The following is a 144,179-nucleotide window of genomic DNA, read 5'->3' as shown; positions in this document are numbered from 1 at the left end:
AGGCACCTACCAACCTGGCGAGTTCATCTTTCAGTCTCCTATCTTTTTGCTTTTTCATTCTGTTCGTGCTATTTCACCTTAATTTGTGCACAAAAAAGCTAACCAAGCCCTGGGGATGCTCACAGGAAGGCAATACACAGAAACCTACTGCCTACTACGCATACAGCTTGATTCAATTGCTCTTTCCTGTCCCAACTGCCTTAAGGCTATCGCTGCAGTTGCAAGCTGAGTAGAGGCCTCAGCAGTTTTAACCCTATGAAATGATATTTATTTATAAACTCCACATACTCGCTTTCCAAAGTCTTCTGAATTCACTCAGCATTTCTCTGCAAGCTGACTAATATCCTCTGAAATCCGTCCGCAAAACCATCTAATCTTCATCTTAAACGCTGCTATGTTCTTAATGCCACTAATGCTGCTACACTGCTACCCCTGCCTGACCAAGGTGAACCCTACAACCATGAGGTAATAATGTCCCATTTAGTGATACTGTGTCCTGATTTATGGAATACCCCTTTGACTAATCCTGGTCTAATTTTGTTTGTTGGTAGGTCACACTGTAAAAATGAAAAAGGGAATTTCCAAGCTATCTATGCTGTCACTACCCAGTTTCAAATACTTGAGAAGCCTAGCACAGCTAAATCAGCCCAACAAGCAGAGCTCCATGCCCTTCCTAGAGCAAATAAGTTATCAGAAGGATAAAGTGTTAATTTTGTGATGCCATGGAGACAATCAAATGGCTGGGTCAAGTAAACAATGAAATATATATGTCTCTAAGTGTAGGTCAGAGATATGATTTGGAGTTATTGGCATATAGACAGTATGGAGAAAAAAGTTCCAGATCATATTAAGTCAAGTGGAAGAGGAAAAGTTATCTAAAGAGAGGAAAGAAGATGCTCGGTAAGAAAATCAGTAAAGTTTTTTATCACACAGAACAAGAAAAGAGCATTTCTAGAAGGAGGAAGCCATTGTGTTGTGTGTTTTTGAGCACCCAAATAAGATGAGAGCTAAAAATATTGGTTAAATTTGAGGACATGGGTATCCACAATCAGTTTAGGATGTGACTTCAAGAGCAAGAGGGACAGATGTGAGACTGGAGTGGATTAAAGAGTGAAAGATGAAGTAGAGAAAAGACGTAGAGACAACTTTGGTAGACACCATTAGTTGACTACCCAACAGCTATTTCCTCAATGCTAATAGAATCCCACTTTTTCAGTGATATCTGAGTGGTCAAATCCCTTAAGGGTGTGAACTGATATTGTCCAAATTAATCATTGCGTCTCATTCACCTTGCCACTTGATTGGGTTAGCCAACACATTTTATACATTCTGGCCAATATCTTCCTCCTAGTTTTAACTTAAAGTGAAAGAAAGTGAAAGTCCCTCAGTCGTGTCTGACTCTTTGCAACCCCATGGATTACACAGTCCATGGAATTCTCTAGGCCAGAATACTGGAGTGGGTGGGTAGCCTTTCTCTTCTCCAAGGCATCTTCCCAACCCAGGGATCGAACCCAGGTCTCCCACAGGATAACACTAAAATTCTAAATAAATATTCCTTAGGTAGCAAAATAGCTTTGATTTGGGGGTGTTATTTCAACACTCTAGTATTGATCATGAGCAATTACCCTACTTAACCTAAAAAAAAAAACTTACTATGTACCGTAACAGTTATAATTGTTACAATTTGTTGCTAACTTGCTATACACCAGATACTGTACAGCTGTACAATGTAGATTGTACGGCTCTATGTATAATATTTCAGCTAAACTCCCAACAAACTTGTCAGACATAGTTACTTTTATTTTTCAAGACTTAGAGAAATGAAGTAAAATAGCTAAGGTCACAATCAAATGAGTGGGAGAAGCATTCAGCGACTTATTCAGCCCATCAGAATTGTTCGTTCCCTACAGAACAGAGTACATGTTCTCCTGCATCTATTAAAGAGATGTTTTATCCTGTGCTCGTCTACACTTGCCTGTTTTCTTCGTTGCTCACACCTGCCCTTTTGATTCCATTGGCTTTCAGCCAACTATTACACATGAAGATTAAACATGTTGATTTTACTAAGCTGACCCTACTGGAATGATAAGCTTTCTCTAAGATACTGGAAAAAGAGGTTGGGTTATTTAAAGGCTGACCATAATGAAAAATAATAATTAAATATTTTACTATCATACAATTTTGCATTCAACCAAAGGAAAGAATTCACTGCATATGTGTAAGTGTTAGTTGCTCAGTCGTTTCCGACTCTGTGACCCCATGGAGTGTAGCCCGCCAGGCTCCTCTGTCCATGGAGTTCTCACGGCAAGAATACTGGAGTGGGTTGCCATGCCCTCCTCCAGATCTTCCCAACCCAGGGATCAAACCCGTGTCTCCTGCATTGCAGGCAGATTTTTTACCATCTGAGCCACCAGGAAAGCCCCACATATATTTATAATGTGGAATCAAAGAAATATTATGTGGAATTATAAAGCATTGACAGCCTGATTTGGGTATTTAAATTTTCTTTTTCCAAAATATGCAAATACATAGTGTTTTTGAAGATATAGAGTAGTTAATTAGAGCAAAGCAAACCCTGAAGGAACTGGATGACAATATTTTATTAAAGGCTCTAGTACTCCGTGACCTGAGAGGGGCTTTTAATCTTTTAAAAAATATTTATTTATATTTATTTATTTGGCTGTGCCAGGTCCTAGTTGCAGCATGTGAACTCTTAGGTATGGCATGTGGGATCTAGTTCTCCAACCAGGGACTGAACCCCAGGAATGTGGGAGTCTTAGCCACTGGACCACCAGGGATGTCCTAGGGATCCTAACTTTTATGAATCTGTTTCCTCATTATTAAAATGGACATAAAGCTGTGTGGTTTTCAACTGAAATTCAAATAAAAGAGAGTAAAACCAAGTTTTCTGATCATGGTAAGGTATTCATTCAATAAGTGATAATTTCATGTCGATGGTGTTTGAGGTACTGTTGTCACCTACAGTTACTACAGACTGTGGAACAAATGCTTAAATTCATCAGAATTACATAAGTAGATGGTAAACGCAGTAATAAAAACATGTGCAAAATCCTACAGAAGCACAGGAAGGTGGATGTGGTGAGAAGGAAGTTTCGAAGAGTAAGGTAAGTAGAAAGTACATGCTGTGTGCTGTGCTAAGTTGCCTCAGTCATGTCCGACTCTGCGACCCCATGGACTGTAGCCCACCAGGCTCCTCTGTCCATGGGATTCTCCAGGAAAGAATACTAGAGTGGGTTACCATGCCCTCCTCCAGGGGATCACCCCAACCCAGAGATCAAACTCACATCTCTTATGTCTCCTGCATTGGCAGGGGGTTCTTTACGACTAGCTCCATTTGGGAAGTCCAGATAGAAAGTATAAAGGGAATTAAAGATCTACTAGAGAGTTTGACTATTATTCATAGCAATGTTCTTATTTAAAGTTTCTACATATGGTGCAGGAATGATATGATTATATGTGAATGTAGTAAGGATGATGGTTTTAAATAAATTGGAAGGGAAAATACAGGAGTTAGGGAGACTGGTTATCCTGCTACTTTCAAAATCCAGAAAAGAATTGGTAAGCCTCAGAAATTTGTCTTTTTCACAATTTCCTCATGATTCTTCTGCACCTAAATTTGAGGGAAAATATGTATAAGGGAAATTCTTCTCTGGTATCAAATATTAGAGAAAAAGAAGACTAAGGTTAATTAAAAGTATCAATGTACCACTTCCTGTGCAGGTTAAAATACATTATTTTATTTAATCTCACAACACCCTATGATGTTCATATTATCCTCACCTCTAGTTAACTGTCTTGCCCAAGGACATAGAGATAATAAGTAGTAGAGTCAAAATTTAAATGCAAGTTTTCCTAGTGAACAAAAAGAAACAAAATCCCAGATAGTGTAGAACTAACTTACAAAAAAAGGTACTTAGAAGGATATTAAAGGAAAGGTAATATATATGCTGTGTTCTCTCTTTCTGGTAAGAGATTTTTATGATCATTTTATGCAAAAAAAAAAAAAAAAAAAACCTTCCTTGTGTAGTTTGAGTTCTGGTACTAACCAGCATGAAAAAACTCAGATGGAGCTTAAGCTTTAAAAGTTGTCTACGCGCTATAAGATTTAAAATAGCTGTAGTTTTACTCAAATTTCTTTTTAAAGCTGTTTATGAGATGTCTCCATTTGGTTGTGGACAATTAGGGGTACAGTTAGATAACCCAAGAGTACATTTCTTGGTTATGTTCCAGCTATACAGACCTTCAAAGGCTCAAGGAGAATGACATCCATCACAAAGGTAAATCCTGTCAGGGCACAAACCATTCTGCTGAAGCAGCACTGGTAATGAATTTACTTCAGGGATTGTTGCATGTGCCCACTCAAGCCAGGGATCAGTTAGGTTTTCAGTGCATTTGGGAAGTAAATCTCCTATCTTGAAATAAAAAGCTGTCTTAAGTTATTGGCATAGATGAATCTGCTGGTGAGATCTTTTTGTGATGAGGGACAGATCTGATTTAGATTATCCCTAGAACATTTCATGCAAAGACAGGCACAATAAAGGACAGAAATGGTATGGACCTAACAGAAGCAGAAGAGATTAAGAAGCGGTGATAAGAATACACAGAAGAACTATACAAAAAAGGTGTTAATGACCCAGATAGCCACAATGGTGTGGCCACTCACCTAGAGCCAGACATCCTGGAGTATGAAGTCAAGTAGACCTTAGGAAGCATCACTATGAACAAAGCTACTGTAGGTGATGGAGTCCCAGCTGAGCCATTTCGAATCCTAAAAGATGATGCTGTGAAAGTGCTGCACTCAACATGTCAGCAAATTTGGAAAACTCAGCAGTAGCCACAGGACTGGAAAAGATCAGTTTTTTCATTCCAATCTCAAAGAAGGGCAATGCCAAAGAATGTTCAATTGCTCTCATTTCACAGGCTAGCAAGGTAATGCTCAAAATCCTTCAAGGTAGGCTTCAGCAATACATGAACCAAGAACTTCCAGATGAACCAGTCAGGTTTAGAAAAGGCAGAGGAATGAGAGATCAAATTGCCAACATTTGTTGGGTCATAGAGAAAGCAACAGAATTCCAGAAAAACATCTACTTCTGTTTCATTGACTATGATAAAGCCTTTGACTGTGTGTATCAAAACAAACTGTGGAAAATTCTTAAAGAGATGGGAATACCAGACCACCTTAGCTGTCTCCTAAGAAACCTTGTATAGGTCAAGAAGCAACAGTTAGAACCTTACAGGGAACAACAAAGTGGTTCAAAATTAGGAAAGGAGTATGACAAGGCTGTATATTGTCACCCTGCTTATTTAACTTCTATGCAGACTACATTGTGCAAAATGTCAGGCTGTGTGAATCACAAGCTTGAATCAAGACTGCTGGGAGAAATATCAACAACGTCAGATATGCAGCTGATACCACTCTATAATGGCAGAAATTGAAGAGGAACTAAAGAGCCTCTTGATGAGGGTGAAAGAGGAGAATGAAAAAGCATCACTTTTCAGTCCCATCACTGCATGTCAGACAGATGGGGAAAATTTGGAAACAGTGACAGAGTTTATTTTGGGGGGCTCCAAAATCACTGCGGATGGTGACTGCATCAATGAAATTAAAAGATGCCTGCTCCTCGGAAAAATAGCTATGACAAACCTAGACAGTATATTAAAAAGCAGAGACATCACTTTGCTGACAAACATCCATATAGTGAAAGATATGGTTTTTCCAGTTCTCATGCACAGATGTGAGTGTTGGACCATAAAGGCTGACAGACAAAGAATTGATGCTTTTGAATTTGGTGCTGGAGAAGACTCTTGAGAGTCCCACGGATAGCAAGGAGATCAAACCAATCAATCCTAAAGGAAATCAATCCTGAATATTGATTGGAAGGCCTGATGTGAACCTTAAGCTCCAATACTTTGACCATTTGACATGAGGAGCCAACTCACTGGAAAAGACCTTGATGCTGGGAAAGATTGAGGGTGGGAGAAGGGGACGACAGAGGATGAGATGGTTGGATGGCATCACCAACTCAATGGACATGAATTTGAGCAAACTCTGGGAGCTAGTGAAGGACAGCGAAGCCTAGCATGCTGCAGTCCATGGGGTGGCAAAGAAGTGGACATGACTTAGCCACTAAACACTCCCAAGAACATGGGGGTGCAAATGATTTGCATATGGATTTGTGTGTAACTGGGCAATACAGTTATAATCAGTAAAACAAGGCATTGGATGTTCTGGCTGTGAGAGTCGGACTGTGAATGACCTCTAAGGGTGGTTGATTGTAGTTTACGATGATTGGAAATAGAATAAAAATTGATTACAGGGGACCTTTAGTATCCTAAAGGTGTCAGTATCCTAGGGCTTCCCTAGCGGCTCAACTGGTAAAGAATCCACCTGCAATGCGGGAAGACCTGGGTCTGATCCCTGGGTTGGGAAGATCCCTGGAGAAGGGAACGGCTACCCACTCCAGTATTCTGGCCTGGAGAATTCCATGGACTGTACAGTCCATGGGGTCCCAAAGAGTTGGACATGACTAAGCAACTTTCACTTAGTATCCTAGCCTGCTCAAAGTTTTTGGTAAGTCCAGTAGTCTAAGAGGTTACCCTTCTTAGCAATGTCCTGGGAGATATGGATGATGGTGCTATCTTTCAAGGCCAAGTTAAAGGAAAAGAATAAAGAGTATGTAGTCTCAATTCAGTGTCTTAGGTGGAAGCAGTCTGCTTTTGCGACAGCTACTTCTCTTCTCCATCAATTTGATTTGGAGACTTCCAGAATTTAAACCAAACCAGATGTCAGGTGGAGCTTTCTGTAGCTGTGAGATGTGTGTCCACTGTACAATGCTTTCTAGTTTTGCAGCAGTATCGGGGTCAGGAGTATGTAGTAAGAGCTTTTGCAACAAGATTCAAAAGCTATATTCCTCTTGTGATGTTTCCAGAACACCCAGTCAGTAGGTTCCAGACTGTGACCAATAGGATCCTTTTAATTAGAATCTGGGAAAGTTTCTTTAACCTGTCTACAGTGGGTTTTAGCAGGACATTAAAGACTTAAGTAGCTGGTCATATTAGTATAGGATAACAAGAGATCAGCAGAAAGTTGTATGTCTCTATCAGCAGAAAGGTAGACAGTGCCTAGTCTACCAGTGACTATCTCCTGTGGATTGAGTGCATATTTCCTGAAATGGGTGCTGTGAACAGTCAACAAGAGACCTTGAGTGTGAGGATCTCATTAGTTCCTTCTGCCTCGCCTAATGAGGGTGACAGGAACAGTGATAATTCTAAGAAGTTTGTGAGGCTTTTGTGAAGGCTTGTATGCTTTGCCTAGTGAAATGGGAAGCCCAATCACTGGTGATCGTGAAAGGTATACCTCAAGTGGGAAATATGTTTCTAACAGTTCCCTTGCCACTGTGAAGGCATCATTCTTGTGGCAAGGGAAGGCTTCAGCTCACCCATAAAACATACATACAATAACAAGACTGTAAGATAACCCATATGAGGTGGCAGTTGAATAAAGTCCAGATGCAGATGCTCAAAGGGTTGAGAGAAAAAAGGGTTTGAGGCTTCAGGGAAAAAAAAAAAGTAGTTTTCCCAGGATTATGGTAAATTGTCTTCACAATGTTATAGAGTCTCTACAGATACTTATTCTTAATTTGAGTTATCTTAACTGTACCGTGGTGGGTAAAGGAATGAAAGACGGGTTTTGCCAGGGAGCCAGGAAAAACCAAGCAGACATCCTGGGTTTCCTGTAATCCTGACAGTTCATTGAATTTACAACCTGCATTTGTCCATTGTGATTTCTCTGATCCCAGAACAGGATGCTGCCATATCCCAAGGACACCAAGATGGCAAAAGTTTGGTAACAGGGGGTCATTTTATGCACAAGTAGACTGGACTTTATCCTCATGTCTCATATCCTTTATAGACTCTGTTGCTGCTGCCTTTGCATAAAAGTCAGTCAGGGTGTTTCCCTGAGACTCAGGTTTAATCTTTTAAGTGTGAGACTCAATTTTGATAGCAATTTCAGAAGGTAAGAGAATAGCAGCAAGAAGATCATTTACTTGTCCATTTTTTATTGGAACCCAGTGGACATAAGCAGACTCTTTGTTTCCATAGCAATCCAAAATCATGGATGACCTCAAAGGAATACTCCAAAGGCATACCTTTCAATTCAGGAAAAATGCACTCAATCCATAGGAGACAGTCACTAGTAGACCAGTGTCTGTCAGTACACAACTTTCTGTTGATCTCTTATCTCACACTAACATGGCTTGAGCTTTTTATTTTCTCTGAAAACTGTTACTCCTCCAGACTTACATGATTTCAATAAATGACACTCACCTCCCCCTATCCATTTGTTTAAGCCTCAAATCTGGGCATATTTTGACATATGTCTCTCTCACCTCCTCATCTCCACATTCAGTATATTACTGAGCCTGACTGATACGTACCCTCAAAACACCCTGAATCCATCCATCACTCTCCATTTGCACTGCCAACACCTCAGTCCAAGGTATGCCAGCTCACACCTGGACTAATGCAACTGTCTCCTTAAGTTAACCTTCCTCCTCTCTTACCCCGATCCAATCCAATGCAATGCCCATATTTTAGCCCACAGGGTCTTTTAAAGATATAGATGAAATGGTGTCACTCTCCTATTTAAAATCCTTTTATGACCGTCTCCTACATTTCACTAAAATACAGTTCAAACAACTCAGTATGGCCCAACCATGCCAACCTCTTCGATCTCATCTCATGCTAACCTGTATTCACTAACTGCACTCTGGTCATCATGGCCTTTTAGTTTCTTAAACATCTCACACCCCCAGTTACAAGGTCTTTTTCATGGATTGCTGTCCACACACACCCTTCCTCCCACACACAAATTCTCTGTCCACCTAATTATTTACCCTTCAGAAGCTCTTTTATGATTGTCTCAACTAAAGAAAATGCCCCCTGGTCTTTCATACAGCACCTTGTTCTTTTCCTTCATAGCAGTTATTCCAAACTGTAATTTTTAAATGTATTTTAATTTTACAAACAAATTACAAATGTGTAGTTATTAAAATTTGTTTCATGCTTTTGCTGTCTGACGAAAATGAGGTGTAATTTAGAATGCTAATTTACTACATGTATTTATTCTTTACTCAATGCTTGGAACCCATCTCCTTTTTTAGGTACTACTGTTAAGAACACACACCCACATGAGTATGTAGACGTTTCTTTATAGTTTTGGGGGAACTTGTTTAGTCGCTAAGTCGTGTTCAACTTTTTTGTTACCACATAGACTGTAGACCACCAGGCTCCCCTGTCTGTGGGATTTCCCAGGTAAGAATACTAGAGTGGGTTGCCATTTCCTTCTCCAGGGGATCTTCCTGATCTAGGCAAAGAACCTGCATCTCCTGCTTGGAAGGCAGATTCTTTACTACTGAGCCCCTCAAAATTCTAAAATCTGTACACATAATTTCTGAATCCTAATGCCATTTTAATCCAACATAATTTAGTCTTCACTGAAAGTTATTTTATTCTTAAAAAGATTTATATCCAAAAAAAAACACAATTCATTAGTATCCAGCTTCAATTTTCACTATTAATAATGAATGAAAAATCTCTAATCCAAAGAAATATAGTTTATTTCAGTATGTATATACTAAAAAATACTTATGTCTTTTTGGACCACTGTCTTGTTCTTCATTTTAATTTATTAGCCTGCATCAATTGATATATGTTAATTATTTTAAGGGAAATAATATTAGTAGCATTTTGTCTTTAACGTCTCAAATAGGAAATCCCCATTAGTGTAATAAATAATGTATCTGGCAGGATATTGGCAAGCCGTCTTAATCAGAAAACTTCCTGGCTGACAATCACACAAAACTGAGACCATAAAGCATATCTTAAATGTTTCAGCACTTGGATTTTCCTAAATACTTCTTTTAAGTTCCTTCTGAACAACTTGCACAAAGATCAAAACATACTAATTTCATCATTGCTGGCCAAAATCACAAAAGAACCTTATGAAAGCATATGGATACATTTACCAACTTACGAACAATGAAATGTTTCATGACTTTACTGAAAAGAGTCAATAAGATAAAAGATTTTCCTCATTTATAAAAAGGAGAGATTGACCTAGATGAAAGCTATCTTTAAGCTCTAAAAATTCTAATGTTTTTACTTAGATTAAATAAATAGAACATAAAGTACTACATACTACCTATAGTACATATTTTCCTCATCTTACAAGGAAAGGCATCTATGTTTCACCATTTCTATATTTTTACTTTACATTTATTAATGTGTTAATAAACCAGAAGACATGGACGCAGCCTTACCTCTCTTAGAAGTGAAAATACAAAAGAAACATCATCATTTGCATGCTTGAGCAAACAGCTTATCAGAGGACTTTCTGCCACCTCTTTACTCTCTCTTTTATATCCTTCTTTCTACTCCAATCCTCTTAAACACCCACCCCATCAGGATGTTCATTATGGATAGAACCATTTCTAATTTACTGAGAGCAATAGAGAGCAACCTCAGGAACCACAGAGTAGAAACAATCCTTTCTAGAATCCATTTCAGGTGTCTCCCATGACAGTTCAGCTGGAGATGCTGCACTATGAAGGCATTTCATTCTGACCCTGGTTCACAGCTCTTCAAAAATGCTGTTAAAAAGTAACAGAGTTCAAATCAAATCAAATCATAGATGCCACAGAGCAACTAAGAATATGACCAACTAAGCAGGAATGCCTATAGTTAGGTCCAAGCTGTACCTGGCCCCTTGAGCCAAGAGCCCCTCTTTTATTAAAGATATCAGTGCTGGGGGAAAACACCATATGAAATCTAGGAGAAGGCCAAGTGGGAAAATTATAGCACTGCCCCCTGAAATACTGGAGCAAGGTCACACAATTTGCAATAGATACATGTCCTCTGAAATGCCATTCTTGGCATGGTACAAAGCCTAACCGTGGGACATAAGAATTCATGAGCCAAATCCCCACTTCGCCATAAACTCAAATAGCCCAGACTCTGGTCATCCACCACTGTTGCAATAGCACTGCTTCCTCAGCATAATCTCATGGCCCAGAAAGGGGATCTCTGAGGACGAGCTGATTGAGGATGAAAATGCCCAAGCTTGGTTTACAAGATGGGTCAGCTCAGAGTATGGATGCAAGCTACTATAGCCGAATTCAGGGGAGGTTCTCCCAATTGGCAGAGTTTGAGACAGTGCATCTCTGGTCACCTTCTGACTATGACAAAAGAAGTTTTCAGAGACTACAACATTAGGCAAAAGAAGTTTGCAGAGATTAGGACTCACAGGTAGTCTGGCTAGCTGATCAAAATCATAGAAGAAAAATGACTGGAAGATCAAAAACACATCTGGCAGAAAGAAATATAGTGTATGGTAAATGGGAGTGCATATAAAATGAGAAAATCTTGGTATTAAAAGTTAACATCAGTCCAAGAGTTTCAAAAATAAGGCATATGGAAAAAATAAATCGAAGAGTTCCCAGCATGGAAGTGGCATTAAACAATGAAGTAGATAGAATAACAGTCAACTGGTGACAGCAAGCTCTCGCTGGTGTCCTAGCGTATTAACACGTATTAACATATTAATTAGGAAGTGGTGCTGGTGACAGAGACAGAGGTTAGGTGTCACCCAGAAGCAGGGGCTCCCACTTTCCATAATGAATCAAGCTACTGCTATCTGTAAATGTCCAATCTGCAAGCAACAAAGACTAACAAAGCCCATATCATGGCACCATTCCTTAAGGAGACCATCTGTCCATTTGATGGCAATTTGCCCATAGTGAGCCCCTTCCACCTTTAAAAGACCTGTGATTGATTCAGATAGGAACAGACCTTTTTTTGGTATAGCTTGCCTTTCCTGCCCTCAGAGTCTCAGCCAGCATCACTAACCAAGAGTTTGTTTTACCTGCATAGGAACCCACACACAGCACAGCAGGCGTAAGGTAGTCCAATGACATGGATATACACCAGTCATATCACTTCCATGAAAATGTGGATTTGAGCAACAAGTAGGCCGTGATGGACAATGCAGATTAATCCTCGACAGGCCTCTGTAAGGAAGAATTTATGGCTCCAGCTGCCTAGGTGTTGTCAGCCCTTTCAGAAACAAACAGCCCCACTTCCTGTGGTGACCGCCATCCAGCAACAGATCCAAGCATGAGCATAAAGCATCAGCGAACCCACAACAGTGAGTCAGGCCATTTTAGCTTCAGCACTCAAACAAAAGAGCCAAGTCTGACAACACTTCTGCTCAGACTTATTCTCAACATCTCCTGCCCAGTCTTATTCCTTTGCCTTTTGTTCCCACATTTGTTTTACCCAAGGGCAACTGTGGTGTTTTAAGAACTAAGAACACATGGTAAGTATTCATTGAGAAATGTTAAAGTTAATAATATTAGATGAAATTAAAATGTTGCTTGTCATTTACAGTTTGTTTGGTGAGGGTTTTAGTTTAAAAAATTTCCCCTGGAATTTGTACAGATTAAAGATTTCTTGGCGGCCAGAGGACACATTACTACCTGTTTGTTTCTCACAGCATCATTGAGAGTTTGCATTGTTACTTCCCTGGGGGCTCAGCAGTAAAGAATCCTCCTGCTAATGCAGGAGACAAGTTCAATCCCTGGTACCGGAAGATCCCCTGGAGAAGAAAATTGCAACCCACTCCAGTATGCTTGCCTAGGAAATCCCATGGACAGAGGAGCCTTGTGAATTACAGTCCAGGGGGGTTGCAAACAATGCCTAACAAACATCCTATTCTCTAATAAAAACTCCATCTCAGTCTAAAGAACCCACCTGAATTACATTTTCTGAATGAATCTCAGGCATAGAGTGGGAGACCCAGCGCTGCAGTCCCCAACCTCCCTCCTGATGACCTGAGGTGGAACTGATGTAATAATAGAAATAAAGTGCACACAAAAAATTTACCCTATTTGAATTATCCCCTAATCATCCCCCACCCTCCACGACAGAAAAATCTTTCTTTGATGAAACCAGTCTCTGATGCCAAAAAGGTTGGGGACCGCTGCCCCAGAGCATGGTACAATCTCAGGACATTTTTATGAATCTACACAATGCACTGTCGTTAAATCTGTATCTGAAACTTATTCCTGGGATTAATACTCTCAGTTTATGCTAAGTTAAGTAGCAAGTAAATAAGTTCTCAAGTATCTTTCTTTACCTGAAATGTACACAAAATGTATTTGATATGTATCAAATTCTGGCGTTTCCTCACTGGCCTTCCGCCGCCTTCCTCCGCTTGCGCCAACTCTCTCGCGACCCCCAAGCTGAGGCCCCTTCCGGGGTGGGGGTAGGGGGGAAACCCGGACCCCCAGGGAATTTCTCGAATTCTCTCCACCCTTCCCTCCACCGGGCCTGCGGCCCTACCGGCCGACCCAGAGGCCTCTGGGGCCTGGTGCGGGCCGTGGGGCTGTGAAGACAGGATCCCAGAGTGGCCTGGCTCACGGTCCAGAGGCTCCTGATCTGCCTGGCCGGGGAGTGAGGACCGGGCGCCCGGCGCTGCCGCCGCCGCCATGATGACCCATTGCCAGAAGGCCCTGAGGCTCGAGCGGAAATCCCCACAGGAGAAAGCTGAGGAAGGTGCCACATCACCCCGAGGAGTGAATCTGACCTCTACACCTGGGAGGTTGCCCTCCTCCGACAGCCTCACACTCCCTCTGAAGACGGCTACTTCAAGGCGCACAGTAAGCTTCCCAGTGACTAACCACAGTCACCACCTACCTTCAGGTTCTTGACCAAAGTGAGGCATCGCAACATTTAAGAGGATGGAGATGGATACTTTTCACCTCTTCATCCGCCTGTAGATGGCCCCCTGGAGTGGAGAGCTGCCCTCAAACTCTCAGGACTGTCCTGTTAAGCGTAGTCCCAGTTGCTTCATGAGCCCGACACTTTCTCCACAACCAAGGTGGATGCTTCGGTTCTGTCCAAGAAAGGGAGGACAGTAAAGGAGAAGACAAAGAATATGCTGAAATCGTTAGGAAGCAGGTTTCAGCCACTAAAGCGGAAGCAGAAGAGGATGGAGTGAAGGTCCTCGCGGCCCTGACAGGACGCTGCACTAGCACTAGCGGGCCTTGCAGGGACAGCGGCTCAGATTTGCTTTATGATGACTTTACGACGATGACGTGATGCCGAAGATAAGGAGGACGAAGAGCCGAGGGTTAGGATGATGGGGTTCTGTAAATGAGGACTCACGTTGGGCTCCTTCAAGGCCCCTGTTCTGCCATGCCATCTCAGGCCAAAGGGAAGGGAGACAGTGAGGATCTAGCAGCAAAAACCTATGACCTGGGTGGGGAAAACATGGCTTCTGCTGACTCCTCCAATGGATATCAGTTGGTGCCTTTTTATGGGCCTCTTAATGGAAGGAAAGTAACCCTCCACAGAATGTCTGATTCTTGGATACTTTACCCTTCCATCACTGAACTGATTTATTCTTTTTTTTTCTTTATTTCATTAAACTTCCACTTCCACTTCGTCTCTACAAAGTGTTTGCAGCAAAACACGTCTGTTTTTATATTCTTGAAGAATTAGATAGTCTTTCATCAAACAAAATGAATAAAATTCTAAAAATTTCACAGGCTAAAATAATCTCAAAATGGATCATAGCTCTAAATGTAAGAGTTTAAGCTATGAAAAATTTAAAGAACGCAGGAGAAATCTTTAGTAACTTTGAGTCTGACAGATTTCTTTGCTACTAAACAGCATGAACAAAAAATAAATAAACAGCATGAACAAAAAATTTTTCATAAATTTAATGTCATTAAAATTTAAAACCTTTGCTCATCAAAAGACCCTGGTAATGAAAGAAAAGGTAAACCGCAGGCTGAGAGAAAATATTTGCAAAATATATATTGAAAAAGGACTTGTAGCTAGAAGATATAAGGAACTCTTACAACTCAATAATATTATAAATAGCAATAAGTTTGGGCAAAACGTTTGAACTATTGCTTTACTGAAAAAGATACATAGATGACAAATGAGCTGAAAATATGGCCCATGTCATAAGTTACTATGAAATTAAAGTGCATTTAGATGCAAATAATCTGCAAATTGAAAACCTGATATATCACTGAAATTTCTAAAACTTGGAAGACTAATCAGACCAACTGCGAATGAGCATGTATTCCATAAGGTTATGGAAAAACCCGAATGAACTTTTTGGGCAACCTAAAGTTGGAACTTTAGGTTGGAAACTTAAACTTCTGGAACTTCTGGAACTCCTACATGACGCTCTTTTAAATGTAATATTGTACAGTCACTTTGGGTCACTGATTGGCTTTGTATTAAAAATATAAATCAGCAATTTCACTCTAGATATTTATCCCAGAGAATGAAAAATATATGTTTATACCAGTTTTATTCATTATAGCCCTGGAAACAACAAGATGTCCATCACCTCTCAAATAGAAAAACAAAACTATGTTATAGCCTTGCAATGAATTACTACTCGGCAATAAGGAGAAAGATGCGTATGATAGATACAATGTGGGTAAATCTCAAAAACATTTAAGAGTTCACAGTGAATGTCTCCATCAGTGATACCATCAATGGTAAATTCTAGAAAATGAAAGCTAATCTGTAGTGACAGTAAGCAAATCAGTGGCTTCCTTGAGCAAATGGGCAACAAGAAACACTCTGGCCTGATGAAAATATTCCATATCATGAGTGTAGTGGGGGTCACACAGGTGTATATATATGTCAAAAGCCATAAAACATAAAATAATTCATGGAATTATTTTATATAAATTATACTGCAATAAAAATTTTTAAAGAACACTTGCAAAGATTGTTTAAAGGATGATCAATATATGAAAGTAGGGCTTGAATAAATATTTGTACACCCACATTCATAGCAGTTTTGCAAGATAGACAAAGGGTGGAAACAATCCAAGTGTCTATGATCAGAAGAATGTGTAAACTAAATATGATATATACATACAATTAATTATTATTCAGCCTTAAAAATCTGGCACCTGGTACAACATAGATGAACCTTGAAAACATTATGTTAAGTAAAATAAACCAGTTACAAAAGGATGAATAATATATGGTTCCACTTATATGAGGTTCTTAGAGCAGTTGAGTTCATAAAAGCAGAAAGTAAATGGTAGTTGCCAGAGGCTAAGAGAACAGAATGGGGAGTTAGTGTTCAATGAATCAGAGTTTCAGCTGGATTCTGGAGTTGAATGGTGGGGATGGTTGCACAAACAATACGAACGTACTTAATGTCATGGAATTGTGCATTTTTTAACTTTCAAAAAGGTAAATTTAGTGTTACGCACATTTTACCACAATTCAAGAGGTGGTGAATATACTATGTGAGAGGAAAAGGTGGACAACCCTTTGAAATTAGTGCTTTGTTTCTGTGGGTAGGGAAGGCTTGGAAACCAAGATGAGGTGATTTGCAAGGAATAATAGAGTAATCTCGCCTTGCAAACTGATAAGGAAGGGATCAAGGAGACTAAAAAGAAAGAACTTCAAATAGGGACTATCCTGACCAAGAGGACAGGTGAACCTAAAAGTCCAGATGATTATCTTTATGCCAAAATGCAAAGAAACAGGCATCTTGAGTCTGTCCCAGATTATATTCCTAATTCCCAAAAGCTTTTTATGGAAGCATGAATTTCATGGGAAATTTCTGGAGAATGGTCTAATGAAAAGATATGAATTTTGATTGGGCCCACTGTCTACACAACAATTTCCCTGTGAGCTAAGAGAAAGGGCCATTAGATTTGGAATCACATCCCCCAGTTCACAAGAGAAACGCTGGCAAGTTGCTAAGACTCAGGAGATCAATAGGACAGAAGAATCAGCTAAACTTACGGGCACGGCAGCCATGGCAACAACCTTGGCAAACCCTCTGCACAGATAGCAACAAGCCACTTCACGATCACTGGGAGCCCAGCCAAGAGAGGGAACACTGAGACAAGGACTTCGTAAATCCTGAGGATAAGCTCCCAGCACATGAGAAACAAAGGACACTTTCCAAAGCATCTCCTTTGATTTCTTCTGATCTTTCTTAATTTAAGAACCCTGGCACTAAAGTCTGGAGATCAGGCCCAGTCTCTCAAAGGGAAGGACAAATTGCTCCAAAGTCCTTAACGTCAAGTCCATTAAAACATTAGATCGACCTGGAGAGACTTTAAACTCTGTGACTTATTTTGAACAAAGGATAATATTCAAGAATCTCAGGTACTTTTAGATACAGGATCAAAGATAACATTAATTCTGGAAATTTGAATGCAAGGAGAGAAATTGTTTTGACTATTGAAGGGTAGAGAGGAGAAGTAGCTGAGGCTGCTGAGTTGTGTAATGGCTGGACACAGCGTGTATGCTCAGTTGCTTCAGTCTTGTCCGACTCTTTGCGACCCCATGGACTGTAGCTCATCAGGCTCCTCTCTACATGGAGTTGTCCAGGCAAGAATACTGGAGTGGGTTGCTATATTCTCCTCCAAGGGATATTCCCAACCCAGGGATTGAACCCACATCTGCCTGCGTCTCCTGTGTTGTAGGCAGATCTTTACCCACTGAGCCACCTGGGAAGCCCAGCTGGACACAGGAGGCCAGAAAAGTTTTCCTGGAGTGGTATTTCCTCTCCCTGAGTGTGTAATTGCAAGAGATTCATTAAGTTCTAGGGATGGAAAGAGCTTTCAAAAGGTTAAAGAGTAGGGTCCCTAAAATTGGACCTGCCAAATGAGAACCTCTGGAACAACACTGTTGCAAATGTGGAATCATATGGAAGTGCAGTAGGTCTATACCAAATTATATAGGATATTAGAGAAAGTGGGACTATATAGGGTGTTGGAGAAATTGGGACTAATCCCATATACCACTTACCCCTTGTACCCTGGTTTGACTGGTCCAAAATAGAGATGGACATTGAATCAACCTTTTAGTAATCTGTGGTCACTGATGTAGCAAATGCATTCTTTTAGATCCCTGTTCATTTTAATCATCAATATAATTTGCTTCATTTGGCCAAAATTATACCTTTATCATCCTACTATACCATAAATTCTTCAACACTGTTTTATCATCTCATATGGTAAATTTTAAACAGGTGTCTTCATTTTATTCAAATAGAAAATGTATTCATTTTATAGATGGCATACTGGATAACAGTGAGAAATAACTGTATTTGAGGCTCTTCCTTTCCTTATCAGTTTATGACTAAAAATGGTAAAACAATTTAACAGAAAAACTAAATTCAAAGACCATTTGCCAAAGCAGTAACTTTTCTGGGAATGTTGTTGTTTTGAAAAAAATTAATTATGTGAACAGAACACAATGTTTGTCCTTGAAACCCACATCACTAAACAGGATGCTAAGAAAGGTATGGATACTGACACAGTGGGATATGATGCTGCAGTATCGTAACTAGATCACATGGCCTCCTGAAAGCAAGTTTCTTAAAGATTACACAGGCAACTCTCTAACCTCTCATCCTATATAACCCAGACATGACTCTCCAGTGGACTCTCCAGTGATCTGATGGCATGGAATTATTGGCATGCCCCAAGGAAATGACAAATGTGTAATGTCTGTCAAATAGTGTTTTCATTTCTGAGTACAGATCAGTTGCCAGCCACTTACTGGTCCATCATTAAAACAGACAGAAAAGGCAATGACACCTCACTCCAGTACTCTTGCCTGGAGAATCCCATGGACGGAGGAGCCTGGTAGGCTGTGGTCCACGGGGTCGCTAAGAGTCGGACACAGCTGAGCAGCTTCACTTTCACTTTTCAATTTCATGCACTGGAGAAGGAAATGGCAACCCACTCCAGTGTTCTTGCCTGGAGAATCCCAGGGGCGGGGAGCCTGGTGGGCTGCCATCTATGGGGTTGCACAGAGTCGGACACAACTGAAGTGACTTAGCAGCAGCAGCATTAAAACAGAGCAACCCAAAGAGAAAATAGCAAGCCCTTTTGTCACCACCATGAATTCGATTTTATCTGATTCCCACACACTCTCCAGGAATGATGGGCAAGTGAGATCTCCACTGTTAAATGGAAGTGGTAGCATCAGAATAAAGTACTGCCCTTCACAGAAGTGTGCTGCTCAACTGGAAGCCATCCCACGGCAAGGGGCCTACACTGCTTCTTCTAAGAAACACTGTTCTTAAAGAGAAGAACCTTGGTCTCCAAGTATTAGTTATATCTAGTCATGCAGGGCAATGGCTGGGACCTATGGGGAATACTCAAGTAGGAAAGAGATCAATCTGCTCTATTTTAGCAAGTAGATGTTAATGAAAGTTGATTTACATATGTTCTTTTATCATTACTGCAGGTAAATTTTGCAAATGATAATTAACATTTCAAGCAAGAAAGAATGGAAAATGGAAATTAGTAAATGACTTCTAATAGAACATTTTGGAGCAGGAAATGTATTCTTCCAGTGTTCACTCCAATATTGCTGCCTGGCTCATTCAACGGATAAAGGAGCCTGGTGGACTACAGTCCATGGGGTCACAAAGGGTCAGACATGACTGAGCGACTAGCGCGCGCGCACACACACAATAAAACATTTAAAGAAGCAAGAGGATGACTAATGGGCAAAATTTTCCCCAAGCATCCTGAGAATAAAATTATTTTCAAAATATTAACTTGATAACAAACCAAATTATTCTTATCCTTCCATGTATGAATGAATATGCTCACACTCTACTTCCATTTAGGAATATCAGGTGAAATCAAGTGAAACCTATTAAGATATCAAATAGATCACTTCTTCAAGTAGTGTAAATTCAATAAATACAAATTGTTTTTCTGACATAGGAAGACATGCCAATATATAAGTAGAATTAGAATGCAAGATATAGTGACTTTTTAGTTATCTGAAGGTTTGTAAAATCATTGCTTCAATCATATTTCATATCCCAAATTTCTACAGGTAGTTACCACCATAAAAAAGTTAAACTTATATTCTTGTTATATCTAAAAAAAGAAGAAATTTTGATTGAGTAAGGATATTCATTGTGGGCCATTTTTGATCAATGGATTCTCTCTAAATTTATAAGACTTCCTCCACAGCTGTAAGTTTAGACACCGGCATTGTTTTAATGATTTGAAATACTTGCATAATGCTTGCTTTGGATCACATGCATTCAATATAGATGTACAGCAGTGAACCAAAATTAGTTTATTACTTTTATTGACAAATAAAAATAAATGGGAATTGTTTTATTATGACTATTATGAAAATATTACTGCTAAACCATCATTTTTTACATTTATGAAAGCAATAGATTTTAAGCTATATTGCTGCCTCTTACACTGTACGCACACAAGTGCACACATTACTCCTCCAGCCACACACACACACACATTCTTATATAGCTTTATTAAAGGTATGTGAGGAACTTCCTACCATCACGCCACACACCACCATTAATGTATTCAAGTCATGAGAGGATGAACCAATAGGAATAACTCTAGAGAACATTAAAGCAACAGTCAGTCTTGCATTCAAAGCATGATATGTGGTATGACCATGTCGAGCATCAGCTGGGATATTGTTAGAAATACAATTCAGCTCTCCATCCCCTAACCCAGACCTAGTTTAACAGATCTGTCCTTTAACAAAAGGTGTTAACACCTTTAACTCAGGTGTTTTTGCATGTACACTAAAGTTTGAAAAACCCTGGTCTAGGCTAGTGGTTTTTAAAGTATGGGTTTCTGGACCAACTGCATCAATGTTTCCTGGGACCCTGTTTAAAATGCATGTTTTTAGGATCCCTTTCAGACACATGCATCAGAAACGGTGGGGTTGGAGCCCAGCAGTCTGTTTTACAAGGCTTCTGTGTTCTAACTGGTGGGAGCTGTTTCCGTGATTATTACCCCATCCCCAGTGATGACTGCCATGTGAGAGGGTGGCAACACTGACAACGGCTGGGTAGGAGCAAATAAAAACTACAGGATTGTATCTGTGTGGTTTTATAAGTTTGTGTGTGCCACTCTCCCAGTTGGTTACTCAGCAGCAGCCACAAAGTTCCTTCTTGCTTAAAGGACTCCAAACTCACTATTTCCTCTTCCATCACGGCTTTTAATCTTCTCTTGAAAGTAATGTAGTGAAAGTGTGAGTCACTCAGTTATATCTGACTGCAATTCCACGGACTGTAACTTGCCAGGCTTCTCTGTCCATGGGATTCTCCAGGCAAGATTACTGGAATGGGTAGCTATTCCCTTCTCCAAGGGATCTTCCTGACCCAGGAATCAAACCCAGGTCTCCTGCACTGCAGGCAGATTCTTTACCATTTGAACCACCAGGGAAGCCCCATCTTAGCCTTATCCTTTAAGAAATGTCAGCTCTTTAGAGAAGCCTCTGACCCATCCTATCTAAATTTATCCTCTCTTTTTTTCTGTCTGAACCTTGTTGTTTTCATAGAGTACATCACAATTCACCATTATTGTGTCAGTTTCCCCTACTAGATGACAAGCTTCATGAAGCAGGACCCACTTCTGTCTTGATTACTGTATTTTCCTTAGTTTTTAACAGTATCTTGCAACCCACTCCAGTACTCTTGCCTGGAAAATTCCATGGACAGAGGAACTTTATAGGCTACAGTCCATGGGGTCGCAAAGAGTTGGACACGACTGAGTGACTCCACTTCCTTCTGTATGTAGTAGGCTTAATGACTATTGCAAAATGACAAATTAGGAGATATAATGGAAAAGATGGCACACTCAGATAGGTAGATGGAGCCCTTATTATTAACCGTGGTTCCACTAAGACTCATTCTTTCTATGATCATGTGAAAGTGAAGCTGCTCAGTCGCGCCTGACTCTTTATGACCCCATGGACTGTGGCCTACCAGGCTCCTCCGTCCATGGGATTTTCCAGGCAAGAGTACTGGAGTGGGTTGCCATTTCCTTCTCCAGAGAATCTTCCCAACCCAGGGATCGAGCCTGGGTCTACCACATTGCAGGCAGATGCTTTACCATCTGAGCCACCAGGGAAGCCCCGTCTATGATCACAGTGAATGAAAAGAAATGAGCTTTGCCACACTAAGTCAAGAAAATAAGTAAGTATAGCTGATTTATAATGTCCAGTAATTTTCAACATTAGAAGTTTGCTAAATACAACATTTTTCTCAGGAACTTAGAATTATGTCACCATAAAAATATGTTATATACGTAGAATAACTTCACCTCAAAAGGAATGACACCAAAACATTAAAATATCAGTGTTTAATTCCCTTTTTGAATGTGTGTTGAATTCAATACAAATTGATACAGAATTTTTCTAGGCCAAAGAAACCAATGTTACATTTCAAAGGCAACTGATTGCAAAAAATATATAATCTGTGTTATACTTCATTTTTTAAAAGAAATTCAGGATCTTATTCTATGCTTAATGTGTAGCAATAACGAAGTCTTCTTGACGGCCAAAGACATCACAAGAAAGGAATGGCACGATAAAGAAATTTTGGTTGTTTTTTTTTCCTCTTCGTATTATCTTCATATACCAGTAAAAAATATACTCTTTAATAAATAAATATATATAATAAATATTTGCCAACTGAAAATGTATAAATAGGTCCATCCTTTAAAAAAAACAGTCCATCTTGCTGTGGCCTGTTTCCTAGTCCATGTTTCACCCTAACTTTTTACATATAATGTCATCACCTGCAAAATCCTAGAAGGTTCTTAGAATTTATATAGCAATAATCTTGGCCAACTATGTCAATCAATCTCTTCAACATGAAGTATCTATGTGTAATGTAACCTTCAAAGTAAACATATGCCAGAGAGGTGAGGCACCAGCAGCAAACTAGGCTGAATTCCCAGGATCACAGTTGAACAGATTTTCAGCTTCAATCTATGAGTGAGGACTGAGCCGTGTACCCAAGGAAACTAAATCCACTTGTAAAAAGAGATCTTGACCTACTTCAAGTGAAAATATTTTTTGTTTCTTGTTCTCAATATTCTTTCCAAAGTCAGTATCCCAGTGGAAAACAGACTCCATAACATTCTGAATGTTGTCCTGGGTTCCTATTTTATGATGAGAACAGAAACAAGAAAGAATAGTTGTAGTTTGGTTCTTCAGTAAAGACACCAACCCCCTTCAACTGTACATAAGTAGGTCCTTGTACAGTTCAGGAACTCTTTCTGGATCCACTGGTCTAGGCAGGAAATGTGTAAATTTCTGATGTCTTTTGGACCTGGCACCATCTCTTGGAGTTCCATCTTTGTTAAGTGCCACAAAATACCTGCGGCCAGTGTCTCCGTGTTTATATATGTTCGATGAATAGGTATTATACCAGTTCTCTTCAAATTGCTCCCTAAAGATGCATTCAGAAGTCAGTTTCTCCTACAAGAGAGAAGATGGCTACCATTAAAAATGATATTTTTAAGAAAGTTTCCTTAGAAAAATCTCAACTTTTATATTTTTATTTCTTTGTCTATAACTATATCCTTGTCAAAGAAGGAAAAAGGATAAACTGTTTCTGCTTTGTTCTGTTTTAGTTCTCATGTTACCTGGAACTCTTTCTCCCAGGTGACTCCATCCAGCAGTTTATTTAATTCAAAGAACTTTAAGTTGAATGTCAATTTTCAATTTTATTTCCAAATATTGGGTTGGCCAAAAAGTTCATTTTGTTTTTTCCATAAGCTGTTACAGAAAACACAAATGAACTTTTTGACCAACCCAATACTTAATAAATATTCTAAATTTGGCCATGCTTCATTTTATCTCAATTCCCATACCTTAACCACCAAACAGACTTGTAGTTTATCTTGTTCCATCATTAGATGCCAAAGTTCTACACAGCAAATCTCTACTATCATCTTGAAACATTTCAAGATGTTGCTAACATTCAAATTGCTAAATTCAACATTGCTAACATTCAAATTCCTAATTCAAGATCACCACTCCAAATCATATATCCTCCCTTTAGGACTTAATTATTTAATTATACAATACCCATGATTAACTTGTGTCTGGATATTGCTATTCGGTAAATGCACCAAATGTAGTAAAAGCCTGGTAATTTCTTGTCATTTCAAGATGGACTGCATATTGTCCCAAGACACTGACTGCAGTTGCTTTTTTTTAAATCTGACACATACATGAAGAGGGAAGACTGAAGTGAAAGTGTTAGTCGCTCAGTTGTGTCTGACTCTTTGCAACCCCATGGACTGTAACCCAGCAGGCTCCTGTGTCCATGGAATTCTCCAGGTAAGAACACTGGAGTGGCTATCCATTCTCTTCTCCAGGAGATCTTCCTGGCCCAAGGATGGAGCCCAGGTCTCCTGCATTGCAGGCAGATTCTTTGCCGTCTGAGCCACCACGTGCATGTTTTTCTCTTTCAGTTGTGATTCTACTCTTATGAGATTACAAAATGCATTCTCTGTCTTTCTTCTGAACTGACAGAAAGCCCAGGAAGGGCAAGTTTTACCTTTAAAAGGATAGATATTAAGTGGAATACCATTTACTGAAATATGATAACCCATTTTCCTCAGTGTATATAAAGATTCTAACTGTACATTGTGGTCTCAGTTGAGATTTTAAGAAAAAAGAAAGTACCCAATAGTGTCATCTGATAAACCATAAAAGCTAAATTCTCTTTGGAAATAGCTACAGAAATTGAGACATTAAGAAGGAATTTCGTGTGAGATGATGGGAGGGAGTGGCACACATTTACACTGTAACAATTTTCTTAAACTTATATCAATTATAAGCAACTGTGAACAAATAAATAATGTTACCAGTGAAAGATAAAGATCTACATCATACTGCAGATTGAACTTTATATTATCCTGTTATTCTAATTCTTGTGTTGTTGATGTTTTGTTGTTTAAAAAAGAAAAGAAAAAAATCTTACACTGATGAAATATTAACCTGAAAAGTTTAAAATTTTTAAAGTATTTCCATATTTAAAATATTTATGGTAGACTTACAAATGTGTGCACTTATCCCCAGTGATGAGCTTAAAAACTTCCCAATGCAACTCCAAGAGCACAGCTACTATAATTATGAAGACATCAGATATGGCCCAACTAGTGTGTTGCCATTGTCTATTGTTGTTTACAGTATCCTAAGATTTCATTAAATCATTTCCTATATTGCAAAGGTCAGCAAGTCAGTGATGTATACTTACCTACCTACGAAGGTAGTAATGGGTAGAGAAAATTTATATTAAATGAATGTAAAGAATCTAACAAGGCAAGAAGAAACTGCTCTCATTTTCCTATCTCTGTCCCAGGATAATGGGCAGAAAGAACTAGTGAACTAAAAGCAATAAAGGTTTAGGGTTTAAGAAGTAGAAGTGAGTTATTAATGCTATGCTACTGCTGTGCTGCTAAATCACTTCAGTCGTGTCCAACTCTGTGCGACCCCAGAGACGGCAGCCCACCAGGCTTCCCCGTCCCTGGGATTCTCCAGGCAAGAACACTGGAGTGGGTTGCCATTTCCTTCTCCAATGCATGAAAGTGAAAAGTGAAAGTGAAGTCGCTCAGTCGTGTCTGACTCTAGCGACCCCATGGACTGCAGCCTACCAGGCTCCTCCGTCCATGGGATTTTCCAGGCAAAAGTACTGGAGTGGGATGCCATTGCCTTCTCCGATTAATGCTATACTACAGTCTAAACAAATGGAAATTTATCAAGATAAATACTTTTCATTTCTACTTAAGTACGTATATTTATATATTTCTTCTGATATGCATTACTGGTAGCTATTTTACTTTAAAAAATGGATAGTCATTATTTAATGAATTACAGTAATTTAAAAAAAAATACGTACTGATCCATATAGTTCTCCTTTGTCATTCATTCCAAGGTAAAGACCACTGTCCACACCTCTAATACTGACAAGTCCCACTGCCACACTGATGAATTCCAGGATACCTGAATTTATAAACAAAACAATGATTTGCATTTATTAAAGAACATACAACTAATGAAAATCTTCCAAAGAGTAGTAGATCAAATTGCTAAATATAATACTATGTGTGGAAGTCCTTCATAAACTGAAAAGTGCTGTACAATTGTCATTATGATGAAACTCCCATTTTATAGATAAAAAAACTAAAAAAAGAAAAAACCGTTCATTGTGATATAGCATTAAAGGTATAAAACCTTAAACAAAACTAACCAGGGTTTGAATCCAGTTTAGTAACTTACTGAGTACATAAGTCATTTGTCTTTTTTGAACTTCAATGTCTTCATACATAAAAGAGTGAAATGCTTCCTTACAGGAGAGTGGTAAGGACTAACATTTTTAGGCAACCAATAAATGGAAGCTATTACTACCATAATTAGTATATAATAGAGATGTTCTTGGTTCTCCTTGATTCCACTAATTATAACCATGTCCTGTTAATTGTTTTGCTTTGCTTTTGCTTAGTATGAACTAAGTAACTTTTTTTCTAGCAGCAGCCAATATACTTTATATGGATGCATTAGTATTTAGTAGTTTATAAAGGGCTTCTACTTTTACTTTCCCATCTGGTCCTCAAAAACAACCTCCTAAAATAAGTATGGAAGATATTATTATTCCATTTTACATACAAAGAAACTGAGGTTTGCCTAAAGATAATGATATTTGTAATTAACAGAACAGATACTTGGAGTCATATCTTCTGAGCCCTAATTCAGTGTTTATACTTTGGAACACTGCTTCAAGAAAGTAGTTTCAAAAATTACAGATTATATAATATGCTGTTTCCCATCCCATGATTCTTAAAGATAAATTTTATGGTTCAAAAAGTTAAATGATTTTATAATTCATGAAATGTGATAGCTAAATACCAAGAATTTAACATGCAAATAGATTTCACTTTCAGAAACTTTCCAGAATTGAGCAACTAAACAACAACAAACAGGTAAATTAGTACAAAAAAACTCTCCACTCAACACTATTAATACACTATAGTTAAAAACAACAACAACAAATACAACCCTTAATGCTTCCCTCTGCATCATTCTTTTCCTTGGCACACACTAACCTGTGGACTAGTGTCTTTGTCTTGTTCTTCTCTTTAGACTCTTTGCTGAAAAAGTATATAGCAGACTTTCTATGCTTGGAACTGCCTTCCTCAATAGCTTTCTACCTTCACCCCTTCACCTTGTCTTAAGATCCATGACAGTATAAATGTGTACCATTTAGCCTAACTCTTGCTCTTAAGTCATTTCTTGATTTATTGTACTACAAGTTTCTGTTTGGACACATGATATTACTAAGGCCAAGGGAAAATACAAAATCTGGCTATTTGCTTATATGAAGGGCTCTGTTCTGCCCAGATCCTAATTCATTCATTGGCAGAAACATAGATGCTTAAGCTCTAAACATAGATTCTTAAGAGCTCAAAGGAGCTCTTTCAAACTATTAGGAGATCATGTAGAACATTAGACCTAACAAGGATCTAACAGCAACAATATACTGCCAAATTTCCTGTAAGCGGCTTGCCCAAGGCCAAGAGGAGAAAAGATATATAGTAGGAAGACACAGACCCCAGAGGATAGCCATTATGATAACTGATAGAGAGGTAGGAAGTAGAGGAAAATTAAACTTACTACCAAGCTCATTAGTGATCCCTATTAGAAACAAAAATAAAGACCCTAAACATGACTGGTAGAAGAAGACACATTGATGGAATTTCATCCAGGATATACTTACAATGTATAATTACTTGAAGTTGTAATGAATATTACATTCAAATTGAAAGTGCACTGTGGCTCACTTGTAACTTAACTCTCTTGAGGTATCTGATTTACATTAAGACACTCTTGTCTTTCAAAGAACAGGAACTGATTAACTGATTAGACTGCATAGTAGAACTAGTTTTCAAGTATAATAAAAGTTTCGTTTCCATATATATTAATTATAAAACAGATCTTATAATGTATTCATTTTTCTCACAACTAAATCATAAACCACATGCACTTTAAGTCTAATCTTAAAATAATGCTGCTATCTTGTCCAAAAACATGTTAATTGTAGAAAGACAAGCAATTACATATATTCTTAGAATAATTATATTCAATACCTTCAACTTCATTAAACGATATGAAAAGTCTCATATACATATAACAAGGTCGAAATAATTTTGTGGTGTCTCATGGGAGCTGATGGGAAAAAGGTTATGTGCTTTTCATGTTCCTCTTAAAGATTTTAGCCACACTTTTAAATTCTGATCCTTTTTCTCCACAAGGAAATAGTATACCACACAGTAATTTGTAATCATTTGATTCTTAAATGAGATTTGACAAGTCTTTCTTATTTATAATATGAGGTGGCAACTAAGCTAATTCCTGAACAAAGAGTAGACATGAAAAACTTTCCTTTAGAGGTAATCACAGATTTTAGATAGATTTTCTAATGCCCAGTGTCCCATAAAAAGACTTGGAGGTACTTTGTCTTTCTGGTATCATTTTCAAAGCCAGCCTTTTAAAAAATCATAATAAACAGGTGAGTCAACCCACAATGCAACCACATCAGACAAATCTATGGAGAATAGGGGAGAAGAAAGGAAAAGCCTTTAAAGGAATATGTTTGATCTCAGGCTAAACTTTTTTTTTAAGTAATGATTCCATGTTTACGTATTAGGTAAAATCTTTCTACTACACTACTGTGCAGAAAAACTCTATTATAAATACAGAGCTAACTCAGATAGGGAATTTTTTAAGCCTCACTGGGACTTTTTGTTTTTATTCTATTGATGTGGTTTTAAAATTTTAAAACACAGTATTGTGAATTTTTTAGTTAATCATGGTCAAATTAGTATAAATAATCAAAAATGTTATCTACTTTAACATCTCAAATAGTACACCTTAAGCATTTTCAGAATTCTTACTTTGATGACAAAGAAATAAATTTTAGAGAGAATAAATAATTTCATAGTTAATCATTGAAGAACTAAGAAAAGAAGGCAAAGACAAAGAGAATCATATAATATTGCTGTTGATGTTGTTGTTTAGTTGCTAAGTCATGCCTGACTCTTCTGTGACCCCATAGCCTGCAGCCTGCCAGTCTCCTCTGTCCATGGGATTTCCCAGGCAAAAATACTGGAGTGGGTTGCCATTTCCTTTTCCAGAAGATCTTCCTGACCCAGGGATTGAACTCACTTCTGCATTAGCAGGTGGACTCTTTACCACTGAGCTTCCTGGGAAGTTCATTTAATATTACACATGCATGCTGAATATATACTTCCTTCTCATCTACACTTCCTTGTAGTAAATTACGGTGCTTTAGCTATCAAATGCCACTAGGATGCACTGTAATGCACTCTAGAGGTTGTTACTCATTTAAGCAACCGTACTAATCTGGGTTATCCTTCCTTTGTGTAACAGTAAATATTTTGCTCCTATAAGTACCCCTGCACCACAGAGTGACTTAACCCAGTACAAAAATCAGTCCAAGTCATATTTTTGCAATTACTAAATAAGCATACAAAATTTTAGCAAAAACAAAATTTCCACTAAGATGGTCATTCTGATAGGCAACATCTGTATCTTAAAGAATGGAATAAAATACCAGTTTGATGAATGTTATCAAGTCGACAAATATTTACTAATCTCTTCCCATAGAGTCAGTCTTATAAAAAGACACAAAGTAGAAGAACTACTTGACTTTGGGGAGATCATAGTTAAATTACAAGTATCTTAAAAGTAGAATTTCCAAAGTTATACCATGTATCACATGGACCTCCCTGGTGGCTCAGCAGTAAAGAATCCACCTGCCAAGCAGGAGACATGGGTTCCATCCCTGGGTCAAGAACATGCCCTGGAGAAGGAAATGGCAACCCCATTCCAGTATTCTTGCCTGGAAAATCTAATGAACAGAGGAGTCTCGAAGGCTACAGTCCATGGGGTCACAAGAGTTGAACTTAGTAACCTCACCACCACCACCACTGTGTATCAGAGGGGATGGGGGGTGGGAGAGCCTGACTATTACCTAAGCTTAACTTCTACGTGTTCTACTTATAGACATTAACACATTTGCCCTCATTTCTAAATCTTTCTGGTAGCTGGAGGGTTTTTCTGTAACAAGTGAAGTGCAGTAATTACTCAAGATGAGGGAACTGAGCCACCTGGTGTCAGCAAAGTTCTTTAGATGTGGAATTTCAGCCTCTTCAATTTAGAAACCACTTTCTGAAAGTGACCCCAAGGTTGGCCACTGGGTCATGACACTCTGGACTCATAGTCAATGGGAATTTGGAAAAGATCAGTGGAAGTTGCAAACATGTGGGGTTTAAAAAGTTAATTTTCTAAGCCTTTAAGTGCTACCAAATGACCACCACATGCTCATTTCCACATCTAGGGTTACAAATGCCCCCTCAAACTGAGATTTACACTTTTCCAAAGTTTTAATGAGGACTTCAAGTCAAAAAGAGAAAGCCAAATAAGAACAAGGGATGAGAACAAGAGAGGGCCCTTCAGAGATAAGACTCTCAGAGAATTCCACTGCTAAGGAAGGGAGAAGGAAAGCTGACCCTGTGTTAGGCAGGCCCTTTCACATTGCTGCTGACAGGTAAACGGAGTCTTTAAAAAGAGGTATAATGATTCTATCTAGTGAAGTTCCAAGTTGGGTGATCAAAATCGTTCAAGAGTGTTAGCCAGTTAACTCGAATATGATGAACACTTCCACAGTAGAGGAAAGATCCTGGGCTTTTAGAGCAGGAGAGCATCTTAAAAAGAATTACCTGATTTAACCCCATCATTGTACAGACAAGGAAAGAAAACTCAGGCTCACTGGTTAAAGCACGTGCTAGTCACACAGCTAAGTAAGGAGGAATTACAGTAGAAACTTTATGGTTTCCCAATCTAGTCTCTTAGCAATCTGCCTTAACAATATTCGGGTTTTGTGTTTTTTCCTTAACTCCTTCTGCTCCCAGTCACTGTTGGAGGTATTCAGAAACATGTTTCTTTGTGTTCTCACCCATGTCTTCTTTCTCTTCCCTACTTCCTCTTACCTATGGTCAATACCAAGATCTTTGCTTCAGGATTTCATAATTTCTAAAGAGGATCTTGATTAAGGGACTGGGCATGCTCTGTAGCCCGATAAGCTTTTCGTTTGTTTCTCACCAAACTTTAACAGCGCAGAGAACTGCAGGCAGGTGAGCCTGACAGGAGCGAAGGTGCCCATGGAGAGTTAATCTGTTACCTGCTCAACATGTGTGGTGCTCTAGGTAGACAAGTAAAAGCTCGCTTCCTATTTTTGAGCAGTAACCATAAAAGCATCATCAACTGCCTGGCTGTAAGGCAGGTCGAAAGAAGCGGAAGGCTTTCTGTTGTTAACTTTTGTTAAGTGGACAGGTACTGGGGGGAACGTGGGGGGCGCAGGAGAAAATAATAGGGATTAAAAAAAAGAAATAAACTGCGAGGTAAGAAGTGCGGGAAAGATGTGGCTCCGAGTCCAGGGCTCTGCGTCCCAGGCAGCCAGGTGCGGGAAGAGCACCCCCCTCTCCCCTCCCGCCCCCTCCAGCGTCTGGAGCAGCAGGCCTGCCGGCGATCGCAGAGGCCGGCGGACAGGCAAAATCCTGGGGTCCCGTAAGTCCCAGCCTGCACTTGGCACCCAAAGGGTCTCTCGAGCTCCCGGCCCCGCGCAAGCCGGAGTCGCTCAGCAGGCGAGCAGGGAGGAGCACGGGATGCGGGCGCCCGTACGTACCGAAGAGGCTGTGGTCCTGCCGGGTGCCCTGCACGCTGCCGTCGGGCAGGATCTGCAGGTGGAAGCCGGTGCGGCAGTAGAGCTGCCGGCGGCGCAGGAAGCCGTGCAGGTGCGCCAGCTCCGCCGCCCCCGGGCCGCCGCGGGCGCCTCGCTCCGCCGCGCTTCGGCGCTCGCCCAGCAGAGGCGGCCGCTCCCCGGCAGGAGGCAGCAGGAAGTGCGAGCCCACCTGCTGTCCCAGGCCCTCCAGGCCGCCCAGGAAGCCCCCGACTTCGGCTAAGGGAGCCATGGAGCGGCCAGAGGGCGAGGCGGACGATCCGGAAAACAAAAGACACCCCCACCCCACAAGCAAAGCAGTAGCGGGGATGGGGAGGTGGATGAGAAAAAATGATGGCCAAACAAGCGCCAAAAAAAAAAAGTTAAGGCCCAGTTACTCCCGTGAGGTCGCAGGATGGACTTTGCACTGAAAGCAGGGACGCTTTCACTGTCTTGGAGCGATCTTCTCTGCCGGGGTAGGTGGGAGCCGGCTGCTGGCCTTGCAGAAACATCTATAGGCTGCCGCTGCCAATACTAAGGCTGGGGCTCGGGGCTGGGGCTCCAACTCCGCAAACTGATCAGATCAGAGTCCTGTGTACATACACACAGTATATATGCGGGTCCTCTTGACATATGCTAATCAAGTCCTTTCATGCGCGCTGGGGAGGTTTCCGTTTGAAATCTTAAACCGGCCTCCTCTCAACACGTTTTTGCTCTTCGGAAGTGACCAGAAGGAGCCCTTGACGGCTCTCTATCAGTGGCAGTCGCAAAAAAAAAAAAAAAAAAATCATTCCCACCATTGGCCAGAGCTGGCCAGCAACTTCGGGGAGGCGCAGTCAAGGCCCCTCTTTGCGGTCGTCTCTGGAACAACCGTGATGCCGTGCGGCTGCGGCCGTGCAATCGCCTTTGATGTGAGCTCCTTTGCAGTGATAGATCGCTGCTGAAAGGAGCCCAACTTGGCAGGTAGATTGAAGAAGGGAAAGGAGGGGTGCGGGGGAGGGGGAAACTGGGAGGGGGGAAGCAGGGAGGAGGGGATGGGTAGAAGGAGGAAAAGGAAAGGAGAGAACTGGACCCCTTGGGAGCTGCTGGGAGCCTGCAGTGGACAGGTGCAAAAAAAAAAAAAAAGGTAAGAGAAGGAGAAGGAAAAAGGGCGTTACCCGAGGCTTAGACCTGCCCAGACACACATGAAAGGAAAATCAAAGCTTTGACAGTTTAACTCACTAATTTTAAAACACTAATAAAATGTACAAGCATTACTCGTTTCTTTTATCATTTAGATGGGGGATTTTCTTTACATAATCAAGGTTAGGTTAGGAACACACACACACCGCCCCCTACCCAGGTTCTCTTTAATGTTTATCTTTACTCAGATAACACATGATATAACCTTCTATCAGCATGGAAATTTAAAATTGTGCGCTGTTTGTAAACTTTTAAGCAACTTTATATAATAACATAATTTAATTGTGAATCTAGGGATTAAGAATAAATCCAAGTAGGCTGAAAAGAGATGGTCCATATTCTTATGGATACCACAAACAGAAAATGAATGTCTGTAATAGGGTCATAAATGACAGGTGACCTCTGGGATCTTTATCCAGTCTAAGAGCACCTCCCTATTCTTAGTTGCATTTGCTTTCAGAATATATTTTTTTGATTGTTCACATTTGAATTATAAAAACAAATAAATGGAAAATGGTGTTGCTTCTTGATGTGTTTTTGAGACCCAGAAAATTGCATGTGGAACTGCCCAGTGCATATTTGTCAGATCCAAAGTCATTGAGGTGAAGGAGCTGGATACACATGCATTTAAAACTTCAAACTTTGGTTTTGTACCACTAGTTAAATTTAAGATCTTTATGTTACAGTTTTTCAGTGGCCAAAGTGTTGAGAATCATTTGGCAGGTTTTTATACTTCCTCTAAGCATAAAAGTTTTAGGAACTCCCTGAAAATGAGTTTTTCAGCCCCATTTCACGGTCTGCTTAACAAAGGCCTCAACTTGGGAGTGCAGATGGATGGGATTTTTTATTTTATTTGCTGTGAAGGGATTTTTGCTAATTAATTGGCAGGTGCTTTAGAGTAGGTAAAGTTACACCTTTTCATCACTACGGCCCTAAGTACTGACCCTTGTGCAACCAAGTTATAAAAGAGTCCTTAAAGCAAGTGATTTACTGTTGATAGATATGAAATAAAACAAAAACACTGGCTTAAAACAATAAACAAATACATCACTTTAGAAATGTACACAGCTAAGTCTGTTTTAAAGGTTGTACCAGGTAAGTGTCATATTATTTCACCTTTCAAATAACAGCAATCTGTCTTGTGGTAGGACCCCCAAATCCACCATAATCAAGATTTCAAAGCACATCTGTGTAAACATTATCACATCAGTGGAAAACATCAACCAATGAGCTTTTACTTTGAACCAAATCTTCTTAATTGCAGAGTTAAATCAAAGAAAGTTAGATCAAAGTTATATGAATCTCATAGCAGGATAACTAAAGTAGCCAGTACATACATTGATCACTTTTAAAGAAGATACTTAAAGGTTTAAAACTAAGATCAAGTACCTTTAATGAGGTTTGTTTCAAGGTCTAACTTCTGTACAATATATAATGCTGTTAATTATTCCACAGTGGATATATAACATCATCATTTGCTCCTAGAGGTACCAGTTCAGTCTGTGAAATATTTCCCCACATGAACACTTTGAGTCTTGCTGTGGAATTTATATCTCTCCAACTGTTAAGTCTCTTGTATTTCATATATATATATAAATATATATGTATATAAAATTGTAAAATATAGAGAAATTTTACCCATAGTTGCAAAAGCCCCAAAACTTTAATAATAAAATTACTACCTCTGTACAACTTTAAAATTTTCAAGTCTATGACCTTATTTGGTCACCACAATAATGCTATGAAATAGGCAGATTTCACTTTTTAAAGAAAAAAAAAAATGTCCTGGATTCTAGTTCAGGGTTTAGTTCAGAATCTTACAACCCACAGAAATTTCCTTAAACTCTCTAAATGCCTCTTTCCTCTTTTGCAAAATAAGTATAATATATTGTACTTATAGAACTCTTATTGTACAATAAGAACTCCTACATAATTCTCTATGCCAAGGTTTGCTATGAGACTTACATGTAAAAATATCTTGGAAAGTGGTTTTAAAACTAAAATATTTTCTACACGTGTAAAATGCTAGAAACCTACAATTGTTGAGAAAAATTTTTGCTTTACAATTTAGCAAGTATAATTTATTTGAAATACAAAATGAATCTTTTTTCCTCAAACTAAGTCCTTACTGTGTAAATTTTGAATGGTGCTTAATGCCATTTTATGAAGGGCCAGAATAGAAACAAAAAGATAAGGATTTCTTTTGTTTGCACTAGTCATGTGACAGGAAAAGATAACACTAAAGATTTTTTCTGCACATGCTGTGATGATATCATGGGAAGTTAAATAATTTTGAAGAGTGTTTTACAAGAGTGCATTATTCAGCTTTTAAGTATACACTGCAATCTAATCAACTTTACCTATACTTCCTAGAGACCACACTTGCCTTGCTGTTATACAAATACGTGGTACAATTTCTACTTCCACAAAATGTCCTTACAGTTTTCCAGGCTATACTATTCTGATGTAGTTTTGCAGCAAGCACAGTGTTATGAATCAATGGAAAAGAAATCTTTTGCACATAAGAAAGGAAGTAATGTCTTTGAATAGTTCTACATGTATCTAACTTGAGAAAAAGAGAAGAGCTGATTTAAGAGTATAAATCATGGCTTATACTCTCAATAAGTTACAAGTACATTTGCCCAGCATTGTTTATTATTTGTAATTACAAGGTATTGGCAGCAACATAAATTTCTACACATGGGAAAATGAATGGAATAATTATGATACACTCACACAATGGAGCATTATATAGTTGGAATAAAATAATGAGATCAGTTCAGTTCACTCTCTCAGTCATATCCGACTCTTTGTGACCCCATGAACCCCAGCACACCAGGCCTCCCTGTCCATCACCAACCCCCGGAGTTCACCCAAACGCATGGCCAAACCATGTCCAGTTCCTCTTCCCTTTCTGCCATAAGGGTGGTGTCATCTGCATATCTGAGGTTGTTGATATTTCTCCCGGCAATCTTGATTCCAGCTTGTGCTTCCTCCAGCCCAGCGTTTCTCATAATGAAAGAAGGGAAGTGAAAAGCAAAGGAAAAAAGGAAAAATATACCCGTTTGAATGCAGAGTTCCAAAGAATAGCAAGGAGAGATAAGAAAGCCTTTTTCCGTGATCAAAAAAGAATGAGATAGACCTCTATAAACTAACATGGAATGGGCCCAGAAAATAGTATTATTTGTAAAAGAGCAAAGTTTTAGCATGCTTTAGATATAATGTGCTATCCTTTCTCGAAGAAAGAAAGAAAATAAAAAGCTTTTTATATATGCTTTTTTTCCCCCAAAATAAATACAGGTTGGATAAATCAGAAGCTAATGAAATTAGTTATGTTGTTAATTGTTTACCTTAGTTGGATATGAATGGAGCAGAAGAGATGGAGAATGATTATCTTTGAAAACTTTTTATAGAGTTTTGACTTGTAGAAAAACATTAATGTTTTAGATCTTTTTAAAGAACTAAGTAACTTTCAAATACAATTCTTGTGCTTACAATCAAAGTCTAAAAATGAAAATATGCATTGATACTGAATTTAAGTTATAAAAGATTGTTTTTTTCAGTGTTTGGGGTTAGACAATTGTATTATAAGCTTGATGAAGAAGAGGCTATCTCAGTTCAGTTCAGTTGCTCAGTCGTGTCCGACTCTTTGTGACCCCATGAATTGCAGCACTCCAGGCCTCCCTGTCCATCACCAACTCCCGGAGTTCACCCAAATTCATGTCCATCGAGTCGGTGATGCCATCCAGCCATCTCATCCTCTGGCGTCCCCTTCTCCTCCTGCCCCCAATCCCTCCCAGCATCAGAGTCTTTTCCAATGAGTCAACTCTTCGAATGAGGTGGCCAAAGTATTGGAGTTTCAGCTTCAGCATCAGTGCTTCCAAAGAACACCCAGGGCTGATCTCCTTTAGGATGGACTGGTTGGATCCCCTTGCAGTCCAAGGGACTCTCAAGAGTCTTCTCTAACACCACAGTTCAAAAGCATCAATTCTTCGGCGCTCAGCTTTCTTCACAGTCCAACTTTCACATCCCTACATGACCACTGGAAAAACCATAGCCTTGACTAGACGGACCTTTGTTGGCAAAGTAATGTCTCTGCTTTTGAATATGTCATCTAGGTTGGTCATAACTTTCCTTCCAAGGAGTAAGCGTCTTTTAATTTCATGGCTGCAACCACCATCTGAAATGATTTTGGAGCCCCCCCAAAATAAAGTCTGACACTGTTTCCACAGATTCCCCATCTATTTCCCATGAAGTGATGGGACCAGATGCCATGATCTTTGTTTTCTGAATGTTGCACTTTAAGCCAACTCTTTCACTCTCCACTTTCACTTTCATCAAGAGGCTTTTTAGTTCCTCTTCACTTTCTGCCATAAGGGTGGTGTCATCTACATATCTGAGGTTATTGATATTTCTCCCAGCAATCTTGATTCCAGCTTGTGCTTCTTCCAGCCTGGCGTTTCTCATGATATACTCTGCATATAAGTTAAATAAGCAGGGTGACAATATGCAGCCTTGACATACTCCTTTTCCTAATTGGAAACACTCTGTTGTTCTATGTCCAGTTCTAACTGTTGCTTCCAGACCTGCATATAGGTTTCTCAAGAGGCAGGTCAGGTGGTCTGGTTATTCCCATCTCTTTCAGAATTTTCCACAGTTTATTGTGATCCAGACAGTCAAAGGCTTTGGCATAGTCAAGAAAGCAGAAATAGATGTTTTTCTGGAACTCTCTTGCTTTTTCCATGATCCAGCGGATGTTGGTAATTTGATCTCTGGTTCCTCTGCCTTTTCTAAAACCAGCTTGAACATCTGGAAGTTCACAGTCCACATATTGCTGAAGCCTGGCTTGGAGAATTTTGAGCATTACTTTACTAGCGTGTGAGATGAGTGCAATTGTGTGGTAGTTTGAGCATTCTTTGGCATTGCCTTTCTTTGGGATTGGAATGAAAACTGACCTTTTCCAGTCCTGTGGCCACTGCTGAGTTTTCCAAATTTGCTGGCATATTGAGTGCAGCACTTTCACATCATCATCTTCCAGGATTTGAAATTTAACTCAGATGACCATTATATCTACTACTGTGGGCAGGAATCCCTTAGAAAAAATGGTGTAGCCATCATTGTCAACAAAAGAGTCCAAAATGCAGTACTTGGATACAGTCTCAAAAACAACAGAATGATCTCTGTTCGCTTCCAAGGCAAACCATTCAATATCACAGTAATCCAAGTCTGTGCCCCAACCAGTAACGCTGAAGAAGCTGAAGTTGAACGGCTCTATGAAGACCTACAAAACCTTTTAGAACTAATACCCAAGAAAGATGTTCTTTTCATTATAGAGGACTGGAAAGTAAAAGTAGGAAGTCAAGAAACACCTGGGGTAACAGGCAAATTTGGCCTTGGAATATGGAATGAAGCAAGGCAAAGGCTAATAGAGTTTTGCCAAGAGAATGCACTGGTCATAGCAAACACCCTCTTCCAACACAAGAGAAGACTCTACATATGGACATCACCAGATGGTCAACACTGAAATCACATTGATTATATTCTTTGCAGCCAAAGATGGAGAAGCTCTATACAGTCAGCAAAAACAAGACCAGGAGCTGACTGTGGCTCAGATCATGAACTCCTTACTGCCAAATTCAGACTTAAATTGAAGAAAGTGGGGAAAACCACTAGACCATTCAGGTATGACCTAAATCAAATTCCTTATGATTATACAGTGGAAGTGACTAATAGATTCAAGGGATTAGATCTGATAGAGTGCCTGAAGAACTATGGACAGAGGTTCTTGACATTGTACAGGAGGCAGGGATCAAGACCATCCCTGAGAAAAAGAAATGCAAAAGGGCAAAACGGCTGTCTGAGGAGGTCTTACAAATAGCTGTGAAAAGAAGAGAAAGGCAAAGGAGAAAAGGAAAGATATACCCATTGGAATGCAGAGTTCCAAAGAATAGCAAGGAGAGATAAGAAAGCCTTCCTCAGCGATCAATGCAAAGAAATAGAGGAAAACAACAGAATGGGAAAGACTAGAGATCTCTTCAAGAAAATTAGAGATACCAAGGGAACATTTCATGCAAAGATGGGCTCGATAAAGGACAGAAATGGTATGGACCTAACAGAAGCAGAAGATATTAAGAAGAGGTGGCAAGAATCCACAGAACTGCACAAAAAAGATCTTCACAACCCAGATAATCACGATGATGTGATCACACACCTAGAGCAGACATCCTGGAATGTGAAGTCAAGTGGGCCTTAGAAAGCATCACTATGAACAAAGCTAGTGGAGGTGATGGAATTCCAGTGGAGCTATTTCAAATCCTGGAAGAGGCTATCTATGTAGTCTCAAATATCCTCTTACAAATTGTTTCTTGACCATAAAGAGAAAATAATAACATTATATGGATTAATGTAGTAAACCCTGTCTTAACCGGGACTTCTCCAGTGGCTCAGCAGTAAAAAATCTGCCTCCAGTGCAGGAGATGCTCAACCCCTGGGTTGGGAAGATCCCCTGGAGAAGGAAAAGGCAATCCACTCCAGTATTCTTGCCTGGGAAATCCCATGGACAGAGGAGCCTGACGAGCTACAGTCTACGGAATCACAAAAGAGTTGGACGCATTTGAGTGACTAAACATCAGCAACAACTATTTTTACCACATAATAAATGTAAACAACAATAATGAGACAAACCAATACCATGAGCTTCTTGACATCCTGGGAAGAATACTTTGTCACTTATTTGATGTCACTGTAAAAAATGCATCCTGAATCTAATCATGAAGAGACATAAGCTAAACCCCAAATAAGGAACAGTCTACAAAACAACTGGCCTACACTCCTCCAAAATGCTTTGTCAAGAAGACAAAGGTTGAGAACCTGCTCCAGATGAAAGGAGACTAAAGAGGCGTGAAAACTGAATCTAATGATAATCCTGATATGGAGCCTAAAACAGAGAAACAAATAAACCAACATAAGGGACTTTATTGAGACAATGGGGAAACGGTTACTATGAACTGTGAATGAAACAATAGTATTGTATCGATGCTAATTTTCCTCATTTTGACAGTTTTACTGTGAATATATAAAGAAAAGTCTTAGGAAATACAAAATAAAACTTTATGGATAAAGATACATGATAGCTGCAAAATTATTCTCAAATAGTTCGGGAAAAGTGTATATACAACTATATACAAAAAAAGAGAAAATAAAAGATAAAGCAGGTGAGTGAAATGTTAACAGTTAAAGAAAGTGAATATAGGGGTATGCGAAATTCTTTGCAGTACTCTTGTAACTTTTCTATAAGTATGACATTATTATTAAGGTAAAATTTGAAAGTTCATAACAAATATTAGAAGTACTTTGGTTATAGGAGAGAATATCTAAATTCAACAGCTATTATGTAAAGTAATTGAGATAAATCAGAATTCCTGAATTTGAACTATGTGCATAGAAAGGTCTCAGTCTGCACAAAATTTCAAACCTTGAGCAGAATGGGGTTGGATATCTTCCTGTGCATAGTATTGAACATTCACAGAAAAAAAGAGTATTAACTTACCACAAAGTCATATAACTTGGGGGGTCAAATTTAGGCAGAATGAAAATTTGACACAAATTGAATATATTTGTCATTGCCTCTTTAGTTCAGGAACGTCAACTATTGTAATCCAACCCCATTTCTCAGTTTCTCCACCACAAAGAGCAAGAATAATAAACAACAAATACAGTTTGATTTTGGCCTTGTGTTTTTTTTTTTTCCTGTTCACCTGGCTAGATACAGGCAAGATATTTGCCACTCGATAGTTACAAGACCCTGGGAAAATTACATTACCTCCCTGGAGCTCAGTTTTTCCTCTATAAAATTAAGATAGAGTATATAGTGTCTAACGTGAAGAAGTATTATAGGAACTATGTGGATAAATGCATATGAAGTTCCATTAGTTACACAACATCTAAGTAATTTGAGAATGAAGATAATCCGTATCTGTCTTCCCTGGGTTTGGGGCCACTTGAAATTCAATGTTCTGCTCAAAGCTGCAAGAAGAGAAAGATGACTTATGGGATAGTGGTCCTTATTTGGAGCACAGAAAAAATGATATTTATGCTTCCATCAATGAAAGTTTTCACCAATAGTATTTTGAGAGGGCTTGGAAGGAAATATGCTCCTAATACAAGATGTTTTGGAAGTAGCCACAGCATCTGGATGACTCTACATCATTTATTTGTCTTTTATAAGGTCTTCAGTCATCATTTGAATACATCACAAAATTACAGTATGAAAGTAATTTCTATTTTTCTTCTGTTGGAAGGAATTTGCCAAGTTACCTCAACCAAACATCTTCATCTTGCAACTGTCACATAGTTAATGGGAAAACATCATAATTTTTAGTTAAATATTTCACATCCATTTCCAACACCAAATAATGCTTCAAATGCCCAAAGAGCAATAGAAGCTGATTCTCCAGCAAAACTGAAGTACATACCTTTTTCAAAAAAATTGATACCACTGCTCATATACAATACTTTATTTGGTTACTCCCAGGAGCAGCAACTAAATAGTGGATTAGGAAGAACAGTTATGGTTATTTTTTTTATTGCTTTATTACCTCCTTACTATGAATGTTAGAAGAAATGGAGTAGCACTTATAGTAAATAAAACAGTCCAAAATGTAGTACTTAGGTGCAATCAAATGACAGAATGACCACTGTTCATTTCCAAGGCAAACCATTCAATACCACAGTAATCCAAGTCTATGTACCAACTGCTGCTGCCGCTTCAGTCTCGTCCGACTCCGTGCGACCGCATAGACGGCAGCCCATCAGGCTCCCCCGTCCCTGGGATTCTCCAGGCAAGAACACTGGAGTGGGTTGCCATTTCCTTCTCCAATGCATGAAAGTGAAAAGTGAAAATGGAGTCGCTCAGTCGTGTCCAACTCTTAGCGACCCCATGGACCGCAGCCTATCAGGCTCCTCCATTCATGGGATTCTTCAGGCAAGAGTACTGGAGTGGGGTGCCATTGCCTTCTCTGATGTACCAACTAGTAATGTTGAAAAGGCTGAAGTTGAATGGGTGTATGAAGACCTACAAGACCTTCTAGAACTAACACCAAAAGGTGACATCCTTTACATCAGAGGGGACTGGAATGCAAAATTAGGAAGTCAAGAGATACCTGGAGTAAGAGGCAAGTTTGGCCTTGGAGTACAAAATTAAGCAGGGCAAAGGCTAACAGAGTTTTGCCAAAAGAACACACTGGTCATAGCAAACACCCTCTTCCAACAACACAAGAGATGACTCTACACATGGACAACAAGGAGGCAGTGATCAAAACCTTCCCCAAGAAGAAGAAATGCAAAAAGGCAAAATGGTTGTCTGAAGAGGGCTTAAAAATAACTGAGAAAAGAAGAGAAATGAAAGACAAAGGAGAAAAGAAAAGATACATCCATCTGAATTCAGAGTTCCAAAGAACAGCAAGGAGAGATAAGAAAGCCTTCCTCAGTGATCAATGCAAAGAAATAGAGAAAACAATAGAATGGGAAAGACTAGAGATCTCTTCAAGAAAATTAGAGATACCAAAGGAATATTTCATGCAAAGATGGGCAAAATAAAGGACAGAAATGGTTTGGACCTAACAGAAGCAGGAGATTTTAAGATGAGGTAGCAAGAATACAAAGAAGAACTATACAAAAAAGATGTTAATGACCCAGATAACCACAATGGTGTGATCACTCACTTAGAGACAGACATCCTGGAGTGCAAAGTCAAGTGGGCCTTAGGAAGCATCACTACAAACAGAGCTAATGGAGGTGATGGGATTCCAGCTGAGACATTTCAAATCCTAAATGATGATGCTGTGAAAGTGCTGCACTCAATATGTCAGCAAATTTGGAAAACTCAACTGTAGCCAGCAGACTGGCAGAGGTCAGTTTTCATTCCAATCCCAAAGAAATGCAATGCCAAAGAATGTTCAAACTACCACACAATTGCCCTCATCTCACACGCTAGTAAAGTAATGCTCAAAATTCTCCAAGCTAGGCTTCAACAGTACGTGAACCAAGAACTTGGAGATGTTCAAGCTGGTTTTAGAAAAGGCAGAGGAACAAGAGGTCAAATTGCCAACATCCTTTGGATTATAGAAAAAGCAAGAGAATTCCAGAAAAACATCTGCTTCTGTTTAATTGACTACACTAAAGCCTTTGATTGTGGGATTACCACAAACTGGAAAATTCTTCAAGAGATGGGAATACCAGACCACCTGACCTGCCTTCTGAGAAACCTGTATGCAGGTCAAGAAGCAACAGTTAGAACTGGACATGGAACAACAGACTGGTTCCAGAATGGGAAAGGAGTATGTCAAGACTGTGTATTGTCACCCTGCATATTTAACTTCTATGGAGAGTTCAGTTCAGTTCATTTCAGTCACTCAGTCGTGTCCGACTCTTTGCGACCCCATGAACCACAGCACACCAGGCCTCCCTATCCATCACCAACTGCCGGAGTCTACCCAAACCCATGTCCATTAAGCCGGTGATGCCATCCAACCATCTCATCCTCTGTCATCGCCTTCTCCTCCTGCCCTCAATCTTACCCAGCATCAGGGTCTTTCCAAATGAGTCCGCTCTTCGCATCAGGTAGCCAAAGTATTTGAGTTTCAGCTTCAACATCAGTCTTTCCAATGAACACCCAGGACTGATCTCCTTTAGGATAGACTGGTTGTACATCATGCAAAATCCCAGGCTGGATGAAGCACAAGCTGGAATCAAGATTGCCGGGAGAAATAACAATAACCTCAGATATGCAGATGATGCCACCTTTATGGCAGAAAGCCAAGAGGAACTAAAAAGCCTCTTGATGAAAGTGAAAGAAGAGAGTGAAAAAGATTTCTTAAAATTCAACATTCAAAAATTGAAGATCTTGGCATCCATTCCCATTACTTCATGGCAAATAGATGGGGAAACAAAGGAAACAGTGAGAGACTTAATTTTCTTGGGCTCCAAAATCACTGCAGATGGTGACTGCAGCCATGAAATTAAAAGATGCTGCTTGATCCTTGGAAGAAAAGCTGTGACAAACCTAGACAGCCTACTAAAAAGCAGAGACATTACTTTGCCAACAAAGGTCCGTCTAGTCAAAGCTATGGTTTTTCCAGTAGTCATGTATGGATGTGAGTGTTGGACACATCCATAAAGAAGGCTGAGCACAAAAGAATTGATGCTTTTGAACCGTGGTGTTGGAGAAGATTCTTGAGAGTCCCTTGGATTAAAAGGACATCCAACCAGTCCATCCAAAAGGAAGTCAATCCTGAATATTCATTGGAAGGACTGGTGCTGAAGCTGAAACTCCAATACTCTGGCCACCTGATATGAAGAACTAACTCATTGGAAAAGACCCTGATGCTGGGCAAGATTGAGGGCAAGAGGAGAAGGGTCAATAGAGAATGAGATGGTTGCATGTCATCACCAACTCGATGGACATGAGTTGAGCAAGCTCCGGGAGTTGGTGATGGACAGGGAGGCTTGACATGGAACCAGGAGCCCCCTGCAGTTTTTTACAGAGAGTTTACAGAGAGTTGGTTTACACAGAGTCAGACATGACTAAGCAACTAAACTGAATTGAACTACTATGAATGTATCCACAGATGCCACTAAGCCTCTTTGTTTTCCTTTCTCCATTTTCTAAGTAAAGAAACAAGTAGCTTCCCTGGTGGTCCAGTGGCTAAGACTCTGCGCAACCAATGGAGGGGTCCTGGGTTCGATTCCTGGTCAGGGAACTGAATCCTAGTGACTAAGAGTTCTCAATCTGCAACTCAGGGTTCCAGTGCCACAACAAAAGTCCCACATGCCACAACAAAAGTCCCACATGCCACAACTAAGGCACAGACAAATAAATAAATAAAAATAAATACTTTTCTAAAAAACAAATAAAGAAACAGTATTTTAAATTATATAAATGTGCTTCAGCCTACTGAAACATAATGCCATATAAACACTAAAGGATATTTTATTGTAATAAAATTAAATCATAAATATTAAAAATAAAGTATATTTTGGGAGGGTATAGAATTGACATCTGATTTTTTTGAATGACACCTTTCCAAATAAGAAAATCTATTTATAAAATTTAGGAAATCAATAAATTTAAACAATTAATGAGTTTGTTCATTGTTTCTCCCTAGAATTAGTTAGAAATAAAAGACATCATTACAAGAATGGAGATACAAGTGTTTAATCTTTTACAACATTAATAATATAAATTATTATATTTCCTTTGGGCTTCCTATGTGGCTCAGTAGTAAAGAACCCACCTGCCAATGGAGGAGATGCGGGTTCAATCCCTGGGTGTGAGTCAGGAAGATCCAGTGGAGAAGGAAATGGGAACACACTCCAGTATTCTTGCCTGGAGAATCCCATAGACAGAGGAGCCTGGCAGGCTGCAGTCCACAAGGTTGCAGAATTGGACATGCCTGAGCAGGCATACATGCACTCATTTCTTTTAAAAGTCAGAAAATGAAAAAGTAATTTCTTAAATTATTTTGCAATTTCATGTCTTTTAAGCACAGTAATGAGATAAGAGTACTAAAGCTTTATTTATCCATTTTTTCAACCATAGAGGCCTGAGATAACTAGGCCTGTTAATGTGAACCAGAGCCTGGCCCCAGGCAACGCTTGCCCAGGAGTTCTTCAGGCAAGTGATGCTGAAGAAGGGGGGCCGTGAGTGTCCACCCCGGTGGGCAGAGCATTGGGAAAAGTGGCCAGGAGGGAAGACTGGAAGGCCACTTGCATTTTGGCACAGAGTTTAGGAAGACATAGCTTTTTGCCTCTAAAGAGACAGGAATACCAGATCCCCTGACCTGCCTCCTGAGAAACTTGTACACAGGTCAAGAAGCAACAGTTAGAACTGGACATGGAACAACAGACTGGTTCCAAATTGGGAAAGGAGTACTTCAAGGCTGTATATCGTCACCCTGCTAATTTAACTTATATGCAGATACATCATGAGAAATGCTGGGCTAGATGAAGCACAATCTGGAATCAAGATTGCCAGGAGAAATATCAATAACGACAGATATGCAGATGACACCACCCTTATGGCAGAAAGTGAAGAACTAAAGAGCTTCTTGATGAAAGTGAAAGAGAAGAGTGAAAATGTTGGTTTAAAACTCAACATTCAAAAAACTAAGGTGGCATCCGGTCCCATCACTTTATGGCAAATAGATGGGGAAACAATGGAAACAGTGAGAGACTTTATTTTCTTGGGCTCCAAAATCACTGCAGATGGTGACTACATCCATGAAATTAAAAGATGCTTGCTCCTTGGAAGAAAAGCTGTGACCAACCTAGACAGCATAGTAAAAATCAGAGAAGGTAAAAACCTTTACCAACAAAGGTTCATCTAGTCAAAGCTATGGTTTTTCCTGTAGTCATATATGGATGTGAGAGTTGGACTATAAAGAAAGCTGAGAGCTGAAGAATTGATGCTTTTGAACTGTGGTGTTGGAGAAGACTCTTGAGGCCTTGGACTGCAAGGAGACTAACCAGTCCATCCTAAAGGAAATCAGTCCTGAATAGTCATTGGAAGGACTGATGCTGAAGCTGAAACTCCAATACTTTGGCCACCTGATGCAAAGAACCGACTCGTTGGAAAAGACCCTGATGCTGGGAAAGGGGGAGAAGGGGACAACAGAGGATGAGATGATTGGATGGCATCACCGATGCAATGGACATGAATTTGAGTAGGCTCAGGAGTTGGTGATGGACAGGGAAGCCTGGCATGCTGCAGTCCACGGGGTCACAAAGAGTCGGACACGACTGAGAGACTGAACTGAACTTAGGAAGACATACCAATCTCTCCATAATGGCCACCCTAGAGTGAGAAAATTAGCATATGGGAGCCGAGTAACACATTTGTATGGCAAGGAGTGCCTGGGGCGGGTACCAGCTATAACACCTTGTGGTCACTAACAGCTTACCCTGACTGCAAGTTAGAGAAGGTGAAACAAATATCAATTACACCACTGGATGCAAAAACACAGCTCACAATAGTACAGTTATTGAATACATCACGTTTACAAGTAACCTGGTTTGAATGTTACTCTAAGGAAAAGTCCATTATAGTGCTCTTCTCATACTTTCTGATACTAGAACATATACTCCATCGGGCAGGGATCTTTGTTTTGTTCATGAATGTATAACAAGTGCCTACAACAGTATCTGGTAAACTTTTAAGCTTGAGAAATATCTGTTGGTTGATCAACAGGTACTCTAAGACTTTTTCAGAAACCTATAGTACACACAATGATGTTTGAACTTATTTTTCTATTTCCCCTTAGAAAGGTTCTAAGTCATAGAATGTTTACTCAAAGATGTAAAACTGTCAGAAAACGCAAGAGCAATAAATATATTTCTCTTGCACACAAGAGAAAATAGATCTTTGAAAGATCGCCCCTGGGCATAAAAGCCATATTCTGAGAGAAAGAGCTGTCAGTCACCAGGGCACAGGAGATGCCCGGCCCTGAGGGGCCCACTGTGGGGCCAGCCACTAGGGGACAGTGTGGGCACAGTCACTGCCAGACCCTTGATAAGGCCAAGAGGGACCTTGACAGAGAGGAAGGAATTCTGCCAAGTTTCACTTCTCCAGCTCCTGGTTTGCTGTTGGTAAATTCCTCATGGGAATCTCATTTCCAAATATGAAAACAGAAGAACAGCACCATTCTGAGGAGGTCCTTGGCAAAGAAAAAAAAAATCCAGGAAAAGTTGTGAAAATGTCAATAATCCTAATAGGGAATAAAACGCAGCTTCAGCCGATTCAGTGCAGCTGTCAGGACATCGTGAAAGTGTTGACGCTGAAAGTGTTTGACTGAAGCCGTTCCTACAAACAAGGCTGTACGTTTCTCGCTGGCAATGAAATGGTGAAACGAGTTCAAGGACAAGGAGCCGAGCCAAGTAAGTGAAACAGCAAGGAACTGGATTCTAGAGTAGTCTGAGCAGCTCCTTTTTCATTTGACTTTTTTGACCTAGTCGAGGGGCAGGCCAGATCTTAGTTCACCCACCAGAGGTCGAACCTGTGCCCCTGAAGTGGAAGCGCAGAGCCCCAACCACTGGATGGCCAGGAAATTTCAAAGAGCAGTTCTTCTTTGAGAAGTGTATCACCCATAAAACTGCATGAACCAAAATACACAAGAAAAAAGACACAATCACAACAGCAAATAACCTTTATGTGTATTTTTTTAAAAATAAGAGATGAAAGGTTAAGACAACAGCCTTTCACGACTGACTTCAGTAAACTCAGACCCACTACAAGTTCCTCAAAGTTATCAATATAATATATTGTATTTCAGTGAGCTGTTATGATTGTGATATGTGATATGATTCAGGGGAATCATTTTAACCTAGTAGTTCAATAGCGGGTTTCTGAACTTTGAACAATTTAATGTATATCTTTAACATCCTTAGAAATTTCTGTTCATGTTGAATTTGCATGCCTTCTACATAATTTTATGAAAACAATTATTTGCCTTTCATTCAAAAAATGCACAAGTTCTCACTATGCAATAAGCACTGTCTGTGTTTGCTAAATGGCAAAACACCATCTCCACATCATCTTCCTGTACCTTACAGTCTGAAAAGTAAAAGTGAAGTTGCTCAGTTGTGTCCGACTCTTTGAGACCCCATGGACAGTAGCCTGCACCAGGCTCCTCCGTCCATGGGATTTTCTAGGCAAAAGTACTGGAGTGGGTTGCCATTTCCTTCTCCAGGGAATCTTCCCGACCCAGGGATCGAGCCCTGGTCCCCCACATTCTAATTGGCTGATAAACAAACAAGTAAAGGAGAACATTATACTGTGGGTGGGGGGGCGGGGAGGGGTCAGTTATGATGGAAAAGTTCAAGGTATTTCATTGAAAGCAGGTGGCAGGGTAGACTAAACCAGTCTTGGAATGGGAGAGGCATTCAGGAAGAAAGTTGAATCCAGCAGAGTCCTGTTAAAGAGGGGAAGCAAACAGAATTCAGACTACAGCATTCCTCCTGATAAGACACAATCCATTCAGTTTCCTCCTCTAAAACACAGGTTTTGGACTAGATTATCCCCATGGCCCCATTTAACCTAACATTTTATGATTCTCTATCCAAATTTCAAGGTAAAATTTAACTGGAAGATAGAATTTAGTAACTTTGCTTTATAAACTGATTTTCACAAACCTATTTTTTTTAATTACTTCAGTTCTTCATCCCTTAAAACTAGAGAGTAAAGAAGATGAGTGATTCTAGTTATGAGACTCAAATACTGATATTTTAGCAAAACAAATGTGTACATAAAGATATTTATACATGCACTTCCAACTTCTGAAGTGCTCTTAAACACAACACAGTATTTCTTTAGATGTATCTGCAAGCTACCATTATTATGTAAATATCACATAATTTTATAATTTTTGACTCTAACATAATCCACTTACAGTATATATAAACTTTCTTTTAAAGTATGTTATTTTTAATTAAAATAACATTTAAAACTCTAAGTTTCAACACAAAGCTGCATAGTGGTACCACTTTTAAAATCTCTCTCCGGTTTCACATCTCTGACTGCCTGGTGGCCTCTTCCACTTGGATGTTATATCAATCAGACACAATTATCAGAGAAAGATTAGAAGGAAATTTAATTTTAACCTACATGAGAAATGAGAAAAAAGGAATCTTCACACCGTGTTCTGAAATTTATTTCTCATTTGTTTCTACTTTTAAGAGACTAAAATGATGAATTACTACATCTGTTCAACTTCTGGCTGTTTCTCTTTCTTAATTTGATTCATTCTCACTTTGAGAAAGCACCTGGTTTGTATAATGACCTTGAGTTTCATATGTTGGTTTTATCACTGTTTGATGTTCCTCTTTATTTAAAATTCACTTTAGAGACAAACTCTTCACAGGCTCATAGGTGTTTAATAAGTAAGTGAGTGTAATTATTATATTTAACCATAGTCAAGAGTTCAATGATTAATTCTCGATATCATAGAACACAGGCTTCCATTACATAGATTTTGATCAAAGCATATGCCCTGAAACAAATACTGCACACAATGAAATTCTAATCAAACATTGTTTTCTTGTATAACACTGGAAGGATGAAGGAACAGACCTCCTTATTCTTGAATAATTTGTTCAAGGAGCCCCCTGCACCTGCATGATGATCTTAGAGCAACTTGTGTAGTGATGTTCTATAAAGTCTTGTCACCATGTGAAAGGTTTGCTTTATTTCCCTTGATGTGGTGGTCTGAGGTTTACAGGTTCCTGAACACAAGATTTGAGACAATCCTGAAAAAAAAAAAAAAAAACAATCATTTTCAAAGCACAAGAATTTTGATATGCTTCAGTTGCCAAGAAATTTATGAACACCCATATTTTGAGACATTTTGTTTTTAGATTAATCTCTAGTGTTTGAGGCAAACTGATTTATTCTAACATAAAAAGATACTACATAGTGACCAAAACCACTTGATTATTACTTTGGTTTAAGAGTGAATACCTTCTTGTGAACAAAACCCTTGAATTTTAAACATAATAAATTCAAGTATTGTTTAGGTATATTATATTGTGGTGTTTTAAATTTGAGATAACATATTTTATTCAAACCTAAAGATTAATATTAGCATACAGCAAGACCTAACAACCTGTCAATATCGAATGAAGTTTGTCCCTATTTGGTATCAGCTGTTAATGCAATGCTTTTCATCTAAGTAGCTGCAAATTCAAAACAAAAATAGTGTTTATTTGGTTCTAAGTAGTCAGTTGTACTCATCCATACCTGAGATGATTCTTTAACTCCAACTCTTTGGAAAAACAAATAGAACTAATAGGAAAGAATAAAAATAATTCCATAGTAATATCTATATGCAGGTTGCTTGAAAACAATTAACAACCCCAAGAAGAAAGAGAAGGTTGTTAACCCTCTTCTTTTTTTTTTAATTTTAGTTTTATTTTTTGGCCACACCTCACAGCAGGCAGGAACCAGGGGTTGAACACACGGCCCCTGCATGTGGAAGTGTGGAATCTTAACTGCTGGATTGCCAGGGAAGTCTCTAACCCTCTTCTTGATTAAAGGATGGGTAAATTCACTTGCCATTTGTGGTAAAGGCAAATTCTTAATCCTGATTTTTTTGGGGTTAGTTTTGTGTCCTTCTATTTTTCCCCATACTGTGTTCGTATTTTTATTTACATCCTTCAAATTACTTTAATTAATTTTTATTGGAGTATACTTGCTTTACAATGTTGTGTTAGTTTCTACTGTACAGCAAAATGCATCAGCCATACATGTACATATATCCCCTCCCTTTTGGATTTCTTTCCCATTCAAGTCACCACAGTGCGCTGAGTAGAGTTCCCTGTTCTACACAGTACATCCTTCCTGTTCTGTTTCTTTCTGGTGTCAAACACTGATCTTCAAGATCTCCCAGACTCCCTAATGGATATAGTGAGTGAAGTGAGTGAAGTCGTTCAGTTGTATCTGAGTCTTTGTGACCCTGTGGACTGTAGCCCACCATGCTCCTCCGTCCATGGGATTCTCCAGGCAAGAATACTGGAGTGGGTTGCCATTTCCTTCTCCAGGGGATCTTCCTGACCCAGGGATTGAACCCAGGTCTCCCGCATTGCAGGCAGATGCTTTAACCTCTGAGCCACCTGGGAAGCCCCCCTTAATGGATATAGTAATCTTTAAATACCCGGTAGTAGTGTTCTGCAGCCTGCTTGCTCAAGCTCAAAAGAACTGATTGTTACATTTTCAGGCATTTAGTGAGCCAAGTTGTAAGAGGCATTATTTTAAAATGTTATATAAATTTATAAGTAGATAAATTATATTAAAATCAAAAGCAGTAAGTGCTAGAAACTCATCACTCCCCAATTATTTTACTATTCCTATTACCTCTTTGATATGTGTATCACGCAAATTCTATATAATGTGGTGCTACTGTGCATCTTCTTACAACTCTACCACTGGTAATGTCATGTTGGTAGCTTGAAATCAGCCATGGTGGGAGTATTTATACTGTGGAAATCTGTAAACACTACAAATCAGGGCTCTCCTGCCTTCTACCCCAGAACCAGCGGTTAAACTTTTACCAGTACAGCACAGGAGCCTGCACACTGAGCTGTCTAAGAAAAGCAATTCCTGCATTTTCCAAAAACCGTTCCTACATGTGACTCCACCTCTTTCATTCCAGGCACAGCAGATCAGTATTAGAGTAAGGAACTAACTAAAATATAAAGCCCCTCTAGGCTAGACAAAATGAACGTTTTCTCTTTAGGCTCTGAACTAAGATTCATAGAGACTGATGAAATTAGACTGTGACATGGTCACAGCAGTATGTTAGAATAAATGTCCTTGAACTCTTACTATGTGGGTTTGTAGAGCCTACCTGATTACCTCACTTACTTACATACTTACAGTACCACTTTTATCTCATGGTACCACTTTTCCCCAGTTGGATGTGGATTTTATCCATAAAGAATATCTCTTATTTGAGCGAATGCAATTTCTATTCTACTGTTCACAAATTAGTGCATCTTAAGAGAAATTGTCTTAAATTCTTAGTTTCTGATTGCAATACAGAAACTATGTAGGTGGAGAGCAGAATATAAAGGCTCGAGTTCTGGTTGCATGACCCAGAGAAAATTATTTAATTTTTTCACTCATCAGAAAAAAATTAAATGTGTGCACATTTTCATGGATTTTAAGTCCGAAGGTTGTACCAAGATGCTTCAGGCCTGACTGTGGGTGTTTAAAGAGAGCTTTAAGTAGGCAGGATCCAGATGTCCTCCTGTTTTCAACTAGAGACACTCTAGTGTTATTTACTGGAAATTCTGGACCTGGTCTGAAAATGTTGCTCAGCACAGTGTTCTGGGGAACACGTAAAGATCAACTGGAGCTGGCAAGAAATGAGACTGGTTTGCTGTCCCGCTAAGCTTCTGCACGTACATACACAGACTTACCTTATGCTATGCTTGATTTCTCTAATGGTTCCCTCTTGGTGCTGAGCTTTCCATCTGTTCTGAAGGCTGCCCTTCTGTTTGGTTATCTGCCCTTAAAACAATTTCCCATCCAACACCTTGACAGTCTGGGGTTCGAGCCAGAGATGAGGGTATATGCTGGTTGCACTAGGCCCTACCACCAGGTACCTACTGAGCCTGTCCATATGGACATCTCACAGGAGAGAGTGCTGGAAGTCAAAGAAGATAAAACACTAGATTGTTTCTTAAAATACCTTTCCTTACTAGATAAGGAAAATAGTTCATGAGCAGCTTCTTAAGGATTTTCAGGTACTAAAACACTTTTTGTTTTTATTAGAACACTTTTTAAGATGCTCCTTCATTCAATCTCTTTAGGCTATGGATGGGATGGGAGTTTGGGGGAGAATGGATACATGCATATGTATAGCTGAGTCGCTCTGCTACACACCTGAAACTATCACAGCACTGTTATTTAGCTATACTTCCTTACAAACTGAAAAGTTTAAAACAATTAAACAGAAGATATCATTATAGATGCTAAAAAAAATCTCTTTAGGCTGTATCAAGATTATCTACCTTTTCTGTTAGTTTCCAATTCTTCAATCAATTTTTCCTCTTAATGCTTTATAATCTCAATTTCTTTTAAGTCACATAGTACATAACTAAGCAAGTTTTAACACACCATAGTAAGTAGCATATCATTCAAGAACATTAGGAAGAAAATCTATTTTTTTATTAGATTGGTGCAAAAGTAATTGCAGTTTTTCACTGTTAAACTTTGCCATTTGATATTGGAATACATTCTTAAACACATATGATTATGTTAGACATCATTTTAATGTGCATTTCTCACTTTATGCTTTTTTGTTAATAACTTCTACTTGCAGTGTATTTTATATTTATTTTAGACTATGGAAATGATGTTAGACAAAAAGCAAATTTGAGCAATTTTTAAAATTTGAGTTCAAAAGGGGTCATAAAGCATCAGAGACAACTCACAACATTAATGACACATTTGACCCAAGAACTGCCAATGAACATACAGTGCAGTGGTGGTTCAAGAAATTTTGCAAAGGAGACAAGAGCCTTGAAGATGAGGAGCCTAGTGGTGGGCCATGGGAAGTTGACAACAACCAATTGAGAGGATCATTGAAACTGATCCTCTTAAAACTACACAAGAGGTTACCAAAGAACTCAACAACAACCATTTTACAGTCATTTAGCATTTGGAGCAAATTGGAAAGATCAAGCTCAATAAGCAGGTGCCTCATGAGCTGACTGAAAATCAAAAAATCATTGTTTTGAAGCACTGTCTTTGCTCAGTCTACATAGCAACAACAAAATATTTCTCAATCAATTGTGACATGCAATGAAAAGTGGATAACCAGCGATGGCCAGTTCAGTGGTTGGACCAAGAAGAAGCTCCAGAGCACTTTCTACAGCCAAACTTGCACCAAAAAATGGTCATGGTCACTGTTTGGTTGTCTGCTGCCCATCTGATCTGCTAAAGCTTTCTGAATCCCCATGAATCCATTACATCTGAGAAGTATGCTCAGCAAATTGATAAGCTGCGCTGAAAACTGCAACACCTACAGCCAGCATTGATCAACAGCAAGGGCCCAATCTTCTCCACAAAAATGACTGACCGCACATTGCACAACCAGAGCTTCAAAAGTTGAATAAATTGGGTTATTAAATTTTGCCCCATCCACCATATTCACCTGACCTCTTGCCAACCGACTGCCATTTTTTCAAGCATCTCGACAACTTTTTGCAAAAGAAATGCTTCCACAACCAGCAGGAGGCAGAAATATTCCAAGAGTTTGTCGAATCTTGAAGCATGGATTTTTACAGTACAGGGATAAACTAATTTATTTTCTCATTGGCAAAAATGTGTTGATTGTAATGGTTCCCGTTTTGATTAATAAAGGTGTGTTTGAGCCTGGTTATAAAGAGTCGGACACGACTGAGCGACTGAACTGAACTGAACTGATAATGATTTAAAATTCACAGTTCAAAACCACAGTTAAGTTTGCACTGACTTAATATATAAACTTTTTGTTGAAGTATTATATGCATTAAAATGATATACAATTAGCCATTGTAACTGGATAGTTCTAGGAATTTTCGCAGAGGGAATATCCTTGTTTAACCAGCACCCACATCAAGGAACGGAACATGAACAGAACTCTAGGACCCCCCTTCTTCCACTGTCAGTCACTACCCTGTGCCCAAAGAAACCACCATCGTGATTTCTGACACCACATGTATATGTTTATATGTTGTTGTGTTTGAACATTATAAATAGAATAACACAGTTCTGTTGTGCCTGCCTTCTTTGAACCATGTAATTACATGGAGCTGCATTTTAGTAATTTTCACTGCTATACAGCAGTCAATTTTGTGACTATATCACAATTTTTAAAAATTCAGGACATTGTTGATGAACTTATGAATACTTTGTAGTTTCTGGCCAATTACAAATATTCCTCTATATGTCTTTTGATGCACATAAATACTCATTGCTGTTGAATATTTCATATAGGAGTGAAATTAATGGGTCATAGCATATGCATATGCTAAACTCTAGTAGTTACAGCCAATACTTTTAAAAAGATGGTGTTTGTTTTCTTACCCAAGTGTCATGCTTGCATAATGGATGATGGATATATTACTCAGAGGCCATTCTTCACTAGAAGACAGCTTTTTGTGGGCTTGAAAACTTTAATTACTATCAGGCATGAGAACTGGACTATTGAGAAAGGGCTCACATGTTTCAGGCAGCCAGCTTTACTAGTCCTTGTTTCCAAAAGACATAAAAAAAGATGTCCCTGCCACCAAATGGAGGATAAAGACAATAAGAATTGAACGGTGATACACTATCAGCAAAGATCATGGAACTTATATAAAACCAGAAATTACACAAATCAGATAGGTCAAATGTAATGGTCAAAATAATATTATTACTGGTCTTGATGTTAGGTATTTAAATGTATACCACTGACAGCTTGGTGGTGTCACCAGTGAGACATGTAAGAACAAAAGGAAAGTATCAAGGTCAAGTCACTGAACTTTGTCCATGGAGCGGGCTGGAATTTCTCAGAGTACAGAAAAGAACCAAGTAGAAGCTTACTGCTTTAAGGCTCTAAATGTTGCTGCTGCTGCTGCTAAGTCGCTTCAGTCGTATCCGACTCTGTGAGACCCCACAGACGGCAGCCCACCAGGCTCCCCCGTCCCTGGGATTCTCCAGGCAAGAACACTGGAGTGGGTTGCCATTTCCTTCTCCAATGCATGAAATTGAAAAGTGAAAGTGAAGTCGCTCAGTTATGTCCGACTCCTATCGACCCCATGGACTGCAGCCCACCAGACTCCTCCATCCATGGGATTTTCCAGGCAAGAGTACTGGAGTGGGGTGCCATTGCCTTCTCCACTAAATGTTGCTAGATTGTGCCAAATTACAGTATGTAAGAGGATGGCTTCAAATCACAAAATTTGTTTCTGAATCTGCCCTTCGTCATGACCACAACCTTTCCATGCCAACCTCTTGCTTTCTCCTTTTATCCTTCTATTTGCATTAATTATATTTTAGGATGTGTTGCTTACTTTATCAACTTTTTTAGCATCAGATGACCTACTTTATTTTCTTGTCTCCTAATTCACCTTCCTATCTTAGCCTCTCCCCCTACCCCTCACAACAATAATAAATTCCCTTCTTCATTTAATAAACATTTGTTGAAGTCCTACTATGTGCAAGCAGTTGGACTAAGTAGATGATCTGGTTTCATGGAGCTAGGAGGCTTTACTTTGACCAAGGGGAGAGGTCAGAGTGCAAACCATTATCAACCTGTCTTTGGCAGTGGAAGCTGGTCAAAATAGAAAAAGAATCCTTAGCACCCTCCATAAATGGGTTTCCATGGCTCTGGATGCTGGGGAATAAAGTTCTAGGCTCCCAGAGGCTGGCTCTCTGAAGACAAATGACCAAGAAAAGGCTGCAACTCCACAGAACATACTTTCCCATCACTTTCTCTTTTGACTTTGCCAATTATTCCCCCAAGGAAAACAGCACTGAAGATGAGGACCACTTTCCCAAGAGAGCAGTGGCTTGGTGCAGCCTTTGGCTGGTGGCCTCCCTCTGTCAGAATTGAGTAGGCCTGAGGGTGGGGGCGGGGCTCATCTGCCCTGATGTAGGATCTCAGATATAATTGCTCCTCTTCCAACCAGTCAAGATTCTAGTGCTCAGAATGAATAAAACTAGACAAGCAGGATTTTTTTTAATAGGAGTTTTTATTAAACAGGACATTTCTTCTTAGGCATGACACATATTACACTTAAATATCACATTTTCAAAATTTAAAAGTCACTCATTTTGTTTGCAATTTTAAAAGTATTAAAAGGTGAAAATAATTGGGTCATGGGATGGAATTGTAATTGGAAAGAAAAAAGCAACTGTAGGGCAATTATGGGTTTTGAAGGGCTTCCCTGGTGGCTCAAACAGTAAAAGAATCTGCCTACAATGTGGGAGACTTGGGTTCCATCCCTGAGTTGGGAAGATCCCCTGGCGGAGGGCATGGCAACCCACTCCAGTATTCTTGCCTGGAGAATCCCCATGGTCAGAGGAGCCTGGCGGGCTGCGGTCCATGGGGTCAAAAAGAGTCTGACATGACTGAGAGAACAAGCACAGCACAGCAGCATGGGTTGAGAAGGGAAATGACATATGAAAAATGCTATGAAGAAAGTATTTCTATTCGGTTTACTAATAAGCTTGGAGCGTTTTGGTTAATTAGGCTCATGGGTTCAGAAGGTGATCACCTATATTCCATTATTTTGTAGGAAAAGAGTCTCCAAAGAAGGCTTCCCAGGTGGCTGGGTGATAAAGAATCTGCTTAACAATTCAGGAGCCACAGGAGATACAGGTACCATCCCTGGGTTGGGAGGGTCCCCTGGAGGCAGAAATGGCAACCCACTCCAGTATTCTTGCCTGGAGAATCCCCATGGACAGAGGAGCCTGGTGGGCTACCGTCCATGGGGTCACAAAGAGTCAGACACAACTTAGTGACTAAATCAGCACCACCACAGCTTTTAGGAGGGAGGTAGGAAGGAAAGCTATAAACAGAATAACTTCTGCATGCAGAGAGACCTTTTACCCAAAGCCTTCTGAGTATTTGGAGAACCTACTAAACCCAGCAACTCTCACAGCAGAACTTGATTTTGAGCCAAAGAAATGGCTTTCAGGAACTCTATAAATTTTTTTTAACTAGAGAGAAATTATATAGAGTTAGATATATATATCTGAAATCATGTTAAGTAGAGAATTTCTGTCATGTTTCTTATCTGTAATACCTTATTGTATTACCTCCCTAATTCTTTTTATACCTACTTGGCTTTTAATGTGCATCTAATAAAAATTCATCAGTCTGTCCAAGAACTCTGCTATTAGGCCATGTGAGAAATTTATGAGAAAATCCACAAATTGTATTTAGCTCAAAGTAAACAATGCCAGAAGAAGAACTGGATTATATATGCAGAGAATAAATGCTTTTGTTGAAATTTTCAGAATTCAGAGGAAGCAGAAATTGAAGGAATCTTGGTGATAAAACAAGGACCCAGCACAGAGTTTTCCTTACGGTACTGAATACATAAACCCAACAGGCTGAAAGTAAAAGAAACACAGACACAGCATCCTGAAATAGACACATTTGTTTCATGTAATAGAGGACTTTTCTGTTTATCACTTTTAGTGGCTTTAAGAAAGAACAATTCCATTCAGTTCAGTTCAGTTCAGTCGCTCAGTCATGTCCGACTCTTTGCAATCCTATGGACTGCAGCACTCCAGGCTTTCCTGTCCATCACCAACTCCCGGAGCTTACTCAAACTCATGTCCATCGAGTCACTGATGCCAGCCAACCATCTCATCCTCTGTCATCCCCTTCTCCTCCTGCCTTCAATCTTTCCCAGCATCAGGTGGCCAAAGTATTTCTAGTGAGTCAGTTCTTCGCATCAGGTGGCCAAAGTATTGGAGTTTCAGCTTCAGCATCAGTCCTTCCAATGAATACTCAGGACTGATTTCCTTTAGGATTGATTGGTTGGATCTCTTTGGAGTCCAAGGGACTCTCAAGAGTCTTCTCCAACACCACAGTTCAAAAGCATCAGTTCTTTTGTGCTCAGACTTCTTTATGGTCCAACTGTCACACCCATATATGACTACTGGAAAAACCAAAGCTTTGACTAGACAGACCTTTGTTGGCAAAATAATGTCTCTGCTTTTTAATATACTGTCTAGGTTGGTCATAGCTTTTCTCCCAAGGAACAAGCGTCTTTTAATTTCATGGCTGCAGTCACCATCGACAGTGATTTTGGAGCCTCCCTCCCCCCCCCTGCAAATCAAGTCTGTCACTGTTTCCATTGTTTCCCCATCTATTTGCCATGAAGTGATGGGACTGGATGCCATGATCTTAGTTTTCTGAAAGTTGAGCTTTAAGCCAACTTTTTCACTCTCCTCTTTCATTTTCATCAAGAGGCTCTTCAGTTCTTCTTCACTTTCTGTCATAACGGTGGTGTCATCTGCATATCTGAGGTTATTGATATTTCTCCTGGCAATCTTGATTCCAGCTTTTGCTTCATCCAACCCAGCATTTCACATGATGTATTCTGCGTATAAGTTAAATAAGCAGGGTGACAATATGCAGCCTTGATGGACTCCTTTTCCTGTTTGGAACCAGTCTGTTGTTTCATGTCCAGTTCTAACTGTTGCTTCTTGACCTGTATACAGATTTCTCAGGAAGCAGGTCAGGTGGTCTGGTATTCCCATCTCTAAGAATTTTCCACAGTTTGTTGTGATCCACACAATCAAAGGCTTTGGTGTAGTCAATAAAGCAGAAGTAGATGTTTTTCTGAAACTCTCTTGCATTTTGGATGATCCAACAGATGTTGGCATTAGCCTATATTAAAATAAGTAATTGAGGTGTATCTGATAGATTACTTATAGGCAAGGGCTTTGTTAGGAATGGCAATTTCAGAATCTGGACCAGAAAAATCTCATTTTGTTTGCCTCTGAAAATCCCTAATCTTCATAAGAATTGCCAGGATCTAAACCCCTTGTGGATGTTTCCCTGGTGGCTCAGTGGTAAAGAATCCTAAAGAATCCGTCTGCAATGCAGACACTGTAGGAGAACTGGATGTTCAATCCTTGGGTTGGAAAGATTTCCTGGAGAAGGGCATGGCAACTGACTTCAGGATTCTTGCCTGGAGAATACTATGGACAGAGGAGCCAAGCTGGCTACAGTCCATAGGGTCACAAAGAGTCAGACATGACTGAAGCAACAGCACGCACTCAAACCCCTTGTGACTACAGCTCAAAGTGTGTGCTGTCGCTTCAGTCATGTCTGACCCTTTGTGACCCTATGAACTGTAGCCAGCCTGGCTCCTCTGTCCATAGTATTCACCAGGCAAGAATCCTGAAGTCAGTTGCCATGCCCTTCTCCAGGAAATCTTTCCAACCCAAGGACTGAACATCCAGTTCTCCTACGGTGTCTGCATTGCAGACGGATTCTTTACCACTGAGCCACCAGGGAAACATCCACAAGGGGTTTAGATCCTGGCAATTCTTGTAAAGACTAAGGGTTTTCAGAGGCAAACAAAATTAGATTTTCTGGCCCAGATTCTGAAATTGCCATTCCTAACAAAGCCCTTGCCTATAAGTAATCTATCAGATACACCTCAATTACTTATTTTAATACAGGCTAATGCCAACATCTGTTTGATCATCCAAAATGCAAGAGAGTTCCAGAAAAACATCTACTTCTGCTTTATAGATTCAGAGTATTTGAAGGATTCCTCTAAACATTCCCTGGTGGCTCAGACAGTAAAGCGTCTGCCTGCAATGCGGGAGACCCAGGTTCGATCCCTGGGTGGGGAAGATCCTCTGGAGAAGGAAATGGCAATCCACTCCAGCACTCTTACCTGGAAAATCCCATGGACAGAGGAGCCTGGTGGGCTACCGTCCATGGGGTCACAAAGAGTCAGACACAACTTAGTGACTAAATCAGCACCACCACAGCTTTTAGGAGGGAGGTAGGAAGGAAAGCTATAAACAGAATAACTTCTGCATGCAGAGAGACCTTTTACCCAAAGCCTTCTGAGTATTTGGAGAACCTACTAAACCCAGCAACTCTCACAGCAGAACTTGATTTTGAGCCAAAGAAATGGCTTTCAGGAACTCTATAAATTTTTTTTAACTAGAGAGAAATTATATAGAGTTAGATATATATATCTGAAATCATGTTAAGTAGAGAATTTCTGTCATGTTTCTTATCTGTAATACCTTATTGTATTACCTCCCTAATTCTTTTTATACCTACTTGGCTTTTAATGTGCATCTAATAAAAATTCATCAGTCTGTCCAAGAACTCTGCTATTAGGCCATGTGAGAAATTTATGAGAAAATCCACAAATTGTATTTAGCTCAAAGTAAACAATGCCAGAAGAAGAACTGGATTATATATGCAGAGAATAAATGCTTTTGTTGAAATTTTCAGAATTCAGAGGAAGCAGAAATTGAAGGAATCTTGGTGATAAAACAAGGACCCAGCACAGAGTTTTCCTTACGGTACTGAATACATAAACCCAACAGGCTGAAAGTAAAAGAAACACAGACACAGCATCCTGAAATAGACACATTTGTTTCATGTAATAGAGGACTTTTCTGTTTATCACTTTTAGTGGCTTTAAGAAAGAACAATTCCATTCAGTTCAGTTCAGTTCAGTCGCTCAGTCATGTCCGACTCTTTGCAATCCTATGGACTGCAGCACTCCAGGCTTTCCTGTCCATCACCAACTCCCGGAGCTTACTCAAACTCATGTCCATCGAGTCACTGATGCCAGCCAACCATCTCATCCTCTGTCATCCCCTTCTCCTCCTGCCTTCAATCTTTCCCAGCATCAGGTGGCCAAAGTATTTCTAGTGAGTCAGTTCTTCGCATCAGGTGGCCAAAGTATTGGAGTTTCAGCTTCAGCATCAGTCCTTCCAATGAATACTCAGGACTGATTTCCTTTAGGATTGATTGGTTGGATCTCTTTGGAGTCCAAGGGACTCTCAAGAGTCTTCTCCAACACCACAGTTCAAAAGCATCAGTTCTTTTGTGCTCAGACTTCTTTATGGTCCAACTGTCACACCCATATATGACTACTGGAAAAACCAAAGCTTTGACTAGACAGACCTTTGTTGGCAAAATAATGTCTCTGCTTTTTAATATACTGTCTAGGTTGGTCATAGCTTTTCTCCCAAGGAACAAGCGTCTTTTAATTTCATGGCTGCAGTCACCATCGACAGTGATTTTGGAGCCTCCCTCCCCCCCCCTGCAAATCAAGTCTGTCACTGTTTCCATTGTTTCCCCATCTATTTGCCATGAAGTGATGGGACTGGATGCCATGATCTTAGTTTTCTGAAAGTTGAGCTTTAAGCCAACTTTTTCACTCTCCTCTTTCATTTTCATCAAGAGGCTCTTCAGTTCTTCTTCACTTTCTGTCATAACGGTGGTGTCATCTGCATATCTGAGGTTATTGATATTTCTCCTGGCAATCTTGATTCCAGCTTTTGCTTCATCCAACCCAGCATTTCACATGATGTATTCTGCATATAAGTTAAATAAGCAGGGTGACAATATGCAGCCTTGATGGACTCCTTTTCCTGTTTGGAACCAGTCTGTTGTTTCATGTCCAGTTCTAACTGTTGCTTCTTGACCTGTATACAGATTTCTCAGGAAGCAGGTCAGGTGGTCTGGTATTCCCATCTCTAAGAATTTTCCACAGTTTGTTGTGATCCACACAATCAAAGGCTTTGGTGTAGTCAATAAAGCAGAAGTAGATGTTTTTCTGAAACTCTCTTGCATTTTGGATGATCCAACAGATGTTGGCATTAGCCTATATTAAAATAAGTAATTGAGGTGTATCTGATAGATTACTTATAGGCAAGGGCTTTGTTAGGAATGGCAATTTCAGAATCTGGACCAGAAAAATCTCATTTTGTTTGCCTCTGAAAATCCCTAATCTTCATAAGAATTGCCAGGATCTAAACCCCTTGTGGATGTTTCCCTGGTGGCTCAGTGGTAAAGAATCCTAAAGAATCCGTCTGCAATGCAGACACTGTAGGAGAACTGGATGTTCAATCCTTGGGTTGGAAAGATTTCCTGGAGAAGGGCATGGCAACTGACTTCAGGATTCTTGCCTGGAGAATACTATGGACAGAGGAGCCAAGCTGGCTACAGTCCATAGGGTCACAAAGAGTCAGACATGACTGAAGCAACAGCACGCACTCAAACCCCTTGTGACTACAGCTCAAAGTGTGTGCTGTCGCTTCAGTCATGTCTGACCCTTTGTGACCCTATGAACTGTAGCCAGCCTGGCTCCTCTGTCCATAGTATTCACCAGGCAAGAATCCTGAAGTCAGTTGCCATGCCCTTCTCCAGGAAATCTTTCCAACCCAAGGACTGAACATCCAGTTCTCCTACGGTGTCTGCATTGCAGACGGATTCTTTACCACTGAGCCACCAGGGAAACATCCACAAGGGGTTTAGATCCTGGCAATTCTTGTAAAGACTAAGGGTTTTCAGAGGCAAACAAAATTAGATTTTCTGGCCCAGATTCTGAAATTGCCATTCCTAACAAAGCCCTTGCCTATAAGTAATCTATCAGATACACCTCAATTACTTATTTTAATACAGGCTAATGCCAACATCTGTTTGATCATCCAAAATGCAAGAGAGTTCCAGAAAAACATCTACTTCTGCTTTATAGATTCAGAGTATTTGAAGGATTCCTCTAAACATTCCCTGGTGGCTCAGACAGTAAAGCGTCTGCCTGCAATGCGGGAGACCCAGGTTCGATCCCTGGGTGGGGAAGATCCTCTGGAGAAGGAAATGGCAATCCACTCCAGCACTCTTACCTGGAAAATCCCATGGACAGAGGAGCCTGATAGGCTACAGTCCATGGGGTCGTAAAGAGTCGGACACGACTGAGCGACTTCAGTTCACTTTTCACTTTAATGCATTGGAGAAGGAAATGGCAACCCACTCCAGTGTTCTTGCCTGGAGAATCCCAAGGACGGGGGAGCCTGGTGGGCTGCCGTCTATGGAGTCGCACAGAGTCGGACACAACTGAAGCGACTTAGCAGCAGCAGCAGCAGTCAGATATCATCAATGCAATTACAACTGTGTTTATGAAACATCAAACCTGTTAAACCACCAGCCAGACTGATCCTCTTTCGCACAGTTCCCTTCGTAGTTGTCGTTATCTCTGTCCCACGTGCTGAATTTCATTCTTTGGTGACTGGCCCACCATTGCACTTCAGGATGAAAATTTCCAGTAAGGGAGTCTCCAGCGGTTCCAGAATATTCCCCAATACGTACATACATAGGAAACTGATAAAAACATACGTAGTAGGAAACTGATAAAAATGTCATAAACACGTTCTCATAAAGTGTAGCAGACAAACAAGTACAGAAATAACAAAAATGACACAATGTGCTTACCCATTATTTATTTTATATCAACAGCTTCCTCCCAAAAGTATCTTTCAAGACAGCTCTGTTGTATAGAATGAAGTCACCGCAGGTATGGCAATGTTTTTCAAACACATGGAGGATAACTAAAAAACAGCAGGTATGCCAATCCTAATCTCCCCAATCATTGGTCTCTCCTTCTCCACGCCTCCCATGTATGTGTTCTCTACTCTGCTTCTCTATGCCTGCCCTGGAAATGGGTTTATCTGTACCATTTTTCTAAACTCCACATATACTGGTTAATATACTCTATTTGTTTTTCTCTTTCTGACTTAACTCTGAGTGACAAGACTCTAAGACCATCCACATAGTTAGTGGGAAGCTGCTGTACAGCACAGGAAGTTCAGCTCTGTGCTCTGATCACCTAGATGGGTGGGATGGGAAGGGGCGGCTGGGAGGGAAGCTCAAAAGGGATACATGTTTAAGTATAGCTGATTCACTTTGTTGCGCAGCAGAAACTAATGCAACACTAACGTAAAGCAGTTGTACCCCCTCCTTCAAAAAAAAAAAAAAAAAGTATTAGCCTTCTCCCCTCAAACACTATCAGCCTTCTCCCATCAAAATATCAGAAACTGTCACGTAATAAAAAAAATTCTTTGACTTAATAGTTTTATGACTTGAGCCAAATTTTTATGTGCCATTTTCTGTCGCAACGCCCGAAGATACAATTGCAAATTATTCACGGTCTATCCGAAGATGAGAATACCGTTAGGGGTTGTGACTTTCTTAGCGGGGCGCGAGGCTGACGGAGACCCACCCCCGAGAAGCAGAGGCGGAGGACCCAGTCAGCGGAGGGGCGCCGGGACACCCTGGCAACCGAGGGCTCGGCCCAGCCCCGCCGACCCGGGCTGTCGCCTGCGGTGTTGGGTTTTCGCGCAGTCAGGTGTCTTCGGAGGCAGGCGCAAGATATTTATGACCGCGGGGTTGGGCCGGGAATGCAGAGCCGAGGAGCAGCCGGTTGTGCCTCCTCCCAGGGCTTTTTCGCAGCCAGAGATCCCCCTCCTCTACACCCTTTAGCCGAAGGCGCTCCGACAGGTGACTCCAGTGAGGGGCGGCAATCTTAGGGTCGCTCTCGGCCAGCGACGAGGCTCGGCGCACCGACTTCTCGCGAGGTTTCGGGCCCCCCTCCACCCCCCTCACCCGCCCCCTCCTGGCTGAGGCGCCGGCAGCTCCCGCTATGGCTGCGCTGCGGAGGCTCCTGTGGCCGCCGCCTCGGCTGCCGCCTCCGTGCTCGCCTCATCATCCCGCCCATGGGCCGTGGGGGCGGCCTGCGGGGACAGCCCCGGGCCCTCCGGGCCGGCCCTTCTCCTGCCGGGAGGAGGACGAGGGGGCTGTGGCGGAGGCGGCTTGGAGGCGGCGGCGGCGCTGGCGGGAGCTGAGCTTCGCTGCCGCGGCCGGCGGGGGTCTGGTCGGCCTGGTGTGCTACCAGCTGTACGGGGACCCCAGGGCCGACTCCGCGCGGGCGGCGGGCCCCTGGCTCCCCTCGGACAGCGCGGCCGCAGAGCCAGAGGACCCGCCCGGCGGCGGGGGGCTGTTCCCCATCCCGGTCGCCGCTGCCAAGGAGACGGTACGTGCGTGGGAGCGCCTGCGCGCGCCTGGGCGGGCCGGCAGGTGACTCCCGGGGTGAAGACCGCCAGGTGTTAACACCTGAGCGCCGGGAGAGACGGGGTGACGGCCGCGCGGGGCGCGCGTGAGACCGGACGTTGGGGGTTGTCGCGGTGTGACTCTGGGGCCGCCGATCAGGGACGTCCTGTGAGCGAGACCGAAACCTTCTAGGCCGGGCAGCCCAGACTCGGGCAGCCGAGTCTGTTCACCCAGCGTGGGGAAGACACACCTGGTGCATCACATGTCTTGACGCATCACATCAGGACCTTTAGGTTGCTGCAGCCGCCACCTAGCCACCAAAGCCCAAACCCACGACAAAATTAAAAAAACCCTGACCCAGCAGAAGCCAAGGGCAAGACAGGCTGAAAGTCATGGCAGAAAGGGCTGCATACGCGAGAGAACGTACTCCCAGGCAGAGCCGGCCTCAGCGCATGATCAAGGAGGTTCAGCACCTTAGGAGCGAGCGCATCAAAGGCGTGGTCTGAGATCCCAGAGGCCACTGCATTATTGTAAGGAGGTTTATGAGTCCCAAGAGCGGAAATGCCAAAACTGTGTAGCCTCCTTATATGTCAGAAAGAACGAGTGAAGATGTCACCAGATTAAAAAACAACAATTATTCAAGAAGTGTATTTCTCTCCCTCCTCCCCTAGTAAAGCCAGATACTCTTAAGTACGATCAATAAGCGAGAAGATGGATAGGACAGTAAAAGTAGGAAACTGAAAGAGGATTAACTCTTGTAGAGAAACTTCAGAGGAAACTGTTCAGGTATCATCATGTGGTTGACAATATAAGGTAAAGGTGAGTATAAGGCAAGAGTGAAAAGAGGGGCAGGAAGCTTTTGTCTTATTAGTGTATCAAGAATCATGCATGACTAGGAAGTCATTTAGGAAAACTCTTGCAAGACAGGAAGAGTGTGAAGGGCTTAGATGACAATAATTGGGGGAAGAGACAACTATTCTGTTTTGAACTTTCATATAATTTATATACTCTTTATTCTTTGCCCAAATCGGTGATGGTGATCTGATGTAAGTTCATCAGTTCTTTTGGTGGAGATTGTTGATGTAGAGCAGGGAATCTATGTTAAGGACCTTCTAGTAGCAAATCACAAATACATAGCGTAAAGTATATTTATACAGTGAATGGTTAAAATACTAACAAATACCCTCAACCTTCACCCCCTTCACCGCGTCACAAACACATGTTAAGCTTGTGTCCTGTTTAACCAAGTGAAAGTGAAAGTGAAAGGCGCTTAGTCGTGTCCGAGGCTTTGCGACCCCATGGACTATACAGTCCAGGGAATTCTCCAGGCCAGAATACTGGAGTGGCTAGCCTTTCCCTTCTCCAGGGGATCTTACCAACCCAGGGATTGAACCCAGGTCTCCCACATTGCAGGGGGTTTCTTTACCAGTTGAGCCACAAGGGAAGCCTTTTAATCAACCTCAGTTATCTGGGAACATTGAAGATTCAAATGGTATTTTCTTCTTTCTAACAAATCAGTTTTACTTTTAAAGTTGAGAGAGTGTCATGCAGTTTTTGAAAGCCCACACTCAGAGAGCTGGGACTCTGGTTTTATCACTTCCTAGTTGTGTCATTACTGAAACTCAATGCCTGTATCCTCATCTGTGAAATTAATAGTCTGTCTCATAGAGTTGTGACAGTTAAATGAGTTAATATATTTAAAGGAGTTAGAATGGTACTCCTAGCATGTAGTGAGCATTCAGCAAATTTTTATTTTTATTTTATTCATTTGTTTACTTATTTATTGTCTGTATTTATTTACCTACATTATTATTGCTTGCTGTTTATAAAAATTCTTGTACATTGTTTTAAAAATCAAATAATACTGAAGTTGTGTCTTACCCTTATTCCTTTTGCATTTTATTTTTCCTATCCTCTGAAAACTTTTATAATCTTTTTATCCCTGGTGTTTGAAAATTTCAGGATAATGAGCTTTGGTGTGGGCATTTTTTTGTTTACTGTGCCTTATACTTAAGGATCCTTTCAGTAAGGAAATTCACATCTGGAAGTTCTTTGTACTTTTCTTGTATTATTTCTTGGACAGTTTCTTCTCTGTTTTCTTTTTCTGGAATCTGTGTCAGTTTGAAGTTACACTTCCTGACAGATCCTAATCTAATTGAAATTCTAATCTGACTTACATTCTAGCTTTTTAATCTGTTTATTTGATATGGGAAGTATCTTTGATCTCCCAACCTGCCTTTTAAATGTTTTATTTCAACTATCCTAATTTTTTAATTCAAAGAACTATTTTGTGTTCTCTGCTGTTCATGTGTTTCAGCATTCTGTTTTGTTTTATGGCTGCTAAAGTTCTCTTTGTATCATAAGAATATTAATTATAGGATTTTTAAAAATTGTCTACTACTCCATGCATTGTGTTGTTTCTTCCAGATTTTTTTTTTTTTTTTTCGTTTGATTTTCTAAGCTCTCACTTCCTTTTTGGAGGTTTTCCTTGCTTACTTGTGGTTGTTGCCTGTCTGAATTTGAGAAGCTCTTTGTACCTGAGCATGACTTTTCATTTGGTAATCTGGGCTTTTCATTAGGGTGGCATCCAAATGTCAGTATTTTAAAAGTCTTTTTCTCTGGTGTCATTGCACTTCTGTAAAGAATAAGTGAGTTGGGACGAGCAGTTGTCTTCTGGATTCAGGCACAAGTGCATGTTCGTGTGAGAGCATGTGTGCTGGGGGAATGTCCAGGGATGGGCTTCCATCCTGTTATCTCATCCTCTCTTTTCAGCCCCACTGCTTGCTCTGCTTCCACGACAACATGTGTTCCCTGGGCCTCATCCTTTCTAGGGTCTGTGCTGACAATCAGCCAACTTCTGTTTGGCCTCCTCCTCCAAGGCACCCAGGGAGTGCCTCTGCTTCTCTAGGTCAATTATCACTCCTCCAGGCCTTCAATTGTACAAGTCTGATGAATTCTCTTGAGTGTTTAAGTCTCCTTTCCTTTTTTGCTTTTTCAGTCCTTGTGTGTTTACACCTTTTGAGAGATTCATTTATTGTGATCTTAATGTGGTTAGAGGAGGAAGGGGCTGAAAGTCATGAGTTCAATCTGCCATGTGTCAGAAATAGTTTCAACTAGAGTTGTCTCTTCGTTTATTATGCTTATATTTGATTTCCCTGAAGTGGTAGAAGTGATTCCTTTTGATGTTTCATACTATAGCTAAGAAACTTTGATTTATAAAGCCTCTTTTAAGCTTCATTTTATACTGAACATAAACCTAGCATATAAATTAACCTGTAGCTGTTATGAGAATAATATAACTGATGGGAGTGAACAACAGTAACGTACAGACATACAGTTCTGTTACCTTGAAGATGTTTGTTTTAAAGACACTGCCTCTGAACTTCCTCCAGAAGGCCTTCCCTGATAGATTTGTTCAAATACCCCTGCTTATCCTGTATTCCCAGATGATGACTTTTTGCAGTTTTTTGTTAACTCTCTTTCCTGCTGTCTTAGTCTTTTAAGGAGCAGCATAGTGTTGGTCTTGATCACCTTTATATCTTCATTGCCTGGTATGGAGCCTATTCCTGGTTTCTTGTTGTTTAGTCCCTCAGTCATGTCCAACTCTTTGCCACCCCATGAACTGTAGCCTGCCAGGCTCCTCTGTCCATGGGATTCTCCAGGCAAGAATACTGGAGTGGGTTGCCATTTCTTCCTGCAGGGATCTTCCCGACTCAGGGACTGAACCCACATCTCTTGTGTCTCCTGCATTGGCACACAGATTCTTTACCACTGAGCCTGCAGGGAAGCCCTCTAGTCCTAGTAGGCACACAGTAAATATTTGTTGAGCAAATAAACCCATGCTAAATATTTGCCCAGGACATACACATTTGAAAAGACACAACCCCATTCTGTGAGAATTAATAGTTTCACATTTTGTTCAACTAAAGTAGTTATTTATAGCATTAGAATTGGGAAGACTTCAGCCAGGGTCAAAATTCCAGGCTTTGGGAGACCAGACCACATGACATTGTATTTATTTTAATTGCGCAAGCTTGGCTTGCCAAAATTTTTCTGTAAATATGGACTTGAATGTTATATGTTATAGAGAGATGTTGACAAGATTTTGTTTAGAACCCTACAGTTAACCTTAAAACACTATTTTTTATCAGTGGAAAAATTTTTGTTCTAAAACTGCCTTTCTGTTTCAGGGTCAGAATTTTTTAAATCTGCTAGGTTGCTTAACATACCTTAACCTACTATTTTACATATTATTTGTAAGGCATGACCTATTTTATGATTTGTTCATCTTAAGAAGAAAAGAGAACAATATTTTTTTATTTTTTATCTCTTTTGTGTATTTCTATAATAAAGACCAGTGATCATGTATTTTTAAGTTTCTTTTGCTGTATACCTTTTCCAACCTCTTTTTAAGGCAACACATTTTGATACTTGAGGTAATGCTTCTTCTTTCTCAGAATATTGAAGAACTTGCCAGATGTGTAAATGTAGCAGAATTTTATGAGAGGAGTCACATAGATGGGAAGCTGAAGATAGGTAAATTCTGTGTAGAATAACCTAGTTGTATAGGAAGTTAAACTAGGTGAACCTCTCTTTTGTTTTCTTGGTAGAATCTGGGTTTCCCAGGTGGCTCAGATGGTAAAGAATCTGCCTGCAATGCAGGAAACCTGGGTTTGATCCCTTGGGTGGGACGATCCCCTAGAGAAGGGCATGGCAACCCACTCCAGTACCTTGCCTGGAGACTTCCATGGACAGAGGGGCCTGATGGCCTACATACAGTCCACAGGGTCACAAAGAGTCCACTAACACCTTCACTTTTTCACTTTCAGGATCTGGTAGATTTATTTGTCACAGGGTGGCCAGGTGAGATGCTATTGCCTCTTAGGAGAGAATGTTAGAGGGTATGGTTCTCCACATTCTTGGTTAAAAAGAAAATACACATCAAGCAGTTTATGTTGTTTCATTTTTGCTGTGCTTTGAGGCTTGTGGGATGGTAGTTCTCTGACTGAGGCCCTCAGTAGAGAGAGCATGGGATCTAACCACTAGACCACCTAGGAATTTCCATGGCAAGCAGTTTTTACCAGTGACATTTCTTTAGACAAGAGATGGTTGTGGCTTTACTAGGAAAATGACAGTGAGGCACTTAGAAGTTGCTGGATGGGAGAGAGATTAGGCGGTCAACAGGATTTGGCAGTTGCTTGGTCTTCAGGAATGTGAGAGATGGAAGGGTCTAGGATGAGATTCAAGTTTTTGTTTTGGGTGACTTGGGTGGGTAGTGCAGTAGTTCACTGAGACTAGGTCCTCAAGAGAAATAACAAAAAGACAGGTTAGGGGTAGTGTACATGGATGATGAATTTTTAACTTGCATAGTGGATCAAAGGATCTTTGGACAGCTGAAGGGATGTTTCCAGCTCAATACATAGGTCAGAAGCACTGAAGAGAAATCTGTACTATAGATACTGACTTGGGAGTTGTCAAGTGTTGAAAGTCATAAGAATGTATGACATTATTCGGAATACACATAACAAGAGAAAAGCTCTTAAGGAGAGAGCCCTGGTGAGCATCAGCAATTTACAAGACCAACAGAGAAATGGAACTCTGCAAAAAGCTGAGACCCAGACAGATTAAAGAAAGCCAGGAAGGTCGTGGAAGCCAACAAAAGATAGCAATTCAAATATTCTAAAGTTTATTACTCAAAAGTGCTATCATGAACTAAGTATTTAACTTTCAAAAATTTTGCACCTATATATCACCAAATAATTAAAATCTAGAATTTATCCTGAGTCATTATGGTAGTTACTTAAAAGGTTTTATAAAACTGTAGACAAGGAGGCAAATTTCTCAAGGAGCCTTCCACCTGCTGGCAAATTATAAGAGAATAGCACTTGTGTCTTCTCCCCACATCCCTCCCCACACCCCTCATCTCTCAGGATTTGAAACTTGGCTGAAGCCATAGATCGAGTTGAACATTGATCTTCAGTAGAATGGTGAAAACTGGGAGGATATGGAAAAATGAACCAGAGTGGAGTGATCTAAATGTCAAGATTTATAAGGGCAGAAGTTGCTGGGATTATAGGGGGTGCATTGTTTGATGATCACCTGATAGAAAAATTCTAGAAACATGACTCTTCCATGTTTCGGTGATATGTTTTATTCAGGGCTTAGATTCTCTTAAAATCTGTAGAGAAAGTGGCATTCTTCAATGCATATGTAATTCAGGTACCTGCAGCTGTGCTCTGTTAATTGTAGGTGGGTACAGTGACTCCCTAGGAAGTTTTATTCCTTTGGAAAAAAAAGTTACTGGGGGACAGATGGGACAGTTACCTTACCTAGAAAAATGGGTGGAGACACTCTGGTGTAACTCCTGATTCACTCACAGTATCACATACTAGTCAGAAGCAATTTGATCTTCACTTAATGTTTAGCTTCTACCTGGGAAAGTACAGATCTTCCTCCCCTTTCTTTCCCTCCTTTCCTCCCTCTACAGTGATCTCTGCCCAAGGCTGCTTGTGATTGCCCTGTTGTAGTCGTTCAGTTGCTAAGTGGTGTCTGACTTTGCAGCCTCATGGACTGCAGCATGGCGGGCTTCCCTGTCCTTCACTATCTCCCAGAGTCTGCTCAAACTCATGTCCATTGAATCGGTGATGCCATCCAACCATCTCATCCTCTGTTACCCCCTTCTCCTTTTGCCTTAAGTCTTTCCCAGCAATGAGGTCTCTTCCAGTGTGTTGGCTCTTCCCATCAGGTGGCCAAAGTGTTGGAGCTTCAGCATCAGTCCTTCCAATGAATATTTGCAGTTGATATCCTTTAGGATGGACTGGTTGGATCTCCTTGCAGTCCAAGGGACCCTCAAGAGTCTTCTCCAACACCACAGTTCAAAAGCATCAATTCTTGGCTGCTCAGCAAAGAAATAGAGGAAAACAACAGAATGGGAAAGACTAGAGATCTCTTCAAGAAAATTAGAGATACCAAGGGAACATTTCATGCAAAGATAGGCTCGATAAAGGACAGAAATGGTATGGACCTAACAGAAGCAGAAGATATTAAGAAGAGGTGGCAAGAATACATAGAAGAACTGTACAAAAAAGATCTTCACGACCAAGATAATCATGATGGTGTGATCACTCACCTAGAGCCAGACATCGTGGAATGTGAAATCAAGTGGGCCTTAGAAAGCATCACTATGAACAAAGCTAGTGGAGGTGATGGAATTCCAGTTGAGCTATTTCACATCCTGAAAGATGATGCTGTGAAAGTGCTGCACTCAATATGTCAGCAAATTTGGAAAACTCAGCAGTGGCCACAGGGCTGGAAAAGGTCAGTTTTCATTCCAATCCCAAAGAAAGGCAATGCCAAAGAATGCTCAAACTACCGCACAATTGCACTCATCTCACATGCTAGTAAAGTAATGCTCAAAATTCTCCAAGCCAGGCTTCAGCAATACATGAACCGTGAACTTCCAGATGTTCAAGCTGGTTTTAGAAAAGGCAGAAGAACCAGAGATCAAATTGCCAACATCCGCTGGATCATGGAAAAAGCAAGAGAGTTCCAGAAAAACATCTATTTCTTCTGTATTGACTATGCCAAAGCCTTTGACTGTGTGGATCACAAGAAACTGTGGAAAATTCTGAAAGAGATGGGAATACCAGACCACCTGACCTGCCTCTTGAGAAACCTATATGCAGGTCAAGAAGCAACAGTTAGAACTGGACATGGAACAACAGACTGGTTCCAAATAGGAAAAGGAGTATGTCAAGGCTGTATATTGTCACCCTGTTTATTTAACTTCTATGCAGAGTACATCATGAGAAACGCTGGACTGGAAAAAGCACAAGCTGGAATCAAGATAGCCAGAAGAGATATCAATAACGACAGATATGCAGATGACACCACCCTTATGGCAGAAAGTGAGGAGAAACTCAAAAGCCTCTTGATGAAAGTGAAAGTGGAGAGTGAAAAAGTTGGCTTAAAGCTCAACATTCAGAAAACAAAGATCATGGCATCTGGTCCCATCACTTCATGGCAAATAGATGGGGAAACAGTGGAAACAGTGTCAGACTTTATTTTTGGGGGCTCCAAAATCACTGCAGATGGTGACTGCAGCCATGAAATTAAAAGATGCTTACTCCTTGGAAGGAAAGTTATGACCAACCTAGATAGCATATTAAAAAGCAGAGATATTAGTTTGCCAACAAAGGTCCGTCTAGTCAAGGCTATGGTTTTTCCTTTGGTTGTGTATGGATGTGAGAGTTGGACTGTGAAGAAAGCTGAGCGCCAAAGAATTGATGCTTTTGAACTGTGGTGTTAGAGAAGACTCTTGAGAGTCCCTTGGACTTCAAGGAGATCCAACCAGTCCATTCTAAAGGAGATCAGTCCTGGGTATTCTTTGGAAGGACTGATGCTGAAGCTGAAATTCCAATATTTTGGCCACCTCATGCAAAGAGTTGACTCATTAGAAAAGACCCTGATGCTGGGAGGGATTGGGGGCAGGAGGAGAAGGGGATGACAGAGGATGAGATGGCTGGATGGCATCACCAACTCAATGCACATGAGTTTGGGGGAACTCTGGGAGTTGGTGATGGACAGGGAGGCCTAGCGTGCTGCAATTCATGGGGTCGCAAAAAGTTGGATATGACTGAGCGACTGAACTGAACAGCCTTCTTTATGGTCCACCTCTCACATCTGTACATTACTACTGATTGCCCTGTGCCACAGCTTTAAACTCAGGGATTAAAGTGATTATGGAAATAACATAGGTTGAAATAAGTAAAAGCAAAGTGCCATGAGGAGCAGTTGGCTTGAGGTCAGGAGAAAGAAGTCAGAATGATGACCTTGCCTTTACACTCCTGTGCCTTGTCTGGCTGAGTCAGCAGCTTTTAAGTTGACTTTCCAGGAAGTCTCAAAAACGGTTTTATTTACATTAGCAAAAACTTAATCAAACGGCCTATCCAACTGCAACAAAGCCTGAGAGATATGACCTTGTTCTGTGTGCTCTTGGGCCCAGCTAAACACGAGTCCTCTTTCTAAGGAAAAACTAGAGAATGAGCAGTTGGTATATATTGGTCTTTGTTGGTTGTGAAATATATTGTGTTGGGAGAACAGCTTTTAAGTGAAAAGAAAATGCTCCTAAATAAATTATGGGATGTTCACTTAATAAAATAAATGGTTTAGACCTTGGTTTTATCCATACAGCATGCTCCATAATCTGTCATCAAAATATTTTAAACATCCTTTTAAATACCATTTTGCCCTTTTAAGAAACTAAAGGAAATTGCCAGGGCAGAAGTAAAGAGGAAACTAGGAGCTAGAATAGTGTGAGCTGTGGCTTCAGTGAGAGAGCAGTGAGTCAGTATTCATAGAATCCTGGGGGTTTGGATTTTAAGGCCTTCGTGGGGACAGGAGACAAGACCTTGGAAAGTTGGAACTGAAATTCCATCTCCCTAAAGCCAGAGCCTACAGCAACAGAACAAATGATGAACAAGTGATTCCCCAGACCCCTCCTCTCCCTCCCGGTACTAAGCAGTGACAGGGAAGTCTGAAGATGTCTGCATGGGCTCTAAGTGGAAAAAAGGACTCTCCTGAGAAAGTATAAAAATGGTCCCACACTACCTCATGGGGCTTCCCAGGTGGCTCAGTGGTAAAGAATCCACCTGAGAATGCAGGAGATGTGAGTTCAATCCCTGGGTTGGGAAGATCCCTGTGAGAAGGAAATAGCAACCCAATCCAGTATTCTTGTCTGGGAAATCCCTGAACAGAGGAACCTGGTAAGCTACAGTTCATGGGTTTGCAAAAGAGTTGGACATGTAAAATAAAATTAAAAAAAAAAAAAAAATTAATTAAAAAAAAAAAAAAAAGAGTTGGACATGACTTAGCAAATAAACAACAACACTGCCTCCTATGGGTTTAGAGTTAGCACTTCTATTACCCTGGGTGAAAAAAAAAAACAAACTGATAAAGCCGGCAGAAAAAAATGCAAAACTTCTTTGAGGGAGATGCCCCAAACACCGGCCACCTGTAATTTCTACAGAGAAGGCCTCTAGGAAGATAAACTCATAAACTCAGCAAACTGAGTGATTATATTCCTCACAGTTTAATAATAGGATCATTTGGTTGAGTCTGTCAATTAAGGATATTCAGAATGATTAAAGAGAAGACTCTTGAGAGTCCCTTGGACTGCAAGGAAACCCAACCAGTCCATTCTGAAGGAGATCAGCCCTGGGATTTCTTTGGAAGGAATGATGCTAAAGCTGAAACTCCAGTACTTTGGCCACCTCATGCGAAGAGTTGACTCATTGGAAAAGACTCTGATGCTGGGAGGGATTGGGGGCAGGAGGAGAAGGGGACGACAGAGGATGAGATGGCTGGATGGCATCACTGACCCGATGGACGTGAGTCTGGGTGAACTCTGGGAGTTGGTGATGGACAGGGAGGCCTGGCGTGCTGCGATTCATGGGGTCGCAAAGACTCGGACACGACTGAGTGACTGAACTAACTAACTAACTAAAGACATAATGGGAAATCAGTATGAAGAATGGTAGATTATAATAAAGAATCAAATAGAACTTCCCACAATGTAAAATACGGTCTTTGAGGTTGGATAGATTAGGCAGCATATAAAACATAACTGAAGAGGCAATTAGTAATCTGGAAGATAATTTTGAAGAACTACACAGAATGTAACACACTTTTGAAGAAATGGCAGGACTTCCCTGGTGGTCCAGTGGTAAAGAATCCACCTGCCAATGCAGGAGAAATGGATTAGATCCCTGGTCTAGGAAGATCCCACATGCTGTGGGGCAACTAAGCCCGTGTGCCACAACTACTGAGCCTGTGTTCTACAGCCTGTAGGCCGCAACTACTGAAGCCTGAGTTCCCTAGGGTCCATGCTCTGCAGCAGGAGAAGCCATCACAATTAGAAGCCTGTGAGGTCACAACTAGAGAGTAGCCCCTACTTGTCTCAACTAGAGAAAAGCCCGCGCAGTGACCAAGACCCATCACAGCCAAAAATAAAATTAAAAAAGAAATGGCAAATACTAAGGCGTGTTTAAGAGATGTGCAAGATAGACTGAAAGGGTCTAAAATTCCTCAATTAGGGATTACAGGCTCAGAGAACAGAGAGAATGAGAAGCAGTATTCTAAGAGAGAATACCTGAACAGTTCTTAGAAGGAACACAAACATTAATCCTCAGATTCAGGAAGCATAAACAGTCCTGAGCAGGATAAATAAAAATGGTCAGATTATAGTGAAACTGAAAATCAAAAATAAAGGAAGATAGAACCAGTTTCCTAGAAAGGCATGGCTATTGGCCTGATTGAAGACTAATTTGTGACAATGGATAGAAGTCAGGAGATAACTATTTTCAAAGAGGTAAGAGAAAATAACTACCATTAGATATCTTTACCTAGATAAATTATCATTTAGGAATGAGAATAAAATAAATTCATTTTTCATAAGTCTGAGATTGCTTACCAATCTCTGATCATCATTGAAGGAACTATTAAAGATTGACTATCAGGAAGAAATGAACATGAAAAAAGGGTGAAATTTAAGAAGCAACAGTAAATGAATTGGTAAAGATAAAGTAAATCTTAAATATTGAGTACATATTACAACAATAATTACTATTATCTTGAGAGCTAAACCAAATGATCTCAAATATTGGATAACAGTGATACACAAAACGGTAGGACTTGATTACAGTTGAAGTGTTCTGTGTGGGAAGCAAAAGTAAATTTAGACGCCTACCCCATTGCAATAATAACCCAGGTGGATTACAGCCTTAAAGGTGATAAGTGAAACTTTAAGATATTTAGAGAAAAATATATGAAAATGAAATTTTGACCCTAGGAGGAGGAGGATTTTCAAAATAAGGATGGAAAACACTCATTTTTCTCATTCACTTCATTAAAACAAAAATATCTACGAAAATACAAAGAAGTCTTGAAATGGAAGAAGATACTTAAGATACATAGCACTCCCATGAAGTAAGTATCCAGAATATATAGTGATGATCTACAGATTAATAAGAAAAACGACACAATAGAAAAATGGACAAAAGGTCTGAATAGGCAATTCAAGAGTAAGATATTCAAAAGACCTATAAATACATGAAAATATGCTTAATATCACTAGCAATAGGGAAATACAACCATATTGAAACACACTCTACCAATTAGGTGTAGGGATGGTTGATTTGAATCTGTAAGGTCTATGTCACCTATATAGTTTTTTAATCTCAAAATCATTTTACTCTTTCTAATATTTTATTAGAAAGTTAGAACTGGACATGGAACAATGGACTGGTTCCAAACTGCGAAAGGAGTACATCAAGGCTGTATAATAGTCACCCTGCTTGTTTAACTTCTATGCAGAGTACATCATGAGAAACGCTGGGCTGGAAGAAGCACAAGGTGGAATCAAGATTGCCAGGAGAAATATCAGTAACCTCAGATATGCAGATGACACCACCCTTACGGCAGAAAGCAAAGAAGAACTAAAGAGCCTCTTGATGAAAGTAAAAGAGGAGAGTGAAAAAGTTGGCTTAAAACTCCACATTCAGAAAACTAAGATCATGGCATCAAGTCCCATCACTTTATGGCAAACAGATGGGGAGAAAATGGAAACAGTGAGAGACTTTTATTTTCTTGGGCTCCAAGATCACTGCAGATGGTGACTGTACCCATGAAATTAAAAGACACTTACTCCTTGGAAGAAAAGCTATGACAAACCTAGACAGCATATTCAAAAGCAGAGACATTACTTTGCCAGCAAAGGTCTGTCTAGCCAAAGCTATGGTTTTTCCAGTAGTCATGTATGGATGTGAGAATTGTACTATAAAGAAAGCTGAGTGCTGAAGAATTGATGCTTTTGAACTGTGGTGTTGAGAGAAGACTCTTGAGAGTCCCTTGGACTGCAAGGAGATCCAACCAGTCAATCCTAAAGGAAATCAGCTCTGAATATTCATTGAAAAGACTGATGCTGAAGCTGAAACTCCAATACTTTGGCCACCTGATATGAAGAGCTGACTCATTTGAAAAGACCCTGACGCTGGAGAAGATTGAAGGCGGGAGGAGAAGGGAACGATAGAGGATGAGATGGTTGGATGGCATCACCAACTCGATGGACGTGAGTTTGAGCAGGCTCCGGGAGTTGGTGATGAATAGGAAAGCCTGATGTGCTGCAGTCCATGGGTCACAAAGAGTCGGACATGACTGAGCAATTGAACTGAACTGAACTGAATACTTTATTGGGTTATTATTAGTAGTTGCTTTAATTTTGTTCCCATCCCTTAATCTTCTCCAGACTTAATTTTTAAATCTGTTTTATAAATGAAGGCAGTAGTTTTATAAACTTTGTCCCAGATAATGCCTTCTCAGCTTTTCTTTCTATTAAATTCAGGTAACATTTAAGTTCTTCCAAAAAATTTAATGCCAGTGTAATGGGAATAAACTACCCAAACTACATCATTTTAAAACTTGTTTATCCTTTTCAATAATAATTTCAACAGTCAGAAACAAAAGCCACATGGTAACTTGAACAGTTAAGACTCAGTATAAAGAAATATTAACCATTTACGGGGATTAGCTACTAAGAAGGAATCAGGATTATAAAGAATACCCTTGGGCTAAGAGAGGGTACCCAAGGAAGGAACAAAGTTGGAAGGGCAGCAGCGGTGGCCTCCCTTGGTTGGGAATCAGGCCTCGTTGGAAGAGGTGTGTTCACTGCTAGAGTTTGTCCAAGTTGCTGGGTCGAGGCTGGCATAGAAAGAACCACAAGCTGGGACTGGCAGCCTGCAAGCCTTCTGCTGGGGTACCCCTGGGCCAGTGTTGGCAGACAGGGAATCCTGGACTGGAAATGCCTGCCCCCACCCCACCCCCAACCCCCAGCTGGGATGCATACAGGCCAAGGTTAGTTGGGCCGGGAATCTCAAGTTGTTACTAGCAAGCAGGGATCCACCACCCTCACCCCCACTGGGGTACAGGTAGGTTGAGGAGTCAAGACTGATTTTATTTAATGTTTTTTGTTTGGTTGTTTATAAATTATCCAAAAGAGAGGGAACATAGTTAAATCTCCAAATATTCAAGTTCTTCCAGAGAGTAAATTGCCAACTTGATGGGAATGGCCTATAAAAGAGCATTTTTAAGAACTATATATGTGAATAAAGGACAAGGCAGGTGGGTTGCTCTGTGGTTGGTGTTCTGGACTGAATGGTCTGTATCTCCCCAAAATTCATATGCTGAAGCCCTAACCCCTCAATTAGGGCTGTATTAGGAAGTGAGACCTCCAAGGGAGTAATTAAGGTTAAATGAGGTCAGGAGAGTGGACTCCTGATCTTATAGGACTAGTGTAAGCAGAGGCACCAGAGAGCTTGCCGTCTGTCTCTGTGCCCACACCCTGCAGAAGGGCCATGTGGGGATGTAGAAAGAACGTGGCAATCTACAAACCAGAGAGATCATACCACCTCAGTCCTGGCACCTTGATCTTGGACTTGTAGCTTCCAGAACTGTGACAAAGTAAATTCTGTCGCTAAGCCATCCAGTCTCTGCTATTTTGTTATAGCTGCAGGTAAATTCAAGGTGACTTATTTAAGGAAAATAGCTGACTATTAATGGTATGGCGTGTTTGTTTCTTTCAGTTGTAACCTAGAAAAACTGGAGTGATTATGTAATCAGGCCCCAAAGACAATGGCTCTCTGCATAGCCAGAGGTTTTGTCATTGAGGGTCAGCCATCACTCTCAAGAAATCAGTAGAATATGTGGTATTGCATAATACCACATATGCAATATGCACATATTGCATAATCTAGATGTTTGGAGCTGAGTCAGGATGATTGAGAGAAAGGTCGTAGCACATGAAGCAGATGGGAGCCACAAGGAAATGTCAGGCAATTGGAATTGTTTGGTCACCATGGATGTATTTAGAGAACTCCCAACTTAAAGTGACAGGGAAGTACTGAGCTGGCAAATATACGCGTGGATCTGAGATGTCAAAGACCATTTCTGGACCCTGCTGATTAACACATAGGATACTCTGCATAAACTGATTTTATTGACCAGAGGAGATGGGAGTCTTCTCATTTAATTTTCATGTAACGTTTACACTTTGTGGTTAACGTTCGCTGTTTAGTCGCTCAGTCGTGTCTGATTCTTTGTTACCCCATGGACTGTAGCCGCCAAGCTCCTCTGTCCATGAGATTCTACAGCCAAGAATGCTGGGGTGGGTTGCCATTTCCTTTTCCAGGGAATCTCCCAAATCCAGGGATCGAACCTGGGTCTCCTGCATTGCAGGTGGATTCTTTACGAACTGAGCCACTGGGGGAAGCTAGCAGAGTTAGTCTTAATTTGTCCATTTTACAGTGAAAATGCTAAAGTTTAGAAATCTCTTTTTCCCAAGCTTACCTAATTAGGAAGTATTGAAACTGGCGTTTGAACATAGGCCTGGAGGATTGTAAAATCGGTGCCCTTGTATTTCAGTGTACCAAGTTGTGTAATGTGGAAGAACACTCAGTTGAGTGTCCTGAAACCTGAGTTTTGGTCTCAGACTCATTTGCTGCCTAAGTGGCCCTGATTAAGTCCTCTCTAGATGCTGGGCTAAGCTAACTCTTTTGTAAAGTGGAGCTAATATATATTCTGTTTGCTTTTTAAGAAATAATGCACCATTCCACAATTTTTTCTGTCTATACACATATGTCTATGTATGCATGTGTATATGTGTATGTATTTATGTGATATATAAATGATTTATGTTTAAGAATGAGCTTTTTTTGATTTTAGCTTTTTATTTTTTACCCATTCTTCCGTAATTTGCTTTTCCTCACTCTGCTATGTGTCTTGTGGCTCTTACCATAAAACCACTTCTAGATCTACCTAATTGAATCCTTTTTAAATGACCACAGACCACTCTAGTGATGTGCCATAATTTATTTAACCATTGCTCTACTGATGGGAATTTTGATTGTTTCTATTTTTCCACTGTTAACTGTGCTACAGTGACTATCCAGGGTTCTTTGTACATGCAAATGTTAAGTTGCTGGGTCCATAGCTATTATATTTTGATAGAAACTATCAATTTGTTCTTTAAAACGGTTATACTAATATATACTTTTGCCAGCAATAAGTAATGGGCTTCCAGTGTCCCCTTTCACTTTGTCAAATTTGTTTTCCAAATTTGAGTATGAAAAATGATTTACCATGATTGTTATAATTTCTACTTCTCTGATTGTTAGTGAGGTGGAGAATTTTTTGTTTGTTTATAGTTTCCTGGGGATTGCCCATTAATATCCTTTGCCAACTTTTATTTTTTATTGACTGATTTTTAGAATATGCCGAAATATTAAATCCTTTTTCTACTTTATAGGTCACAAATGCTTTTCTGCACTCAGTGCTGTTAAAAATGTATTTTACAGGCCTGTAAACTAAACACATATCATTTCCTTTTTAGCAAAAATGTGACCATACTGTACGTATTGTTCTTGCCTTTTAAACTGATATTATATTGAGATATCAATATATTATAGGTCTCTTCTTATATTTGGATGCTCTTCCAAACTATGGATAGGTCATAATTCAAGTTTAATGTTTATTCATTTTCAGTTTTTTTTTTTTTTTAAATCAGACTTTGATAGAGGTTTGTCTGTTTTATTACATCTTTTCAAATGCCACTTTTTGTGTTTACTATTTTATTGGGGGACTTTATTTCTGCTTTTATCTTTATTGTCTATTCCCTTCTATTTTCATCAAATTTATCTTATCCTCTTTTTTAACTTCCTGAGTTCTTATCCTCTTTTTTAGTTTCTATGTAAATAAACCCTTAGTTCATTAATTTTAAATTCTTAATTTTTCTTATAGGAAATGCATAGATGAATTTTTTTATGTCAGTAATGGCATTGACCAAATTATACAGAGGGCTCTTTGTAAATTCCTAAGTGTCATTTATTTTCAAAAAGCTTATAATCTCAGTTTTTCTTTCTTTTTTTAATCCAATCAATATTTAATAGTGTATCTTAAATTTTCTGAAGTGGCCTTTTTTCTTTTAGTCTTTTTAGCATTTTCCCATGTGCATCAGGGAATAAGCCTTGAAAGAATTTGTTTTTTAAAATGGAACATATCTAACTTTTAAATAGACAATAATGCTATAGTGCGTATTAGCTGTGTATGTACTAGCAGCTTAAAGAAAAAACTACCAACATATGTACCTTCTCTTGTCATGATCCTCTCTTCCCCAAAGAGATAACCATTTTATCATTCCCATAAGTTTCCATAGTTTTATTGCAAATGGATGTATCTCTGAATAGTATACACTTATTTTGCAACTATAAAACATTTTATATAAACAGTACCTACCTTTTTATAATTTGTCTTTTAAGTTAATGTTTAAGAAGTGTATCCATCTAGACACATGTACTTCTAGTTTATTTTCACTCCTGTATAATCCTCTACTATATGAATATTTCATTAAACCTGTATAACTTTCACAGTTTTATCTTACTGATGTTTTCATGATGACTAATAAAGTTTATATATTCTCTGTTTACTGAAATCAAAGTTAATAAGCACCTTCTTTGTTTATTATTCAGATCCTTTTTCTTGTTTCTCCACTTGATGTATCCATTTCTAGTAAAGAAGTATTGACATCTCAGCCATGATTGTGAGTTGATCAGATTGCATTCTTTTAACAATTTTTTTACCATATAATTTTAAGCTGTTTTGTTCATGTGTATAGTACCTTCTTGGTGAATCTTTCTTTGTCCCATTTAACGCTTTTGGTTCTTAATTCTGTGTATTTTCAAACACTCTTCGTATTGTTTTATTCTTGTAAGGAACATTTAATAGTTTTTTTTAAAAACACAATATGAGAGTTTCTCATTTTAATGGAGGAGTTTAACCCAATCTTGCTTATTATAATTGTGGACATGTTTGCATGAGTTTTTGCTGTATTATGTATATGTGTTATTATCTCTTTCCCCTTATCACCTGGCATTAGATTGCTCTTTCTTCCTATATCATTTCTCTTCCTCTAGTGGTTTGAAAGTTATACATCCTATTTCCAGTCTCCAAGTGGTTACATATCACTTTAACAAACTGTATATATTTTAATACATACATCTAAAACTTGATATAAATTTGTATAAGAAAATTTACCATTCCAAAAAAAGACACATCATTGAACATGTTTTCCTCTTATCACTTTCCCCACTCCTGTTAGTATCAGGTAATTATTGGTGTTTTAATCAGTTCAGTTCAGTTCAGTTGCTCAGTCGTGTCCGACTCTTTGCGACCCCATGAATCACAGCACGCCAGGCCTCCCTGTCCATCACCAACTCCCGGAGTTTACCCAAACTCATGTCCATCGAGCCGGTGATGCCATTTAACCATCTCATCCTCTGTCGTCCCCTTTTCCCCTGCCCCCAATCCCTCCCAGCATCAGGGTCTTTTCCAATGGGTCAACTCTTTGCATGAAGTGGCTAAAGTATTGGAGTTTCAGCTTCGGCATCAGTCCTTCCAATGAACACCCAGGACTGATCTCCTTTAGAATGGACTTCTTGTCCCTTGGCAGTCCAAGGGACTCTCAAGACTCTTCTCCAACACAACAGTTCAAAAGCATCAATTCTTCGGCACGCAGCTTTCTTCACAGTCCAACTCTCACATCCATACATGACCACTGGAAGAACCATAGCCTTGACTAGATGGACCTTTGTTGGCAAACTAATATCTCTGCTTTTTAATATGCTATCTAGGTTGGTCATAACTTTCCTTCCAAGGAGTAAGCGTCTTTTAATTTCATGGCTGCAGTCACCGTCTGCAGTGATTTTGGAGACCAAAAATATAAAGTCTGACACTGTTTCCACTGTTTCCCCATCTATTTCCCATGAAGTGATGGGACCAGAAGCCATGATCTTCTTTTTCTGAATGTTGAGCTTTAAGCCAACTTTTTCACTCTCCTCTTTCACTTTCAACAAGAGGCTTTTGAGTTCCTCTTCACTTTCTGCCATAAGGGTGGTGTCATCTGCATATCTGAGGTTATTGATATTTCTCCTGGCAATCATGATTCCACCTTGTGCTTCTTCCAGCCCAACGTTTCTCATGATGTACTCTGCATAGAAGTTAAATAAGCAGGGTGACAGTCTACAGCCTTGACGTACTCCTTTTCCTATTTGGAACCAGTCTGTTGTTCCATGTCCAGTTCTAACTGTTGCTTCCTGACCTGCATATAGGTTTCTCAAGAGGCAGGTCAGGTGGTCTGGTATTCCCATCTCTTTCAGAATTTTCCACAGTTTCTTGTGATCCACACAGTCAAAGGCTTTGGCATAGTCAATAAAGCAGAAATAGATGTTTTTCTGGAACTCTCTTGCTTTTTCCATGATCCAGCAGATGTTGGCAATTTGATCTCTGGTTCTTCTGCCTTTTCTAAAACCAGCTTGAACATCTGGAAGTTCACAGTTCATGTATTGCTGAAGCCTGGCTTGGAGAATTTTGAGCATTACTTTACTAGCATTTGAGATGAGTGCAATTGTGTGGTAGTTTGAGCATTCAAAGAAAGGCATTGCCTTTCTTTAGGATTGGAATGAAAACTGACCTTTTCCAGTCCTGTGGCCACTGCTGAGTTTTCCAAATTTGCTGGCATATTGAGTTCAGCACTTCCACAGCATCATCTTTCAGGATGTGAAATAGCTCCACTGGAATTCCATCACCTCCACTAGCTTTGTTCATAGTGATGCTTTCTAAGGCCCACTTGACTTCACATTCCAGGATGTCTGGCTCTAGGTCAGTGATCACACCATCGTGATTATCTGGGTCGTGAAGATCTTTTTTGTACAGTTCTTCTATGTATTCTTGTCACCTCTTCTTACTATCTTCTGCTTCTGTTAGGTCCATACCATTTCTGTCCTTTATCGAGCCCATCTTTGCATGAAATGTTCCCTTGGTATCTCTAATTTTCCTGAAGAGATCTCTAGTCTTTCCCATTCTGTTGTTTTCCTTTATTTGCTTGCATTGATCACTGAGGAAGGAAAAGAGAGTTATCAACTGGGTTTTTTAATAGTATGTTTTAACTTTTACGGGAATCCTTATTTAACAATTACGGTAAGTTTTACAACCATATTCAGTCATTCATTTATTCAGCAAATATTTGAGAGCTTGCTCAAAGCCAGAAACTCTTCTAGGCACTGGGGAAGCAAAAGTGTACCACTCAGACAAAAATTCCTGCCTTCATGGAATTTATATTATCACAGAATGCTGGAGATGGAAATTTTGGATTTGTCAGTATATTTATAATCTGTAAAGGCTAGATGAGATGATTAAGGAAGTAAGTATAGATTCAAAAAAGAGAGGAAGTCCAAGGACTGGCCTAGGGCAGTATCAACAAAAGTACCAAAAAGGAACTGCCTGGGTAATAGGAGGGAAATGAGGAATGGGTGGACTTAGACAGGAAAAATTGTTGCAAGGAAAAGAGAGTTATCAACTGGGTCAGATGCTGTAAGTTGAATTGACTGAGAATTGGCCTCTGGATTTAGCAACATGGAGGTCATCAGTGACCTTGACCAGCAGTATTAGTGGAGTGGTGAAGGGGAGAACTTGCTGAAACAGAGGAAATCTGCTGTGACAAGCTGGATGGAGAGGTGGGTCGGAAAGCTTCCAAATGGGAGAAATGTGTGTGCGCTGAAGGGAAGCACTCAGTGGGAGTGGAAGAGGTGAAAACAGTGAGGTAGGAAAGGCAGGGGAGGTCACTGCTGGAGCAAGGCCCTAGGAAGAGGCTAGGTGTACATATCAAACTACTGTGATTACCAACACCTCAGAGATACGTTCGCCTACCGTCCTATCAAATAATGAGATGATATATGTGAAGGTACTTTGTAAACTTATAAAGAATCCTGTAATGTAAGCTAATGTAACAGTGCAAGTGGAGACTTTAAAATAATTGGTCAGTTACTTTTTTTTCCCAATGTGATCTCAGCCAGGGAAGTGCTTCTTGACTGATCTTTAGTTGTATATATTTCCAAATGGACATATTTACCAAGCATCAAAACATTTCCCTTAGAGGACTTTGGGATTTTCCCACACTGAGAACTTGATGTTTAACCTTTCGACCACCCAACAAGCAAAGAAAATGTTACCCCTTTTATCTTCTTAGAAGCTTTTAAATCAGCCTGAAGCCATTTGAGAAAGCCAAATGTAATACTTCCATGAACATCATTTTAGCTAGAATAAAAATAGATGTGAATAGAATCTCATGCACATCTCATAAGATTCTTGCCCAGAAAATATAAAATAAAGATATAAATTCAAATGATATTTGCTTTTTAATGTTTTATAAAAATGTTGGTACATTTGCCAATATATGGTAGGGCCTCATACCAAATGATCACCATCCAACATGAAATTAAATGCATGTTTTAATCATTCTTTACTTTAAAAAATTAGTACTGATTTGATTTCATAAAACATTTTAAAAATAAACTACTAAGCATGAGTAATTGAAATGATTTTACTCAGTACAAATGGTTTTTATTTTTCCTTCTTCCATCCTTTCTTCTCGGGTCTCCATTTCTCAGCTGCTAAAAGGTAATGCATTTTACGGTGTTTAGATAATTGATATAATTGTTTCAAGTTATCTTTTTAGGTTATTATCAGCTTGTAGGCATCAGTTTCTCTAATTGTTAAGTAGTGAATCCTTTATCTGGCGTTTAATCTTACCTCCTTGGGAAAACCAGACCTTACTACAGAGTAAATTTTCAAATTGCTGACCTGATGTAACATGAGCCCGTGCCTTGGCAGTGAACCTTTGCTTTCTGTTATTCACAGGAAGGATAATGATGTGGCCTGAAGGCCTTCGTTTCAGTACCTTAAGAAGTAACATCCAAGTACTAGTTGCAAAGGTCTGAGCTTGGAAATTCCAGAGAAAATAATTGCATTGACACAGTATTTTTTAATTTCTTTTGGGAAGATGAAGTAATTAAAAATGTAACTTTTATCATTTCTATTGTTTCTTAAACCACTTGTCTTACTTATGTTGGCATGACTTAGAGGATCCACAGTTACCTGAAAATGATCATTATTTATTTTTATGACTAAATTATAGCTGTTATTTTACAGGTGTGTTTGAAAATTTTATTTCCATGTATATATATACAGACACATGTATATGTTCTATTTTTGTAAGTAACAACACAGATTATAGAACTCAAATGTAGAATGTTTTGTAATTTCTCAGTAAAATAAAAGATAGCATTTTTTTTAGAGCTAGAAGAAGATTCCCTAAACATTTTCAGCAAACTTGAAAAGAATGTTAAGCAAATCCCATGAAATAATTTCCTAAAATGTGTAAAATGCAATTTCCCAGCAGCTGTAAAATGAAAAGGCAGTTTTGAAAAAAATTCAGTTTATACAATTTTTAAAGGTTACACTCCATTTACTGTTACAGCAAAATATTGGCTGTGTTCCTTGTGTTGTGTTGGATTGTGCATCCTTGTAACCTGTCTTACATCCAAGAGTTTGTATCTCACACTCCAGCACCTCTCTACTGTGCCTCCCTTCCCTCTCCCCACTGTTAACCACTAGTTAGTACTCTATATCTGTGAGTCTGCTGCTTTTTTGTTATAGTCAAGTCATCCTAAATTGCACCAAAACTCAGTGTACTCCCAAAGTATCAGTGGAATTTTAAAAACAGAACCTCATAGATTAATTTCAAATCTCACATAGAAGAAAAGATTGCATATCAGTCAGCAAAAATATTTTTAAAGGCTTGACAGTCATATGGAGTCTTGCTTTACCTAAAGTCAAAAACATGATCAAAAGCTATACCAATTAAAGCATTATGGTATTTGAGTATGAAGAGACAAGTCAGTGGAAGTGAACAGAAAGTATAAAAACTGACCCAAGTATTGATTTTCTGTTTTGCTCTATCCCATCAGATCCTCCAGCCAGATGAGCCCAGTCCTACCAGCTAATGATAACTAGAATGCTCTAGGATCAGGCCAGTTTACTGTGATGGCATGAGAAAATTGTTTTTTGCTTACTACCAATCTATGGTTCATTTGAGCAATGCCAACTTCATGGCAAAAAGATGGGGGAAAAGTGAAAACAGTGACAGATTTTATTTTCTAGGGCTCCAAAATCACTGCAGATGGTGACTGCAGCCATGAAATTAAAAGACATTTGCTCTTTGGAAGAAAAGCTATGACAAACCTAGACAGAGTAATTAAAAGCAGAGACATCACTTTGCCAACAAAGGTCCGTCTAGTCAAAGCTATGGTTTTTCCAGTAGTCATGTACAGATGTGAGCTGGACCATAAGGAAGGCTGAATGACAAATAATTGTTGCTTTCAAATTGTGGTGCTGGAGAAGACTCTTGAGAGTCCCTTGGACTGCAAGGAGATCCAACCAGTCAATCCTAAAGGAAATCAACCCTGAATATTCATTGGAAGGACTGATGCTGAAGCTGAAGCTCCAATACTTTCATCACCTGATGCCAAGAACTGACTCACTGGAAAAGATCCTGATGCTGGGAAAGATTGAGGGCAGGAGAAGAAGGAGGTGGCAGAGGATGAGATGGTTGGATTGCATCACCGACTCAATGGACATGAGTTTGGAGCAAGCTCCAGGAGATGGTGAAGGACAGGAAACCCTGTCATGCTGCAGTCCAGGAGGTGGCAAAGAGTTGGACACAACTTAGTGACTGAACAACAACAATGTGTATTATTACACCATGTGATTTATCACACTAAATTGAGCAGAGGCAATGGAGGGACCCACACAACTGCAGTAGCTGGAGGCCCTTTTAAGCACTCAGGCTCTGGTTATCTTTTTTATATGTAAATTATATTCTTCCCCTTTAGGATATATATATATATGCCATATATATGTATACCAAATATGTGTGTGTGTGTGTGTGTGTGTGTGTATATATATATCCCTTTTAGGGATAGAAATATATATTTATAAATATATGTATTTGTGGCACAAACCGTTCCCAAACTCCTCCCCACACCTCCTTTTAAGGTGATAAATAGACCAGTAGGCACCTAGTGCCATTATCAAAAATGACGGGTACTTCTGCTAAGGCAACAAGAGGTAGAACTCATACATACAGTGATGTTTTAATGAAAACCTTTAACTTCTGAAACTGTTTCTTGTGTTCAAAGAATACAAATTGTTCCACAGTTCCACGTGTTTTTTTCTTTCTTTCTCTCATAGAATAGAGGCAAAAACCACAGGCCATGACTAAAATTTTAGGGAAGTAGTGATTGCTTAAACAAACGTAGTAGCAGTGGGTGGATGTGAGAAATCAGAGGGAGAACAACAGGCTTTGTTAATTGATTGTTGGTAGAAGTTAAGGAAAAGGAGGATTTGTCAGCATTAGTTCATAGGTAGATCAAATTGCCAGCTGCAGCAGGCAGGCAGGCTTGGTGTGCTGGGACCAGGCCTAAGGAGGGATAGTTTGATGAGAAAGCAGCAGGCACCTCATGAGCAGTAGTGGCAGCACCAGGTAAGGGCGGAAGTCACACATAAAGTTCATGTTAGGTTATAGGAAATAGGCAAAAATTGTGGTTCTGGGTGTTAGATTGAAGCATGACTTCAGATTATGGTGCAGAAGCAGTGAGTGCCCCACATCGAGTGGTCCTTTAGGAAATTCACTGGAGATGAGTCATGGTTGATGGGGGCCACCTCAACCCAAGGAAATGGCTTAGCGAGAAGAAAACAGGAGAATAAACTATGGTCACAGACAAGATTGGTTCCCCTGCCCAGAGAGGAAGAAAAAGCCCCTGAGATACAGATGTAGAAGCAGACTTAAGATGGTAGATGGATCCCTGAGGAGTATTCAGGGAAATTATTGCTTATTATTGACACTGAGTGATTGAGTGACTCCTTACCTATGTGCACTTTAGTCGCTCAGTCGTGTCTGACTCTTGCGACCCCATAGACTGTAACCTGCCAGGCTCCTCTGTCCGTGGGATTCTCCAGGCAAGAATACCAGAGTGGGTTGCCATTTCCTTCTCCAGGGGATCTTCCCAACCCAGGGATTGAACCCAGGTCTCCTGCATTGCTGTCAGACTTTACCAACTGAGCTATGAGGGAAGCCCTCCTTACCCATGGTAGAGCCCAAATAACTTCCCAATATATGGATTATCTGACTTTGCTATTAATATATTGCTGAGCTATCTTATCTCTGTTACCAGGTTGCTTTGTCTTTCTAAAGTACCATTTTCTTTCTGTCATTACTTCACTTAAGAATCTCCTAAGGCCATTTTTGTTTTCTGTCAGATTAAATCCCGGTCCTTTAGTCTTTCACTCAGAAATTGTTAACAGTTTACCTACACTTTTCCATGAATGCAAAACTTTTGTTGCAGGAAGATGATTTCCACCTTCACATATGCTGTGTAAACCTAGAATGCTCATATCTCTTCCTGACATTAAAATTCATATGTTGTTCTTCCTGTGCTTAGTTGCTCAGTCATGTCCAACTCTTTGGAACCCCATGGACTGTAGCCTGCCAGGGCTTCTCTGTCCAAGGGATTCTCCAGCCAAGAATACTGACGTGGGTTGCCATGCTCTCCAAGTGATCTTCCCAATCCAGGGATCAAATCCTGGTCTCCCACATCGCAGGCAAACTCTTTACCGTCTGAGCCACCAGGGAAGTCTTCTTACTAACCTCAGTCTATTGTGCTTTTCTTCTGTTTACTCTGACTTTCTTTTCCATGTTTGTACCTTTTGTCCCTCCAACTAGCATTTTGTCCACCTATATAGATCATATATTCTTTAAGGGCTGAGACTAGATTCTACCTGTTGTATAGGCCATTTTAAAAAGGCATTTAAAAATTTTTGTATTTGACTATTTCCATTATGTTTTTAAAAGTCTTAGTCTTCAGAGTAGTAGAAAAGATTAATAATTTGCCTGGCTTTTTTTTAATAAGGTGTAACTTAGAAATATAAAATGTATTTTCCTTACTGAAAGTTCTTATTGTCTGTTTTGATACAACTTCTCAAAATAGTGGATGTTTAAATAATTTTAAGTTTGTACACAGTTTGGAATGACTTAGAAGAGGCAATAAGGAGATTAAGTTTGTCATCCTAAAGAAGAATTTTTTTCTGATATAAAATGTTTTGTGTGAAATGTGTGAAGGTATAATTTTATATTGTTGATAGCCATGTAAATTGCCATAAGCTTCCTGGAAGTATCTCGATAATGTGTATGAAATGACTGTTTGACCAATAAGTTTACTCCCAGGAATTAATCCCAAGGAACTATTTATAGATACATCTAAATATTTTCATGGCAGGCCATTATGTTAATAACATTGTTTTATAGTAGTGAAGTACTATGAATTACCTAAATATTCAACCATGTGGAATTCATTAATTTAGTTAGGCAACAAACATTTACTATGTAATATTGCATTGTTACTAAAACTAGACTAGTGCCATGGAAAAATGATATATTAATTAGTAAAAAGAATCAGATAACCAGACAGTTTAGTATAACCCTGATTTTTTGGCAAAAAATTCATAAACAATTACAAGTTTTTAAATTCTGTCTTCTGAATTATATACAGTAGCTATGCATTGCTTTTGGAATCAGGAAGAAAAATATTAACAGTTTTGTTACAGTTCAAAGAAAATAAATAATAGAAATTGTTTATCTATCTACCAGGAAAGATTTTAAAAATTAAGGAAAACAAAAGAGATTCCCTTCTCCCCATACACACACACTCCTCATTCTGCTTATCTTAACTTTGGGTAGAATTCAGAGTGATCATTGGTGGTAACTCTACCCTAGTGATCTAGAGTTAGCGACTTTAGCACAAATCTAAACTCTGCTGTTAAATGGTTTCCTTAGTTGTTGCCATGAACAGCTTGTCAGGGTTTCCCTTTCTTCTTTTAGAAGATTAATAGACTACAGTAAAAAGAGTTCTAATTAAATAAGTAGGCCTATATAGAGAGTACATAGTAGGCATTCAGCAAGTGTTGGTGTTCCTTCTGAAGAAACTACTAGCTCAGAAATTTAACGTTCTCCGAGACTGAAACTAAAGAAAGAAATCACGAGTTCAAAGAGCCAGTGTAAAGTCTTCAGAATCTGAATGATATTCATAGTAGGATCTTCTGAGTGTTAATTCATTTTATTCATGTGGATATTTGTTTATGATTATGTATTTTCACCTTTTTTCTTTTGCTCTGTTAATTCCCTCTCAACGTAATTGAAGACATGTATCTTCTAGAAGGAAGTGTCGCTTCACACAGTCCAGACTTACTTGCTTTCTTAACTTCAGGTTGCTGTTGGCAGAACAGAAGTCGAAGACCTGGACCTCTATGCTACATCTCGGGAAAGGCGATTTCGTTTGTTTGCTTCTATAGAATGTGAAGGGCAGTTGTTCATGACTCCATATGATTTTATTTTGGCTGTTACAACAGATGAGCCCAAAAGTAAGTATATTTCTCAAGTTTATCTCAACAATGTTATAACATTTTTTCTTATCTCTATTTTTTAAAATTGTGGAGCAGTGTAAGTTTTTCAGAACAACTAACCAAGTAATGTAATACTTCAAAAGATATGATGTTGTGATACTATGTATCAAAAGATACAATGACTAATACTTCTTATAAACCCCTACTGGTATCTTTTCTTTTCAGAAATTTCATTTGTTCCCTCTTTCTCAGTACATCAGACTAAACACCCACCTTATTTTTAATATTCTTGATAAAGGTTCTTATTCTGCCAAATCAGTTCTTATATCCAGCCTGGACAGAAGAACTCAGAGAACTGGCTTTGCAGTTAGACTTGGACAAGAATTCTTCCTGTGTCTTTTCTGAATATGTCATGGTTCCTACAGTGTAAATGTAGATTGATTGTTTCTCACTTTTCCATGTGTTAAGGCAGTGGTTCTCAAACTTTTTGGCATTATGTACATTCTTACAAAGTCACTTTAATGTCTGACTTAATAGAAGACATCTGGATTCTTATATCTGCCTTTGTGTTCAATTTGTTGCAGTGTTTGTTTTCAGAAAGTATCGACAAATGAACAAAATCTGCCTAACAGATATTGAAGGAGGAAAAGGGAAGGGTATTACAAAAGCCTTTTCAAATAATCATAGATATTCTTCTTTGGTATTATATCAATACTTGGCTGCTGGTAGTTTCTTAAAGTTTAGTTGCAATGTGGACTCTGACATTTTTGTCATCTGTTTTGTTAAAATCCATTGGCCTACATTGCATATTTGAATGGCTCTTTTTTCTTTACATTAATATAATTTTGTACTATCAGCTAGAAAATATTGATTCATTAAATTACATCGATCTGTCAAATATTGCCATATTTCACTGTACAATGTTTTTTAAAAAATCACATTCACTAATACCATCAGAATCTTATCAGAAAAGTCTTTGCTTGTTGGAAAGCTGTCAAATGCATGGTGTATACAAGCTTTCCAAAATTTTAATTTTCACTTGAAATCTCAGATGTTATTATTGACAACAAATATTGTCAGGTGTTTTCTTTAAGCAAGAAACTCAGATTAACATTAGTTTATTTTTTATATTTAATTAATTTATTTTTTATTTTGTATTGGGGTATAACTGATTCACAATGTTGTGATGGGGTGGATAGTAAAGGGCCTCAGCCATACATATACATGTACCCATTCTCCCCCAAACTCCCCTCCCAACCAGGCTGACATATAACATTGAACAGAGTTCCATGTGTTATACATAGGACCTTGTTGATTATCCATTTTAAATAGAACAACAGTGTGTATAGGCAACCATAAGTTCATTCCCTAAGTCTGTGAGTCTCTTTTTGTTTTTTAAGTAGTTCATTTGTATCATTTCTTTTTAGATTCCACATATAAGAGATGTCATATGTCATATGATATTTTTCCTTCTCTGTCAACATCAGTTAATTTCTAATCAGTACTTCTAAGCTGTAATTAAGAATGATAACTAAAGATCAAGATATTTGTAAAAACTTTTTTTTAAAGTATAGGGCTTTAAAAATAAATATTTACCTCTAAAAAGAAAATATGCTTCAGAGATGGAATATTAAATCATATACATACCAAAGTAGCCTATTAAAATTAGACAGACTTGTGTTTAGACCTTGGCATTTTTTATGAGCTTTGAGAACCTGAGTAAGTTATTTAGTCTTCTGTTTCTTCATTTATAAAAGTGAAAGTAACAAAGTCTTAGGAAGTTTTTTGAGGATTGAATGATATCAGTTATGTTTAGTGTAATACCAATATACAGTAGGCACTTAATATGCTTTGCTAGGTGTCATTGTTATCATCATCATTATCACTTGAATTCAGAACCATTATTTTTTAAAATCCTTAATTTTATGGCAACATTAACAGGAAAATGCTATGCCATGTAAACATTTGCTTAATAATTATAATTCAAATAAATGTTAATTGAGATATACATCAGATCACTGATTATAACTTTATGTTTGAAATCAAGAAAATTTATTTTACCTACTTATATAGAACCTAAAAGGTAAATTTTCCATCTAGAGCTAAAATAAGTAATTATTTTCATGTAGCTTCAAGTACTTTTTAATTTTAAAGAATTTATTGTTTAAAAAGTTCAGACTTAAAAGTATTAAAAATATAATGAACATCAACCTATAGCCTAAGAAATAAAATATGTCCAAAAGAATGAAGTTTCTCTTTACCTTATATATGCAGTAACTTCATTTGAAATAAAGAATTTAGAAAATCAGAGAATCCTTTGAAGAACAATCTTAATGGCTCTTTAGTTTTATTTTTTAAAAAGCCAGTAATACTGAACATGATGACATATCCGGCAGAATGAATATGTCTTTTGTGAATAATTTACCCTGGAAATCTCATAAACCCTACAAAACTCAAGAGTGTCTAACTTCCTCTTCTGATAAATACCTTCTGAACATTGCATAAGAGCATATGCATGTACTTTTGTACCATTTACTTTTCTTCCTTTCTTACTGCTATATTTCAAAAGCAACAGAATAATAAAATTATTTACATTGTTATGTTCACTATGTAAATGAAGATGTCTACGCAGTGAATGTATAAAGTATTATAATTAAGGTTAAATGCTGAAGTCTACCTTATAGACCTGTGATTTTAATCACTTGATTACAGGGTTCCATATTAACTATCTTAGGTAAAGAAAGGATGTTGTTACTGCATAGAGAAGAAAACTATCTTCATAGGAATCAGTTTGCTAAATTTTAGAATATAGATCTTCCCTCGTGATCTTAAAATGACTTATTACATTGCTTAAAAGAGAGAAAAGTACATAGCAAAAACTGCCTATCTTATAATCTTGAATTTGATATATTATTTATATTAACTATGGTTAATTATATAAAAAAACCCACATGACCATGGAGAAAAAATATTACTTGTCATTATTGTGCTGTAGCTGAAATAGTTAATATTTACTAGTTGCTAACACAGCTGTATTATAGGACTTAATCACATTCAAACCTGGAGATAATTCTTGGACAGGCATTATATATTCACAGTGTTCAAATCTGAGCAAAGAAACAGCACTGTTGACTGCACTTATTTTAATATTATAAGACTTATAGTGTTTGAGGTCTTCAGGGATGTGAGGAGAAATCAGAAAGAGAAAGTGACCTCCAGTATTTTATTTAACTGTAACATTCTTAGAGAAGAGTGGAGAACAGGCCAAGTCTTTCTAGAACATCACCTGTTCTCTCCTTCATTTCTTTTTATCTTTGCCCTGTCCTTCCCATTCACTGTAGAGAAACCCAACCTTCAAATTGTAATCAGAGATATTAATACAGCAGAGATCACGGGTAACACCTTAAAATTATAATTTCTCTATTATTTTATATTCTAAAAACATTTAATGAATATCATTATTTGTGTTTTAAGCCCATAGGATACTTAACTTGGAGTAAGTTAATTTACTTTTTAAATCTAGAAATCTCCAAAGTGAGATGATGATTATGGAAAATATGTTTTCTACTCCACTGATATTATTATGAATAGTTTATAGTACATGAGACCAATACAAAATGTATAACATACATAGGTCCACATCTTGAGGTTAAAAAAAACTTTGCCTTTTAGATATAAAAGTCAGTGTCATGAGTTATGATGTAGATGGTTACTGGATTTTTATATACATTACATGAAGTATTTATTATCCACTTTTTTATGTTTGTTTTTTATAGTTGCTAAAACATGGAAGTCACTTTCCAAGCAGGTAAGTTAAAGCTCTTGCTATACATAGGCATGCACACAATTAAATATGTGTGTGTATATATATATATATATATATACACACACATATATATATGTTTATGATGCATACATTGTGATATGTACATGTATAAATATACATAAAGCTAAACTCAAAGGAGATTATTGGCAAATTTTGCTAAATTAAATATTAAAAATGTTGGCACACAAAAGACAGTGTCAACAATGTTAAAAGAGGTATGACGTGGGAGAATATGCTTGCAACCTATGAACAGAAAAGGCTAAGTATCTTATAATTATATAGAAGTCCTGTAAATCAACATAAAAAAGATAATAAGAAAATAATGGATGGACATAGCCAGAGAGGCCAATAAATGTATATATTCAGGGATATGCAAACCTCACCAGTAATCAGGGATATGCAAATTAAACCAATTATATGATACTGTTTTACACCCATCAAGTAGTCAGCTTCCAGAAATCTAACAATACCAGTAATTATCAAGGATAGAAAGGAGGAACCAGGTGAGAATGTAAGTTGGTATTTTCTCTTTTGAGAGAAATTTGGCAATATCTTATGCATATCAAAAATTCTACTTCTAGATATAAGAGAAACATTTGCATGCTTATACCAGGAGTCCTGAAAAAATCAGAAACAATATAAATGTCAATTAGTAGAAGATTAATAAAAGAATGTGAAGTAGGCATATGAAGGACAAATGAAGAAGAGCTAAAATGAATAATACATAAGACCTATGTTTATCAACATGAATAGGCCTAAAAACATAGGGTTGAATAAAGCAGCACATTGTAAAATAATATAAACTGATTTTTCTTAACATGCAAAGACCTTTTCAGGGCATCCATAAAGTCAAGACTGTCTTCATAATGAACGGAGAAGTTGCTTGTTCTGTTACTCTCATTCTCTCACAAGGGTACAGTGGCGTTTTCTAGAGGCTTCATGATGAGTGATGACATCATCACTCTGAGAGATAATAGAATATGTGCTTATGTATTTTTGTGTTTTAAAAATATATCATTTCTTGGGAATATATCGTTTCCCTGGTGGCACAGTGCTTAGGGTGCTTCCTTGGTAGTTCAGTTGGTAAAGAATCCACCTGCAATGCAGGAGACCTGGGTTTGATCCCTGGGTCAGGAAGATTCCCTGGAGGAGGAAATGGCAACCCACTCTAATATTCTTGCCTGGGAAATCCAATGGACAGATGAGCCTGACAGGCTAAATCCATAGGGTCACAAAGAGTCGAACACGACTTAGTGACTAAACTCCCACCACCACAGTGGTTAGGACTCAGCACTTTCACTGCTGAGGTCGCAGTTCAATCCCTGGTCAGGAAACTAAGATTCCACAAGCTATGGGGTGTGACCGATAAGAAAAGTATCATTTCTATTTCCACATGCATTAAATAGAATTAAATATAATTCACATAAGCAATATCTCTTCTGGGTTCACAGGTTTTAAGAATATAAAAAGTTACTCAGAACTGCTCTGTAGCCATTAAAATGAAAATGAAGAATGTTTGGCAGGAAAATATGATCATGCTTACAAAACTTTACATAGAAAATTATTCAATATTTGCAACAAGAATGACAAAAAATAAATAAAGAATGAAATTAAAATGAGATTAAATAAAAATTTTAATTATGGTTAATCCCTGGATCACAATCTGTTTTTATTTTCTGCACTTCCTAATTTTCCTATAACATATATATTAAGTATTTACTTAAAAAATTGTACTCAAGAAAATTGTATAAATCCTTTAAAAGGCATCTGTCAGTTCAGTTCAGTTCAGTTGCTCAGTCGTGTCCGACTCTTTACGACCCCATGAATTGCAGCATGCCAGGCCTCCCTGTCCATCACCAACTCCCAGAGTTCACTCAGACTCACGTCCATCAAGTCGGTGATGCCATCCAGCCATCTCATCCTCTGTCGTCCCCTTCTCCTCCTGTCCCCAATCCCTCCCAGCATCAGGGTCTTTTCCAATGAGTCAACTCTTCGCATGAGATGGCCAAAGTATTGGAGTTTCAGCTTTAGCATCATTCCTTCCAAAGAACACCCAGGACTGATCTCCTTTAGAATGGACTGGTTGGATCTCCTTGCAGTCCAAGGGACTCTCAAGAGTCTTCTCCAACACCACAGTTCAAAAGCATCAATTCTTCGGCGCTCAGCTTTCTTCACAGTCCAACTCTCACATCCATACATGACTACTGGAGAAACCATAGCCTTGACTAGACGGACCTTTGTTGGCAAAGTAATGTCTCTGCTTTTTAATATGCTATCTAGGTTGGTCATGGAACAACAGACTGGTTCAAATTGGAAAAAGAGTACGTCAAGGCTGTATATTGTCACCCTGTTTATTTAACTTATATGCAGAGTACATCATGAGAAACGCTGGGCTGGAAGAAGCACAAGCTGGAATCCAGATGGCCGGTAGAAATATCAATAACCTCAGATATGCAGATGACACCACCCTTATGGCAGAAAGTGAAGAGGAACTAAAAAGCTTCTTGATGAAAGTGAAAGAGGAGAGTGAAAAAGTTGGCTTAAAGCTCAACATTCAGAAAACGAAGATCATGGCATCTGGTCCCATCACTTCATGGCAAATAGATGGGGAAACAGTGGAAACAGTGTCAGACTATTTTTCTGGGCTCCAAAATCACTGCAGATGGTGACTGTAGCCATGAAATTAAAAGATGCTTACTCCTTGGAAGGAAAGTTATGACCAACCTAGATAGCATATTCAAAAGCAGAGACATTACTTTGCCAACAAAGGTCTGTAATTCTAGGTAAATGAATTCAATCCAGCAAATATTTATTTAGTCCCTACTTGCAGTACTGCAATTTAATTCTGATACTCACCATCCAGAGTTAGCATCAGACCCCACAGATTTAAGGACCCAATCCCCCAAAAGATTGCCCCCATTTCAGATGCCAGCTGCTTTTCAAGGGATCCCAGACCACCCACACTTCTGACCAAGTGGCTACAAATTCAGATAGTTCCCACAACTTCCCTCAAGTTAAATAATTTGTTAGACCAACTCATAGAACTCAGAAACATTCTGTACTTCGATTTCCAATTTATAATTATCATTATAAGGGAACAAATCAAGGCCAGCCAAATGGAGAGACACACAAGGTGTAGGAGGGTTCCGAACACAGCTTCTGTGCTTTCTTCCTGAGGATCAGGGTATGGCCCCATCCTGGCACACCCATGTGTTTACAAACCTGAAAGCTCTTCTGAGCTTGGTGTCCAGAGTTTTTATTGGCGGTTTCATTGCATAGCTGCGCTTGATCAAATCATTGACCACACAAATGAATTCAATCTCCGTTTCTTCTCCTCTCTTCTTCCCTCCCCAGAGGTCAGGCTAGCTCACACCCCCAACCCTTGAGTCATGGGGTTGTTTTTGAAGGTCAGCCCCAATCCTGATTCTTCTCCTCAGCATAAACTTTGGTGTGGTCTAAGGATATGGAGTCTTTCTCCCAGAAACCAGGGACAAAAGCCAATCAAATTCTCTGTCTTCAATACTACTGCCTTTAAGAGACTAAGATAGGCACTGGGAGTGGGGAGAGAGAGTCCGAGCCTGAGCAGAAATACAAATTTTAATAAAATTTAAAAGTCCCTAAAATTGATATGAAAGAAGATCAATGTGTCAGTTGGATGATCTAGACCAGACAGAACTAAATTATTACAAAAATAAACTGCTTAGAGTGAGTAAGGATCTGGCCAGTCACTGATTAATTGTGTGATCCTGGGTAAGTTATTTATCTTAAGACACAGTAATATATGCATAATGAGAATTTTTAGAATTAAAAGAAGTGTGTATTAGGCTATTGTTAAGCACACAGAAAAAAAAAAAAAGCACACAGAAGAAACTCAAATAAAAGGTAGCTCTGATTTTTTGGTCTTAAATTTTTGCTGAGTAGAAGAAATGGAGTTTAATACATGGAAAGAGTTCAAAGGGAGAAAGAGAGGTAATATCAATATAATAGAGAGAGTATAAATGAAAGTGTATAAAGAATACTCAAAATACTTTTTAATCTCCTGTTTTAACAAAAATCTTTATGGATTTACTGTTGTTTAAACATTAAGCATCATTAGTCGTTGTGAATTCTGACCTCTGTGCCATTGCTATCCTAGTGAGACAGTACTCAGCATTGGTGGCATCTGTTACCTGCCGTGCGGAAATAACAGTATGAAGGAAGTGAGAGCAAGAACTCACAGATGGACTTCAGGGACTCTATAAATCCCCTAAAAATACCTCTCCTGCCTTTGGCATCCCAGAGATTCCCTATTTGTCTGCTAACTCAGCTCAGTAATGAAAAAGATGGTTTATAAATGTCACAGGGCTTTTTAAGGTACAACGACATTGGGAAAGGGGGGAAGATCCCTTGGAGGAGGGCACAGCAACCCACTCCAGTATTCTTGCCTGAGAATCCCATGGACAGCATTTTGATATACATGGGCTATGGTCCACAGGGTTGCAAAGAATTGGACACGACTGAAGTGACTTAGGACACACATCAGAAAGGATTCATCTAAAGTGTTTCTCAAACTTGTGTACATAAAAGTCATTCATAGATCTTGTTAAAAGTAGATTCTGGTTCGGTAGGTCTGGGATGGGATCTGAGATTGTGCATTTCTAACAAGCTGTCTGGCAAGGTAATGATGCCAGGGCCTTTTAGGGAACCACACTTTTTAAGTAGCAAAAATCAGATCTGGAAAAGAAGCACTTGCTAGAGTTTCGTTTGTTTTTCATTGTGTTACTTAGCAGACTAATTTTTTTTTTAATTTCAAATTATTTCAAGTTATCTTACCAAATCCTTAATAATTTTTCACAATTAACCTATTTATAATTTTCACTTAGTTGCTCTTAACACAAGTATGCACAATAAATACAAAATTGTTTTAGTATCTGAGCCATGAGTCAAATGTTTAAATTTTGCAAAATAGTCCCGCTTCTGCTTGATTAAAAAAAAAAAAAAGCTGACTAATCAGCAATTGGAGTGTGTATTCTTTACTGAATATTTAGGTTAAAATTAGGAAAAAATTTCAACAGTGACCGTAATAACTCAATAGCCTGTTTTCCCACTTCATCTGATGTCATCATTCTTTAAGTCACTATAAAATACTCTTCATTCTTTCCCAGTATAATCTGTCGCCCAGTTGCTTCATCTACCCCAGAATTGCCTAAATCCAAATGGGCTACAGAAAACAGACAGTATGTGAAACCTGCTGATCATATCTGACCTGCATTAGGTGGGCACCATTTCTAGGGCTTCCATGGAACCATCCTTTTCTAACTGGCCCCAGAACTTAAATTCAGTGTTTTATCTTAATTAGATTTCATATATACACATTTATAATATATATATATATATATATATATATATATATATATATATATATATGTGGTGGTGCTGGTGCCCAGTCATGTCCAACTCTTTGCAACCACATGGACTGTAGCCAGCCAGGCTCCTCTGTCCATGGGATTTTCCAGGCAAGAAAACTGGAATGTGTTGCCATTCCCTACTCCAGGGCAACTTCCCTACCCAGCAATCAAACCTGCGTCTTTTACATCTCCTGCATTGGCAGGTAGATTCATTACCACAGGCGCTACCTAGGAAGCCCTGCAGTCCCCCACAAAAGAAAAGTGGGAAAAGAGAAATAAGTGAAACAAAATTGGTAAAGTGTTAATAGCTGCTAAAGGTAGGAAGTAATTATATTATTCTCTCATAATGTCCACAACACAAAGTTAAAAAAAAAATGGTTTTGGTGTAAATTCAGTCTGTGCCTTATCTTACCAGTGATTTTTTAGGAGGTAGTTAAGGTTCTCCCCTAAAGAAAAATCTAGTCATTCCACTTAGCCTAAAGAGGTGCTGCTGCTGCTGCTAAGTCACTTCAGTCGTGTCCGACTCTGTGCGACCCCATAGACGGCAGCCCACTAGGCTCCCCCGTCCCTGGGATTCTCCAGGAAAGAACACTGTAGTGGGTTGCCATTTCCTTCTCCAATGCATGAAAGTGAAAAGTGAAAGTGAAGTCGCTCAGTTCTGTCTTAGTGACCCCATGGACTGCAGCCTACCAGGCTCCTCTGTCCATGGGATTTTCCAGGCAAGAGTACAAGAGTGGGTCACCATTGCCTTCTCTAAGGAAGCCCTGCTGCAGCTGCTGCTGCTAAGTCACTTCAGTCGTGTCCGACTCTGTGTGACCACATAGACGGCCTCCTACCAGGCTCCTCTGTCCCTGGGATTCTCCAGGCAAGAACACTGGAGTGGGTTGCCATTTCCTTCTCCAATGCATGAAAGTGAAAAGTGAAAGTGAAGTCGCTCAGTTGTTAGCAAACTCTTAGCAAACCTCATGGACTGCAGCCTACCAGGCTCCTCTGTCCATGGGATTTTCCAGGCAAGAGTACTATATATCCCCAATTAATACATTTATCTGAAATTTTTTGTAGCTCTAATTGAATTTAATGTAGCATCTTTATCACTCATTTTTACTTTTACACTTTTGGTCATTGGGTTTTACTGTTGAATGGACCACAGAGATAGTAGTATAAATACAGCCATTATCTGAGGTCTTCTAAGCAGAGAATTTTTTTTGCATTGGCATTTAAATATTTTTGGTCTATTTTATAAATAGTGGCTTACCTGTTTATCAGTATAATGATATATACTATGTTATATATTATGTTATATATGTGTTATGTTAATCAGTATAATGATACTTTATGTAACAGGAATTAAATCAAATGCTATCAGAAACACCACCAGTTTGGAAAGGATCATCAAAGCTATTTCGAAATCTTAAAGAAAAAGGTAAGTTAACTTTAGTATTTATGTATTTTAGTACTGACACTGTATTGCTTATACTATTTATACATGTATATTTTCCTCATGCTTAAATAATTTTACAGTTATATATGTGTCTGTGTACAGAGAGAAAAAAACTAAAAAGAAAAATACCAAAATATTAATAATGAATGTTTCTTGATAGTGAGGTTAAGGTTACTTTATTTATGATACATTATTCATATCTTCCAACAAAGTGAACTTTAACAGTTTAAAAAAACCCTTTTTTAACCATATTGAGAAGTATTATATCTACCTACAGAAAGCATTGTTCAGAAATACTGATTTCCAAATCTATTTTTTCTTCTTTCCGTTTACTTCCAGGGGATTACATATTTTCTTAAATTTAATCAGTATGAAAAGCTTATTGGATATATCTTTTGGCTGTACAATTTGAGCATTTTTTAAAGACAAAACTCACTGCAAAATCCAATTGTTTCAACTTACTGTATTACCCACATCTATATAACTCATTAATTCATGTATGTCCTTGCAATCAAATTATATAGCTGTTATTGCAATTTTCTTTTACAGTGTACTTTTTATAAATATTTATAGTAGAAACTAATCAATATAATTTCTTTTAATCTTAGCAAGGAATGTTTCTTAGAAATATATATTTTTATATTCAAATACAAGAATATACAAAATAAAAATATAAAGCAATTATATAAACTTACCTTTTTCTTTTCTATCACTTTTAACCAATACTGGTTTGAAAATAATATATTTAACATGAAGATAAATACTTTAAAAGAGTAATTATAAATCATATATGTTTATCTAAGTAGAATTAGAAATTCAAATTGCTTGTACCTAGATCTCATGGACTCTGGATGGAGGAGATACCTTATCTTTAATTGTAGGCTTTTCATAACTAGGGTTTATACATCTTTGTGAAGTCTGGGCTACAATATCTTTAAAGTTCTTAGAAATTTTTTTCTGGAAGTTGTGTTAAAGATTGCCATTCAAATCTTAGAGTGGAATGATAGGATCAAGAAAGTTCAAAGCTCAGAAGAATGGGGTAAATTGGTGAATGTAAAAAGTATTTCCTTGATACCTCTCATGGGAAAATAAAATTGGATCAAATACAATCTAAGAAAGATAAATGGATGGAAGAAGGAAATTCTTTTTAGTTAAAGGGAGGCTTAAATCTGGAAGCTATAGGTTTAGGCAAGTCCTAATCCTACTTAAGTTGTGTGCAGATTTGTATATTTTTTTCAGGGAAGGTAATGTATTCAATGCTATCCAATAGAACTGTCTACAGTGGCTGGAATGTCCATATCCCTAGAGTCCATAGCCTTGAGTCAGTTGTGGCTATGAAGAACCTGAAATGGGGCTACTGTATCTGAGGAATTGAATTTTAAATTTTATTTACTTTTAATTATTTCTAAATTTAAGTAGCCCTGTGTGGTCAGTGGCTACCCTGTAGAACAGTGCAGATCTATGTCATAGTGATGGGATTATCAAGGTAATCCATGTACCCAAGTTTTAGAACCATTGGGTTAGGTAAAGTAAAGAGTTATAGTCTTGTTTTTTAATAAAGAGATTAGGTGGAAGAGGAATCTTTAAGTTTTTAGAGCTGTTGAAGACTAACTTACAAAGAATTCTATCAGCTTAAAATACAACCCAGCAAGAAAATGTTAGTTTTACAAAAATTTAATTGGTATGCAACATTTATGGAAACATGAATTACACAGACTTAGTTATAATAGCCAGCTGTAATGTATCAGGATATAGGAACTAAACACTGTGGTGCTTTTAAAGGAACTTCCCTTAGAATTTTTTAAATTGAACTTTTAAAGGAAACCTAGTTGGCATCTTTCTTATCCTCTTTTTCTAAAGATCACAAGTTTACTATATGCTTAGCATTTACTGTTATTTTATTTTTGACTCTGGGTGACCTTAAAACAAATTGAAAGATTAGTCTATGATTCTCCATTTTTGTAATTAAAAGCATGAATCTACAGTTCATGTTTAGTAGTATTTTCTCTTCTCCTTGACCATTTTTATTAAATTTTATCATGAGCTTCTCACTTTGTTTTTCTCTGCTGTGGATGACACCACCTCAAAAACTCCTTACTTCCAACAAGTGTCTACTGTAGTACTCATGATCAAGATACCTACTGTTAAGTAATCCTTCACTGAGGGGACTCTTGTGTTGATTATCAATTGAAAGATGTACAGCAGGCATTGAACTTCTTTTCACTAACCGGCATCTCTTGTGTATTCCCCCACATCAGTTAGAACAACAGTCAATGAGACTGGATTGTGGAGCTACAGAGCCCATTTCCAATTCTTTTTTTTTTTTTTTTTGAGGGATCCCTATGGAATCTAGGTATTGTATCTTTATACACATTGACCATTCCAGAATCTTTCTCCCATAACATTCATGGCAATCAACCAGAACTATGTCTATAGGTCACAATATTCTAGTATAAACAAAAGACGGGAATGCTTTCAGGCCTCCTAGCTCAGTGCCTTCACCTCTCCTGACAGACCGCCTGACAGTGCCTCCTCTTCTCTTTGTTCTGTAACAAAGAGGATAGCCTCAAAGAGCATCAGGTAAAGTGGAGTTTTAAGGTTCACGATCTGATCATTTTTATACTGTTTTACCAAACATAAGAACTGTCTCATATCTGGATAAGTATTATTGCCTTATTCCTGATTTTAATTTTCTCAGGATCTGCTTGGAAAAATCAATTAAGCCATTAATTCTAGTTTTGGGTGTTATCATTCAAAAGCAAGAATTTGAGTAACAGAATGTATATTTTTATTTACTTAACAAACTCCTTTTAAAGTTTATAATTATGAGATTACAGAGAACTCAGGATGCAATATGCAGAAAGTGTAAGCCATTTAATTAAAATTAAAATTTCTTAGACTTAATAGAAGCATGAAATGTGTCAAGAATAATGAATGATAACTTAAAGGCAGAAAAGTAATAGCTATAGAGTTGTGTTTTTTGAATGCAATACAGCAGTCAAATCTCTAAGCAAGAATATCTAAATGTTTTATTCAAGGAGGTCTAAGATGTCATTAAGCACTTCACAGAGTTAACCATTTTCAACCTTCTAATCTTTAATTAGATTCATATATTGAAAGCTCTAGCAACACGTTTAAAATTTACAGCTATATGTAAATATTATTAATAATTTTGCTTTTGTGTCAATATATCTGGAAGCATTAATGTGAATTTTGTTTCTAAGAGGGCATATGAAACAAAGTAAAATTTATTTCTTCTTTTGCTCTGATCTTATGGTAATAGTTTGGTCTCATTTAAAACAATATTTAGCATCTTCTTTAAAGTCTGAATTTTTTGTAACTATTACTTACAGCTATTATAAGAATAATATTTTACTTGATAAATATGAAAGAAATATTTTATATACAGCATAACTAATACTATTTTTCTTCTAGGTGTGATTTCTTACACAGAGTATCTTTTTCTTTTATGTATTTTAACAAGTAAGTGTACTCCTTAAATCTATTTCTGATGCAGTTTTCTTTCTCAAGCATAACCTTGGGAAATAAATCTTTTTTTAGATTCTCATACTTTGAAAATCAGTTTAGTTCTATCCACGCTGTCTTGCAAAATTCATGTCTAAATGCCAGTGGAAAATGCTAAGAATAGTATTGTCAAGTGTCAAAACCATAAATATGATTACGGCCTATGGTATAGTAATAAAATGCTCATAAATTAAGAATTTAATATCCTATGTCAATCCTTGTGGTTTAATCTATGTGGGAGCCTAAAGGTAAGGACGGGTAATAATTTGTAAATTTTCTGCTACATTCATTCAAATCACATTTTCTGCAAGATTAGTGTGAAAGAATGAGTCTTTTAACTACTGAGTCTATCAGGAGACCCATCATACATCCTCCACCAGCTTCATTGTTCTGTTCTTTTCATATGCAGCAATTCTTTTGAAATATATGAAGAGTTTACTAAAGTGTTCAGTTAAGTTTCATTGCATTTAATGGGGGAACTTACACCCTGTAGTTCACTGTGCTCCAACCATCTATCTGACATTTTAAATCCCTGAAGTCTCATTTGTACTTTCTGTTCCTGCTACCATCAATGCTTTTCCTCAAGATCCTCCGAATAATAAAAATAATTCAGGTTTTCTTTGAAACATGAAAGCTTAGGGAAGCCCTACTTAACCACTCTCCTTAATATAGCTCCCTCTTCTACCTCTCCCTTTTTCTCCCTGTCCAGTGTTGTATTTTCTTCATAGCATGGAAACTACTTGAAAGTATTTGTTTATTGGTTTACATGTTTTTGTCTGTGTGGGTCCACAATAGCAAAGATTTTATCTTTTTTGTTCATTTCTGTATTAAGAACAGTGTCAGGTGCATGGTAGCCTCTCAGAAACTAACTGGCAAATGAACACAAGAAAGTGACTATTGGAATTTCCAATTGTGGATATTTATGGAGATGTGTTGGAAAAAAGAACATCAATAAAACTGCATCATTAGAAACCAGTCTTAAAATTCCTGTACTTCTATGATTGGAAGATAACACAGCCACTGTTTTATTCTGAATTTAGTGATGGATAATGTTATGTTGGAGTTCTGTCACCGGAAGTTTGGGAAATGTGTTGTGTATGTGTGCACACATGTGTGTTTCAAAAATTACTGCCTTTTTTTTTTTTTTCTTGCTTTTTTTCTCCTGGCTCAAAATCATTTAAAATGACTGAAGAAAAGTAAGTATTGTGCAGTTAATTATAATACTGCCTGAGGACGTTCCAGACTGGAAAGCCATGGATTTTGAGTCCAGTCAAGGATGAATGCCACCATGGAAATTAGAGGAGTGGGTGCCAAGGAGTATCTCAGAGACTTGTTCCAAAGTTATCTTGTTAGCTAGAACAACTTTGGATGCAAAATTAGAAGTTATAAGTCTCTGAACCAGCATAGTGGTAGGTACAAGTAAAACAAACTGGTGAGGAAAACCACATGTTGAGTTTGGACAGGATTGGTTTTAGCATGTTAGAAAAAATCCCATATAGTGGTTTTTGCTTGCTACAGAAAAGTTAGGATATTTGAGTGCTGTGACTCTTAACACACACACACACAAAAAACAAAAAACATTATGGGTGTTATTTAATTATAATTTTTCAATTTAAACTCTTTTTCTAAGATGAGTTCTGAATTCCAAATGAAGTCACAGCACTCAAAGACCCTAACTTTTCTGTAATTATGGGTGTTGGTTGGGTCTTCCCTGGTAGCTCAGTGGGTAAAGAATCGGCTTGCAATGCAGGAGACCCCCGTTCAATTCCTGGGTCGGGAAGATCCTTTGGAAAAGGGATAGGCTACCCAATCCAGTATTCTTGGGCTTTCCTGGTGGGTCAGATGGTAAAGAATCTGCCTGCAATGTGAGAGATCTGGGTTTGATGCCTGGGTTGGGAAGATCCCTGCTGTGGGAGGGCATGGCAACCCACTCCCGTATTCTTGCCTGGAGAATCTCTATGGGCAGAGGAGCCTGGCGGGTTATAGTCCATGGGGTCGAAAAGAGTCGGACACAACTGAATGACTAAGCACACAGGAAGTGAGCTAGATAATCCATGTTAGCTGTCTATAGTTTCCAACCTCCCCCCCCCCCCCGACCTTTACTTTTTATTACTTTGACTTTATTTTCCCTTCCAAACAATGCTTGTGAGGACTTCTTTCTGTGTGTATCTTCAAGATCTTTTTAAAGCTTAAACCTTGGTCATTGGAGATGGTGTAACTTTTTATTTCTTCCTCAAGTGAGTGAGAATGAAAGTAAGTTTAGATTCCTAAAATACATGCAAAAAATGAACTTGCATAAAAGGCTTTCATTTCCATTATTTTCAGAGATAGCTATTACTGGTTAAGAAAGCAAGTCTATGTGCTTCGCTTTGCTGGGTTCACAATTTCAAAACACGTAGTGGCAAATGTACCTGTGGGAGGTCCCTTTTTAAACTTTTTGCCAGTCATCTCAAAACAGGTCAAATGTTTTGAAAAAGGCATGTACACTGACATCTGCTTTGAAGGATGCGTTCAAGTTTTCTTCTGTCCAAGCATTCTTCTTTTTGCTTTAGAAGTGGAAGGAGAAGAGGTATTGAATCTTATTATAATTTTCATACAATTACAGCAGTTCATAGTGTATGAAAGTCTTTCTCAGAAAAGCAGTTTTTCCTTGTATTTGGGGGAAATAAGGAATTAATTATTCAAGTCCTTTTTCTTTTATATTTCTGTATTTGAAGCCTCTGGAAGTTCAACCCCAAGTATGTAATCTCTCATGCCTGACTTTTTTGTGTGTGGGTCATTCTGTTATAATTTCCCCAGGATTTTAGGCTGGTCCATTGTGTTGTATTTTTTTTTTCTTCTGCTCTAACTAGCTGACATATTAAAAATATTTCAAATGTACTGAGATGATATTTTCTTTTCAAACAAACTGACAGACTTTGGAAAAGAAAGAATATTTATTTTTGGAAGGAAGGTAATCAGATTTTACTGTTAATGATATGCAGCAAGTATCACACAAGTAGATTTCAAGTGTATTATCAACTGTGTTACTAAGTGTGCTAATATATGAAGCAGAAGTATATATACTTACCTATAGCTTTTATTATAGTTAACTAATAGTAACATGTTGCTTTTAATTTCTTGGTTAAAGCATTTCTGCACAGAATATGAGTTGTTTACAACTAATGTGGATTTTGAACTTTGAAAACATTTTTCCATTTCACAAATACTTTCCTGTTTTTGTCTGGCAGAGCCACATGCAGGTTTTAGAATAGCTTTCAACATGTTTGACACAGATGGCAATGAGATGGTGGATAAAAAGGAGTTTTTGGTGGTATGTATATTATTGGTTACATTTTATCAATACATATATTGCTTACTTATATTTTTTATGTTTTTGCATTATTTAGAATACCGCTGTAGAAAAAGGGCTCCGCTGGTGGCTCAAACAGTAAAGAATCCACCTGCAATGCCAGAGACTTGGGTCTGATCCCTAGGTTGGGAAGATCCTCTGGAGGAGGGCAACCCACTCCAGTATTCTTGCCTAGAGAATCCCCATGGACAGAGGAGCCTGGCAGGCTACAGTTCATGGGGTCGCAAAGAGTCAGACACGACTGAGTGACTAAGCACAGCACATTGTTGAAAAAAGAGTAAAAGTATTATGCTTTTACCTTAATACAGTATATTATACTCATGTACTTTATTTTGAATTATTTTTACACTATATAAATCTATTCAGTGTATAAAGATGATTATAGGGCTTCTGAGGTGGCTCAGTGATAAAGAATCCACCTGTCATTGCAGGAGACACAGGTTTGATCCCTGGGTGGGAAGATCCCCTGGAGAAGAAAATGGCAACTCACTGTGGTATTCTTGCCTGAAAAATCCCATGGACAGAGGAACCTAGTGGTTACAGTCCATAGGATCTCAAGAGAGTCATCCATGATTTAGTGACTGAGCACACACACACATGAAGATGATTATAATTGTTTACACACATTCTGGAGGTTTGAAATGTATATTTTCCACGGAGTGAGAGACAGGCAATCCTGGGCTGTTACACACGCCCAGACCCTGTCATATCAGCCACCCAGCCATAGGCAGCTCGTTGCCTGCCTGTGGAAACTTCCCTTCCTTTTCTTTAAAGGATTTACAATATTTTTTTTCTCTTCCACTCGTTCCTGCCTTGTATTCCAGTCTTAGCCCATTCTCCCATTGCCTTCCCTTGTCTTTGACCAAGGGCTGATAAGCGTGTTCTTGGTATTTGTCTTTCAGGCTTTCTTACCTGACTGGTCCCATGTTGGTGCTGGTCTGGCAGCATCATCAGCTACTCACTCATCTTAACCACCCTCTCCTTCTGTAATTTCTCTCTTTGTACCCATGTATCCTATATCTATGTCTGTGGCAAAATGCCTTTTCTGATTTTCTCCAAAACAGAGATTAACATTGGTTTACTCCTCCCAGTAACAAGGTCTAGCTTTAGCCTTTTTGTGCAACTCAATATTTACCTCTACTCTCTTAGCAAAAAGAGAAGCAGAAAATAACATAAATAGCCATTTCATTTTCTGTTTTTCCTTTGTAACAAGCCAATAAAAATCCCTTGGAAAACCTCTTAGATAGCTTAGTATTTTCTTCAGAGGCTGGAGCACAGAAGAGAAATTATGAAATCATTCTTTCCCATGGTAGGAAAGAGGCGAGAGGGAAATCCTCACCAGAACAAATTAGCAGCTGCTCAAAAGGAAGCAGGGAACTAATTACTGGGATCTGTCAAAAGGCTTCTGTGTAGCCCTTGGCCAAGTACAGCCCCTGAGCAAGTCTGGGGAGCTGGGCCCACAAAGGATCCCTTACTGTAGTGCTGCTCACGATGGTGCGGAGGTGGGGAGTTTCGTTGCAGTAGAGAGATGTTGCTAACATCCTCAGATGGGCAGACTTAGTTCACTAGAGCTCTGTCATGATAGTGTTCAGCTGTACTTTAGGACTTTAAGAATGGGCCTTGTAATTGAAACAGCCTTCAACAGACTTTCTATGGAAACACGGCCAAGTTCCACCCCACTGTCTTAAAGGTTCCCTTTTGGAACTCAGTGCATTGGAAGCTGCCTATGTAGATGTGTGTGTGGGATTCCTGTCTGTCTGTGGAGGTGGGAGGTAAAACATTCTTGTAGAATTTCAGTTTGTTTCTACTCTACACTCTTAAAAAAGTTGCTCTTCCTTTAAAGCAATGGTCTACTCTGCAGTGGCCATACTGTTTTATTGTTTGTTGTTGTTTGTAAATGGCTAAGGGCTTCCAAGGTGGTGCTAGTGGTAAAGAACCCACCTGCCAATGCAGGAGATGTAAGATACTAGGGTTCAATCCTGGGTTGGTGAGATCCCCTGCAGGAGGAAATGGCAACCCACTCCAGTATTCTTGCCTGGAGAATCCCATGGATAGAGGAGTCTGGCAGGTTGCAGTCCATAGCATCGCACAGAGTTGCACATGACTGAAGTGACTTAGCACGCACGCACATCAACAGCTAGGAGTTCCTAAAAGCAGAGGTGGAGTTGGGCAGAGTTACTTGTAGACTTGTAAAATAGATTTGTAAAATCTATGATCCTCCTGCCTGTTTATAAAGCGAATATTAATAATGCTTGCTAAAAAGAAAAACTTTTCATTAAGATAAAGTATGGAATATATGTGTTAATAAAATAATTTACTGTTTGTACTGTAGTTTTAAATTGTTATTATATATCTTGGGAGAGAATACATTTTGAATTTCAGCTCTAGCCATACTAAGTGAAGTAAAAGAATTGAGATAGCGGTTCAAATTACACAGACAAGAACAGGGACCTCACCAGAAAACTGAGATAAAGATAAAATTAAGCTTCCATGTGTAAAAGAAGATTTTAAACAGGAAATAATGCCATGTATAACAGAGTATGTGTGCTCAGTTGCTGTGTCTGACTCTTTTCTGACCCCATGGACTGTAGCCCACCAGGCTCCTCTGTTCATGAAATTTCCCAGGCAGGAATACTGGAACAGGCAATGTGCTTATGCTAAGTAATTACTTGTAATGTCTACTCTGCACAACATTATTTGTATAAGACCTATCAATTATATCTCAGTAAAGCTAGAGGAAAAAAATATCTCAGTAAAGCTAGAGGAAAAAAATATATCTCAGTAAAGCTAGAGGAAAAAATATATCTCAGTAAAGCTAGAGGAAAAAAAATATTGCTTTAAGGTAAGAAATTATTCATATTCCCCATATAGAAAACAAGCCTTAAATGATTAGAGTAACTTGCTCAAAAGGTTAGACATGCAGAGCCCATGTTCCTACCATTACCTGAAAGAGACCTTAGAGGTCATTCAGTCCATCTTCAGTTCATGTATGAGCAAATTGGAGCCCAGTGAGGACCTGTCCCCCATCCATGAAACTGGTTTATGACAGAAGATGGGCTCAAGCCTAGACCCCTGACTTCTGGTCCAGTGTCCTTTATTCCTCAGTAGGCTTCATCTTTTTTTATGTATATGCCACAGGCTCCATGTCTTTGTGTATTAGCAATAAAGTTAAACTGTAGGAGATACTATCATAAAGTAAAACTATACGCTGGACCTAAAACTTTTTCTTAGGAAAAAAACTGGTATCAGAAAATGTATTCATACTAGTTTTAATGTTCTTGGTGTATATGAAGCTAATTATTTTCTTTGTTCTTAGAATATATCTTGCATGGGGTATTAGATAGGTTCCCAGAAACTCTTATCAGGTGTTTGATTTTTGATTGGTTTTCTTTTCAGCTTCAAGAAATATTCAGGAAAAAAAATGAAAAGAGAGAAACTAAAGGAGATGAAGAAAAGCGTGCAATGCTGGTAAGAATAATTTATAATGGTTTCAGGTGGGTTTTCTAGGTAAGAATTATTTTATTCATGTTGAGAAATAGTAATTAAAGCCTGTAACTTTGGATCTGTCTGTTTCTTGAAAACTTTCTAAAGTTCTTATGTAGAAAAACTTCAGTATTTATATGCTTTGATATCAATATTTATATCAAGTATTGATATTAAACATGTGTATCCATAACCATGTTCATTAAATCATTTTCATCCATATTGTTGTTATCCATGAGATTTGAAGGGTATATCATATAATAGGTTAATACAGATCATTATGCATATAAAAATTTAAAGGTGAATTGCAAAGATTTAATTATACATGTGAGTAAATTTAGTGGTACTATAATAATATGAACGTTGAAGCAAAAACAAGGAAATAATATGTTTCTTTGCATTCATAGAAAGATGTATTATAGATTCTTCTTCTGGGAAGAGTAATGTTTCATTTCACTTTGAAGGTAGAGTTAAGCAACATTTCCCTCCATTTTCCTTCTAGTTTTCTTTTTGCTTGTCCCAAGTAAATATTTCAGCCTGACAACATCCTAGGTTCACTTAATAAAAATAACAGACAGGTACTAAGACTTTAGTATGAGGCATTATATTAGACGCTTTGCATGCATTTTCTCTTTTAATCTACCAAACAGTTCTGTTATTATCGATAGTTATAGATGAGAAAACTGACACTTGGAAAGGTTAGTATCTTGTCCAAAATTCCCTATTAAATGCCAAGCCAAGATTTGAACCCATGGCTGGCCAACTCCAAACCTATACTTTTACCCACTGTATCATATTTCTTCCTCTGGTACTTAGAGAGTAGAAACACGGTGAATTTTGTTAGTATGTAATTGATAATTGTTCCATTTGCAAATTAGTGGCCCTGTGAAATAGTTTAATTGGTTTATCTGGAAATCAAATAATTAACTTCAAAGAGTTGCAACACTTTTTATTTTTTTCACTATTACAACCATATATATTAGGTTTTTTAAAACATGGGTTATCTGTAGCAGATGGGTGTCATTTTCATCCCAGTAGATTTACAAAGTGTGTATTTATATTAATAAAAGCAGATTATCAGGATTATGAATGTGTATTATTTCTCAGAATATTTGACTATGGTATATTTATCAGTATTTTTTTAACCTCCCCAATAGATTAAATTATGGAAGACACTTGTAGAAGACACTCTCTACTGATAATATACTAAAAGAGTAAACAATTATTTTAACTTTCATGGATTGCCAATGATTGACTGGATAGGCAAGTTGTTGATAAAATATCATTTAGGAGGTTGAATTATGTTAATAAATCTTTTGGTATACCTCAATGATAAAGTAGATAGTGTTTCAATGAATACACACTTAATTGTTTGTTTATTTATACTAATTCCAGAAAGACTTATGGATCTTCCAGTAAAGTAACAATCCTATTCTAATCAGTAACCTTTACTAAAATACCTAAGTGAGTAACAAAGGGAGAGAGGAAAGGGAATAATAATAGCAGTCAACCCACATTGGGAAAAGCTACCATGTCAGCACAAAAGCTTCATTGCATCCCAGGTGAAGTAAATTTAATACCGATGATATAATGCAAATAAGTTCATAACAGTAATACGGTAAAACTTTATTAACTTGGATTATTTAGGGAAAGTCTATCTGAATTATGAAATCTAAATTATATCAGTATACCCTAAATTGGGTTATTTTATATGAACGTACGTAGATCAGTGAAACATTATCTAGCAAATACATGGGGAAGGAGACTTAAAGAACAGATAAAAATAACTTTTAAGTATTCTATCACTTACTTATATGGAAATGAATGTTGCTAAAGACACTGATCTCCATAGGTATCCCAGAGGTGTTTATCTTACAGTTCAATTAATGCTCCTGGAATCTCACTTATAGAATTTAGCTATCCAAACTATTTCTTAAAACAATCCAGAAATAATCTTTAGTGCAGCTTCTGAACTAAGCAACACTCTAGGACAATACAGTGCTCTTCAAATATTTTATTGTGTTTTACAATAATAGTAATAATTAGTGGTAACATTGTTAATAGCTGTCACATTTTAACAATGTGAACTGTCACATTTTAAACAATGCATATCTGAACTGATGAGATTTTTGAGTTTTGAAACAACTGAAATTTAGCTTATGGTGAAAATATATAGATTATATTAGACATTGTAGGAGTCAGATTTTTCAAGTTTTGACTTTTAGCTCTGCCATTCATTACCTCTGTGACCTTGAACTAGGTCCTTAAATTTTTCTGTGCCTCAGTTTCTTCATTTGTACAAGAATAGGAGTAATGAGCACATATGATGATTATGGGGGTTAAATGAGTTAAACTGTGTATCCACTTAACAGGGTTTGAAATATAATAAATACTCAAAAAGATTAGCTAATTGTGAAACATGAAATTCTCTTTTAATTAGTAGAATATTTTAAACTGAATAGTACATCCCCAAATCAAAAATTAGGCAAGACTAAATTTTAAAATATTTACATATCAAAATGAACTCCTTCAGAAGAGAGAAATGAGCATAATATTTCTTGGGACACTTACTATGTGCTAAGGTCTGTACTATCTCCATTATACATGTTACTCTCATTTAGTCCTCATTACATTTCTCTCAGGTAAGTCTTCACACCTTTGCACAGAAGAGAAAACCATCTCAGAGAGGTTCATTAAGTTGCCTGGGTCCATGGCACTAATAGGCGCTGAACTGTATTCCAGCATAGGTCTCATGCCATCCCCACCGCCATGCTGCTGCATCCAGGTCTGCCCCTCATCGCACATGGAATTGCTGAAGCATGTCTCAGGAAAACTGCGTACTTCGGAGTACCATGTTTAATTCAAACCAATAGTTCCATCAAAAAGTTATAATGAAAGTGGTTGAAATGAGCACACGTTCACTTAATGTTTAATTATACGAGATTTAAAAAACTTTGCTACTCATCTTTAACATTTATCCCACTTGTACTGTGTGCGTGCTCTATAGAGAATGTAGCATAATGATTTGCCCTTCCTAATTGATTATTTTGTCGTCTTTTTCTTTTTTTTCTTTTGCTATACTTGGGTTCATTCTGAAATGTGACACTTCATTTGGCCCTTTGTGCTCTATGTCAGCGTCTTCAACTTTATGGATACCATTCTCCTACTAATAGTGTATGTACAACCCTTTAAATGTTCTTTATGTAAATAGCCCTCACCTGTTATACTTGACAATGCTATTTCTTTTATAAAGCCAGATCTACTATCGAGACTGTTTAGGAATTTATTGAATATAATAATGTGAAACCAAGCCCCCAGTTTTTATTTCCTTCCTGGATTTTTAAGAAAATTATAAATTTACAGAGCAATTCTTTCTCTTTAGCTTTAGATTAAAATAAGGTGAAGGTGAGTGAACAAGAACCCAAAACTCTGGTAGAGTAATTGACCTTTTATATTTTTCAGTGGTATTTGAAGAGTTAAGTACAATTTATGGAGCAGATTCTCAGGCTATGCTCCTGCAGGACACAGGTATTTTAAGAGCTAGATCTCTCCATCTGATGTACAGTCTTGTCTTAATTCTAATACCAAAGATATTAATGGATAAACTTGTGCTAGTTCTCAGTATTTCTCCCCATTTTTCTTCCTAAAACTTTTGATGCCTGCCTACTGCCTTTGGTCTCTACAAAAGTCTTGTACAAGATGGCACTTGATATGTTCAATATATCACTGTATCATGTTGTTTCTCAAAGAGGATTATGATCTTCAAACTCGTCTTTTCCTGAAAAAGTTGGGAGTTCTTGCAAATGATCTTCCAGATGTATTCTCATGCTACGCTTTCGTTCTTTTCTTTCTCCCAGAAAGTCATAGCTTATGGATTAGCCCAGTTGCTACACAACTGAGAATAGGCCATGGTCTCTTCTAAATGTAAAAGGCACAGTCCGTTTGATTTTCCCTGGCATCCTTAAGTCACTTAGACAGAGCCCTCAAATTATACAAATCCACCTGAGAGAAACTCTCGAATTTACAGTGAGCTACTCAGTATTGTCCTACTGAAAGGTTCCATTATAGTGTAGACTCTAGCTGTGTGCCTCCTGAAATTGGTATTTAATAAAAATTCCAAACTATAAAAACTAATTCTCTTTGAGACTCAAGTATACACTAAAGGCTGATGCAGCATAAAATAAATGTAAAATATCTAAGTCATAAGGAATGGACCTAGAATGGGTTGGAAAACAAGCCAAGTTATGACTGACTGGTTGTTTTGATTCCTTACAAGATACTTTAAAATTTTTCTGCAAAATTCACTGTTTTCCGTGGAATAAAGCCTACTGTTCTCTTAAAAATTTTTAAAGATTCCTGTTAATTATTTCAAAAATAGAATGTGAAAGATGGAAATCTCAGAGATTCTAATGCCACATGCCCTATGAAGCTTAAAATTTGTTAATAATAATTATGACTTTGTTATTTATTTTTCTAATCTGTCATTGCATGGGCCATTTTTCCAACTGTGGCAATTTATATACTTCCTTTAAACTCATAAATAATTTTCGTATAAGAGACAAGCATTTTTTTTAAATAATACATTTCAGAGTAGTATTGTTAAAAGGAAACAGGTACTAATATGGTTCTAGTTTAAGCCACATAAACAAATTGTAGTTACTTAGACATTAAGAGAAAAATAGTATAATGTTATGAATTAGCTGGCAATTATTTGCTAGTTTCCAGAACTGTAGATCAACTGGAGTGATAAAGTATCTAATTTGAGTATAGTTCATGGAACTAATTATAACCTCAGATTCTACCTTTAGGAATAGGTTCTTTCAGGAAATGCAGTACCTCTGGATTTTACTATTACAGATTGAAGTTCTGTGGTGTCTGCAGTAGCCAGTTCCAAAATTCAATCATTCTTATGGTAGATTTTGCCTCTACTCTGTCAGATTATCCCTTCCTACAGTGTAAGATTGAACATGCTCCTTTATTTTCTAGAAGACAGTTACATTATAGCCTTCTTTTTCCTTTATTTTCTAGAAGACAGTTACATTATAGCCTTCTTTGTTCCAAACAACCCTACTTCTTTTCATATTTCTTATATAGTCAACTCTTGATTATCTTATTATGGTGAAAAGAAATGTAAAACATCCAGAAGAACAAGTAAGGCAAACATGAAGTCAATAATGCAAAGTCAAGGCATGACTTTGACATGCCTTATATTTGGCAAATTTTTAAAGATTATTATCCAGATTTCATTGGAGTCCAAAAATGTACCAGTTATAATTTTTTAACACGGATTGAACTTGTTTTATGAACTAAAACAGTGCCAATATTCATAAATGATCTTTGTTTGAAAATAATGTATATTCTCCAACTTGGGGTACAGGGTTGTAATATATGCATGATCAAACATATTAAGTATGTGTTTTAAATCTCTATCATTACTAATTTTTTGTCCACTTGTTTGGTCAAATAGTGTGTTAAATTACACATTCCTATGTTAGACTTAATAATTTCTACCTGTAATTCCAGTTTTATTTTATATATTTCTAAGCCTTGTTATTGCCTCTATAGGAATATATTTAGATCACTTAAATCATCTTAGCAAATTAAATCTTTAATTAAATACTATCCCTAGATCTCTAGAAATGTGTTTGTGTTAAAAATCTATTTTAGTTGTCAAATATACTACCTTTTATTTTTAACATATGACTTTTCCCTTTTTGTGTTTTTTACTATCTATTTTTGCCTCTAGTAATGATGAAGCTTTCCTTGATTTTTTTCTAAATATATATTTTAGTTTGGAAATTTACTGCTGATAGAATGTAAATATCAAATAAAAAATAATAGAAGTTTACTATATAATATAGATCAAGAAATTAAACATGCCCCAAGAAGCCCCTCCATATATCTCCAGTCATAATCCTTCTGGAAAAGATAATCACAATCATGACCTTTATGTCAGTCACTGCTTTGTCATTTTACAACCTTTTTATGTATCTTAAATGATACAGTTTGGTTTTGCCCACTTTTGATCTTCAATTAAATAAGATCATATTATATGAGTTTTTTTGTGTCTTGCTTCTTTGACTCATTATCATGATTGTCAGCTTCATCTATGTTATTGAATCTAATGAATGGTTCTAGTTCATTCATTTTTATTACTATAAGCTGCTAAGTCGCTTCAGTCGTGTCCGACTCTGTGCAACCCCATAGACGGCAGCCCACCAGGATCCCCCATCCCTGGGATTCTCTAGGCAAGAACACTGGAGTGGGTTGCCATTTCCTTTTCCAATGCATGAAAGTGAAGAGTGAAAGTGAAGTCACTCAGTCGTGTCCAACTCTTTGAGACCCCATGGACTGCAGCCTACCAGGTTCCTCCGTCCATGGGATTTTCCAGGCAAGAGTACTGGAGTGGGGTGTGCCATCACCTTCTCCAATTACTATAAGCAACAGTACTCAAATGTTTTGGTCTCAGGACCCCTCTACATTGTTGAAGATTATTGAGAATCCAAAGAAGTTTTGTTCATATTTTGGATATATTTATCTATATTTACCATATTAGAAATTAAAACTCAGAAATTTTAAGGTAGTTATTCATATATTTAAAAATAATAAAAACTCACATGTTATCCTAAACATTTTTTATGAAAAATAACTTCAAAAATGTAATGAGAAAAGTAGTATTTTTACATTTGTTTCAAATCTCTAACACTTGACTTAATAGAAGACAGCCAGTTTCTCTTAGATGCTTCTGTATTCAATCTGTTCAGTATATTGTTTGGGCAACAAATACTATCAGTTGTTTCCCTTGAAGCGACAGGCTCACTGGGTTCATTTTCCAAAAAGATGTCTTCCATATACCAAGGTCTAAATAACCATAGTTTGTTTTATCAGGTGTTCTTTCAAGTAAAAATGATGGTTCATGAAAAAAGTGGTTAATTTACCTTGCAACACAAATCACCACCTGGATGTTTTTTCTCAAGACAACCATAGTACTTCATTAGCAGAAGTGCTTTATGCTTGCTTCCCTTCACACTGAATGTTAAAAAAATGTGTGCTCAAAGATCAAATTAACAAAATTATGAGTTCTATTCTTCAGCAAGTATATTCTTAAGTGAATTTTATTTTAATGTGAGTATATGAAACTGAGAATGTGACAGTTTCTGAAAAATGTAATGACTTTGGCCTTTGGTCCCACTGCTGTCATTGTACTAAGGCTTCAGAAATTTTACCCACCATTGCTTTTGTACCTGAAAATATAGTACAAAAGGCAGATAGTGTCTTTAAGATGCTTTAAGATACATCTGTATTATATTTTGTCTAGTTTTTTCAATTGTTCTCAGTGAGAAGATTGGCATTGTTTTCTCGCTTTTCATTACTAGAAGCCTGGTTTATCATTTTCAACCTATTTTTTCCCTTATATTTTGGATATGTCTTTTTTTAAGTGTATCTTGTGTACTTTATTGGTTTCTTTTTTCTGGGTAGATAACATGGGCTTTTTAATTGGAAATTCAGTTTATATTACTGTGATGACTAACTTATTTGGATTTACTTTAGCCATTCTGTATACTGTTTTTTTCCTCCTTTCTTCATTTGTATTTATACAAACTGGATTTATTTTTAGTTTAGAAGACATTCATTGTATTTCTTTTCTTTATGTAGTTATTCTTGAAAATTTAGTAAATATACTTAAAATAATAAAGTCTTAGATTGGACTGTATCTTTATTCTCTTTCTCAAAAATAGAGTTTAAAATTTCTTTAGAACCATTCTTTCTGCTCCTGGCATGTGTACTTAAAACAATAATGTCTACCCTTGTATTTTATAATCCACCAAGTTAGACTTTTAAAATATGTATCAGCCATGTTTGTTTCAAATTACTTATATATTTGCTATTCTTTTCTCAGTAATTACCTCTTTAATTTCTCCCCTTCTTAAATCTCATAATCTTATACTCACAAAGTATATCCCCAAGTGATGATCTTCTGATAATTTTTTTAAAACCCTCTCTCAGGAAATCTCTTTATTCCACCCTTATTTTTTTTCCAGTTTATTGAGATATAATTGACATATAACATGGTATCAGTTTACGATGTATAACATAATTTGATATATATATTTATCACAAAATAATCACCATAGTAAGTCTAGTTGACATCTGTCCCATCACATAGTTACAATTTTTTTCCCTTGTGATGAAAACTAAGATGTATTGTCTTAGCAGCTTCCTGTACACTGTAGAGTATTGTTAACTGTAGTTGCCAGGCTGTATGTTGATTACATCCCCAAGACTGACTTACCTTATTTCTGGTAGATTGCACCTTTTCACCACCGTCACCCAGTTCCCTGCCACCTCCAGCCACTTGCCTCTGGCAAACACCAGTCTCTTCCGTTTCTGTGGATTTGTTTGTTTGTTTTAATTGAGACATAATTTGCATATAGTATTATATTAGCTTCAGGTGTATAATTATTTGATATATGTATACATGCCATTATTTTGAAAGATAATTTTACTAGGTATATTATTATAGATTGACATGTGTTCTCAGCAAATTGTGATGTCATTCTAGTCTTCTGGCTTCTGTTGTTGAAATTAAAAAGTCCGCTCTGGGTCTAATTATTCTTTTGTAGTTAATCTGTTTTCTTTCTGGGTGCTTTTAATGTTCTCTTTGCCTTTGCTATTCTACAGTTTTCTTACAATCTATCTTTCTGCTTTTATTTATCATGAAATTTATTGGGCTTCTCAAATATGAGGATTGTTTGCTTTCATTATTTCTTGAATGTTTACTGCCAGTGTCTCTCTGAATGTTTCCTCCCTCCCATTTTCTCAACTGTGACTTTCTAGAGCTTTCATAGATATTCATGTTTTATGTCTGTCAACTCCTCTTTAATTTGCCACATTGTTTCTTTTCACACTGCATTCTGTATAGTTCATTCGTATTACCTTTACAGCTAGATTTTCTCTCTAGCTGTATATAATTCAGTTCAGTTAAATTTCAGTGATTCATTTTTCATTTCTAGAAGTTTTACTTTTTCTAATCAGCCTAATAATTTTCAGTAGTCTGTTTTTCCTAAAAAATCCTGTCACATGCAACTTCATATTCTTTAAATTTATTAAGCTTATTTTGTATTCCATATTTAATCATTTCAACTTCTGAAATCTGCAGCTCTGGTTCTATTGTTTTTTTCTGCTAGTTCCTACTTGTGATGACTTACGTTCTTTCATGGAAGGGCATGGCAACCCACTCCAGTATTCTTGCCTGGAGAATCCTACAGACAGAGGAGCCTGGCAGGCTACAAGTCCATGGTGTTGCAAAGAGTCTGATATGACTGAAGTGACTTAGCACACACACACGATCTCAAATTATGAGCATGTATTTGTTGGAATGTGTCTGTGGTGATTCTTGAAGGCCTGGGTTAAGGGTGTGTGTTTTCCAGGAAGACTTGTGTGTGGGTGTATTTCTGTGATACACTGCAGAGACCTGCAGTCCCGTGTGACTTTAAATTACAGTTCTCAGATTATGGTGTCTCAGGGCACAGTTGTTGTATTGGCCCAAATTATAAAGATGTAATTTTCTTTTCTTTGTTTCTATTTTTCTGTGTGTTTTCTGTGTGTTCCTGTGTGTTCTATGTTTCTGTGTGTTTTTAAATATCACTAGTAGCAAAGACAGTTTCCTGCCCAATTCTATGGGCTGCTATTTTGGGATTTTTTTCCCCTCTAGTTTGCCTAATCTCTGGGTATAACCTTTCTCAAATATACTATATATATAGTTTATTTGCCTATCTGGACATGAACAACCTTAGGACACCACTGTTCTGCTTCCCACAGTGGTATATTCTCATCTCTAAATCAGTCTTTTTTCCCTCTAACCACCTTTTTTCTTCCTTTCTTCTGTCCTCCCATTCTCCCTTATTTTGTTTCTTTCCTTCTTTCCTTCTGTGTTTGCTTGAGCTGCAATATAAAAAATACCATAAAGTGGATGACTTATGATGAATGATCATGTTTTCATAGTTCTGAGAGCTGGAGGTCCAAGGTCAGCAAGCCAGCAGCCTCAGTGCGGTAGTTGCTGAGGGCATACTTCCTGGCACCTTCTCACTGCATCCTCAGGTGGTGGAAAGGGGAAGGGAGGTCTTTCAGGCCCCTTTGCTAAGGACACCAATCCCATCCTTGCAGGCTCTGGCCTCATGACCTAATCACCTCCCAAAGGCCCCACCTCCTCCTGATGCCATCACCTTGGGGATTAGGGTTCCAGTACCTGAATTCTTCATACTCTAGCTTCTTCCTTCCTCTCTCTCTTCCTCTTTTCCTTCCTTTCTTCCTCCTCTCTGTCTTTTCTATTCTCAGAACATACATTTTTTCCTATAGCAATCCATGTCAGTATAGGTTGTCAAACTAATTTTATCCCTTCATATGTTGCAAATATTTTTAATGTCATCAAAGTCTGTGTGTGATGGCTGGAAGGGGTGATGGTGACCAGTGTTTCAAAGTAGGGAAGAGGCCTGGCTTCATAGAACAAATCTCCTTTTATCCTCCTAATAATTGTGCAGTAAGCCTTATTTTCTAGTTTCTTTGGTTTAACAATCCTTTTCTTTATGGTATACCAACTTTCTAGTTACAGTTTAAAAATATATCCACGGTCAAAATATTTAGATAACTTGGCAAAGTATTTAATCTAGTAACCATTTATCAAAGTTCTATTATATATATGGAAAAGAGAAAGAACTGTGTTAGCTCTCCACTCAGCTAATTTTACTTGGTGAAAGCTTATTTAGTTACTAAAGGGGGTGATGAGCACACTCTGTTGCCATATTACTATGTTTACTGTTATGGTAGTAAATATATCTATGTTATATAAGTGACTCCTGCTTAATGATACCTTATTAGAAACATTTTATTAAGAGTTTATTAAAATATGGGCAGTAGGCAGTGTTTTCTAGTTCATAATTATGAATTAAAATATAGGTCTTTGAAATAATTGCCAGATGCTTATAATTTCATTAGGGGCACTGGACTTTTGAAAATTAACACACACAAGAAATGAGAATTCTCTCATCGTCAGCCACTCACCCCTAAGTTCATTATGCAGCATTTTTCTTCTTACAGTAACCCAAAGAAGACCAAGCCTGAGAATCTGTGAAATCTTCCCTGATAAATTCTGACAGAGACCAGATTTAATTACTTTTGTTTATACAGTCCAAGTTAAGCTTGAAGTTCTACAGTTCATATGAAGATTAGACAACACTTCTTCATCTTGATTATCACCTTCAGACTAGCCTGTGCTGAGGTGGAAGCTGGTGCTGTGTCCCTGGGATAAACCAGAAAGTACCTGATCTGTTTACCATAGACACACTTACCAAATCCTTGGTTAGCTCTGAGTGGTTTGCCTGAAACTCACGTACTTCTTTCTGACAAGTTTTGGATTAATCTAAATTTTCTCTAACGTATGGATGTGGTCATTTTGATTCTTTGATGCACTAACATATGCTAGCTAACAATTCATTTTTAAGTTAAGCAGAATTTTCCTGGGTTGCTATAAAATTGCCAAAATCTCCTCCAAATGAATTTACTTCACACAGGTGTGAATAAAATTTTTATTTCACACTTTCTTAGAAGTGATGTGTGTCTCAGTAGAAGGGCATGGGCCCAGGAGTGAAGAAGGTGATTTTTTGACAAAGCCACATTGTACTTAGAAATAGTGGTTATATACGTTACCGCTTTGAAAATGGCCTGGGTTTACCGGCGATGTAATACAATACTGTTGTGTGCAGCAGAAAACAAAAAAGGTAAGCTAGTGTGTTTTCTTTCCTTTTCAAGTTTGGCTAGAAGAGATTAGAGTGTATAAATTATCATTGTTTGGGACTGTTCTTTAGATTTCAGTTGTGCTTCTTAAAAACTTCCACAGGTACTTAAAACAGATGCTGAGGAACTTGTCTCCAGAAGCTACTGGGATACACTGAGACGTAACACAAGCCAAGCACTCTTCTCAGACTTCGCAGAGGTATAATCGGACCTCAACCAGGTCCTTGTACCACATGCCACTTTCTTAATCTGGTCCTTGTTTCATTTTAGAGTCACAGTGATGAAACCAAAAATGTATTTTGTATTTTCCCTTTTCTCTAGGAAAGCAATAATTCCTATATGTAAATTGGTATATTTGAATATGTCAGCTGTGCTGGCAGGGGCTGCAAGGTCACCTTTAATTGTCTAAATCTACCTGCTTGTTGTAGAAAACTTGACTTTCCAACCTAATTAAAAGGAAATATTATTTTTCACTTTAGGATCACTTTTAGGACATTTGAAAATACTATTTATAGTTTCACTGACTCTTTTAACCTTATAAACTTCAATGTTACATGAACTTAGTAAAAGATATCTAATGCTTTAGAGTTACAATATATGTAAACAATCCAGTTTCCCACTATTCATAGTGAGCAGCTTACCAAGGGTGGGCATGGGGGAATTGTGCTAAGAGCAGTCCGTCCAGGAAGGGAGGAACATTTTTCCTTGATATTGGTTAGGATTGCCAGTGCATGGAAAATTAAAAGCAGACCGACCATTACATCACTCATTATTGTTTTTGAATTCCATAGAGACATGTACCTTTTTGCTGCACTCAGGCGGACGGCTCCCACCACCCCACTCTCTTTTTGCCCGTTAATAGGAATTTGTCATTTTAAAAGATGGGCTATGTGTTATAGGTTGAATACTGTTCTATGTTTCCTATTAAGAATTTTTAAGAACTTTATTAGAGATGGCTGGCTGGCTTATCGTAAAGGACTTTTTCAGTAAATACTAAGAAATGTATTTTTCATTATCTTTTTGTCTTTAAAGTTGGCTTCTCATTTCTTTTTCTAAAGTTTTGTTTTTAAAAATTACACTTAAAAATATCTAGAGAAGTAAACTGGATCAGATATGACTTCTGTTACCCATATATACAGTGTTACTCAACTGACATCTCGAGAGCATGGTAGACACTTAGAAATGCTAATTTTGCCACTTGTGCTCAATTTTAAAATTCTAAAACAAGTAAATAAAGCATTTTGCCCTATATTTGGTCTGTATGTGATATATAAATATGATGTGATTATGGCTAGTAATTATTAATGTTTAAAAATCACCTTTTTAAATTCTAGCTATTTGGGGTCATAAAGTGCTAATGGATATTCCACTTACACATATTTTAGAAGTGCTTAATTCTATAATCATTTATGTAGGCACATAGTAGTCAGTGCCTAAAAGTAAGAGCAACTGGGGACACTAGTCCTTAGAGTCCCTACAAGCCAGCTGTGCCCAGCTTCAAATTAGCAGTTCTGTCTTGCTATCTCTCCAGCACGGACTGTTCGCCTCTCAGCCTCCAGCCTATCTTTAATCTCATTTAGCTCTGCTAGAAAGAAATTCTCACAGTTAGACACAATCTGCTTTAATTTAAATCTTGGGAGGTTTAATATCAGAAGACCAGTTGGCTCATACATATACTCAAAGATCTTATATATAAGATTCGCATAGGATCTCTTGAAGATGTTTATTGCTCTTTCAGACTTGTGCTGGGGCTGGCTTTTACAGCACATCTCTTCCCAACTCAGCATTCTGTGACATCCCATTGGTACCTTCAAAGTGGCCATGATAGGAGTGTATTAGACATTGGAAACACCACAAATCTGGCTTTTTTTTCCCCTTTGCAAGCTAGTTTACTAGCACACCATTGACTGTAATCAATCCACAGCTATAATCATAAGCTGGCTAATTTAATTAAAACATCATGAAAATAAATTGGATGGAGGGAAGTATAAAGAAAAATGAAAAGAAAACAAAACTTGTGTTTTCAGGTAAAATAATTATTGAGGGATTATCTGTGTTACTACCTTCCTAACATTAGAGAGGATAATAGAGAATTAGCTGTAGTTAAATTCCAACCCATTATAATTCCTTATCAGTTATTACTGATGCCACTGTAACATACTATTAACATGAATTGTTAATAGTATCAGTATTTCAGGATTCAAATTAGTTCAGAAAGAAAGCTTAGATCTGTATATATTTGTATTTCTTTGTTTATTTTTAAAATGTAAATATTGAGAGTAAAGCAGGTCTCTTTACATAATGTAGGTAAACTTGAGATTAGCCTCTCATATGCTTATTTCAGAGCTGTTTCTAACCATAGATTTTTTTTCAATGATAGTAAAACCCTGTGATAATGAAAATCTGAATATGCCGCTTTCAGAAAAATTATACCACTTTCTAGCCAAAATAATAGATAACAAATTCATAGTACAATATGTCTATTGTGCAACTGTTGAGTAAAGTCTGTGAGTACTGGAATTATACAAACTGTTTTGAGCTTTACAGATGAAATTTAGATTTTTTTCTTATTTACTTTAAACATTACTAACCCTTAATAAGTTTTAGTAGGTTATTTAAAACCTTCACTAACATATCAAGAGTTTGAAGATTTCTTCCAGCCCTTGAATAGAGCTTGATAAGATTATTATCACATAGTAATCAATAAAAATACATTGAAAGAATTTCTTAAAACTCTTTAATAATTTGACATATTTGTATTTTATGCAGGTTTTTTAATTTATTTCATTTTTGATGAAGTCATTTAAAGTAATTTTTAGTCAAAACAGAGTTAGATAATGGCTCTTCATGTAAATGGCCCATAGGGTTCTTTTTTTGCTTTGTTATGAAAACACCTGAATTCATTTTATTTTAACAATAAGCACAAGAATCAAAGGGATAAAGTCTCTATTTTTGTCTCAGTGCTCCTGTGATTTAAGTTATATAACACTGTTAGGATACCAAGGACACTGGTATAGTTTTCAATGACTGCCAACAGTACTCTGTTTCACTGAATGAGGGGAAAAGGTTTTCACCATTTCCATTTTCTAATTTTTCTCTCTAATGTCCAACTGTTATTTATGCCTCTGTGGATCTGGATTATCTGGATAAGTGCAACCTAAGTCTAATAAGATTTTGATGATGAAAGACTGTAAATGAAGATTTGCTCTGCTCAATGGGCATGAGAAAAACTGGCCGAATGAGGTCATTATTTAGAAGCTGTGTGAAACAAAGCCATCTCATTTCAGTGTATTATGTCTCGAGGTCAGGAACATGACAACACCAGAGGAAAACATTCGTAATTGTGTTACCCGAGTTCACTAACTTTTAGTGTTCCTATATCCTCTCATTGTAAGGCAGTTTGTTAGTTAGATCTGTATAATATATGTAGTTTCAGTAACACAAAAGAAGTAAGAGTATACCATGTAAAAATATTTTTTTGCATTAAGTTCCAATATTATTTCCTGTCTTGTCTAGTCCTTTTTTAACTTCTTGGAATATACAGATTTGACAGAAATGAATAATAATTGCTAACATTTGTTGAGCATTTATAATATGCCAGTGATAGTGCTGATTAACAGGGGTTATCTAATCCTCATGACAACCCTTTAGGGTAAGTACTGTTGTTATTCCTGAGGATAATACTATCCTCAGTGAGATTAACTTCCCCAAGGCCACTTAACCAATGAGGGGAAAAGTCAGGATTTAAAGCTCAGAAATCTGACTCTTGAGTTCATTGCTCCTGTTTGCTCATCACACTACTGCTTATTTGTAAAGTAGCAACTTGTTCTAAAACCTGTCCCCTGCTCCTCTTCTTAGCCATCCTGACCCCTTCCACATCCCATCCCTCTGGCCTGCAGATGGATACTCCAGTCCTTCTTGCTGACTTCTGATCAGCTTGAGCCTCCACTCTTATGCTCCATTTAGGCATGCTTCTCAGTATCTTGATATTTCCTCCCCCTACTAAGTTAAGCTGTTCCTTGGATAATAAACTGACTAGAGTTGATTATACACAATCAGAGAAGAATGTCTGTAATTAACAGGAGATATCTTCTCTCCCCCTCCAAAGGTTTTAATGCTTTTGCCAAAACATCTTATGACTACCAATAAGGACATTTATATATTTCATTTACACTCACATTCTAGTTTTATCCTCACAATGGTTATTACAGATAGGGTTTTTCCCATTTTACAGGTAAGGAAGACGATGATCAAAAAAGTCAGTAAGCTCAGGTCTTCTGATTTCAAATCCTGTCCTCTTCCCATTACATCAGTCTATCTCCTCAACCTAAAGTTATGGGTAAAAGTAGTAGTGCCTTTCAAGCACTACTCAAAAATTGTACTAACCTAGTGTCACATAGGGGCTTCCCTGGTGACAGACAGTAAAGAATCTGCCTGCAATGCTGGAGACCTGGGTTCGATCCCTGGGTCAAAAAGATCCTCTGGAGGAGCGCATGGCAACCCACTCCAGTCTTCTTGCCCTGGAGAATCCCATGAACAGAGGAGTGTGGTGGGCTACAGTCCATGGGGTTGCAAACAGTCAGACACAACTCAGCAACTAACATGTTAGTATCTGTATTGTCACATAAAGGGCCTTGAAAGACTCAAACCACAATGTGAGGTTGAATACTTCTTATAAAATCAGAGCTTTAAGCTTTTTGAAGATAAACATCAATTTCATCTATAATTCTGTTTTCACATTTTGAACTTCTTATTAATTGTAATGGCATGTGTTGATACATCTTTATGCTTTTTACTCTAATTTTAATATATTTACATTCTTTGGGGAATATTGGATATTCCTATTCTGTTTTGCTGTAACTAACTTTCAAATTGTGATTTTTTTTTAAGCGTGCTGATGACATTACAAACTTAGTAACAGATACTACACTTCTTGTACACTTTTTTGGGAAGAAAGGAAAAGCTGAGCTCAACTTTGAAGATTTTTATAGGTGAGCTTAATTTTTATACTCATATTGAAAAATGTTAACATGCTAAAGTCAGAAAGGAGTCATCTAATGCAGTGACACTCACCTCTTTGCTGCTTTCATTTTAGCTAAAGATACTCTCTATAACAACAAATATCCACTTCCATCAGTGCCTGTGTACCAGTAGTCATATTGATAAATATAATAGGAAGTCACTGAATGATAAAAAAAAAAAGTCTAGATATCTGGATTATTCCCTGTGTGTTCAGATGAAAGAATATTACCAATTCCTTAGTCTTAGTAAGCCATAGTAACAATAAGTAGTAATAAGCATGTATACAGTGTTTATGATAGTAAATACTAGGCAGGACACATGAACTCCTTTAAGTCTGATCACTACCCTGCAAGGTATTGTTGTTATGCCCATTTTACAGAGTAAGGAGCAAAAGTCTTCAGAGGCAAGTACCATCTGTTACCATCACTCTTCACTTATTCATTGCTTATGTATTTTTTGTCATAGGTTCATGGATAACCTCCAAACAGAAGTTTTAGAAATAGAATTTCTTTCCTACTCTAATGGGATGAATACTATCAGTGAAGAAGACTTTGCTCATATTCTTTTACGATATACAAATGTGGAAAATACATCAGTATTTTTGGAAAATGTGCGTTACAGTATACCTGAAGAAAAGGTATCTGATCCTCATTTTTATTTTGTTAACAGTGTGTTATTAGCTTGTAATTGTATAGGTCTGTAAAATATATTGTCCTGTTAGTTCTGCTCCCCTGTGGATTCATACATACTTTGAATATATTCCACTCTTTGTTCCTATGTGTCTTAAGTGCTCTGCTAAATTTTAAAAATTGATGAATTGAAAATTCTGGGTACATATCCTTATTTTTCTTTTTTAAAAATTATTAAATTTTTATTTTTACCCTTATTTTTCTTAGACATGTTGAAAACCTTTAATGTTATCAACAGTCGTTTTATTCACATTATGAATATCATTTTTCAAGAGAATTCTGCTGAGCTATATGCTTTGGCTACTATGTAAGCATCACCTCATATAAAATAGTTTATATTGACATCATTTCGGTCACACTTTATTCATTTCCCTAATACCCTTAATAAAAGGTCACTGGAAGACAGCTATTGATGAGTGAATGATTTTATCAGTACTGAAGTGAGGTTTTTCAAAGAGTTTGGACGGCATGATGGTTAAGAACCTGGGACAACTGAGTGTCTGTTTGTTTAATGGCACATATTTTGTCAGCAGTTCTGAGCAGTTACATTATCTAGTGGTATTTGAATGCATCGCTGCAACCGAATAGAACTGGTGTTACAAGCACCTCTCAACGCATGGGATGTTTGGGATGTATTGCCTTCTATTTGTGTTTGTAGAAGGATCAAGTTAATCTATCCAAGGAAAACTTGCAAACAGTTTGACTTTGTTTAAAATGAATACACTGTGACGGTGCTAACAATTCTGCAGGCCCCATGGAATGAGGAAAAAAGGACTTGATGTTTTTGACTATTAGTTTATATAATCTCTTAGGGTTGTTTTTTTTTTTTTTAATCTGTTTTACATGTTGAACTAAATTTCTTCCAATTCATAGACACTTCCCTAAGAATAAATATTGGAAACTGTACTATTTTCTCAAGCTACTGGTGTATTATTTAGGGCCTTGAGGTATCTGCTTTTTCTCTTTTATCCAGTGGAAAATTATAAAAATAATGCAAAAAATTCAGTTATAGGGTGAAGTGTGTAGGGAACTCTCTGTACTGTTTTTTACATATACATTTTTACATTTGAACTCTTTGTAACTATTTTTTTATATCAAATTATTTCAAAATAAGAAATTTTCTTTAGGTAATTCCCTGGCATTCCAGTGGTTAGGACTCAGTGCTTTCACTGCCATGGCCTGGTCAGGGAACTCTGATCTTGCAAGCTACGTGGGATAGCCAAAAAAATAAAAAAACAAAGTTTCAAGTTAAATTAAGCTTCTGAAAACTTTTAATTGATAGAGATATCTTAAACATACAGTTTTCTTGGACTTCCCTGGAGGCTCAGACAGTAAGGAATCCACCTTCAGTGCAGGAGACCTGGGTTCAATCCCTGGATCGGGAAGATCCCCTGGAGGAAGGCAAGGCAACCCACTCCAGTATTTTTGCCTGGAGAATCCCATGGACAGAGGAGCCTGGTGGGTTACAGTCCATGGAGTCACAAAGAGTCAGACATGACTGAGCCACTAAGCATAGCACATCTTAGACATAACAAATCATTACAATGAGAAAAGGAAAATATGGCAGGTGAACCAGCATTGATTCTCACTGATTTTTTCTTTTTTTTTCCTGCATTATCTCATCAATCCTTAAAGCAGCCTTCCAGATATTGACAACTTTCTTTTAGAAAATGGAAACCTAAGGCTCTCAGGCACTTAAGACACTTGGCAAGGATTCAAACCCAAGACTCTCGGCCAGTGTTGTTCCTACCACATCTTACTTCTGCCTTTCCTTTCTCCTGTCATTTCCATCTCTCCAAAAGAATAACAACTAATAGTATTTCAATAGCACTTTACATTTCTAAAATGCTTTTTCATTTCCACTCATTTGTCTAGGAGATATTAAGCTATTATTTATAGTATTTACTAGGTTTTATTCTACTGTTTACTAGGCCTTATTCTAGCCACTTTGGATAAAGTGATAAGATCAACAAGATCCTTCTCTCATGGAATACATTTCATTGGAGAGATACAACAAAGAAGTAAAGGAAAAATAGTAAATGATATCTTTTCAGATAATGGTAAATATTATGAAGAGGACCAAAGGTCATGAGGACTAGAAAAGGAGATAGACAGTCCCTGAAGCTCTTCTCTTAGATATATACATGGCTCACTACATTACTTCTCAATGAGGTCTATCCTTCCAACCTAATACATACTTACCTATTATATAAATATTATTTATATAAGTTTCCCCTCCCTTGCTACCCGAGGAAGGTCAGAATTTGTTAAGCAGGAAGGTCAGAATTTGTTAAGCCTAAGCTCTTGGCCCTCTGCTCCTTTCTCAGTTTATTTTTCTCTCTCAGTTTTGTTCATTTTGCTAAGAACAACACATTAATTAAATACACCTCTTCATGTCCAAATTTGTATTATCAGAGATACATTGTGCTTACCTTAAGTAGCTCTCCTGTTTAACTGAAGCTATAACAGTGGTAATAATTTCATTTTATGTAAATAACATTACTGAATCCTATACACGATCCTACCCCAAGCCCCGTGCTGGGCCTCCCAGAGCTCTACTTGCATTGTACCTCCTTCCACTGTCCTGGCAGCCTTATCTAGCACGAACAAGTAAAAACACACTCCTGTGGGGTTTTGGACATTTTTATTTTTCATTGTCATTATAAAGGCATTAATGACCTAATGCCAAAATATGTTTAAATAATACATGTACAGGAGAAAGTTTGTAAATTTTTTTTCTTAATGATCATATTTACTTTTAAGGCTTAAAAAACCCAGGCTTGAAATAAAATTGAAACTTTTAAGTTTATTTTTATTGTAGCATTTTTTTAAATTCTGTGCTGATATGACAGTGTTTTCACCTATCATTGCTAATAGTAGTAACATTACCCATGGGAAAAAATTGAGTGGAATTTTACATTCCATTTGAAGAAAGAAGGTTTCAGAAAGTACCCTGGAAATATTTACTTAGAAGATATATTGCTGAGGCTTACTGTATTTCTAGTAAGTGTGGATATTTATTTTAATTAATTTGACAATGCTAAATATATTTACATGTATTTTTCCCAATATAGGGCATTACATTTGATGAATTCAGGTCATTTTTCCAGTTTTTGAACAACCTAGAAGACTTTGCAATAGCTTTGAATATGTATAATTTTGCAAGTCGTTCTATAGGACAAGGTAAGTAATAAACTTGCAAAAATTAAAAGCATACCACAATTCTTTAGCAACCTTTGACAACAAGTTAACAGATATGTCTGTCATATTCATCATCCATTTGCCTGAAAGTTTGGTGTATACTTCAATGGGAAATTCATTTTCCCTAAGCACAGTCTAAATTTTGGTATTAAACTTATTATTGCCTTTCATCGCACATTATGAGGAAAAGCTAACGATGTTTGTAAAGGTTCAAAGAGGAAAAAACCTCATGGCTGCTCAGTAACATAGAGGGGTATGTGTCTCCCTATACAAGGGCCAGCCAGCCATGCCACACACATCATCACAGGTTGACATTCACATTATTTGTTTGTATTACTGACTTGACCCATACTCTCTGCTGGCTCAGAAACCTGAATTTTGTCAGCAATGCCACCTCTTAGAGATGGACTTAAATTAACCAAGTTTTAAGAATGTTATATAAAGGCGGGGTGGATGATTTGGGAGAATGGCATTAAAACATGTATAATATCATACAAAAAATAAATAAAATGTTAAAAAAAAGAAAAGAAAAGAATGTTATATAAAAATGACAGTTTTACTTAATTTACCAAAAACTACAGCTGCCCTAGAATTCAGAATGCTGTTGTCCTCAGGGCCAGCTCCTTCCTTCCCTGTGGGGAGGCTTTACAAGTCAAGTCCTTTCCCAGGATTCTGTGGCCATTTTCCCTTCCCTTGTGGTCATATCATTTTTAAATATTCTTGCCATAGACTTTTTGGTTATATCTTTACAGTGATTTTACCTATGTCATATCTAGTAAGTGCTAATCCCCCAGTTTAATTTCAGAGGACAGTCTCATTATTTTATTACCAAGTTCCAGGGAGAGGGTACACTGGAGCCCCTACATGACAATTCTCTCTCCAAAACACAGTGAATCCCTTCCATAGCTTTATTCACTTTTTCATTGAGTAAAAAGAAACCTGAAAATTTTTCGTATTTCACCCTTTGACTGATCTCGATGTTCTTAACACATTTTAGTGTTTTAAAACCAAAACCTGGAACTTCCCTGGCAGGCCAGTGGTTAAGCTCCATGCTTTCACTGCAGGGGACATGGGTTCGATCCCTGATTGGGGAACTAGGATCTCATATGCAGTGCAGCCAAAAAACCTTTTTATCAAAAATTAAAACCAAAACCTTTGGGAGCCCTGCCTTAACACACTAGTGTTTTATTGCCATGATAAATCTGGACAAGTAGTCCGCCAGGCTCCTCTGTCCATGGAATTCTCCAGGCAAGAATACTGAATTAGGCAGCCTTTCCCTTCTCCAGGGGATCTTCCCAACCCAGGGGTTGAAACCAGGTATCTTGCATTGCAGGAGGATTCTTTACCATCTGAGCCACCAGGGAAGCCCAATAAATCTGCTAATCAACCTTAAAAAGGGAAGAGAGTCAACCTTAAAAAGAGGAAAAGAGTCTACCTACTTACCTTGTTCAGAATGGAAGGCTGCTCTTTTACTTTGTGGAACTAGGAAATGAAAAACATCATTCTTGGCAGGTGCTAGGAATAGATCTGCCTTTTTTTTTTTCTTTTTCTGTTGCAACTTCTAGCACCTTGATTCAGGTTATTACCACTTAAAAACAACTATTGCTGTAGCCAGATCAGTGGTACTCCCGCCATTATCCACTCTCCTCTTCCATGTTTCCTGGACAACGCACAGAATAACCTTCCTATAAAACAGATTTGTCAACTCTTGACACACCGAAAACTCTTCAGTTCCCCAGTTGTCTGTTGAAGAACACACAGGTTCTTCAAAGTCAGAGCCTCAAAGTCAGAGCGTCCCAGCCTATGTGTGTCCAGACTGCGCATGCTCTGAACGTGCGTTGTGCTCCCGTTCATCCCCACAGCCCCGCCCCCACCTGTGGTCTTCCACGTCTTCATCTGCCATTTCCTCTCATCACTGCAAGCTGAAGTCCTCTATTCAGGGCTCAGCTCATGTACAAACTGGCAGGCTTCCCTGATGGCTCTCTTCTCTATCCTTCCCCGGCTCCACACTACAGGACACTCACCATATATTTCCAAATTTCCATGGTGCTCTGTTGCTGCTTTTTGCATGATCCTGTGCAGTGATTATTTGGGCAGGTGTCTCATCTCCCATCTGAAATGTAAGTTCCTTGAGAACTTATTCACTTTAATAACCTCTAAAGTGTCTGTGGTTGATACCAGGCCCTTTTAACCAAAACCACAAAAATTTTTTGCTCTCTGAAAGATAGGATGATTAATGAAAAGAGTTGCATTAACATAAGATCATGACCCACGTTTATGGGGAAAAAAAAAACTTCCATTGTAACTTTGTTGATAACTAACACATATTATAAAAATAATATTAATGGTTTACCCCTTTTCTGTGTCATTTATCTAGATGAATTTAAGCGTGCTGTCTATGTAGCCACTGGCCTCAAACTTTCACCACATTTAGTGAACACAGTCTTCAAGATTTTTGATGTTGACAAAGATGATCAATTAAGCTATAAAGAATTTATTGGAATTATGAAAGACAGACTCCATAGAGGATTCCGGGTAAACCTATACATTTCAAGCCTATTGCTCTCCTTTTAAAAACTGGGGGGAAAAAAATCCATCTAAGTTTCAGAAATAGTTTATATGAGTATTTAAGTATATAAACATGAAATGTTATATATTTGAAAAGTAAAACATAAAGTCCTACCTACTTTCAAAAATAATTTGAGGTGATAAAAGGTCATACTTTTTAAAATACAAAATAAGTTTAAATTTCAAAAACTTGTTTTCATATTCAATTAGTTTAATGTATTTATCCCAGTTTGGGGTGGGAGGGGGGAAGTGTTGCCAAACATTTTTATTACTTCAGTCTGAACACTGGCTGTTTAAGACTTGTTAATATACAAAGAAATATCACCATTTCTTATTTTATATGATGCAGATTTCCACTAGGCAACATGAGGTTCTTAAGTCACTGCATATTCAGTACTTTTTATATGGAAAATAGGTAAAAAGTGTTTTTTTGTTTGTTGAACTGTTTGTTCCTGTTCACATCTCACACTGTGAAATAATTTCAAGAAATTCAATGATTTTTATCTCAAAAATATATTTTAAAGAGTGAAATGGTGCCACAAATAGAAAAAGAAAAAAAAAAAACTGTTTTCTATTCAGCTAGAATATTCAGTCTTCCTTCTTTGGTAAGAATATCTCTGAGTATTATACATTTAAAAAGAGAAAAAAATATATGTACAAAAAATCAAGATTCATCATAGACAATGTTTTCGTCCAAACTGCCTTGATAAAGATACTGTGTATTTAACTGCCACCTAGTGGTTAGTTGTTAACATTCGCATTGGTGGCACAAGTCAAGTGAAAATCATTTTTTTCCTCAAATATTTTAGAGTAGCAAGATCAAATTAACACATAAATTATGTATATGCTATAAACCCCTAGCACTGTCTTCCTCTATCAGGTGTTATGCATTTTTATTTTTGCTTTATTTATTGCATATCTATGACCCCATATTTTATTTATACTTTACTTTTAATCCTCTGTTCTACAGGGTTATAAAACAGTTCAGAAGTATCCCACTTTCAAATCCTGTCTGAAGAAGGAACTTCATAGCAGATAAGTATGTTAGCACCTCTATTTGTCAAAATTTGCTCAGTAACAATAAAAGAAAGGGGTCATTTATTTTTCTATTATAACATTTAGGTAATAGCTAAAAGAAATGGAATTATAATTTCTTTTTAAATCTTAGGTCACTGACTCAATTTCAGAGTCAGTCTTTTAAGGATTTCATTTTGGACTATAATTCAAGAATAGTTGTTATAACAAAGCATTAGTTTGCCACTATTAAGTTGTGATCTAAAAATGAACTGGAATACTCATCCAGCTGAAATTCTCATGGAGTGTCTTGACTGAAAAGTTTTCTGTTTAACCTGCAGTTTTGTATCTGAGCAGGTACAGTAGAATGAATCCAGATTGTATTTGTAAAATCAAGGATCATCAGCCTCTAAGGGATATCTTTTACTGTTTTTTAGAATCATGAGTCCAAACATCTGCTACAATAATAACAACTGATTTTTGTTGAGTTATTTTGGGTGCCTGGCGCTATTCTAGGTGTTCTTCTACATGCAGTATCTCATTTCATCCTTACAGACAGAAATCCCATTTAACAGCAGAGAAAAGAGAGACTTGGTGAGTCAGTTACCCAAGATAACTTGCTACTCAGCTGCAAAACAGGATTTGAACCTCATTCTATGTGATGACGAAACCATTTTAGCTATTATTTACTGCACTATCACCAGAGAATGAAATAGTTGAGAAAGATACAGGAGATTTGTTCAGTTTGTATCAACCCAAAGAAATACCTTAAACTTGCTGATGATCTCCAAAATGAGAGATTTGGTTTTCCTTTTTTCTTTCAGTTTTTTTCTTTTTTCTTTAAAAAGTCAACTATAAAATTTTGGTCAGTTGTGAGTGCTGATTAGTTCTCGGAAATGAAAGTGTTGCTCGTTTACATGCTTGCAAATATCTGTTTTTTCCTATTTTTCTCAAGCTTAAAGCATTTGTATTTGTCTATAGCATCATTACCAATGAGGTCCATATGCATAGAATATCAGTATATGTTACTTAAAAGACCAAAAGCTATTTAGAAATAACTATGAGAAACATAAACAATCATAATAAACATGATTAAATACATTACTTAAATAGGACTAAGATCTTAACATGCCACTATTGATTTGTCTCCCTAAAAGAAAACAGCTGCTGCTGCTGCTAAGTCGCTTCAGTCGTGTCCGACTCTGTGTGACCCCATAGACGGCAACCCACCAGGCTCTGCCATCCCTGGGATTCTCCAGGCAAGAACACTGGAGTGGGTTGCCATTTCCTTCTCCAATGCATGAAAGTGAAAAGTGAAAGTGAAGTCGCTCAGTCATTCCCAACTCTTAGCAGCCCCATGGACTGCAGCCTACCAGGCTCCTCCGTCCATGGGATTTTCCAGGCAAGAGTACTGGAGTGGGGTGCCATTGCCTTCTCGAAAGAAAACAGCAGTATTCGATATTTCGCAAAGCTTTGAAGCCTAATGTTTTATGGAACTCAATTAGGGGATTGCTGGTCTAAAATGTTTAGTGATAAGTAGGCTTATTTACTTCGGAGAAGGCAATGGCACCCCACTCCAGTACTCTTGCCTGGAAAATGCCATGGACAGAGGAGCTTGGTAGGCTGCAGTCCATGGGGTCGCTAAGAGTCGGACACGACTGAGCGACTTCACTTTCACTTTTCACTTTCGTGTATTGGAGAAGGAAATGGCAACCCACTCCAGTATTCTTGCTTGGAGAATCCCAGGGACTGGGGAGCCTGGTGGGCTGCAGTCTATGGGGTCGCACAGAGTCGGACACGACTGAAGCGACTTAGCAGCAGCAGCACCACCAGGCTTATTTACTTAGCTAAGGTGGTAACTGTTATGATTGAGCTAACAGAAGTCAGGTCTTCCTAATCTCTGGGAACTTTATATCGCCCTTACTATAAAAACTTAAACTAAACACTTTTTTAAAAAGCAGTAGGATTGTACTATTTATATGTTCCTATAGATAGTGTATCTAACCAACTTAAAATAATGTCCCATTAACATCATTGATTCTGTGTAGTAGAATATAGAACCATAGCTAAAAATGACTACATAGATTCTAGAACTTTGTAAGATTGAGGATTAGATAAATTAGTAAAACATTCAACTTTTAAGTTAAAGGAAATAGTTTATAAGTCTGATTCTTATATTATCTGTTGGGTGTTTTTATTATGCCCCTTACTGTTTCTTGTCATTATTATAATAACTGATCAATGCCATCATGTCCGAATTTCATCCTAAATAAATGTTACTTTTATGTTATTACATATTTTTTTAATTAGATACTGCTACAGCAGAGTTTAAAGGATTATTATCTACTTGAAAATGCAAGAAGCAAACATTTCAGAGGGCGGAAGCAAACCTGAAATCAGAACTCGTAGAAATGAAGGAAAAGGTGAAATACTAATTATAATTTTTAATTATATAATTTGAACTGAATTCTTGAACATAAGACACATAAAATGCATCTTCTTACTAATTACAGACGTTGCGTGTTATGTTGAGCTTCTGTGTTGACTTACTGAACTCTGCACTTTTTCATTCCCTTCATAAATGTATAGATTCTTCCAGTGACTATATAAGAATGTATTTTAAATGTTTTTTTAATTTATTAGAAATTTGTCTCATTTTTGAATAATGTATGACTCCTGGGATCTAGATAACTTAAAAATGAACAGCAACATATTCCCTTTGGTTTTGGACTGTGAACTTATTTTCAGAAAGTGAATATTCTTTGAGATTTATCTTAGGGCCATTAGAATCATTAATAGATCTCCATTACTTACCAGGTTTTTAATTACACTGAAATAATTTTGAAACACAAGTAGAAATTAAGCTACTGTACAATATGATGGTTTACATTGTACTTTTAACTTTTAAAAGTACTTAATTAGCATTATTGTTTGAATCATATAAAGTTTTTTTTTAAGTTTTTGTTCATTTACCAAGGTCAACAGAATATCTGGTATTCTTTTATGTGTACAGTGAAGAAATTTAAAATGTAGATCTTTTTTTCTCAAAAAGTCATACATTGATGGTGGAAACAGTGGTAGTTCTTGTAGCAGTAGTCACTGTTATTGCCATTATTGTTTTAAACACGGTGCAGCTCCGACAGCAGATGGTACATGTTAATAACACTAATAAAATTAGTATCTTATGGCACTGTAACTTATTGCATATTGTTATTATATGTCTGTAGTGTCAAAATGAATACTATAAAGACTAATATAAAATGGTTTAGAAGACTGATGTATATATTAGGTAGAAGTTAATGTTTTGTTTCTTGTGAAAGGACCACATGGAATAGTGAGCCCAACAGGCAGTAATGATGAATAATTTAAATATAATTCATTATTTTTAAATGTCTTTAAAAATAAAAGAAAAACTTTCTTTTGAAAAACAACAAAATTCAATATTCACATGGAGAAAATAACTCAATACTATTTATTGGAAATCTGTTCAATTTAAAGAGTGTAGTTTATAAAAGGATACTATACAAAAATAGAACAATGGATTTAATTTATATACTGTATGTGGAAGATAGGTTAATTTATCTTCTTTTCTAGAATGTATTAAATATAAATTGCACACACTCCAACTATTACCTTGCTTTGCACAGGAAAATAAGAAATACTGACTTTGGTTTTGTACGTTATTAAATGTGAAATTGATAGTTCTGCATCAGCCTATTTATAAAAGTATTATTATTATTTCCAAGAAAATGCTGTTAGCATTGACAGTGCATTTGGTAGACTTTTTATATTCTTTATCTGACTTATTTATTATATTGATATAGAAATATATGACTCATAAGTGTTAGGATTTCATATAGTATAATTTAATTTCACCTGCTTTGAAGGTTGTGATTGACTACATGAAAATACCTTCTCATTTAACATGCCCAGCTTTATTTTACCTTACACTGAATGTCCTCAATATTATTTACTATCTAAAATAATGGAGAAATAATGGAAAATATGCAAAGAATTTATGGAACTAATGGAAAATTATAATAATGGAAATAATGCAACTTATTTTTATCTTTGATTATAACCTAAGTTACCTTGCATACATGGAAAAATTGATATTTAGAACAGTCCTATCAATAAAGATTAAAACTGAATTAGCTCATTAAGATTATTAATGATTATTAATAATTCTGCCATTCTCCCAAGGAATACTACCTATGCAAACTTTACTCATTATTGCTTATCACAATGATATTCATCTAAAACTGCAGCATAATATTAAACTGCAAATAAATAAAGTATTCTGATCAATTGAAATGGGAAAGAGTAGTAAACTATGGTGATTCTCCATGTTATCACTCTTGAACTTTATCATCTATAAAATGGGAGGTAAAAATATCTCACTGGACTGTTGTTTACATCAATTTAAGAAATTTTAAATGCTTTGAAAATAGTACTGTACTAAGTACATGTATGCAGTTCTCAGTATCTTCTGCAAATTATTCTTTGGAAAGATGAAGCTATTCATAAAATTTTAGTATCATACTGTTTACAGGAGACTATGATAAAAGGTTAATGGTCTGCTAAAAATCGTTTCATACTAAGAATTTCATTTAACTTAAGTTGTAGTCTGTTGTTCTTATTATAAAAACTAACTGTAAAGTGACCTGTCTTACATTCTTATGTTATCATAAAATAAATATACTTGCTCTCAAATCAAGAAATGTAGTACTTTGCTTCTATGTATATTTGTGAACTAAATAACGTCTTTCTGAAAAATGTCACATATAAACCTTGAAAATCTTTGCTGGTTACCAAACCTCCATTGATCTTATGCCGTCTGCTATATCAGTACAGGCCAAGAAATTAATCTCATCAACACTTACATAAGTAAATAAATCACAGAGCCATAAAACCTCTCAAAGTGCCTAATAGGAGTCATACATTATAGAATTATCATCGGTACTGGAAAACTTTCAGAAAGTTTACGTGTGAATGGAATATCAACTTTGCTTTGTAGGTAAGCCATTTAAATGGCTTCAAATAATTATACCAACACGGCTGCTGCTGCTGCTGCTAAGTCGCTTCAGTCGTGTCCGACTCTGTGTGACCCCATAGACGGCAGCCCACCAAGCTCCACCGTCCCTGGGATTCTCCAGGCAAGAACACTGGAGTGGGTTGCCATTTCCTTCTCCAATGCATGGAAATGAAAAGTAAAAGTAAAGTCACCCAGTCGTGTCCAACTCTTAGTGATCCCATGGACTGCAGCCTACCAGGCTCCTCCATCCATGGGATTTTCCAGGTGAGAGTACTGGAGTGGGCTGCCATTGCCTTCTCCAATACCAGCACTACAGCAGCCCTTTTGATTAGTGTTGGTATCTTGTAGGCATCATCTTACCAAGACAACTCCTAGAAATCTACCAGTTCCCAAAATAAACTGCAGTAGTCCTCCTTTATCCAGGGCTTCACGTTCTATGATTTCAGT

At 38.0% G+C, this 144,179-nt stretch overlaps 2 protein-coding genes across 8 annotated transcripts; one reads left to right on the top strand and one right to left on the bottom strand.

The window, feature by feature from the left end:
* Nucleotides 1-22,236: 22,236 nt before the first annotated feature.
* FGF20 (fibroblast growth factor 20) lies at nucleotides 22,237-31,943 on the bottom strand. The gene is made up of 3 exons (NM_001192165.1): nucleotides 31,658-31,943; nucleotides 25,793-25,896; nucleotides 22,237-23,361 (listed from the first exon to the last, which is right to left on the bottom strand). Exons 1-3 carry the CDS (start codon nucleotides 31,941-31,943, stop codon nucleotides 23,116-23,118), a joined length of 636 nt encoding a protein of 211 aa, NP_001179094.1. The 3' UTR covers nucleotides 22,237-23,115.
* Nucleotides 31,944-65,366: 33,423 nt separating this feature from the next.
* Nucleotides 65,367-143,418, top strand: MICU3 (mitochondrial calcium uptake family member 3). 7 transcript variants are annotated; one of them, XM_005225990.5, is made up of 16 exons: nucleotides 65,570-65,980; nucleotides 93,261-93,414; nucleotides 97,173-97,204; nucleotides 103,954-104,032; nucleotides 107,486-107,533; nucleotides 110,806-110,888; nucleotides 114,324-114,395; nucleotides 117,546-117,584; nucleotides 126,307-126,402; nucleotides 131,094-131,194; nucleotides 131,691-131,862; nucleotides 134,989-135,097; nucleotides 137,493-137,650; nucleotides 138,654-138,722; nucleotides 139,253-139,291; nucleotides 141,008-143,418. In XM_005225990.5, the coding sequence occupies exons 1-14, from the start codon at nucleotides 65,591-65,593 to the stop codon at nucleotides 138,720-138,722; spliced, it is 1,602 nt and encodes a 533-aa protein (XP_005226047.1). In that variant the 5' UTR covers nucleotides 65,570-65,590; the 3' UTR covers nucleotides 139,253-139,291; nucleotides 141,008-143,418. The 7 variants fall into 7 exon arrangements, with proteins under 7 accessions (XP_059738235.1, XP_005226047.1, XP_005226046.1 ...); XM_059882252.1 differs by lacking the exons at nucleotides 65,570-65,980; nucleotides 139,253-139,291 and adding an exon at nucleotides 65,367-65,448; XM_005225989.5 differs by lacking the exon at nucleotides 139,253-139,291.
* Nucleotides 143,419-144,179: the final 761 nt, after the last annotated feature.

This window comes from Bos taurus, chromosome 27, assembly GCF_002263795.3.
Source record: "Bos taurus isolate L1 Dominette 01449 registration number 42190680 breed Hereford chromosome 27, ARS-UCD2.0, whole genome shotgun sequence".
Classification (NCBI taxonomy): Eukaryota; Metazoa; Chordata; class Mammalia; order Artiodactyla; family Bovidae; genus Bos; species Bos taurus.
Note: the sequence above shows the minus strand (reverse complement) of the source record. Positions and strands in the feature narration are given on the sequence as shown.

Bases quoted from the DNA above. Each gene is read 5' to 3' on its own strand.
- FGF20 (NM_001192165.1), bottom strand. From the start codon at position 31,943: ATGGCTCCCTTAGCCGAAGTCGGGGGCTTCCTGGGCGGCCTGGAGGGC. The intron at 25,897-31,657 runs GTACGTACGGGC...TTATAAATTCAG, and splicing joins GCAGGACCACAGCCTCTTCG to GTATCCTGGAATTCATCAGT. The intron at 23,362-25,792 runs GTACGTATTTTT...TCTCTCTTGTAG, and splicing joins AAGGAGAACTATATGGATCA to GAGAAACTGACTTCTGAATG.
- MICU3 (XM_005225989.5), top strand. From the start codon at position 65,591: ATGGCTGCGCTGCGGAGGCTCCTGTGGCCGCCGCCTCGGCTGCCGCCT. The intron at 107,534-110,805 runs GTAAGTGTACTC...TTTGTCTGGCAG, and splicing joins TCTTTTATGTATTTTAACAA to AGCCACATGCAGGTTTTAGA. The intron at 131,195-131,690 runs GTGAGCTTAATT...TTTTTGTCATAG, and splicing joins AACTTTGAAGATTTTTATAG to GTTCATGGATAACCTCCAAA.